Raw genomic sequence first — 144,179 nt, forward strand, 5'->3', positions numbered from 1 at the left:
GTTAACCAGTTAAGAGTGTGTGTGTGTGGGGGGGGGGGGGGGGGACGACTTGCTCTAGCTGGCTCCACCATGTCACAAGTGGGGGGCTTGCTCTGGCCAGGCCTGGCCCTCCAGTTAACTGGTTACCAGGTAAGCATGCTGACTGGGTAACTTTTTACATCCCTAGTTCAAACAGGAATTAATTCAGGGCAACTCTTTGGCCTTCATTGTGGAGGAGGTTACACTAGATCACAATGTCCCTTTCTAAATTTATAATCTGTTAATCTACAGTGTGAATGGCTCTCTGGCTCTGAAACCCAGGATTCAGCATCATATTGATTAGACATGCTGTGAGCAGGCTTAATTGTCTGGCAGAAAATGACTGCTGGAGCAGGTGGACTGTCTAGACTTGACTTGGCAGGGTTGCTAATGCTGGTGTGCAGTGGTTAATGCCCCAATACAGGTGAAGCTGAGCTGGTGTAAACAGCAGTGGGAATTTTTTAGAAAAAGATTCCTACCACAGATTTGGGATGTAAAATCCCATTTCATTGGTTTACTGGTTAAATATTATGTTTAACTGGTTCACTGATTGAAGGGGGAGCGGGTGTGAAGGGGGCTGACCAGAGCAGCTCCTGGCTGCGGTGGGCTCCGTGGGACTGGAGCAGTCCCTTACCCATGGCAGGTGGGAAGCTGCTCCAGGCCCTACCAGTTTACCATTCACAGCCCTACCACAGATATGGCTAAAAAAACCTACTTGAGGGTTCCTCTAACAGTTGTTTTCAAGATTATTTTTTTATTCTTATGTTGCACTGCTCACCAAAGTATGTAAGCAAAGGTTATCAGCTATTATTCCATCATAAGTGGTGGGTGACTTATAAAAACATTTGCTTTCACATGATAGATGTAACTGTTTGTGATGCATTTATGCTGTTGATGTCCTTCTCTTTAGATGTCAGACTTCATATTTATCAGGGCTGATTCTTCCCGGTTGTCTGTAGCTCTAATTGCTCTACTTGCTCTAGGTCACTTTGCAGTTTGGTTCCGTTTCCCCACTCTGTGCTTTTCCTCAAATTTTAGTATCTTCAGTAAATTTAGCTACAGGTGACACGCATGCACACAGACACATGCGCTAGGGATTATCTAAAAGTCTGTGCAGTAACCCAAACAGATGTAGGTAAATTCTGTTGGGGTAGAGGAGGGAGCATGCCTGAATTCTGACACATGCAGAATTGAAACACTGTGGGATAGCAAGACTACTTTGGTTTCACTGAGACAGAAAAGCCTTATAGGGCCTTCTGCAAGTAAAAGACTCAGTGGAACAGAAGTTCTCAACCAGGGGTCTAGGGCCCCCTGGAGGGCCATGAGCAGGATTCAGGGGTTCACCAAAATTAATCAGAGAGCATAGACAGTGTTAGATTTGCTGGGGCCCAGGCTGAAAGCCAAAGCCCAAGAAAATTAGCTTTGTAGGGCCCCTGGGCAATTGCCCTTATTATCCAAATGCTGATTCTGATTTTTAATCGATTAAATATACAGAAAAACAGTAGTGGCACAGGTGGGCCATAGAATTGTATAGGATATAGTGGGGAGGGGCTCAGAAAGAAAAAGGCTGAGAATCCCTGGTATAAGCCTTCGGGTTATTCATTTGTAGAACTGATTCAATAGTGGCTCAGGTTGATACTGACAAAAAGTTGTTGCCATGGGTTTTGGTTTTTTTAAATTTATGGGAAATGAGTTGTTGGCTTCAGTCCAGTTCCTACGCAGGTGTCCATGTTACAAAGGCAGTCTTGGGAATAAGGCAAAGACTGAATTGGCACAGAGCCTAAACTATCATCTGACACTGAAAAGTATTTGGAGGTTAAGACGATAGGGAAAGTTTGGTATTGCTACTGCCTGCTTTGAGGAAAGATTAGGCCTCTCTCAGGCATGCCAGCCAGCCTTTTATACCCATTACAATTAATTTTTAAAAAGGAAACTATATGGCTACATCTACACTACAAGTTTTTTTTGGCAGAAAATATGCTAATGAGGGACTCATTAGCACGGCTTGACAAATCCGTGTATCTACTCGTTTGTGGCGAGTAGATTTCTGCCGGTTGCCCCATTCACCGGCAGCGCACACATGCGCAGTGCTGGTCTGGCGCATGCATGGTGCGGGCTAGCGAGTGGATATTGCCATGGTTTGTCGAGCCCTGCTCATTAGGATGAGTCGCGACATCAGTAGCATATTTTCTGCTGTTTCTTTTTGCACAAGGGGTTTTTGTGGAACCCCGGCCTCCGTTTTGCGCAAGATCCTTATGCCTATCCTGGAGAGGCATACGGATCTTGCACAAAACGGGGTTTTTGTGCAAAAAAACCTAATGTCCACACTGCTTCTTTTTGCGCAAAAACCCCTTGAGCAAAAATAAACGATAGAAAATATGCTACTGATGTCGTGACTCATGCTAATGAGTCCCTCATTAGCATATTTCCTGCCAAAAAAACTCGTAGGCTATGTCTAGACTGGTATGATTTTCCACAAATGCTTTTAATGAAAAAGAGCATCTAGATTGGCACAGACGCTTTTGCGCAAAAGCACTTTTTGCGGAAAAGCGTCCATGACAATCTAGATGCGGTTTTGTGCAAGAAAGCCCCGATTGCCATTTTCGCCATCGGGGCTTTTTTGCGCAAAACAGTTTTTAGCTGTCTGCGCTGGCCCTCTTGCGCAAAAACATTTCCAGAAAAGGGCTTTTGCCCGAAGGGGAACATCAAAGCATTTGCGTAAGAAGCACTGATTTTGGACAGTAGAACGTCAGTACTTTTGCACAAAATCAAGCAGCTAGTGTATACAGCTGGTAAGTTTAGACAGCTAAACAGCCAGTGTAGACAGCTAAAGAAACTTGCCAGTCTAGACGCAGACGTAGTGTAGACATAGCCCTTACGATTGAGAAGACATACAGAGAAGGGACTTCTATGAAAGATCATTATCTTTTTTTTCTTTAAATGTCTGTGCACAAATTTAGTGCAAATGAAAAGAGAACACACAAATGAAGGACAGATAAACTTGAACTAAGATAGGTATAAGTAAATGCATGTAATAGGTAAGATTCCCTATGCCAGTCTGTTCATATATTTCACTTTCAAAGTTCTCCTACAAATCGCCTTTCATTGCCCAGGCTGCCAGTCGGCACACCAAATTGTGTGATAATTTTCATTTATCCACAAGTAAAACTAAAGTGACTTATCCAACTCAGCTCCACCTGTGTCCAGAGAGAGTATTTAACAAAGAGATGAAAAAATTATATGGCCCAATCCAAATCCCATTGAAATCAGTGGAAAGACTCCTATTACCTACAGAGGGAGTTGAACTGGGGTCCATAGTTCATATGTTCTGCTCAGAGATTAAAATAAGGGAGAGCAATAGAGTAGCACATCTCCCCTTTCTCTGCTAAAAGCAGTATGTGCTCCATTCCTCCTTCTCTGATGCTAGCTACTTTGGCAAAAGCCTCTTGTTTCAATGTACTTTAGCAATAGATTCTACTCAGTTCACCCATTTGCCCCACTTTTGTTGCAAATAACTGGGGAGAATGCATCACATGCAACAGCTTTTTCTCAGTGAATAAACCTGGCAAGCAGAATTTTAAAATGAAATAACAATCTTTGTTTTTAAAGAATGCTTTATTTACTACATTCTAGGAACGTACCATAAATGGAGCAAGAACTAAAACTCAAAAGTTTTAAACAATACAAAGAATAAAGATATAGCAAAACACCCAAAATACTAGCACTTCTGAAATAAGGCGCACACATATATATATATATTTCTTTGTATAGTTTGTTCTTAAACCTAAAAATGTTCACATTTCAAGTTATAACTTACCTCAGTAGTGTATGTGAAGTGGTTGAGAAACCAGCATAAGGATAGACCACAAGTGGGAGGCTCAGAGATACCTAACTATACTACCAACTTTTGGCCCCGATCTTGTCATTGGAGCTGCTAGCCCCTGAGCTAATGAAGAGCCACAGGCATCAAGGCTATTCATTTTTAAAGTATTCTGGTGTCTGCCATGTTAAGATATCATCTCCATCTTTATTTTTGTTGCACATACTATACAGAAATATGTAAAATACAGTAAGAACTTTAGTTGCTGTTTAACCTAAAGACCTGGGACTGGATCATGCCTTTTGCTTCTGCAAGCAGAGGAGACTTGAATCTGGGTAGATCCCTGTTGGAGAGCACAGAAATGGGGAAAAGAGAATGATGGTTCCATCATTGTCTCTTCCACCATCTCTCCACTGCTGGAGTTTGCTAAGGTTTTGGTGGAGGGGCTGTGATGGGAGTGAAGTAGGGTATCAACTTGTATTGCATTGCATCATCTGCTGACTCAATGGGTTTTTATGCAGCAATCCAGTCAGGAGTTGAAGCTGCATGAAGTAGCATTTACTCTTGTTTGTTCTTATCTGTGGCTACTGCTCATCGTGAGATGACTTAGCCAAAGGCAGCAGAGGTGGGAACCATTTCCCACTTCCTCTAGGCTGGGGCTTCTATTCTCCACCAATCCCCAAGAGAGCTGGGCTTGAAGGCTGCCCATTCCATGCAGTCAAGCCCTTGGATAACACTCTAATGGAGTTGGACCTTTGTGCTAAGGTCTAGGTTCATTTTTGGAAAGGCTGGAACATGTGATAAAACTCTCCTGGGAAGGAGCACTAGGGACAGAGTCTGATTTAATGGTTAACTTCCTCACAGCTCTTTTAATAGTTAAATAGCATTAAATGTAATAGCGTGTTACTAAGTAAAAAAGAGTGGCCCAATTTAAGATTAGAAAATACATAGCAGGTGGTCACTTAATTTAGGTAAATATGATCTGAAACTGTTGTCAGTGGATAAAACATACCATTATTGAATAGACCTACAGTTGGTTCTTAAAACAAAAAAGAAATAAAAATTGTGTATTCACTAACCTATTGCATAACTCATTAGAGTTATCTGGGCAAAGCTGATGCACTTCATAAAGTGAGTGAGCTATTTGCCATTTTACTGTATTTTACATTCACTGCATTACTAAATAAAAGCCTTTAAACAGGCCACAAAACACTGCAATAATATATTTACTTCTTAATAAAACACACTTTTTAATAACATTGAAATAAAATGTTTTTTTTTGTTTTGTGGCAAACCACATACCATGTAAATTAGCAACATAAAATGACTTTAAAATGTATATTAGAAGATATTTACAAACTATTTCTTAAATTCATAGGGGTCTTAGTCTCTGCCTTCCCTGATGTGCATGGAATTAGGTGTGAAGGGAGAATGAGAAGGAGGCTAGCCCCATTTTATTAAGCATAATATCACTAACACCCCTAGTACCTTAGAAATTTTGCATGAAACATGATGAAGCTATTGGTAAATAATGCAGTACTTCCTGCTGACAAAAACACATTTGGCTCTGTCTAAAACATCATACATTCTCTGTCACTACAACTTAACACTTAAAAAGAATAAAATAAGGAGCATTTAAAAAGAGACTAGGTTTTATACTGGAAGAAGATCTAAGTCAAGATACCTCTCATGAAATATTAGATACTCTGTGCATATGATCAGAGACTGAGCTAGAAGTAACTTGAATAAATATAAAAGCCAGATATTATGGAAAATGCAGCAACCTCTTTTTTTGGCTAAAATGATTAACTTAATCATGCTTTAAAGAGGTTTGTTTTAGGAGGAGGTGTTTTTTTTAATATTGATGTTTGTTGTCTGTGATTTTAGATAGTGATAAACAAACTGTACTAATGCCAGCACAAAATGCAGAGGTCTTGCTCATTTTCAAATTGCACTTTCCAGTATAACTTTTTAAATAAGATACTTGTTGTTTTAAACAAGAACAAACAAATCTATTGTATGTATTCTTTAAATATTGAAAATATTCTTCAAAATATATTGTTTATACTTTTCCTAGCTGCTCAGATGCGCTTTTTAATATATAGTTGATATATTATTAAAGGCACTACAAAATAGAATTCTCTGGAGTGCAGAAGTTACTAAAAATAACCTTCATACCACAAATATATTGAAAATATAATTGCTAAAAAACCCCACCCCAACCAAAAAACCCCTTATGCAACCCATTACTGTATATGAATTTGTATAGGCAATGGGCTTAATGCACATAGGTCTTTAGAAATGTATGAATACGGGTTTGTTAAATTTTAAAAATATCCTAAAAAATTAGTGAAAACTTCACATATATAAAATATTTCAAACATAATATTTGATAACATTCTTCACTTTCAGATTTTGTTTCAGTTTACTGAGTCCAAACATATTCTTTTGCAGTAGGTTCTTTCTTCATAAATAGTAAAGTGTTCCTTCAGTGTTTGTCCCTCCCTTCCCGCCTCTTCCTCCTCCCCCCAATGTTTGACAGGCTCAGTATGTCTGGTAGACGTCATGTATTGGAACCTGGATTGTTGCAGTAGGAAATGCCTGAGGTATATAGCCGGCATATCCTCCATAAGCAGCTGCTGCTGCTGCAGCTGCTGCTGCATTCTTCTGTAGTGTGGCTATAGTTGCTGTTGTTGCAGCAGGAGCTGCAAACGGAACATAACTTGCACCATAAATCCCTGCAGCAGGAATTCTCTGTATATTTGGCGCCATGGTGTACACTGGAGTTAAGGGGCGACCCTAGGAACAAAAAAATTGGTACTGTATTTAATATTCCAACTCATAGACTTCATCCAGCAACTAGCAATTTAATCTACTGGTCTGAACATAATTATTTCACACATTATAGGATTTACTTCAGTTTTTTAATGTTGAAAAAGGCATAGGAGTGGGAGTTACGAAATTATGGATTTGATTCTGTTGGCAGGGCCAAGATTGATGGCCTGTAAGGGTGAAGACAGTATGCCATGGGTGATAGGGGGAAGGCAGGCCTGCTGATGGGGATGGGGGGGAGGGGGCGAACGGGGCAAAGGGGGCAACTGTCCCGGAGCAAGGCAATACTGTGGCAGCAGCCAGAGTTTTCGGTCTTTTAAATTGCCTCAGATGTCCCCCGCAGCGTGGCACAGTCCAGACGGTGCTGAGGTCTGGCTGCCCCTGCCTCTGCTGCCCTAGGTCCTGCCCCTTCCAGGAGTCCAAAGCCACCCTCACCACCTTGCCCATGGGCCCAGCGAGACCGTCGGCTCCCTTGGGGGAAAGTAGGTCAAAGAAGCCATGTGCATCACCTGCTGTTCCAGGGGGTTCTGGAACCAGCACAGGCCAGAAAATAGGCAGGGCCAACTATGAATGGAGGGAGCTAGAGTATGAGGAGGATGTCACTTCTGTCTTTGAATCTCTCTGATTCCTCAGCTACTATTACATTTAAATTTCTTGTCTCCGCTCTCAGAAATACTGCTCCTTCCTATCCCCTTTTGTCAAACTTTTTGTTGTCCCTCACTCCTCTGTGCAATGTGTGTTGCCAGCCTTGTCTGCTCACTTTCAACTGCCTGCACAGTCACTTTTGTGCCCTCTTCCATATGGCTCTTATGCATGGTTCAAGATCTCTATCCATATTTACATCCCTCTTAAAGATAAATCTAACTGACTTTAATACAAATGGCCTTCTTTCTGGTTTCCTTAAATTCTGTCCACATTTCTTCTTTTCCTTACTCCAGGCAGGAATTGTCCCTTCTTGGATGTCTGTAAAGTATCTAGCACCTCGTACGTGAATAGATAATCATCTCCTAGGTAGTTTTTTTGCCAGCAGGGCTTATGTGATACTCCAAAGGTAAGCTGAACCTGTTTTCTTTTGCTATAGGCAGCAGTGGTATCACCACCTGCTTTCACCTAAGAGTACATTCCCCACTATGGTGCCACTGCCCTTGCTGGTGCAGGAAGCATTAGTTCTCCCAGACAAATCAAGCTATTGGGGCACGTCTAGACTACGTTTTTATTTCCGTGTAAATTTGCATATCTTCTTCCGATCGCATTTTTGAAAGAGGATCTTTCAAAAGTGAAAGTAGTCTGAATGCGGTTTTTGGGGGGGGGACCCCCTTTTTTTAAAAAAAAAAAAACCAAAAACACGCTCTTCCTTAAAAAAAAAAAAAAAAAAGAGGCTTACGCGGTTTTTCAAAAAAGGGGTTCCCCCCCCCCCAAAAAGGCCTGCAGACTACTTTCACTTTCAAATGATCCTCTTTGAAAATGTGATTGGAAGAAAATATGCAAATTCCCACAGAATTTGCATATCCTCTTTCGAAATAAAAACATAGTCTAGATGTGCCCTTAGAGGCATATCAAATTCCTAGGTTCTGTTCCTTGTTGTGACCCAGAGCAAATCACTGGGCCTCAAGTCTGTGTGTAACATTGCCTGTTGTGAGACTAAATTCACTCATGCTGTGTAGAAGAATCGTCTACACAGAGATTCTTGTGTAGAAAGTGCTACTGAAGTGCAAAGTATTATTTATATTTCCCCTTGCCACTGTTCATCTTCTGAAATCTCACAACTTGTTTCCAAAGTGCTTGTTATGCTTATAAGAAGCACATGCCCTTTTGAGATTTAGCTAATCTGCAATAGGTAATGTTACTCCTAGTTTGCCGGTTTGGGGCTAAGTGATTTAGTGTAGTGTGAGACAGTTGTCAAGGTAGGGCTGTTTGTTTAGTTATTAAGCTAAAAAATCGCCCCTTAAAACTGTGGCCTGGCAAGAGGCCAGGATTTCAATGTACCAAGCTAATCTTAGCTAGAATTATGTACTGAATTTACCTGAAAAGGTGGAGGGGTTGAAACTGCAGGTATAACAGCTGCTGCTGCTGCTGCTGCCGCTGCCGCCGCACTAGCTGGATCTTGCTGGACAGCAATGGGATTAAGCATATGTTCCACTGCATGGATTTTGCCATCTTCCATCATCTTGGCTGTGGGAGCTGCCTGAAACATGGAGTACTGGGCACCAATAGCAGGGATTGCCACTAGAATAGACCACAGACACAAAAACATATTGGAGTTATATCTCCAATTTACACCATGTTCATCACTGTGATATACAACGTAAAAGGTCTTAGGAGTGCTTCTCAGTTCATTTATAAATTACAATAAATACTTTAAGGTGTGCTCATGGACTCAGCACTACAGTTCTGTATGTATTGCATACTTTTCAAACACTTTTACCTCAATGGGCTTTTAAAGCAGCACTCTATCCTAAAGAGAATTACACTGAAAATTTGCCAGGAAACTTGAAGGTTACTCCAATCTGTTCAGCTTACAATTGTCTTCATCTAGAGGCCTAAAGAGAGGATAAGTTTGAGTATGCAGTGCTCCATTTTGATCTCAGTTACTGCCTCTGAAATCAAGGTGGGAGTATTGCATACTGGGACCCAAAGTTTCCATAGACATAACTGCTGTATTGAAAGAAGAGTGCAATTTGTATTTTGTAACTGTGGGTAGCAGTTGGCCTATAGGCGTCACTTTGGCCTTCTGTGCACTATAATTACTTACTATGGTATATTTTTCTGGCTTGACTTGACTGCATGTATTTCATCACATCTTTCTGCTTGACTTTTATCTCCACTTATTTATTTAATTTAAAATACCTCTTAAGTCTTTCTTATGTCAAAAAGCGGGTAATTCGGAATAAATAGAAGAACAAGGGGAAAGAGCTAGGATGGTGAGGGTTATACATGCAATGGCTGTGAGTTTGTATACCTTTCCGAATGGCATTCGGCTGCGTTGCTTAGAAAACAAACTTGTCCTGCTGAAAATCTCCAGCAATCACATGTGTTTTTTAAAATGTACAGTCAGCTTTTGATTGATTAATCTTTCAAGAATGAGCTTATAGATACCTGTGGAGGTGATGTTTGAGTTGGGATCTGAAATAGCTTTAAGCAATAGATCAGGTTTAGTTTTGGTGGTGTTGAAATCTTGCAAGAATCTAATTGGCAGAAATCTTGAGAGCTCAGCAGTTCTGTTTTCCATCATTTTGACTAAAAGAACTCACAAGAACCCCTCTTTTTTATAAGATTTTGGCCACATGTGAACAGGGATCAGATATAAGCCCTTTCCAATTCAGAATAGGATCTGGAACTGGTACTATTGGCAGGTTTGGATCTAATTTGAAAATACATAAACTCAAGATTCTGCCTCTGGCCTATCTTTGGAGTGCTAATAAATTAGACAGATACTATAAATACATATGTACCAGGTAAGAATATAGTGTGTATGTCAAAATCACCTTTCAAATAGTTTCTAGAAATACCTGAAACTCCTAAGATGTATTCAGAGTGGGAATGCTCTCTCACTGAGAACTGACATCTTGGCCAAGCAGTCTGAGGATATAGGTTAAATTAGCTCATTTTTTTTTCTTTGAAAACACACTTTGTTTTTGAAAATCATCTACCTTTTGTCATGCAGAAACTAAGCTCTTTTCTCAAACTACATCATTAAACTATTAAGATGGCATGTTGAGATCTTCCTTTAGGAGTGTTGATTTTTTAAAATTGTATTTAAGATAAGTGCTTATCTTAAAAGTGATTTCCACTTATTTGTAATTGATTGTTATTAGAGTATTTTATAATGTTACAATTACAATCAAGTGCATCTTTACTGAAACATCAGTGGTGTTTTATTAGTAGTATGTCTGTTACAATTATGATTACACTGTAGAGAGAGGGCATGATCACTTTTTTTCAGTGGCTTACCCTAATCACCTGAAGTAGATTCTACTTCATACTATTTATTCCAAACAGAAGTCTATTCAAATATGGTTTAGAGACCTTAACAACTTTATTCTAGCCACTATCATATTCTCCAGTAAACACAAAGGGCTAGATTCTTAATTGCACACAGGCTTTTGCTAAGGGGGTTGTGGAAAGGAACTAGTTGCTGGTCCTCAGGCTCATTCTCCACTTGTCCCAGAGTAACTTAGAATAGCCTCAAGGCAAAAGATTGCTGGCTAGTAACAGCACATAAGGGGCTATCTGCCAGCCAGAAATTACTTGAACACTGTGATCAAGTCACCTCCTTCCTGCTCTACCATAATCCTAAATTGAAGGTTGCAGGAGGATAACTAGGTTTGGGAATATCTTGTTCCCTTGGCCTGTGGAGCCCACACAAGTGATTATAGCTAGTAACCTTCAGCGAGTGGTGCTGGAGAATGCATTTCAACCCTCACATTTCTAGAGAGGATGGTGAGTGCCAGATTTGAATAGAATGGTTGGCCAAACTCAGCAGGAAGAATCTGGAGTTACTGGTCACAGCTGGTTGAGTGAGGCTGTTAATTTACCCAAACCAATCTGCATCTAAAAAGTTCAAGCCCGGTTCAAAGAACAGCCTCTTTATTTTCCCCAGCCACCTCCCAACAGGTTTGTCCATTATACTAACCTGCACCGGGTTTAATGGCAACTGGATTGACAGCAGACAACTCCAAATTGGATACAAGCTCAAATCCTTTTTCTTGCTGTTTTCCTTTCCCTTCGTGGTATCTGCTATATATTCCACGGCCTGCAGAATATCCCCCCAGATAAGAGCCTCTGGGACCAGGGGCTCTGTTGCCAGCTGCACCTCGCCCTCTGCCTCTTATGCTGCCTGCTTATAATAACAACATAACAAAAATGAGAATGAATAACATACAGTAACAGAATGGGGGAAAGCTTAACACCCCACACATGGGCATTTGTATAGTAATATGGTTGCTGAAGTCAGAGTATCTTAATTTGAATGACTACGTTCTTGAAAGCAAAGGGAATCTTGCTTGGGTCAAGAACTGCATAATCAGACAATGCACATTCTGCTGTTTGTAGTACTATTCCTTGCATGACTAGATTTTACTAATACAGTTCAGACTTTTGGTATTTTCTGGAGTTTGTTAAAAAATTTTATACTAAATTTTCCAAAAGTATTGCCTAAATTTATATAAGCACTTTCACAAATGCCACTATGGTACTTTTGGTCCGGTGATATAGCTGTATCTTTAAGGCAAGTTGGTTCGTTGGTTATTCAGACATCCAATTTGTAATGACAGAACAATATCACTTGTAATTACAAATGTCAGTTATAATTGTTGGAGTTTAATTTTTGCTGGATGATTAATTTTTAGGTTAATTTTTAATATGCCAAATTTGATAACTAAATTCAATTCCATATAAGAGAACTATGTCTAACTTTTATAGCATCTTTCATCCACAGATCTCCAAGCTTTTCAAAAAGGAGTTTACAAGTATGATCAGTTTTTTACAGATTCTGTAACTGAGGCAGAGAGTTTATGGATAAAGTTTTCAAAGTCCTGTGTTCTGATAAATAAAGCTCAGGTACACACACTCACTTACTTTACATCTGTGTATATATTAGAAAGGGATTGTCTATAGAAAAATGTCCTCAATATATTAGTATTAATACATTAAAGTAAGATGAGTATAATTAGGATGAACTGTGTTGCAAAGGTACGTTAAGAAAAAATTTAAAATGTGTCAGGTATAATCTATTTAAGATGACTTCATGGTCCCCTCTCCATCCTTTAAAGCAAAGCTAGCAATAATGCTCGCTAACTAGATCATGTTCAGATGTGCTCACTAACCTTTCACAAAGTAATCTCGGTTGGGACCGATCAGAGCATTGTATGGATACCCATAATATGCTAGTGTGTACGGATCGCAAGAGTAAACATAGCTGGGTTGCTGAGTTACTTCTGTTGTTGTTGTTGCTCCTCCTTTAGCTGCTTTCTGATAACGAGTATACTGCTCCTTGTCTACTGGTTTGGCTAAGGTAACTTCCAGGCATGAGCCTTCAATTTCAGTGCCATTGAGGTTGTTCATGGCCTGCACTGCATCTTCCCTGCTTGTAAAGTGCACAAAGGCATAATCACGTATTTTTTTAACCCGTTCTACGCAGCCAGGGTTAAACTGTCCAAAGATTTTTTTAATTGTATCCTCTGTGGTTTCAATCATTAAATTCCTCACATATAGGATTTTAACAGTCTCCATTACATCTTCATCAACATCTATTTCTGGTTCTGCCCAGTCAACAGCAATTTGGTGGCCCCACAGTTGGATTCTCCCAGGCATCAGCTTTCTCCTTGCCATGGCGGCCGCTCGATGGCTTTCATACTCCACAAAGGCAAAGCCTCTATTTTTCATCTTGTCTGCTGCACTTGCATACACAATGACATCTAGTACACCCTCTGTCACCTTAGAGATCTCTTCTAGTATTTCCTCTCTCTTCTTCATCTTGGGTATACCTCCAATGAACAGCCTACAGTTATCCACGCTGCAACAAACCCCTAGAAGCCTACCAGGACGGATTTCATAGTTGTTCAGTTCTCTCACAGCACGTTTGGCTTCGTGTTTGTGTGTGTACATAACAAAAGCATAGCCACGGTTTTTCCCATCAAAGTCCATCATCAAGCGCATTTCATAGATACGTCCTACAGACTCAAACACAGGCACTAGCTCATCTTCGTACACATCACGTGGAATTTTACCAACAAAGACTTCGCAGCCACGAGGCGGGTGCAACCCCTCCCAGCCAGGTGGAGGTCCGCCGTACTTGCGTTGCCCATTCTCTTGAATCATGGTATATCCAGTACGCTCCATGAGTGCCAACAGGGCAGCCTCGTTGGGTGCACCAGCTACACCCTCAGGAACTTTGGTTGTAGACATGTTGGAAGAGTCGTTACTCATCCTAGCAGTGGAATCTTCAGCTGTCATTATGTCAAAATCATTCAAAGTGTGATGAAACCTAAATAAAGAAAGGGAGGGGAAAAAGAGGACATTAATTAACTGTTGTTAACATGACAGTAATCTGGCTCTTTGCAGCAATTTAGGTTCAAGAATAGGCTAAGACTGTTAAATACAAACCCTAAAAATTAAATAGCAAAATATGCTCTCTTGCATGTGGTGAATACCTGCTGAGGAAACTCCATGAATTTAGTTTCCTTCAAATCTTCCCCTCGTATGAGAGAATCCAAAAGGAGGAAGGCAGTGATTCAATATCACATGAACTATGCAGCTCTTTTCTGCGCAAAAGTCCACTCTGAGATGAGTATACGCATGTAACCTAAGCAAATGCTGCTACTAGTAATGTTACTTGGGCTATGTCTACATGAGACTTACTGTAGCTCGTCTGTACTGATGCAGCTGCACTGCTATAAGAGTGCTCATGTAGCCATTCTATACCAGCAGAAAAGAGGTCTTCTAGTGAAGAGGAGAGGGATAGCTCAGTGGCTTGAGCATAAGCCTGCTAAACCCAGGATTGTGAGCTCAATCCTTGAGGGGACCACTTAGGGATCTGGGGTAAATCTGTCAGGGATGGTACTTGGTCCTGCTGTGAAGGCAGAGACTGGACTCAATGACCTTTCAAGGTCCCTTCCAGTTCTATGAAATAAGTATATCTCCATATATTTTTATTTATTGACATAATTAAATCACTCCAAGCAGCAGTGGTAGCAGTTGTCAATCGAAAAAGCTGGTATAACTTATGTTGCTCACAGTTCATTCCTCTCCCCACCACCATCCCAGCAACATGAGTTTTATTGGTATAAGTGGTAGAGTGGATAGTTTTTGCCACAGAAGGGAAGGATACCTCAGAGACCAGTTGTCACCAGGATCCTCAAGATCTCATGGAGCTGATCTCCTAACTAAAAAGGGGCTACTACTGATCAGAAAATAAGTGATCCCACTGAACAAGATCCCCCATTTTCATGGTCCCTAGTTGGAATCCTTGCTATCAGTGTACCACTCTACTCATGGTCAATTAGGTGTTAAATAATTTTATAGCAAACTATAGATAAGGATTATTAAGCATTTGGAGCAGTGCTTGTAAACTAAGAACTTCCAACTCTCTGTGGACTTGCAGAACTAAATCTGATATGTAGATAAAACAATTTTATCTCTTTCACCAACAGAAGTTTGTCCAATAAAAGATATTACCTCACCCACCGTGTTTCTCTAATAAACATAGGAAAACTACCATGTACAAGAAAAGCTGTTTATGAAGTTTCATTCTGTATATAAGTAGAATGATAACATTGAAGAGACTATCTACTTGAGAGAGTCTTGCTTCAAAAAAGAGAATAGAAATGCTAACTTCTATTATTACTGAAAGCGATGGAGTTTTCCTCTAGATCAATTAAAAGAATAGTTGCTTTTGGATTTTGAGGGTCATTGGTGCATAGATATTAAGGATAGATGGGGTCATGAGATAATTTAATCTAACCTCTTGTGTATCACAGATCATCACATTTCACTGAGTTGTCCCTGTATGGAGCTATATAACTTGAGTTTGGCTGAAGCATATCTTCCAGAAAGGCATCCATCCTTGATCAGAAGACCTCAAGAGAGACAGAATCCATCACCTGCCTTGGTAGTTTGTTCCATTGGTTAATCACCCCTGCTGCTAAAAATTGTTCCTTATTTCTAATATGAATTTGTCTCACTTCAGCTGCCAGCCATTGATTCTAACTGCGTCTTGCACTGTTAGATTATAGAGTTCTTTAGTACAGTACTTGATATTTTCTTTCCATTAAGGTATTGATACACACCACCTTTTATTCCTCCCTCTCCAGCCAGCACTGAGAAGAAGCCAGTAGACAGGGTGGCTGTGTCTAGACTGGCAAGTTTTTCCGCAAAATCATCTGATTTTGCTAAAGAACTTGCCAGCTGTCTACACTGGCCGTTTGAATTTCTGGAAAAGCACTCATGTAAGATCGTCACTGATTTTCCGGAAAAACTATGCTGCGCCCGTTTGGGCAAAAGTCTTCTTCCGAAAGACTTTTGCCCAAAAGGGCCAGTGTAGACAGCATAGTACTGTTTTACGCAAAAAAGCCCCGATCGCGAAAATGGCGATCAGGGCTTTTTTGCGGAAAACCGCATCTAGATTGGCCATGGACGCTTTTCTGCAAAAAGGGCTTTTGCGGAAAAGCATCCTGCCAATCTAGACGTGCTTTTCCGAAAATGCTTTTAACGGAAAAGTCTTCCATTAAAAGCATTTTCGGAAATTCATGCCAGTCTAGACGTAGCCGGTGGGTGGTCCATCCCTGCCTTTGCCAATGCTGGGTAAGTCTTCTAGTAGCACATAAACAATTCTAGTCACTATATTTCAGAGGGGTAGCCATGTTAGTCTGTAACTGGAAAAACTTAAACAACAAATAGTCTTGCAGCACATTAGAAGCTAACAAAAAATGTAGATGGTATCATGAGCTTTTGTGGGCACAACCCACTTCTTCAGATGGAGTGGGTTGTGCCCACAAAAGCTCATGATTAGTCCCTAAGGTGCTACAGGACTATTTGTTGTTTTTCTATTACTAGCGCCAGAGACCATTATGTGCTCTATAACTGATGTCACTTTTAAAAATAAGTTTCAAAACCTGTCTGTATGCCCTTTCATTAGGGATGTAAATGGTTGGCTTACTGGTTAATGAGCTATTTCAGGGGGCTGGTGACACCACCCGAGACAGCCACAGGTGCTGGAGAACGCAGGAGGATTTGCTGCAGAAGCACATCTCTGTGCTCTGGGCCCTGCATGAGATGATGGACCAGAGGCTACGGGAGGACATGCAGTTGCAGAGAGAAACCTGGAGGGAGTTGCTGCAGCAGGGCCACACCATGTATGCAACCGTGCGGTCCCTTCTCAGCCACCCAGAGCCAGCTCCTGCTTCTGCTGCTGCTCCTGCTCCAGCTGCAGCCCCTGGTCCTGCCCCTCTTCCCATGGCTGACCCTGCTCCAGCTCACCCTCCTTCTCCCCCTAGTCTCCCCTCCCCCCGAGGTCCCCACAGTCCCCACACACGAGGCGGTTGAACTATCCAAGCCAGGCACCAATCCCAGCCCCAACCCTGAGCCTCATCCTCTCCCCTTTTCCCACTTCTAGCTCCCACCTCCCTGCTCCACAGTTCTCATACCCAGGGCTTGCTGAGCCACAGCGAGCCCTGCTCGCCAGCCACGTTGTCCAGCGATCTGCGCAGATTGCCCGAACCCGGCTCTTCCAGGTTGTAATCTACTCACCATGGGCGAGTAGATTGTCAAGCCCTGCTCATATCCCCTCCCTCTCCCCCCTAGTCTCCTCCCTTCTCCCACATTCTTTCCCTGGTCCCGCCCCAATTACTTCTGCCCCAAATAAATAACCAAAGAGTTCTTTTTTTTCCAAAAACAATGAATTTGTTTTATTGTCTCTGCAATGGAGGGGATGAAGGGGGGTTGTGCGGGGTGTTGGAAGAAAGGCAGAGGGGCAAGGCACAGGCTCCTAGTGGGGAGGCCCCGGGGAGAGTGTCACTGGGGTCCTTGTGAGAAACTCTCCTTCAGGGCCTTCTGGATGCACACCCCCACTTGATAGGCCTGCTTGATAGCAGCTGTGTACAGCTGTTTAAAGGCCCTGCCTACCTGGCCTCTGCCCCCCACACAGGAGAAACGCCTCCCCCTTCCTCTCAAGCAGGATGTGGAGCACGCATCAGGCGACCACCACCTGGGAGATGTTCCACTCCCCTACATCCAGCGGGGTGAGGAGGGATCGGAAATAGGCCTTGAGATACCTGAAGGCACCCTCCACTATCATGTGGGCACTGCTGAGCCTGGCATTAAAGTGTTCCTTGCTGGGGTCAAGGTGGCTGGTGTGAGCCACGGCGTGAGAGGTTAGGCCACGTTCCCCATGATGCACAGTGGCATGTCCAAGTCCCCAACCCTGATGGTGTGCTCAGGGAAGGAAGTGCCAGCCTCCATCTTCTGGAACAGGCTGGAATTGTGGAACATGCAGATGTCGTACGCCTTCGCCGAACACCCAACGATGTCGCTGAACTGGCTGCGGTGGTTGACAAGGGCCTGCAGGACCATTGAGAAGTAACCCTTGCAGTTTGTGTAGACAGATGTCTGGTGGTCAGGGGCCCAGATGAAGATATGGGTATCATCAATAGTCCCCCCGCAGTTGGGGAAGCCCATGGCAGAAAGCTGGTGACAATGGGGTCCACGTCGCTGAGGTGAATGACCCTCACCACCTGTGGGAGACAAACAGCGAATCGCAATGGTGCCAGAGCCTTCCCCTCCCCATACTTCTCCCAGGAGCAAACCACTATGTAGCCCATCCCCCGCTAGGGCTGTATGAGGATGGGCTGGAGAACTGCCTGGAGAAGGGTGCTTTCCCCCCCCACACTACCCCATCTCCAAGTCCCCCTTGGAGTTCCCCATTCCAGCACTTTACCCCCAACCCTCCAGGGACTTTAGCCTGAGAGCACCATACCTGCATGATGGGGGCACCAATGGTCAACTTCCCCATGCCAAATTGGTTCCCGATAGATTGGTAACTGTCCGGCGTGGCGAGCTTCCAAATAGAGATAGCGACCCATTTCTCCAGGGGGATGGCAGGTCTCAAATGGGTGTCCTGTCAAGTAAGGGCAGGAGCGAGCCAGGCGCACAGCTCCAGAAAGATAGTCTTCTTTATGCAGAAATTCTGGAGCCATTGCTGGTCGTCCCATCACTCCATAACAAGCTGGTCCCACCAGTTGGAACTATTATCCACCTGCCAGAAGTGGCGGTGCAAGGTGGGGTACAGCTGGAAGAGCTGCACTCCCAGCCGGATAGTGAGGGTCTCCTCAATCAGCTGGGGGCAGCCTGCCGAAACTGCTATAGAAACTGCAGCACCACAGACAGAGGCCGTTGTGTGCCCAGAGACAGCTCTGTCTCCATAGCTGGGAGTGCTGTGGTGTCCAACAAGGCAATCAAAGCACATAGTGAATATGCTTAGCTTTCCCTCAGAGGTAGACAAGCAGAAGAAGAACCTGAGAAATGGTTGTATGGTAGGGTAGGGTGGGGTGGGGTGGGGTGTCCCCTTTAAGCATGAGTCTAAGATAGCCTCAGGCAGCAGCTGCAGGAAGTAACCATGTCTTGATGCCCTGCCTGAAGTGTTTCCAGGTGGCCTTAAATACGATTCAGTGTCCAATCAATGTGGACGCGCTATTTTGAAATAGCTAAGTGCTATTTCATTGCAATTTTTGAGTGAGGATGCACTATTTAGAAATAAGCTACAGGTATTTAAAAAAATTTAGAGTACCTTATTTTGAAATAAGCATGCAATGTAGACGTACCCTGTGAGAAGTAACTTCTTAGAACAGTTATTACAAATAAAATAAGGCTCATGGCACCAACTGTAAACTTTAAGACACCTGATGCCTATCTTACTTGATGTAGGAATTGTAATGTAGAGTGAGTCAAACATTTTCTGATGAATATTTTTCTGATGCAAATTGCTGTTTTATCAGAATTGATGCAGTCTATGGGAATGTGTCCATTTTGATGACATTTTATTTAAGAATTTAAAAAAAATTCAATAAAGGTTGGAGCATTCCATTTTGACAATCTAGGAAAGGGAACATTTTGATTTTTGTTGTTGTTACAAAATAACTGTTTCAATTTTTTTTTATTAAATCAATTTAAAAAAAATCAAAGTGAAAAGAAAACTACTCAATTTTATTGAAACACAATATTTCAGTCTGATGTGTTGGCATAGCTATGTTGGTCAAGAGTATAATTTTTTCACACTCCTGATTGACATAGCAATACCATTATATAAGCTTTAGGTGGACACCAAGGCTCAGTTACCTGACTTTTTTGGGGGGTCTCACTTCCCTTTGTTTCTTCATGATTGTTTTCTCTTTCCTGGGTATTTTTTCAGATTCTCCTGTTGTCTGTTCCATTCCACATATTGCACTAATATATCTTCCTCTTTGTCTCCACACTGTTCTCCTCCAAGTTCTTTTCCCTATACTGCTTCTTCCTGTTCCATGTGTTCTCTCTCATGTAGAATTTGACCCCTTGTAGGTTCCCCGTTGTTTGATACTGCAGTGCCACAGAGTGCAAAGGCCTCAGTTTGTCCCATGTACACTTACGTTACTCAGTTGAACACACATTTGAGCTTTGCCTGCTGTATGACACAATAGAAAACTTCAAAGTTCAGATAAAATTTCTTTTGGCTAGAAAAACATCCAGTGTATGTTTTCAGGGCATTTTCATTTGATTATTACGGCTTTTTTCATGCAGCAGATTTGTTTTGTTTTTTTCCAGAGGTGTGTGCGTATAGCAACCATTCTCATGCACAATATTAATTTTAAGATGTCTTTCTGGAGTGTACAGAACCATATGTACATAGTATATAATAAGCTAGTGAATGAAACTTAAATCTACTACCTTGCAAACTGTATTGTTGCAGTGTGAGAGCTAATATAGTACAAATGTAATAGGCTCACACTTAAGTCAAAGATTCCTTATTTGATGATTAAGGATGATGATTTCCTTATTTCCATGATGACTAATATGGGTAAAAATATATATATTTACACTTTGAAGCACATGGTCTTGTGATACATTAGAGCTCAATTCCTCATCTACGGTATCCAAAGAGGAGGCTGTACCGGCTTCACAGTGACACAAGATCATATGAAAAAAGGTCATTATTCTGTAAAACTGTTGTGAAAATGAGAATGTAGGAGTTAACACATTTTACGTGACTTATCTAGAAATGTATTAAAACTGCGGTTGCTATAGTGACTGCTGTAATACATGCCCAATCTCTGAAATACTCAGGAATAAAAAATACAAAGCATGCATATGAACTGATTAAAAATTGGAATATATTTAAAAAATCATATCAATGCATCCATTTAGCTACCTATTTATATTGTTCCCATTACCAAGTACATAAGCATCTCAAACACTAATGAATGACTTTCTCCTCAGAACATTCTTGTGTGGTAGGGAAGCATTTATTTCATAGTGGGGAACTGAAGTACTGAAATATTGTAAGTTGTCCAAAGCCTCACAAGAAGTCTGGAGTGCAAAGATAGTAGCTGAAGCTAGATCTCAGGAGTCTTACTGAAGTGTCTTATCTTCAAGGCCATCTTTAACCATCATGTATTCGATATCTGTGCATATATGATATTTATTATGTATATTGTAGCTCTGTTTGTCTTTTTATACCTGCCCCCTCATCCTCTCTCATTAAAAGTTTAACACATTTATGATCTAAAAGCGAAAACCAGTTTGGTCTACCTTCACAGGATGCTGGTTCAGTTCCTCAGGGGTATGCAAGAATCCCAGTTTTAACCTTCCAAGGCTTCGGGGAGGGGGAGAGAAGAGAAACACTTAGCCCTGGGGATACAGAACAATTTTTCTTTGCTCACTGGCAACCCCTCTGGTTAACTACCTGTCTAATCTGCATAGGTATTTATACCTTAGCCATTACTGTAGATTCTGAATGTCTAAAGATTAAGGCTGTGTATACATTGCACCTTACAGTGGCATGGCTATGTCACTGTAAGTCATTGGTCAACATACTGAGTTTGTTTATTCTAGAAAAAAGACTAAGAGGGGATATGATAACAGCTTGCAAGTACCTAAAAGGTTGTGAGGAGGAGGCGGGAGAGAAATTATTCTCTTTAACATCTGATGATAGGACAAAAAAGCAATGTGGTCAAATTGCAGCAAGGGTGGTTTAGGTTGGACATTAGGAAAAGCTTCGTAACTGTCAGGATGGTTAAACACTAGAATAAATTGCCTAGGGAGGTTGTGGAATCTCCATCACTGGTGATATTTAAGAGCAGGTTAGACAAACACCTGTCAGGGATGGTCTAGGTCAGGGGTGATCAAATACCAGCCCATGAGCTGGATCCAGTCCATCAGGATTAACTCCTGGCAGGCTCCCGCCACTATATTTACCTGCACCTCCGCAGGTAGTGGCAATTGCCACTCCCATTAGTCATGGATCGCCTTTCCAATCTAATGGAAGTGGTGAGAAGCAGCAGGAATCAGGACATCACTTCCTGCAGCCCCATTGGCTGGAAACAGCGATCCATGGGCAACGGGAGCTGCAATCACCAGTGCCTGCAGAGTCACAGGTAAATATAGAGGCAGCAGCCTGCCAGGGGCTAACACCACAGCTGTTTTATTGCCCAGCCCTGGTCAAGATGGTATTTGGTTCTGCCATGCATGCTGGGACTGGACTTGATAACCTGCTGGTTCAAGTACCCACCTGGCAGGTGAGAGACTCTGGGTCCTGTCCCCTTGCTCCAACCACTCTGTATTCTGGGTAGCTAATTAAAAATAGCTTCAGCAGGAGAACATGAGCAATATTCCTACATTAGTTATGGCACTTTCCTAAGATGTGTGTGAGATTCCCATTTGAATCCTTTCTTCCCTTGAGGCAGAGAGGGCCACTGAACCTTCCACATCCCAGGCAAGTGCTCTAACCACTGGACGTAAAGTCATAAAATAGGTATTACCTGCCACCACTCAGGCCTGCTGACAGGGCAGGGCAAAGGGGGCAATTGAATTGCTGCCAAAGTTTTGGAGCACCACTCCGCACGTTCTGTGGAACTTTGAAGGCTGAGAGGGGTCCCCTGGGCTGCAGCCTGGGCAGCACTGAAGGCTGGCTGCCCCCTGCCCTGTTCCTAATGCTCAAGGTGCTCCCTTTCTGGGGATGCAGAGCTGAACCCCATACACACACATACACCTTGCCCCGGGGCCCACAATGGCGGTTAGCCTCACTACCCCTGCCTCCTCTGAATAGATTTTGAACCATGGTTAGAGAGGCTGTTACCAGATCAGGCATCAAGGGCGCATGATGGAGTGGGAACACCTCTTCCCCCCAAGTTGTGGACTACTCTGCCACTTAAATGGGAGATAAGCTGCAGTCTACATGCTCAGAAACACAGCTGACTAAGGAGCTTGCTAAGCGTATTTAGGTACCAGAAACTAAGGAGGAGTTTTGTAGGTTACAGTGGCTTCTAAAACTGGGAATTAGTACTTTTATGGATCTGGGCCCAAGTGCCTTATGGGGCTACACAACCATTTGCATCACTGATGAAATTAACCCTGCAGCTATGGTATAACTGACTTCTAGAAACAGAACGTGGATATTTGAGAGAGATTGTTGAACTGCAAATTTACATTCTTGCTGGCTCTCACATTCTATTCCTATTTTATGTATGCATTTAACCTAGTGCCTGTCTCCTGAAGTTTGATCTACAGTGAGCTAGTGGCATCATGTAAGTGTGTATCAAGGTCAGCAAACAGCACCAGAAGTGAAGTGACTGGCAAATACTTAAAAAAATTAATTGTAAAACATGTTTGGGAAAGTGATAGAATTCAGTGCTACAGGAAACATCCTGGCAGACTTCAATGATCAAATAGCATTATAAACTAAAACAGACAGAGATCCTGGTGAGTTGTGCATGCCCCCATTAACTATAGATAATGATTCCACAGCAAGCTTAGCTAGTCAGCAAATGGGGCAGCCAATCAGTGAATTCACCCACATAACCCTGTTTTGTGGTCAAAAATTCCAAAGCAAGCTGGCTGGAAGAAGCTCATGCGGATTCATTGAAAGAGGAGCAAAGAGGTGAATGGACTCCTATAAAGGCTCAGAGCTGAGACAGATGGGCCTCAGCTAGAGAGCTTGTACCATCAAAGCCAAGGCAGGGGTGCTAATTGACAAGCAGTTGCCCTATGGTGTAGTCAGAGATGGGTATCATCTTGCTCTTGTAGGGGAATAAGAGGACAAACTTATCTGTCTGTATTGGGGAGATGGATTGGAGTTCTTGGGAAATATGTACTGATGAGAAGCTATTTGGAGAAGAGATTCTGTAATAGAGAAGAGAATGTGATGGGTGATCTTGGACAGCTCAGAGGGGACTTTGTATTAGGGAGGAGGAACAGTCACTGTAGGTCTATGCTTGCAGCATTGCATCTTGGATTATAACCCAGCCAGTCTGCACTTTACTTCCCCTTCAGAACTGGGGTAGGTTCCAGAGCCGAGGAGCCCAGGAGTCTGCAGAGCTTTTATTAAACATAAGCAGCCTAGAATAATTTAATTTGGAGTCAAACCTATCTACAGGCACTCTGGCTGATTTTTGGATCCTGCTAAAATAGGACATTTAAGAAAATTATCTGATGAGGTCGTTCTCTAAAATATTACCACAGGTTAGTTAACTCCAGGACAAATCCTATTAGTCAGTCTGGGTTTTCAGAAGGCCATTTACCATTGAGTGATTTTTTTAAATACTTTTCCTATGATAGACTGCATAAAAATTCATAGAAAGATCATGCAGCATTCATTAGTGAAAACATGTCAGTCATATTTTCTGCTAGAAAACTTCTCAGTTTTGCACTATACAACTTTGCTAGCTGATTTCCTCAATATTAGTAAAATCACTCAAATAAAGCAACAGTAGAAGGCATCTTAACAAAAGGTCCTGCGTAACGTTGACACAAAGTATTAATTTCATTTTTAGGTGTGACACTTTTATTTAGTTAAAATTCCTTGTACACAATAGCCCCCACCTCATAAGTTCAATTGCAGCTACAAAAGTACCATTACAGCTGTAGAAGTCAAATAGTCTTTTAAAACATCTGTGTGGCTTTAAAGTGCTAACGTTAAATTTTTCACAATACCTGTTAAATGTTATAAAAATATAAATTGGCATCCAGTTTTAGAAACTGTGAGGATTTTTTAAAAATTCTATGGCAATACTCTTATTGAAAAAAATATACCCGTCTGAAGATCCCTTCTGAGAAAATAAAACATTTTAAATTATTTGATTTGCATATAGTAATTGCATCTATTATAATTTACTCCCTTCCTTGGCAAGACTGTCAAGTAACCTGCTTTGACAGCCACTTAGGCATAATATAGGCATTCACTTTGGATTTGATTTAATGAATATTTTTCTTTGCTTTCTGCAGCCATGTACAGTATAGCAGATGAGAGACTTCTGACTCCAAACCTAATTGTAGCCCTGGCCATATTTCGGTATATCCATAGCAGGGAACCCGGTTACAACATGGTAATAGAAACCATGCTGTAGCCTAATAATGTAAACCAGGCATGTCCAAAGTCCGGCCCGCGGGCCAATTGCGGCCCGTGCTCCAGTTTAATACGGCCCCACAGGTAATTTGGCAATATCTATCTTTAATGGCCCCCAACGAATCCAGATGTATTGAGATGAATACATTGTAAAATCTCAGTTAATGTCAGTTGGTCTAAATCAGTTATAAATATATTTGGACACAACATGTATACTTGGTGTTATGTTCCTGTTCATATTTTTTGAATTTAAAGTTGACAGACAACCTTTATTACCAATAATATGTAATGTACTTTACAATGTTCCTGACATATATTTCAGCTTCCTGGATTTTTTTTTCATCTGGCCTTCAGATATGAAAGGCAGAGTGATTTAACACCTGTTTAGATTTGTCATCCATGTGACGAAATGAAAAGTATGCTGTTTGCAATAAACTTTACATAAAATAGTTAATTTGCATTTAATTTTAATGGTTCAAAGAATGTCAGGCAAAATGGTCGGCCCTCGCGCATGTTCACTTCATCAAATCTGGTCCTCTTTGAAAAAAGTTTGGACACCCCTGATATAAACACTTGCTACATAGTACTGTGCTTTCTACAGCATGGGAATACAGGATCATTCCTTGTGTGTATAACCAGATTAGAGAACAACTTCTTGTCACCAGGCTATCTGATTTAATTGTATTTATAGTGTCGACAGTCTATTCATCACGGGTGGGTTAGTAGGAGCCTGTTGGTAGAGGAATCCACTGAAAGTCAGTAAGACCAGACAGACAAAGTTATTTTTTATAGCTCATGATGCCAAAACTGAAGTTAAAAAAAAAAAGGAGCGTGATTGGATCTTTTTTTGCCAGTTCCCACTTAAAACCAAAAATCCAGAAATAAAATCCAAAATGAATATTTAGAAGTATGGATCCTTGTCAGTTGGAGGGATTCATGGTCTCACTGGCCATTTAATGAAAAAGGAAGCTCTTCAAGCCCTTGGCCCATCACTTACTGTCTTTGTTATCCTTAATTATAGGCCCTGAGTCAGAAGAGCATTTATTATATACACTTAAAAATATAAGCATATGCTTTGCTGAATTAAGACCCTAGAGCTCTGTCCAACTCCTGTTAAAATTAATGAGAGAATCACAAGACTTTGAATGTTGGATCTGAAGAGAGAGATGTATACTGCTCCTTTTTATGACAATGCTTAGGATGCTGGAGGTATGTGTGTAAGATGAGTATGATGATGGCTCTCTGCCCTTAAGTCTAATTTAAAAAGATATACTGCAAAACAGAAAAGTGCGGGAGCACAGTGTATGAGAGAGGGTCAGTGTTGGGAGCTAGCAAAGGGAATTCATTTTAAGAGGATTTGCAGGAGAGGTAGAGCATTTGGCAGATGGGAAAGAGGAGGTTGTTCCAAACTGACATGAAAAAAGTCACCAAGTTGAGAGAGGGAAAGAAGCAGGGGGTGGGGGGGGGGGGGGGGATCAGGGTAGAAGAATATGTTTAGGACAAAACAGGAGCTGAGACACAGGTAGAGGTAGAGCTATGCAGACTTTACAGCTGATGATAAAGGGTTACAGCTTTAGTGAAAAGCTAGAGGAAGCCAAGGAAGGGCTATTAGTGGCTGACATGGCCAGAGTAAAACCAAAGAGAGATGATTTCAGCTGCATTTTATAGAATGGAGGTGTGAGAAGTATGGAAAGGAAGACGTTACAGTAGGCAATGCCAACATCAGTCTCTAAGGAAGTGGAGTTAAGGCCTCCCTAGTGTAGTTCAATATTCTTGGTTAACATCAGGATGGGTCATTTGAACAGGAAACAGTCTGTGTTAAGATATTTAGGTTATACTTAAGAATGTCATAGTGTGTGTGTGTGTCTCACACACACACACACACACACACACACACACACACACACACACACACACACACACACTCTTTGCTTTGTCTATTGAAACTTTTTTTTTTTAAGGAAAGGTAGCAATAAAATGTTTGGTTTGTTTGGTTTTTTCCTCGATTTTTAAAGGGGATCTTCATGTTAGCATTTCAGAGATTTATGCAATAGTGGAAAAAAATCACCAGTTGCAAAGAAACTCATTTAAATGTCATTTGTTTATAAATAATATATTACAACTTCTTTTCAATATTTGCTTGACATAGATGCATCTACTCTTATGATGTGCTAAACTCAGCAGAAAGAATAAATCTCTCTCTCTCTCTCTTTTCAGTGCTATTTTTATTCTCCTTCATCCATAAACATTTTTGGTCAGAGGGATTCTCTAAACTATAAAATTCCAAATGATGGGTTCTGGAATTCCCATTTCTACTATCTGAGTGAGTCTATTTGTCTGTCCAAGAACTCCTCCTAAACTGTAAGAGCTAGGAACACCAAATTTCATATGCAGCTTCTTCTTATCCTAATTTAAACCAAGGTCAGGGGTTGGTTGTGCCTGGAAAACTGGAAGTGCTTGGAATGAGTCTTTTTGATAACGTGGAAAGGGAGCCCACGAGGTCAGATTTTAATCAGACCCTGAAGTTCATGGACAAAAAAAATCTCCACGTGCATATAGCCACATTTATTCGTGAGTTGTGGGAGTTGTATTACAGCCATACAGTACATTTTCTATAAATTACAATATTTATTGCTTACTACATGCATGTGGGCATATGTGTGGTGATTGTTAATAATACATGGATGAGGATTCAATTTCACAGGATTATTGAGAACAAATCACTGGGTCCTTTAACACAGCAGTTCTCAAACTTTTTGGCTCCGGAGCCCTTTACACGTGTAAAAATTTATGCGGAGCTCCAGCAGTTCACTGATTGTATGTGTTGTACCTATTTATGTTTCCAGTTTGTCAACCTCGCAGAGCCCCTGGAGATACCTCGCGGAGCCCTGGGACTCCGCGGAGCACAGTTTGAGAAACACTGCTTTAACACAATAGAAGAATTTCACTCAGTGTTTTCAGTTTTATTTTTTGATACAGATTAGATGATAACAAGATTTTCTGTTTGTTTTAACATATCTGAAAAAGGAGAAGAGCCAAGAAATGTATATTGGGGATTAAAAATTTTCAAAGTGCTCAGCATTAGCTTAGCTCTGCCTCCACTGAAGTCAATGGTAAATTTCCAATAGCTTCAGTAGGAACACAATTAGGCCAATTTTTATTGCTTTTCAAAATCCCAGCCTGAAGGTCTTTCCTTACGTCCTTTTAGTTTTGTCCCCTATTTTGTACCCTGACTTGTTGCTCAAATATTATATCACAGTAAAATCTCTTTAGTGTCACCCAACAATTCACCGAGGGCACGTCTACACAGTAAATTATTTCAAAATAACGAGTGTTATTTCGAAATAACTTAGTCCACATCTATACAGCAGGCAGTTTTTTCGAAATGTTGTCAAAATACTGTCAAACTGGAGGACTTCTTACTTCGACTCCTGTAATCCTCATTGTATGAGGAATAAAGGAAGTCAAAGAAGAGTGCTCTGTTTCAAAATAAGTGCTGTGTAGATGCTCCCAATTTCTAAATAAGCTATGTAGTTGACATAGCTCAATTTATTTCAAGTTAAGACCTGCTGTATAGATGCACTCTGAATAAATGATCAGCAACAAAACTTTTCTAAATGTCTCTTGTACTTCTTGTTCCTTATAGTAATAAGCCACATGGGCCTGCATAGTTCAGATGAGAAATTCAGTACTATATGTAGAATGGATAAAAGGATACTGGCGTTTCTGGCTATGACTTTGGACTTAAAAAAAACCCACAGTTTTGTTCTGTAAAGTGCCTATTCAAACAGAATCATAGGATTCCATATTTAGAGATTTCAATATCAAATGCATTCAGTTTATGAAGTAAAAAACTTTCCTTTGCTTATTGATACTCCTTCAAATTCAGCCCATGATCTCAAGGTTAAGATGGGTTCTTTCCACCTCATTCATCATCACAATCAATAAGACTATAAAGTTTCTACAGGTCAAATAATGCCCTTAGTTATACCTCTCAAAACCACCGGTTACACAGACCTAATATAAATTGATTAAATAAAAATGTTAGAGGAACTAATATTCTGTTTCCCATACAAAAGTCAGGTCACCTTGTACTGTGCAAGCTTCCCTCCTTCCTTGTTGTCTACGTTATGCTAGGTCATATGCTGTTTAGAACCTGATCTTGTAAATACTACCTGATATATGGCTTACCAATGGGTGACCATGAACAACATGTCCAGTAATAACAAATTTGCATAATTGTGGCCCCTGGATTGCCAGCTACTCTGGGTAGGTGTCATTGGAGAAATCCTGGTCCTACTGAAGTGAATGGAAAAACTCCCTAATGATTTCAAGGAGGCCTGGATTTCACCCTGTCTTTATTCTATAATGCACAGTTATAACAATGATAGCAATAATGTTGACCAAAAAGTTACATATATGCCAAAACTTCAAACCATCACCAACTTCTTCCAGGTCTAAAATCTCATTTACCCTCTTTCCCTTATAAATGTATTTTATTGTCAGTCTGAGTTTAAGGAACTCATTTCTTCCAGCTAGGCCCTAAAGTTGTGACACTACAGTACTATAAAAATCCTGAATTCCTGTACTTTGACTTACTTTATTAGCAAGAATAGTCTTACCAATATCATCAGTAGTGAAAATGAACAACATATTCAGAATAAAGTGCGATGTAACAATCTAATAAACTGCAAGTGTTTGTGATGATGGATGTCCGGGTTTTAATGAGAAATATTTTTACAGAGCATGTTTACCGTAAAAGTTACAAAACCAGAGTTCTTGCATAGATAAGAGTGCCCTCTTTTACAAGTACTCTGCTAAAGAAAAACACGTCTTCTAGGAAAAGGAGTGATTTTTTTTGGACTATGTACCTGGAGGATCTCCATAACAAATGACTAGAAATAGCAAGGTTCTTCATTTGCAATTTAAAGGAATATTCTATTTTTGTGTCTTTTAAAAAAAATCAATACATAGACAATAGGAAATAGAAAGCTTAGAATGGAAAGCACCTAAAGTTCTTGTGTATGTGTATGTGTGCCTTTTCTTATGTACAAGCATAATCAAATTGTGCCTTGGAACACTGCTGTATAACTTCTGCTCAGATTAGCAGGAGTGGTGTAGGGATGTAACTGGATAGAATTTAGGCCACTGTTAATATATTTTCTAATTATCATCCCATGAGTGATCAAAGCAAGGTTGAGAGTCACTGACAAATTTATATGCTATGATTTCATTTTTTCAGTATTTGTGATTTGGCTTTTCAGCTAGTTGCTAGGGAAGTCCGTGAATTAAACAACAGCTACTGACTTAATACAAAATCTATTTCCTTAGTTAATTTGGAATAGATAAAAGTATGGATTATTGTTTTAAATTCACTATAATCTTCAGCAGCATCTTTCTTGTCTGATGTAGTTTCTATCTTTCTCAGAGTTTCATCTTATCATATGAACACTAGCAAAGACTGGGCTAATAATGCATCTCTGGTGGCAATGGAGTTGCAGGGGTGTAAATGAAAGGTGAATGTGATACGACATTTTCCCCAGGTAAAATGAATGAACTTTTAGCATAAAATTAAACACTATTATGGAGATGGGAGTGCTTATTGTTCAAAATACATTAAACTCAAGGTATTTGGTTTAGTCAGTGACTAAATACAGCATTTTTTTTCTTTGTGCATTGACATTTGCCCCCTTTTATAATATGCACCTCGCACCAGGGAAACCTAAGGCACCAGCTAGTTACTCATTAAACTCAGGTACCAATGGCTGACTTGTACATATCACACTTTTAACTGCCTGGAATTGCCTGTGTGCAGAAGAGGGGGGGGGGGAAAGCAATCATTATAGCTGTGAAATTCTGTCATATTGGCAGAACTGAATTGCAAAGTGCAGCAATTTTGCCTGACCCCTGATCTGTGAAGTTTGTACAAACCTTTGAACCTGTGATTGAAATTGAGAAACTTGCTTTACAAGTAGCAGGAAGAGATTGTCAATAATTGTTACCTTTGTGCAAGGTTAATATTATAAATTAGAAAAGGGCAGGAACTAGCTAAGGAGGTATTGACAATAATTTTGATCAATTCAAAACAATTGAAATCAATACAATTTGGTCAAAAAATGTACAATTTTGAAATTAATGTTTCCTGGATATTAGAAAAAACGGAATGAGAGGCAGATGTCTGAGCCCCCCCTCCACCACCACCACCACCTTTCATTGATCCTTATTTTTGTTACAAAAAGCTGAAGGGGGAGGGGGGGAAGAGATTAAAACCAATTTGTGTAACAAGATTGCTTCTACATTGTATTTTAGAATTAAAAATGTTAAGATTAGTAAAACTACAACACTTAATCTAATCTGTTGTGCAAAACCATATGAGAAACCCATAGGAAAATAATTAAATCAATTGTATTATAATAGATATTCTAAAAGAACTTGTCTCGAGGAGCAAAAAGAATATGTTTTTCAATTCTCTGCTTAGTTGAGCTAGCTTAACATGACTAAAAAGATCTGTTAAAGCTTTAAACACTAGGTGGGACCTTGGCTACATCACAGCCAGGTAGCATACACTCATTACCCTTTATTTTTTAACAAGTGCAGAGGACTTTTAATGCTTAATTGAGATAAGATTGAAAAATGCAACCCTTTTACTCATCAAGACAAGGCCTAACTGGTATGAATAGTGATAGAAATGTAGCCGTGTTAGTCTGGTGTAGCTGAAACAAAATACAGGACTATGTAGCACTTTAAAGACTAACAAGATGGTTTATTAGATGATGAGCTTTCGTGGGCCAGACCTACTTCCTCAGATCAAATAGTGGAAGAAAATAGTCACAACCATATATACCAAAGGATACAATTTAAAAAAAAATGAACACATATGAAAAGGACAAATCACATTTCAGAACAGAAGGGGGACGGGGGGGCGGGGGAAGGAAGGTGAATGCCTGTGAGTTAATGATATTAGAGGTGGGGAAGGGTAGATGTCTGTGAATTAATGGTATTAGAGGTGATAATTGGGGAAGCTATCTTTGTAATGGGTAAGGTAGTTGGGGTCTTTGTTCAGCCCCCTGCGGAGAGTGTCGAATTTTAGCATGAATGAAGCACTATAAAAGAAGTATCATTTTGCTTGGGTTCCCCCCCCCCCCCCCCACAACTACATTCCTGATGCATCCTGTTGACTTCAGTGGGAGTCTTGAGTGTGCAAAGAATGAAGGACTGGGCCTCAAATGTAAATAACACTATTATATAGAAAGTAACAGACCTGATCCTCTTTTCACTTAAATTAATAGTTTTGCCACTGATGTAAATGGGAGCAGGTTTGGACTTTATGACTGAAGTCAGTTCTCCTTTCTTTAAATATAATTGATCAAACAATCAATTTTTTTTCCATACTTGAGTTCAAACCTCCCAAACCTGCTTCTCTGTTAATATTAGTTCCAAAGTATAAACATATTAATATACCTAAAAATCCTTTCTGTGAGGTGAACGAGTTAACGTCATTCTTTCTGGACCTTGTATAATATGCAAACATTAAATGTCCACGTTTCATAAACAGAATATGAATGACAGTGTTACAATTCTATCCTCTAAATATACCAAACACTTCCAAATGCAGAGGGATGCTCTAATAATATTAATAATAATGTACAATTCTGTTGACTCATATTTCCTAGCCACTAACAACCTAGAAACCTAAAGACATATAGCTACAGCTGCTAGTGCACTTTTAAGGCCAGACTGTGATTTCAATTCCTTAAATAAGATAGGAATGTGGTACTACTGAACATGAATAAGTAGCAGAATCAGGCCCATAAAAATAAACAGGTGGTAAATAAATACCTTTCAATGGATAAATTAAAAATAAAGGCAAGCAACTCCTTAAAACTAATTCTATTTTTTTCTCAAACAATATTTAAGTATAAATAGATTTAAAGTGTTTATATTAATCATTTAGTTTTTACAGTTCCAAAACTTGTTATCTGACACAATCCTTTTTAGCATTCATTTGTTTAGATTGTAACTAAAAATTAGAATTACTTTTTCCTCATATAATTTTTAATACCCTTTTAGTTACACACATTTATCCTTACTGTGCAAATACAAAAAAAAAAAAAAACCACATAAAAATGTTTCCCTTACCTCTCCAATCCTGAAATTTAAGTGCGACAGGTTAATTGTACTAGCACCTTTTGCTTGAGCAACCTTTCTCCTAATCACAAGAGCTGTATAACTCTGTTATACAGTACATGCATCTCTTTATTGGTCGATGAGCTTTGGCCATTTAAATTCCTTGGAAGTCATTTGCTAAGGGCACCTGGAATGAGTCTGAGTGGGTGGAACTGAAAAGAAAAGGGATGTTAAGACTGCCAGATCTAGAAAGCTCCCAACACAGTTTGAAAATTAATAGAAATCCGTCTATAGCTAATGGATTTTTTGGAGGACTGGTTTGAACCTTAAAGGAAGAATAGAAGAGAGTGCCTTGACATTTTCACAGGGAGGAGGAATTTAAACAGAAAGATTTCATTCAAACTTTGAAACTTGCAAAAAGGGAGTGAATCATGTACAAACAACTTCCTAGCACAAGGCGTTGAGCAAATAGCTTGTGTTAATCAAAACAGATAAGATAAGGAAAGCACCAATTTTAGTTGACAATGTGATGTTTTCAGTAAAGTCTTTTTCTTTATGCTTCTTTGGAAACATTATTTTAGGCTACTTCTAGTTAGCTTACCCTTGATAATTCTAAAAAGCAATGGTTGTTGAAACACTGAAAGGTACTTTTACTGATCTTGCAGGCCCCAAGAATGAAAGAATAATTACAGCTGAATATCTGGTGTGTACTATTTCAGCTTGCAAACATAGAACTCAAAATGTGTTTGCTTGGAAGGCAGGAGGAAAAACACTAAAAACTGAAACCTAGTACAGGAGAAAAAGCAAAGGGGTGGTAAAACATGATTCATGACAGTAAAAATGGTCTGTACATAACAACGGAACAGTAGGCCCCAGAAGCACTTAGGCAAAGTAAACAACACACCTTTTTAAGCAGTTAAGAGAAGAAACCAAACTGAAAAACTCTTTGGATGTTGGATTTGTCAGTTCAAGCAGGCAGTATAAGCAACCAGTGGGAAAAGAGGGAGAAGGGTGTGATCCAGAATGTGATTGTCTGGGATCGGAGCCCACCTCTACAATATTAAAAACAAACACTGTAGTGCATGAACTAAACAAATTGCAGATTATAATCCTATCTAAAGCTAAAACCCAAATTTAGGGGTGCAACTTTGGCTTCAAAACTGTTTTCAGAATGCTGATCTGAAACATATTCAGGAATCAGACTGGTAGCTGTTAGTCTGTATCTGCAAAAATAACGAGGAGTCCTGTGGCACCTTAACAACTAGCAGATTTGTTTGGGCATAAAGGTGCCACAGGACTCCTCATTATATTCAGAAATGCTGTTAAAAGTGACAAAGTGAGTTGTTTCTATAGAGATTTCAAGGGAATATTAATTAATAGAATTTTCCAGGGTCTCAACAATAGAATCTGATGGTGTTAGGACTTGACCTGAACACCCCCACCATCCTTTTTAAAAAATCTAGTGCAGTGAAATATACTGACAGTGTGTCTATTCCATTTAAATTTGACATGGCTATAGTGCCTTCACACATTTAATTCTTTTTGGTTATAACAAACTTAAAAAGAAAAATCCTTTTCTCCTGGCAGATTTTAAGTACATGCATCTTTCATTAGTTATAGCAATAGGTTTGCAATCAGGTTGCTTTTTAACTGTCACATCCATTCTTTTTCCTTGGAGATTAAAGTTCAAACCAGCAAGTGTAATGCCCAGTTTGGATTTGGCTTTTTAAGGTCAGAAAGTTGGACTTGAGACATCCCCTACTGGATGTGAATCTATCTTCCTACAGCACCCTATAAACCTTATTTCCATGAGGAACAGAAGAGATCATAGAAAAAAACATGTTCACTTCAGGGAGTAAGTTGATCTGTGCACAGCAATCTTAGAGGGATAATCACATGTATATATGCATATACGTGTACTTATATCTCTGGATAATCTATAGAAAAAAGGGATAGACAAAGTAGATGTGTCTTCTGGCAGGGCAGGTGGCTACTTTAATTATAATTAATGTATGGTGGGCATTCAGATTTCTTGGTGGTAGAGTATTAGTGCCCAGAGGCCCTAGTTATTATCATGGTCCAATTGTGTTAGGCACATTCCAAACACACAGACAGATATAATCCCTGCCTCAAAGAAGTTGCACTCTATCACGGCTTCTCCCCCTTCCCTCCCCCCCCCCCCCCAAGCTCATGTGGGAATGGGTCCTCGCGTTTACTGCATGGAGGCCCCACTCCCTAGCTTTGCTCTAGGCTTGCGCTCTGAGGGGGGTTAGGTCGCGGTCTACGCCAACTTATTTGGGAGAGACCACTCTACCGCCCAGCAAGCCACCCGCTTCCCCACGGTTGGGGAAGAGTCCCCGTAATCTGGGATGGGGAGGACCCGGCGCCCGTCGGGGAGTTACTCACAGCCCCTCCGGGTCTGTCGGAAGTGCCGCTCAAGGGGCCGGTGTTTTGGGCCGTCTCGCCTTTGGGTCCAGTGCACGTCCTGGGGTCTGGACCACTCTTCCCCTGGCGTCCCAATCCTTTGCCTCCTAGTGACCTCCCTTGCCGCCTCTGCCGACTCGGCACCCCGGGTCGCCCTGCCGCGGTGCCTCCCGCTCGCCTCCACGCTCTCGGCGTCGGGGGCCGTTCTGCCCGCTGCCCAGCGTCCGCGGCTACTTGTTGGGATGCCCGGACCTGCTCCGTGCTCCCAGCTGCTTCTGCTGCCACTGCCCAGGTTCTCCGCCGGATTCCTCCTTCGGCCAGCATCCGCGGTCGTCCGCGGGAATGCCCTGGCTGGCCCCCTGCTCCCAGCCGCCTCTGCCGGGGTCCTCCCCCGGCCAGCGTCTGTGGTCGATCCTTGGGACGCCACGGCCGGCCCCACGCTCTCCGCCGCTTCCACCCCCGACCAGCTGGTCCGGCCGCTTTTTAAATGCGGTGGGCGGACCTGGGTGCATGTGCCGCACTGCCGGGGGAGCGAGCCGGTCTCCGCTCTCTTCCCCCGGCTCTCGGGGTTGTCTGCGGGCGCACCCAGGGACAGGGGCACCCCGTCACACACACAAATAGTATTTGTGTAATATTTTTAATCTTTAGCGTTCCTCTCTACCAACATGAACTAATTAATCATTACACCACGATGAGGGGAGTAAGTATTAGCTCTATTCAAACTGAATGTCTTTCCTGAGGCTACAGAGGGAGCTTGTGTCAGAGCTGGGATACAATTTAGGTATTGCAGATCTGTGATCAAACCATACTTCTCTTCCAGGGCTCTCAGTAAGGAAATGGAGAACTGGAATTAAGAGTTGGCAAGTATTTGATATAAGAGCTGAAGGGTCAAAACTTTAGTGGGTGTAATCTGGTATAGTACCATTGAAGTCAAATATTTTTAATAATATTTCACTTTTTTCTTTAATTAAATCAGTGTTGCATTTTTTTCCTGTGGGATAATAAATTACAGATATGGCCTTTAATGGACATTAAACTTCCAGGTATCTAACCAAACACTGATATGCTTCTGACTGCAGAGGGAAGATTAGAATAACGAAATGGAATAGAAAAGCAGTTATATCAGTAATCTGATCTGCTGATATGCAGTGCATTAATTCTTTAGAAATATCCACTACATAATAAGTGGAAATGACATCAACAATGAAATCAAACCAAATCCATATTTCTTTGTTGTTTTTCTTTACTCTTTTCCCTTTTAGCTCCTGCTGATCATTAATCTTCAGGAGATGCCTTGATCCTCAGATATAACTAATAAACATGAGGAGACAAAGTTGCTTAAGAGCATTTTGAGGTGTCATAATTATAGTAGTTTGAGAACCTCTGAATTATGGACATTTTTAACGAAGCTTGAGGGAAATTAGGTAGAATTCTATATCTATACAATTCATATGCTCATTGACTTTCATTGAGAATGCTCATCTTATCTTTATAGGGTCCCTGGAATATCACAGCCCCAGTCTATTTTCTTGCAAGTGCTGGATGGTTCTCTACAATGCAGAGTTCTCCCTCGGTATCTGCTTTTGATAGCACCTAAATATCATGTTGAGAAGTACAATAAAGATGGTGGTGCTCAAGTATAGTGGAGAAACTTTGATACTAGGTGATATAAGTAGCTGGGATAAATAGATTCTCTACATGAATTTTCTAACACCTTTTAAACCCCATACATTGAACTGTTCCCTATTCAGCAAGATGTGGAACACAAACTGGTTCCATATAGTTTGTGGCTACGTCTACATTGCAGGTATTTGTCGGCCGAAAGTATGCTAATGAAGCACTCATTAGCGCATTTGTCACACTTATTTGCATATCTCTGCAGATGCTTTTTGCTCAAGAGGTTTTTGCGCAAAAACAAGCAGTGTAGATGGGTCTGTTTTTCACAAAAAACCCTTTTGTGCAAGATCCCTTATGACTCAAAAAAGGAGGTATACTGGATCTTGCGCAAAAGGTTTTTTTTGAGCAAAACAGATCTACACTGCTTGTTTTTGTGCAAAAACCTCTTACGCAAATAGCATCGGCAGAGATATACAAATGACAGAGTGACAAATGCTAATGAGCGCTTCATTAGCATACTCTCTGCTGACAAATACCTGCAGTGTAGACGTAACCTGTGATCCTTTCCTGCATCTACAGTTTGGAAGTGGTTAAACGCCATTAAACTACCAGTGTAAACATTATCATTTCTCCCCCCCCCCGATGAATTCCAGCTATGTGAGGGTCAACTCTGGAGAGATGCATGTAAGAACACAGCAATTGCCATAATGTATTAGCCCCAAGATCCGTCAAGTCCAGTCTAGACCTGACTCATATTAGCATCTTCCAATTTCCTTCTATTCTTTTCCAAAGAAAAATTACAATGGACCTTTACATGATTGCTATTTACCAGCTCCAGCTGGTGGAGAATTCAAGATTCCCCCCTCCCCCCCCAAATAATTCCTTTCTATCGCTGTTAGACCTGCACTTGTAGTAGAAATGGTTAAAAAATTTAAAGAAAAGTGTGAGCGACTTCAATGGAGTTACAATAGTTCACACTAGATAGCGATCTGTCCCCTTAGCCTTGCCTGTTCTTATAATCTACTCATTGACTTTCATTGACTGCGCCACCACTTTTGTTGTTTAACAAATCCATTTTGAGTTTCTGCAGAACAAGGTATAGTTCTATAGAACTATATTCTTGCCAATTTACATGTTTAAAGAGACAATATTGCTTTATTTGAAAACATAACATGTTCTTTCATTTGTTTTTACGAAATACAATTTATCATAGCACAAGCTTTTCTTTTAAAGCTTTATATAACATGTACTTGCCATATACTGACATACAATATTTCAGAGGTCACGTAGGTATCATGTTTTGCCAGAAATGTTATCATAACTGCTCATTTTTATTAGAGATAAATGTAGTGTTTCTAGAAAAAATAATTTAGAAGCCAAAGATTAAGGTGGCAGCTGCAATTTTTAAAGCTACATTCAAATGTAATGTATACACTCATGCTAAGGATGCACTCTTTGCTTGACTTGATCTTGCCTGAAATGGCAAACACTTAGGTGTGTGGCAAGAGGTCACAAGAATAAAAAAGTTATTACATAAAATTAAAAACTGACAATTGTTTACTAAGTACTGTTTTTAATAGATATGACTCTCTCCTGTACAAGGGGATGACTTTCAAAATATCCTAAGGGACTTCAAAGCCTAAAATTCATGAGAGAGATTTTCAAACATAGTTAGGTGCTCTAACATGCAAATAAGCACCTAACAGGATTTTCAAAAGGAGACCGATCAGGGTCTCTCTCTCTCTCAGTGATACTCATGAGCTCACTGAACCATCCCAAGGGAATAACAATAATCTGAAAAAACTTGGACCTCCTGGTCCAGCAACCTTGGAACCTGACTGGTCCTGGATGAAGGATTTTGCTGGCCTAGGGGAATACATTTCTGGCTCCCTTACCACTCCTTCCTCTAGCCCTGGCCCTGGCCTGGCTGCTGCCCTACTAGCTGCTGCCCCCTGCTGGCCTGCAGGGCTCCCAGACACCAGCTCTCCAGTGGTTCTCTCTGGTCCTGGAACATCCATGGTCCAGCAGAGAGTCCTGGTTGAGAGAAGTTCAACTGTACTCAAAGTCGGACACTAAAGCACTGGTTAGAGTCAAGCACAGCAGTGAAATTCACCCGTTTGCTGAGCCAGCACAACCTATACACACCATTTAAAGCTCTACTCCAGGTCAGACTGAAGTGCTGCACAGGTCTTATGCTGGTGCTCTACCCAGTTGTGAAAGTTTCATTACACAGCTCCATGAATTAAATTTAATCCTGACATATCACATCCATGCTATTCCACTGTTGGACTTTAGTACAGGAAACAAAATGTGATGCAGGGTCTAGAATGAAATTACCAGAATTTGAAACTAGATCTCTAATACTGCACCTTTGACCTGCTGCACTGCCTTCTTCACCATCCTATTCTTTACCCCTTAAAAGTGATGCCACTAGAATATGAATATTTAGACAAAAGGCTTCCCTTCATCTGCTCTAATTATTTCTGGGTTTTAGTTATTAATATTTTATTAAAAATAAACAATTGTTAAAATATACATATTTCTTTATATAAATACAGATTGGACCTCCTTGGTCCATCACCCTCAGGGCCTGACCATTCCCAAATGAAGGAGTTTGCCAGAATGGGGCTATGTTTACACTGCAGTTATTTTTTGGAAAAAGGTACGCAAATTGCAATTCGTACCTTTTTCCGATTCTTTTTTCGGAAGTGGTTTTTCCCGACATTTTGCCCGTCTACATAGGGCCAAATGTGTGAAAAACCTCCTCTTTCAGAAGAGCCCTTTTTACGGAAACTGGTATTAAAAAGCGGACAAGTTCCCTGGATACAGCAGAGTTTTTCTGGGATACCAAAGAAAAACTCTGTAGTGTAGACATAGCCTGGGAAGGTAAATGCCAGCCCCCTGCCACAAGCTTGGGTGGGGTCCCAGCTCCAGCCAGGCTGCCCTGCCACCTACCCAGCCCAGGTGCTGGCTGCTGACCCCCCTGCCACAGGCACGGCAGGGCTTTCGGCCCTGTCCTGGCTGCTGGACCCACTGAAGCCAGTCCATCTTAGCTGCCATCCATTGGCCATGAGAAAAATGATTACCAGTAAATTAGTCTGTGTTGCAAGGGTGTGTTTACTAGATCCATTAATTCCCATAAATCCTTTAGCTTATGCTGTAGTGCAAACTGACACCTGACAAGGCACGAAATGATGACTCATTATCAAGATTACAAAACATGGTGAATTAGCTACTTGTTAATTAAATTATTTTATTAATTGCCAGTATTCATTCCATACATAACAAAATTTTATACTAGATTACCATAAGGATTATTCAGGCTACATTTTATAACATCATTATATTATCAAAACCTGGCATAATATATACCACGTAGGGAAAAAGGTAGTGGATGGGGATAGAGTCTCACAGTAAAAGATGCATCTGTGATCAGAAAAATCCTGCCATAAAGGGTAAAGATGTCTCACATGTGCCTGACTCCGAGTTGCAGGCTGGTGTCCAGAGCTCTGCATGAAAGAAGTGTGTTTTGGCACTGAGGCCAGCTAGTGCACACCGCCGACTAGTTTACATTCATATCAGATTGCACAGTAGTTACACCCCTTTTGCTAGTAACTACATACCCTCCATCTGTGGTATGTAACTTGTTCCTCCAGCTGAATGCAGATTCTGGTCTATGTCATTGTGCCATGATAGGATACCATGTGCCCCAGCCTCACCTCACAACACCCTGCTGAGCTACAGGAATGTCAACCTTTGTACCATGAACCCTTTCCTCACTTGTGGCCTTCCATATCTCTGCATAAGTTTTAGGTTAAAAACCTACACCACAACAGAGCTTTTATAACTTTCCCTTCCCTGTCCCGCCCTCCCCAACCCAGAGACTCCATGAGGGCATTCTCTCTCGCCCATATGATGTAGAAAGTCTCAGGTTCTGTGTGGTGATAGGCAGAAGTACAAAACCATACAGTAAGATACTCTTTTCTCTTTTATGCTTCACTTTTGCCATAAAATATTTCTCAAAGAAAAATTGTAGGCTATTCTTTGCATGACCAAGTTTTATAGAACTTTGAAAAAGTGGGAGGGTAAAGAGTAAATGGCTTCAAGTAACATGGTAGCTGAACTACAGAGAACGTGACTAGAAAGTAATCAAACATCTCTCTACCTTTCCTGTACCTCAAAGCATAGCTACATGACTTGGAATTCTTTTAAATCCCTAACTTTTTTGTATATCACAAACTGTGAGCTAATTCAGGGTGTGTCTTGTTTCCAACTTTTCCATTTTCCATTCCAACTTGCCATGTAGACAGCTCCTTTTTGCACAAAAGCCTCTTGTGCAAAAAGCAGGTGCTCATTAATTATGCAAATGAGGCTCAATGATATTCCACGCTTAACCTCATTTGCATATTTCTTGCACAAAACAGGTGCAGTATAGACAAAGCATCTGAGTATATGAACTGAGTTCAGAGGAGCTGAGCAGAAAAGATTTTCCAGTGGCTGTGGAAAGGTTGCAGAATCACTTCCCAGTAATTTCTACATCTTCAGAGTTGTGCTACTTTGCTTCTTATGCTTTTCCACAGGTAATTTTAGCTGATGGATACATGTAGCCACAGATCCACTATTTCTCTCATGTTCCCCACTATTTCTCTCGTGTTCTGAGGCATTCTCCCACTGTGTAGTGAAGCAGCACTAGTTCTGCTGTAGATACAGCCCTCCAGACCAGCAAGGGTGGGGAACAAGAGAAAGAGGAACCGGCCTCAATTATTGAACATAGTCAGAAATATTAGATTCTTACAGGGACATATTTTCAATTAACCAGGAAACTGATCAGCTGACAAATCACTACAAAACCTTCAAGAGGTATTCCTCATTGATAACTCTGTGTAAAACTTTTTTCTAAGAAGATCCTAACACAGTAAAATACAGGCATGTACATACTTATTTGGCCTCATCACCTGAGTATCTGAGTGCTTCCCAAATTCACTAAAATAGAAATAATTTTTTTCTCTCTCTTCTTTCCCAGCCTGTAGGAGAAATAGCTTGCTTAGTTTATAATTATATATGTGTATGTTCCTTCCTATGGAGGAAATGTGACTATGAGTGAACATATATCCATAAAACTGCACAGTAAGCCAAGTTGGTGTAACACCTCCAAGCCTTAAATCAGTAGTAGTATTCCAGAAATGAATATATCCCATTATGTAAACATTTTAAGGCACTTGATTAGTACATAATGATGCATTCAGGAAACTTGAATAAAATAATAAGGCAGGGATGGTTCCATACTTTTGTTATAGTTTGTACTGTAGTTTTTTGCCACGTCCAGAAAACATTGAGAGGATGTCAGAGATAAAAATAATGTGAAGTACTAAGGTTAAACTGAGGTCTTAGAACACTTTTTTGTACTGTTTGAATGGAAAAGTTATTAATTCTTTTGGGAGCAATTATGGTATAAATTGAAATCTGTGAAATGAAAGGTGTCTTATACATGATTTTCTAATAAGTTCAAAGAAGTTGCTGACATAGAGAAGTTCATGCCTCCTTGTAATCAGTCAAATATGCTAGTTCAGAGAGGAAAAATGTATTATATTTACATTTGAAAGGGTTATTTTATACATGTGATATATTAAAAAGATTACTTTTGCCTCATATTCCTAATGTTGGAAAATGAAATTTGAAAAAGCAATTATTAATCAATGATGAATTACAATGCTATTAATGTTACTGTACCTACTCTACTAGTATGAGAATAATGCTGCCTACAGAAGAGAATTCTAACATACAGCTGATGCTTACTAAATCATTCTGAAAAAACAATATTATAATTTTTTGCTGTGAATCACCCCTCATTGTTTCAGTAATGGTAGACATAGAGTCTACTACTAAAAGACATTCAATGGAATTCACTAATAGCCCATATCTGAGACATTACAGAGGCATTGTTGAGGATCATCCAGCCCTCTGACTACTACCCCATGCCACTCATCCATGTGGGCACTCGTAATACTGCAAGGTGTGATCTTGAGCAGACCAAAACTGACTACAGGGCTCTGGGAGTATGGGTAAGGAAGTTTGGGGCACAGGTGATGTTCTATTCTATCCTTCTGGTGAAAAGAAGGGGCAAATAAGTGCATCCTGGATGTGAATGCCTGGCTGCGATGATGGTGTTGCCAGGAGGGCTTTAGCTTCTTTGACCATTGGACTCTGTTCCAGGAAGAATACCTGCTAAGCATAGATGGGGTTCACCTATCAAAGAAGTGGAAGAGAGCATTTGGATGCAGACCCAGGGGTCTCTTCTCTAACCAGGAAGAAGAGATGGATGAGGTTTTTGTTAGTAGTTAAAAAAAAATAATTGAAAGTACAGGTCTTAATGGTGATAGGGAACTTCAACTACCCAAACATCTGTTGGGAAAATAACACAGTGGAGCACAGATTATCCAACAAGTTCTTGGAACATATTGGAGATCATTTTTTTATTTCAGAAGGTGGAGAAAACTACTAGGGGAAGGCTGTTCTAGATTTGATTTTAAAAATAGGGAGGAACTGATTGAATTTGAAAGTGGAAGGCAGCTTGGGTGAAAGTGATCATGAAATGACAGAGTTCATGATTCTAAGGAATAGTAAAAGGGAGAACAGCAAAATAAAGGCAATGGATTTCAAGAAGATAGAATTCAGTAAACTCATGGAGCTGGTAGATAAGGCATGTTGGGAAGCAGGACTAAGAAGAAAAATAATTGAGCATAGTTGGCAGTTTTTCAAAGGAACTTTATTAATGGTGCAAGAGCACATAATTTCACGTGTAAAAAATATAGGAAGTATCGCAAGAAACCGTTCTAAAAAATCACAAAGGAGTCCTATAAAAAGTGGAAACTAAGTCAAAGCACAAAGAATGCATGTAAATAATTAACCCAAATATGTAGGGGCAAAATTATAAAGGTGAAGGCAGAAAATGAGCTCAAGCTAGCTAGAGACATGAAGGGTAATAAGAAAACATTCTACAAATCTGTTAGAAGCAAGAGGAGGACGAAGGACAGCGTAAGCCCATTGCTCAATGAAGAGGGAAAAACAATAACAGGAAATATGGAAATGGCAGAGGCGCTTACCAACTTTTCTGTGTTGGTTTTCACCAGGAAGATTGGTGGTGACTGGCTGTCTAACATAGTGAATTCCAGTGAAAACTCGGTAGGCTCAAAAGTTAAAATAGGAGAAGAACAAGATTAGAAAACTTAGATGTCTGAAAGTCACCAGGGCATGATCAAATGCATCCTAGAACACTCAAAGAGCTGCTTGAGGAAGTGTATGAGCCTTTAGCCATCATCTTTGAAAAGTCATGGAAAACTGGAGAGATTCCAGAAGATTAGAAAAGGGCAAATATAGTGACCATTTATGAAATGGGAAATAAGGACAAACCAGGAAACTACAGACCAGTCAGCTTAACTTCAGTGCCAGGAAAGATAATAATCCATCTGCAAACATTTGGAAGATAATAAGGTTATAAGTAACAGCCAGCATCGAGTTGTCAAGAACAAATCATGTCAAACCAGCCTGATAATTTTCTTTGATAGGATAATAAGATTTCTGGGTAAGCAGGAAGCAGTAGACATGGTATACCTAGACTTGTGGTATCCAACACTCTAGCCACTAGCCATATGTGGCTATTTGGGCTGGTTGAGTGTGGCTAGTTTGCTATTGCAGTAGCTGCAATGGGGGCTACTGCTTAAGAACTGGTTGAGACACCATGGACCTAGACTTTAGTAAACCATTTGATACACTCCTGCATAACCTTCTTAGCAATAAACTAGGGAAATACAATGTAGTTGGGACTACTATAAGGCAAGTGCCTAACTGGTTGAATAACCAATCTAAGGGTATGTCTACACTACAAAGTTAATTCGAACTAACAGACGTTAGTTCAAATTAACTTTGATAGGCGCTACACACGCAAACCGCTAGTTCAAACTTAATTCGAACTAGCGGAGCGCTTAATTCGAACTAGGTAAACCTCATTCTACAAGGACTAACGCCTAGTTCGAATTAACTAGTTCGAATTAAGGGCTGTGTAGCCACTTAATTCGAACTAGTGGGAGGCTAGCCCTCCCTAGCTTTCCCTGGTGGCCACTCTGGCCAACACCAGGGAAACTCTTCTGCCCCCCTCCCGGCCCCGGAGCCCTTAAAGGGGCACGGGCTGGCTACGGTGCCCGTGCAAGGTGCAAGCCTGCCAGCACCCAGCCAGCAGACCCTGCACCTGGCACGGCTTGAGCCAGCCACCCGCTGCCACCCAGCCCTCCACCTCTTCCCGGGACCAGGCTGGCGGCTCCCGGGAGCCTGCCCAGGTCCGCAAGAGGCGGGCACCCGCCTGGTCTAGTGCGGAGATCATGGACCTCCTCCACGACCTCCGCACTAGGCACAGGAAAGTGGCTGTCTAGGGCAGGATAGCTGCCAGCCTGGCCACCCAGGAGCAGGTTTGCATGAAAATCAAGGTGGTCCACTGAGACCCCCGACCTTGAGCTCTGAGCTTAGAATGGCCATACTGGGTCAGACCAAAGGTCCATCTAGCCCAGTAGCCTGTCTGTCGACAGCGGCCAACACTAGGTACCCTGGAGGGGATGGACCGAAGACAACGACCAAGCCATTTGTCTCGTGCCATCCATCTCCAGCCTTCCACAAACAGAAGCCAGGGACACCATTTCTACCCCCTGGCTAATAGCACTCCATGGACCCAACCTCCATGACTTTATCTAACTTCTCTTTAAACTGTTATAGTTCTAGCTTTCACAGCCTCCTGTGGCAAGGAGTTCCATAGGTTGACCATTTGCTTTGTGAAGAAGAACTTTCTGTTATTCATTTGAAGCCTGCTACCCATTCATTTCATTTGGTGTCCTATAGTCCTTCTATTATGGGAAATAAGAACTTTTCTTTATGCACCCTCTCCACACCACTCATGCTTTTATAGACCTCTATCATATCCCCCCTCAGTCTCCTCTTTTCTAAGCTGAAAAGTCCCAGTCTCTTTAGCCTCTCTTCATATGGGACCTGTTCCAAACCCCTGATCATTTTAGTTGCCCTCCCCTCTTCCACCCTCTCTCTTCCCCTCTCCCACCTCCCTTTCCCAGTCTCCCCGAGTTTTGTTCAATAAAGAGAGTTTCTATTTTTGAACCCGTGTCCTTTATTTTGTACATCAGGAAGGGGGGCTAGGGAGGGGTAAGTGGAAGGAGGTGAGGGAGGAATGGGGTACAAGCCCCTGATGGGGAGGACTGGGCTGGCTCTGCAGGCTCCTCGGGGTGGAAGCTCTCCTGAAGCCCCTTGATTGACCCCCCCCCCCTCCGGATGGCAGCCTGCGGCAAGTGCAGCTGGGCTGATGGCCGAGTGCTGTGATGTGCTGAGTGTGGGCACTGCAAGCCAGGACTGCTTTGCAAGCGGGGAACCCCTGAGAACTGTCTGTCCGGAGCGGGGGTCGGGTCACTTTAAGCACAGCCCTCGGCTAGCATGAGACAGCAGCTCCACGCTCTAAGTCCTAATCTGATGCCCTGCCGGCACTGCTTCCGGCCATCCTTAACTTTGGTTCAGGGTCCACTCATTGCGGACATGCTAGTTCGAATTAGCAAAATGCTAGTTCGAACTAGTTTTTAGGTCTAGATGCACTAGTTCGAATTAGCTTAGTTCTAATTAACTAATTCGAATTAAGTTAGTTCGAATTAGTGCTGTAGTGTAGACATACCCTAAGAGAATAGTTATCAATGGCTCACACTCATGCTGGAAGGGCCTCTGTTTCAGTGGTTTTCAAACTTTTTGGCCTGTAAACCACCTGGCTCAATGTAAACCATTCCGTGGACCCCTATTTATGAATGGAAATTCATCTTTAATTACATAATTATGTGAAAGCTATTTTGCAAGTGCTGCGGCTAGGGAGAACAGTTTAATTTAAATTATTAAACAGATTAAGCATTTTAATTTTCTCAAACTTCATTTTTAAATAAAGTAAAATATTAATTTATGTCCAATGCAAAAGATTTCAATGTTTTCTTTATTTATGGAAGGTTGGGGAATCTTTTCTGGGTTGGGGGCAACTGACCCACAGAAAAATCAGTTGGGGACCACACAAGTGAGAAGCAAAAAAACTTCTCCAAAAACCTCCAACCCTCACTGATGTGGCCCCTCAACTGAGACACCTCACTCCTCTGGCATTCCAGTCCCCACGGGATGAGGAAAGGGGACAGGGAAGACTGAGGTTCAGGTCTTTTCAAAAGCCAGATTTACTTTTCTGGGGTTCCAGATTTGTGGATTTTATGGACCCCTTTAGGCTCTGGGGTGGGGCCAAAAATGAGGAGTTCAGTGTGTGGGACAGGGCTGCCAGTGTGTGGGATAGAGATGAGGTACAGGATCTGGGCACGAGGTGGGGCGCAGAAGGGAGAGAGGTTGCGAGGTGGGGGTGAGTGGTATGGTGCAGGAGCAGGCTAGGATTAGGGTTTCCAGCCAAGAGAGAGGGTGTTTTCTCAGGAGGGAGGGTGTCTGGCCATGAGGAAGGGTGAGGAAGGGAGTTTGGGGCAGGGTATCTGGCCAGGAGGAAGGGAGGGTGTTGGAGTAGGCGCTGGGGGTGCAGGATCTTGGCAAGGAGAGTGAGCGGGATTGCGGTGCGGGGGTCTGGGCCTGAGGGGGGTTACTTACCTGACTTTGCGCCCCCTTGAGGCAGGAAAATCCTCCAGACAGTGCACTGCCATTCCCCCAGCACACAGAGAGGGAAGAGGGAGGGAGCTCAGCTGCCCCCCACACACACAGTGGGGATCCTGGTGTAGCCACAAGGCTGCAGTACCAGTTCCCCACTCGGCGGGCACGGTGGGTTGTGTGAAGAAACCCTGGTCTTACCCACCAGACCAGGCTCACTGGCAGTGGGGCGGGGAGAGCAGGGGGAGAGAGTGAGGCAGCACACGGTGTGTACCTGCTGAGGCTGAGTACGCCCCACCCCGCAGCCAGGCTCCACATGGCATGGAGATCCATGACCAGCTCCGGCAGGTTTTGCTTTGGACCTGCCCAGCCTCCTTGGCAGCAGCCTGGAGGAGGAGGAAGAGGCGGTGGCATGGCTGGACCGAGGGCCCCACGTGCCAGAGGCAGTCCCCATGTGGGGAGGGATGGAGCTGTGTGGTGCTGGAGCAGTGAGTGGTAGAATGGCCGGTGTACCCATCAAGTAATGAAATTTTCAGTGGGGCTTTCTCGGATATTTCACTACTTGATGGGGACACCAGGGCAGAGTATTTAATATTGGAACAATCCTGGAAAGTCCAGGACATATGGTCGATATACCCATGAGGGAAGACTGAAAAAATTGGGCTTGTTTCGTTTGGAAAAAAGAAGACTGAGAGGGGGCATGATAGCAGCTTTCAAGTACCTAAAACAATGTTATGAGGAGGAGGGAGAAAAACTATTCTTCTTAACCACTCCTGATAGGAAGAGAAGCAATGAGCTTAAATTGCAGCAAGGAAGATTTAGGTTGGACATTAGGAAAAGCTTCCTAATTGTCAGGATGGTTAAGCATTGGGATAAATTGCCTAGGGAGGTTGTGGATTCTTCATCATTGGAGACATTTAAGAACAGATTAGACAAACACCTGTTAGGGATGGTCTTAGATGGTTCTTGGGTCTACCATGAGTGCAGAGGCTTGGACTTGATGCTCTTTCAAGGTTTCTTCCAGTTCTAGTATTCTATGATTCTATCATTTAAAACTAGTACTCGAAAATAGTCTTTCACCCATATAGCTCATTGCTAAAATATGTCTATAATATCAAGACCCTGGCAGAATTTAAAAACCGACCAGACATTTATGTGGATGGCAAAAATATTTATAATTATGCAGTAAATATTTTTAAAAGAAGATAAACAGAAGGTATATAAACCCTGTACTCCAAGGCATAAATCAATCTTTAACAATAGAGAATAGGAGGAAACATTTTCGTAGGGCCAGTTGTTCCACACTGCCTACTGCATAGTTTCTTGCATCTTCCTCTTAAGCCCCTGGACTACATAGACTACTGGGATTTGATTCCATATGGAATTTTCTGTATGCCTATCTGAGTAACCTTCTGGAAGCAAATGAGCCTATTCACTATAATAAATAAGCAGTAAGCTCCACAATAAAAGGATAGGACTCCTAACATACAATTCACTCTTGTGCAAAAATCTAACACAAGGTTTCTGTCCCACTTATGCTCTCTGCATAGCCATTGAGTTTAACCCCTGTGAGGCAGAGAACAATGGAGAAGTTAGTCCCTTGTGCATGTGCAAATGCCTTTTAATTTGTGCTGAGCTGCCCAGCCTCTCAGTAAATTTGGAACATTTTTAATGGGAGTAGAAATTTCTTACAGCAACAAAAACCATCTACAGTTTGGGCTTTTAAGTTTTATTGTGGCTGAATTATAAAGGAATCTGTTTTTGAATTACTCTAATTTCAAGGGAGAAAGGGAGAGATATAATAATTCAAGACTAGTTTTCCTTATATATATAGTAACAAAAGGACAGATTAGAAGAGGTTCCTCCCTGAGTACACAATAATCATGTAGCCAAACTCCCTCTCCTACCTCTGATGGTCAAAGATCACCATGTCAAAGTGAACAAGGTCCAACAGTAACTACAACTGTCACTATTAAAAGGACTTGGGAGTAAATTTCATTCCTGAACATCAAGATGGCAAAGTCTTATGCACCACTAGTTCCAGTAAATGAGAACTTAAATGGCACATATGCCTTATGCTGGCCCTTTATATGGGGGTAAACTTCACTCTTGGACACTACACCTCACACCCACGCACCCTTCTTATTTCTTATTTATTTACCTTTGTTTCTGAAGGGTAAAAATTGATCAATATTTATTGTAGTTTTGAGGTCAAATCCTGCAGTTCTCACTCAGTTTGAAATCAATATGATTTATATGGGAACTATGGATACACAGCACCTCTGAAAATCAGTTTTATTGCTTACCTGCCCTAAATATAGACTTAAGTGCCTGAGTTTGGATATCCACACTAGAAAATTCTGCCTTAGATAAACTGCCAAAGGCCACACAATAAGTGAATAACAGAACAAAAAATAAAATCCCTAAGTCTTGTCTCCCAGGCACTCACTTTAACCACTAAATTGCAATTTCTCTAGAAATAGTGCCAAGAAAATTGTCAAAATCTGAAAAGACATGTAATTATATTCTGGGCACAAAAAAAAAAAAATGAATTTCCTATACCATAGTAATCTTTAATTTAACTTAACAGTTTACCTTAAATTTAACTGATGTGTGCTAAAAAGATCTCATCAAAAATACTTAATTCAGACCTTATTAAAGTTTCTGTAGATACGAATAAGAAGGTACTGTAATTTATAATAGAATAGGATAATTAAGCAATCTAGGAAAACAGTGGTGCCAGGACAGAGTTGAAAGATAAGGAAAACAATAAACTGAGCACATTTTTAATCTGCTGGAATCTTAAGCTTGAGCACATATGCAGAACAATCATGATTTTTAGTTTCTGGAACGTGGAAATATTGGTTATACTTCTTACACCTATTTTAAGTGTTTTAATTACAAAACAGCACAGTCATTGACTCCAGAAGGAGCAGTTGGCTTGCTTGCTTCTTTTTGATGGTATGGGATAGATACAAAGAAGCCATTATCATTGATGATAGAAGGAATATGATCTCAGAGATATTTTATTTAAAAAACTAGCTGTTGGAAAATGTTTATAGCAATAAGTATTTGATAAGAATACTGCCAAAGCATTTTTCAGAGCTTCTAAAATCTTTTTTGTTTCACTCACTGTGATTTGTAATCTCATCGGAAGTGTGGAATTAGATATTGGTTTAGCAAAATGGTTTTTGTGTTGTTTAGTAGTGTTTTCGGTTTGAAAACATCTTAGGATGAAGAGATTCTCATACTTTTTCAGAGTGTGGACTAGATTTCAGCAGAGAGGGCCCCTCCTGTTCATATCAGCCAACTGTTCTCAACCAAAACTATTCAATGCAAATTTGCCAAATGTTTGGTTGAACCAAATCTGCGTTTGTCAATTGAAAAAGTTTTGACTAAAAAAATTTAAACCAGCATTATTTTCTACTATAAAAGTGCCACCTTTCTGGCCTTCTCAATTTTCAATCTGTCCAAAGCTCTGCTGTATAAGTCAACTACCTCCCAGGATTATGTATGTGACCCATGTTCAGCGTCTCTCAGGCCATGTCCTCTCTTACTGCTGCAGTGCTGCTTACTTACTGCTTGGTGCTTGCTGCAATTGATGCTGCAGGGATTGATTTAGTGGGTCTGGTGAAGAGCAAGGAAATTGATGTCCGAGTGCTCTCTTGTCAGCTCTGCTATTCCACCAGAGTAAGCTGAGTTGATTTACCGCGGTAGCATAGACAAGGCCTTAGAATCCCTTCACTGTCTCCCTATTGCCTCAAATTAGTGCTTGTTTGCTTTCACGGGCTTACAGAATTTAGCTTCTCTCTCCATCTCTGTTCTTATGTTTTGTTTCCCAGTGCCTTTTGCATTTAGTCCTGACTAGCATATCTGTCATACTTTCCTGAGGGTCTTCTTTCATATGGTCTTCTCTGCCAGAAACCCACTTTTAAATTTTGGCTGTCATGCCTCATCTTCCTTCTTTAAGTCCCTTCTCAAAAACCTACTTCTTCAAGCAAGTTTATGAACTACAGTGTTTTACAGGTTGAACCTCCTTGGTCCAGAACCCTTGTGATCCTGAGCAAGGGAATTTGCTGGATTAGGGGAGGTCAGGCATCTAGGCTCTCCCGAAATGCCCTTACTGGCTGCTGCCCTGGGAGAACCCGGAGGTCTGACCTCCTCTGGCCCACCTGAATTGCAAAAGAATTGCAGTAATTTCAGCTGGTATACTTATGTCAGTTCTGAGATTGCCCTGCTAATGTATTTGGTGCTACAGTAATGTTTCCTTATTTTAAAAAGTATTTTTCTCCTTTTGCTATATGGGAAAACCACGCAAACAGGGAAAACTGATTGAATAACTACATAGTGGGAAACAGTGAACCTTTGTACAGATAGAGCCAGATATTTACGTACTCAGCAACCAGCTGCATTGGTTGTGACATTAGAATCCCAATGTGCTGAGCTCTTTTGAAACTCTGGTCCATATTGCTGTCAAATCCACATACAGGTAGTCCCCGAGTTACGAACGCATTGATTTAAGAACCGTTCGTCCTTCTGACCAACCTCCCATTAAGCACGTCCCCGAGTTACGAACACGCGATCTGCGCTTACGAACAGCGCGGTCACATGTAAATGAATGGGGTCTGACTTACGAACAGATAGAGTTACAACCAAGTGCTCGGTATGTAACTTGTTCGTAAATTGGGGACTATCCGTAGTAAACATAATGGAGAAAAAACAAAAATATTTTCCTCTCTAATCCCTTCAATTTTTAATAGTCTCCAAGTGTTCCTTGATACAAGATAAAGCAGTTAATTTTAACATAATACAGGCTGAACCTCTCTAGTCTAGCACCCTTGGGACCTGACTGGTGCCAAACCAGAGAATTTGCCAAACCACAGGAGGTCAATTTTGTATAGCAGTATTAACAGCAGTTCTACTGCTTACTGGGCTCATAGAAGAGATTTAGGGGTATATTACAGCTAAATAACAGCACAGAACATGGAGAGCCAGGACTGGTGGCTATAAATAAACTTTAATGGACCATAGGAAACTTGGCCACATTCATGATAACTGGACATCTAGCTAGCTAAAATCATGCTAGAACACAGATGTTGCCAGACCAAAGTGTGCTGGACTACAGAGATTCAACCTGTAGTAACAAGGGAAACATTTTCAGACAGAAGTTGACCATATCTCTATAATAAAACCAGAAGCAACCACAAAAATCAGCAGCAATATGGCATTCTAAAGAATCAACTATATGTACAAATGGGCAAAGGCAACGTTTATCCCCGATGTCTGCTTAAAGGTTTGGGTATCAATGAAGGCTAGTGTAGTGGTTTGTGCATCATTCTCCTTTAACCTTTCTACAGAGAGCAAAAATCAGTTTGCTTACTATTTTTTTAAATGCTTCATTTCCTGTGTTTTCATGGTGAAAGAAAGCTGAAGCACCAAAAACACGCTAGCGTTTAATATTAAACAATGTTCCTGTTTCTCATCTGAATAAGTAAGCCATAGTTTATGGATCTGTACAGGTGGAGTAGATTTCAGAATGGTTTTCAGGTTCATAATATATTACGACTGTGTTAGGTTTAGACCAGAATTATCAAAGAAATCAAGGAACTGAATGAAGGCAGGGATTATTTACAACAGTGCAAACAGTACCTGCCAGAGATTCTAAAAATGGCCTACCAAGTTAAGCGTGCACTATTTTACAATCTGCAGTATGTTCTCAGATTAAAATAAAAGAGAAGAATTATGATCTGATGTTCCTTGTTGTGGTAATACAAATATGTTGCATTTATGATTATACATGTTCCTATATGATAAAATTGTTTTTCTTTTTGGCAGCTCAAATGCTGTCCCTTTCCCTAGGGCCACAATGCACAAAATGCTGCTGAGCCAACTATGCAGCGGCAGTGGTACGGGAGCACTCCAGTTCCCCTGCACACTCTAGAATACTGCTTCATTGTCTCTGTTTCCATAGATCTGTAGAGGGAAATGTTAGGAGTTATGGATGGCACTATGGCCTACAGCGTGGGGATGAATGTCTCGTGCTCTGTCACTAGTTAGAGAGAAGATTCTCCTCATTCAGTCCTATAGTACAGAGGCGGCGAACCTTTTTCGGGTTGGGGACTAGGGATGTTAAATATCAGTTAATTGAATAGTTGAGTAACATCATGAATTCTTATCAGTTAGTTGACTATTTTATAATACCCGGGGGTGGGACCAGCAGTATCAGAGGCAGCAGTGTGGGGTGCCACATAGGAGCTGGTCTGCAAGAGGAGCCAGTTTAAAAACCAGCTCCTCTCACAGAATGGCTGCCTGTCGCCCCATGCTCCTGCTTCAGATATAGAGGCAGTAGCATGGGGTGGCAGCAGCCCTTGTCTGGGACTAGTGTGGAGGTCTGTGCTCCCTGACCTGGCACAAGCCAGAACTGAGCCAGGCTGCCTGCCAGCCTAGCTCCTAATACACTTTAAATGCAGAGCTTCAGCAGAGGTAGGTCCCAGACCCATTGCAAGCTAGGACTGAGCCAGGTTGCTGGCCAGCCTGCTAAAAAAATTTACTTGGTGGGGAGGCGAGAGAAATGCATGTAGTCTATAGCATTAACCTACAAGCTTTTGCTTATCGGTTAATCAATCGACAACACTATTACAGAGAAATCAGTCAGCTCTCTCTCTCTCTCCCCCCCCCCCCTTAGTAAGTTGCCTGAAAATGTCCTTTCATTCAGTGTGTTATCTTTACTTATAAGCCAAGTTTTCCTCAAATGATGATGAGAAGTCCTTGTTAAATTTTTACCCTGTGGGCATAGAGTGAAGTAAAGTGTCACAAACATGAAAAATATAGTACCTTCGTGATTTCAGCTTCCAATGAACGCTAGATATAAAAGCAGACACTTTGGCTCCTTATGCTCCCTGTTTTAACAATGGCTATCTCTATAAGTAAACAGACTACCTAGACCATTCTTGCCTACAGTATGGCACTTTATTCCCGTGTAAATAACAGTAGCTTACTCTCCCTAAACAAACTCAATTAATTGCTAACGATAATATGATCTATTGTGGTGATTTTAACAATCCTGTTTTTCCAGATCTGAGGACATGCTGCCTTATTTGCCTTTCTGTTAGGACTTTTCTTTAGACTTGTTGGCTTTTCCTCCTTTAACTCACAAACTTTATTTGTGTAGCCAGCACAGCATTAGGAATTGAAACTACTTCAGATAGGGCAATAGCTTCCGATTGATAGAATCCTTCACAGTGGATCAGGAAATACAAGTTTTCATCTCCCATAGTGCTTGTAAGTGAGAGTGTGAACTCCTCATTATATATGCCAATTTCCTCATGTTGCAATTAATTTGAGCAAAATGTCAATTTTATTTCACAATGGATAGCCACCTTACTTAAAACTGCGAACGTCTTATAATTTCTAACATGAGTGAAATTAAGGTTAAAGCGACGGGGACTTTTCAGTTTAGAAAAGAGGAGACTGAGGGGGGATATGATAGAGGTATATAAAATCATGAGTGGTGTGGAGAGGGCTGAGAAAGAAAAGTTATTTATTAGTTCCCTAAATAGAAGAACTAGAGGACACCAAATGAAATTAATTGGGAGCAGGTTTAAAACTAATAAAAGAAAGTTCTTCTTCACACAGCATGTAGTCAATCTGTGGAACTCCTTGCCAGAGGAGGCTGTGAAGGCTAGGACTATAATAGAGTTTAAAGAGAAGCTAGATAATTTCATGGAGGTTAGGTCCATAAAAGGCTATTAGCCAGGGGATAAAATGGTGTCCTTGGCCTCTGTTTGTCAGAGGCTGGAGAGGAATGGCAGGAGACAAATCGCTTGATCATTGTCTTCGGTCCACTCTCTCTGGGACACCTGGTGCTGGCCACTGTTGGTAGACAGGATACTGGGCTAGATGGACCTTTGGTCTGACCCAGTACGGCCGTTCTTATGAGTGCTATAAAGAAAGGAGATATCTTTCATGGTCTATGATCATTTTCCAAAATTCCTTATGTGTACTATTTCAGATCATTTAAAACATCATTGCAACTGGCCACTCATTCCATGGGTGAGAATTCTCTTGAAGGGCAAAGATATCTCTACTGTTCTTATCTTGGGAAAGGATGATGGATGATTTTATGCCTTGGTTTGGATTGGTAGTTCCAAAATGATTTTAGGAAGTGGATTTGAAAACCAAAACTTCTTGAGCAAATACAGTTAAGAGTTGCTGATTAATCCTGAAGGTGCCTTTAAATATTATTATTGCACTTGTCATATACTAAGGAATGGTCTGGTAGTCAGCAAGCTAGACTAGTAGCATATTCTTTACCTTCTAATCTTGATTAGGCGTGCATCAGCTGATTGTGTGTCCCCAAAAGAAGATTCTCTCATATATAACATGGGCTGGCAGACAGATTTTGCTGTGCCATGGACCATGATTTACACTTCTGTTTTCGCGTCTTTGTGCAGCCAGCACAGTTGGGCACATTAGAACTCTTAAGAAATGGCAGCAAGAGTGTGTACAACTTAAGGTAACCTTCGAATACCCTGAGCCCTAAAAAAGGAGTCATACTTAGGGGAGCTAACAGCCTCCATGGGCACCTTGGCAAGGTGCGAGGGACAACTCTGTGCTCCTGGAAGGGGCAGAAAGGGTGGGGTTGGGGACAGCCAACCCTCTGCACTGCCTTGAGCATGGCTTGCCCTTCTCTCCCAGTCCTCAGAATCACACGGAGCATGAGGTGTGGTGCTCCAGTGGCAATATAAAGGGCTCAAGGCTCAGAAGTGGCTGGGAGCTCTAGGCCCCTATGAACTGCTAGACCCCAGAACAGTTTTTGTGACGCTCTCCCCCTCATTGGCAGACCTGGCCATACTTTTTGGCAAATTGTATGTAAATTCTGCACCAAGACCCCACTGCCTGCCATTTTCCCAAGCCCCCCAATCATAGCTATTTACACCTGGGCTATGTGGAAGATGCAAAGTCTGTGTTAGGTTATAAGGATTGTCAGTAGACGATGCAAAATTCGTTCAAGCCATGTGGACTGTATACAGTTCATACTAAACCACAAAACTTTAATTGAGCCATCCAGACTTGATAAAAACCTGTATAAGAACATGAGAATTAGCCATACTGAATTAAACCAACAGTCCATCTAACCAATATCGTGTCTTCTGACAGAAGCTGGTACCAGATGGCTCAGACGGAATCAACAGAATGGGGCAATTTATCAAGTAACATGTTCTCTGTTGTCCAGTGTCAGCTTGTGGCAGTCAGAGGTTTAGGGACACACACAGCATGGGCTTGTGTCGCTGACCATTTGGCTAATACTCATTGGTGGACCTAGTAGGGATGTAAGCGACTTGTTGACTATCCAATGTGCAAATGCTTATCAAATAGTTGACTAGTGACTCAACAAATTGCTCCCCTCCACCACCCTGCTGCCTATATCATGGAAAGGCAGCAAGGGCGGGGAGCAGAAGCCAGTGCTGTGGGGAGCCGGCTTAAAAGCAGAGGGCATGGGGCCAGCAGGTGACTGCTCGAGCTGCCCCCACCCCCGCTTGTCCTGTTCTCCCTGTGGCACTACTGTCTTTGAAATGTAGCAAGAGTGAGCAGGGCTCTTTATCAAAGGAAGAGACAACCTTTATCATCAACTAATTAAGTAGTTGATGGAAATTCCATCAGCTATTCAATTAGTTGATTAATCTAAATTTAACATCCTTAGGATGAAGCTGCCATGAATGTATCTAATTCTTTTTTGAAACCAGCTATATTTTTGGCCTTCACAGCATCCCCAGCAATGAGTTCCACAGATTAACTGTGCATCGTGTGAAGAAACACTTCCTAATGTTTGTTTCAAACCCACTGCCTATTAACTTCACTCCATTCCAATTAGACTTCTATCGTATTTCCTTTGGTGGGTTCTTTTTCATGCTGAATAGCCCCAGTCTTAATCTCTCCTCATATGGAAGATGTTTCGTGCTCCTAATAAGTTTTGCTGCCTTTCTCTGAACTTTTTCCAATTCTAAGATATCTCTTGAATGAGACAACCACAATTGCTCACAAGTATTCAAGATGCGAGCAAACTTGGGGCTTATATATTGGCAATATGACATTTTCTGTCTTATTAGCTATCACTTTCCTAATTGATCTGAACATTCTGCTAAGTTTTTTGACCACCTCTGCACACTGAGCCAGTGTTTTCAGAGAAGTATCCATAATGTTTTTTTTTGAATGGTAAAAGCTAATTTAGACCCTGTTATTTCATATGTACAGCTTGGATTGTGTTTTTCAATGTGCATTATTTTGCATTTATCAACACTGTATTTCATCTGCCATTTTCTTGCCCAGTCACCCAGTTCTGTTTGATCCAAAAGTGAAAATAAGTCAGTGTACCTCAGTGTGATGTACTGATAAGAGTGGCTGGCTTGGGGTGAGGCTCTGGATGGGTAAGATTCCTATGCCAGTGCTGGCATGGGCAGCCCACCCCTCCTTTTCTGGGTCCCCTGAGATGACCACCAACCCCATGAGCTTTGGCTCCAGCATCAGACAAGGCTGCCCTCAAGATCATTCTTGGTAACTCAAAGGTTTATTTATTAAAATTTCTTTCCATTAAATTCAAATATTAGACAACTTGAGCCTACAGTGGCTCTTCATCACAGCTTAACTTGTGAAGATGATTCCATATTTTCTTGCTTAACCTAATTTCACCACCACAGGTTTGTGTACCTTTGCAGTGTGACTAGATCCTTGTTAGTTTAAAAAGAGATTCACTAGGCCTATGAAAACTTCCATTTTTGTGTATGTAAGAAAGCTTCTGACATTGGAAGTTATTCCATTTACCTTAAATTATTTTTGAAAAATCCTCTAAAAAGAAATAATTATGACTTCAGAAAAACTGACATCTGGACAATATACAGTTGCTTTGAATAGTGTCCAAAATTGTATAGATTACTTCATTTAGTCGCAGTAGTATTATTTGCATTTAATAGAGTACTGTAAGTATCCACTACCAGCTGTTTGAGTCAAAACATTTCACAGCAAAAAATATACTATTATTTAAGGCTAATGATCTGATGAAAGAGGGATAAGAATGGTACTGTATAGAAATGACTATGGTTATAGCATGGATAATATGTAAATACAATGTTCGTACAAGGATGCATCTCTTGCTGTTTTGTAGCCCTGTCTGAGTAGAAATGAGGAGTCCCTCTATTCAACCTTATCAGACTATACATGTATTCTTTACACTGGAAAAGAGGAGAGTACTTTTCAATCAGGAATAGGTTCTATTTTATTATTCTATAATTAAATTCTGTCAAACTCCTAGCAGAGAGTCCACTGTGCACTGATTATTTTTTCTTTGTGATTCAGGAGTAAAATACAGATTCCCCTTACTTTATAACTAATGCTTTTTCTCATTGATATGCAACCAATTTATTTTTCCTTTAAATTAGGACCCAAATCTATCATCATTTTGATCAAGCAAAATATTGTGCTTCTTTAAAATAATGTCTAGTTCAGTTTTGAAGTTTCACAGTCATAATCATATGTTTGATTGCTGTGTCAAATATTCAGAACAGAAAAGTGTGAGGTCTGTGACTTCTGTGGTTGACCTCCCAGTTCCTGTTATATATTTTCCCTCTCTTGGGCCTTTATTCAAAGGGGATAAGGCACTGATATGATAAGCTTTTGCGGACAAAAGGAAGAAAACCCAGAACAGACTGGGCCAGATACATCGCTAGCGTAACTCCACTGACTTCAGGCACTCGTGATAAAATTTCATTGATATCAAGGATGAGTTTAGCACACTGACTCTGTCAGATGAATATTCTTCTAGGTTTTACTGCTCACGCTTGTCCCTGAGATTTTAAAGAGAGTGACGTTTACTCTGCTCCTGTCCTTGTCTCTCTCAATCTCAGCTTGTACCACATTTTAACCTACAGGAACTTAAGACTTGGCTCAGACCCTAAGAGCCAATAAAAAGTGCCTCAATGAGACTCAATTCTTTGCTCCCTACTTACTCCTCCTCGGTGTCACTGTCTTGGATTTTATATCTCAGTAGCATTGTTCATATAATCTTTGACGTAGGCAAATCTCTTTCAACTGCCAATATGTTAAAGTCAGATGTATTTCAGCTGCTCCTTTCCAGTGCTTCTTATCCCCTTTATCTCCTTTCTTCATTTATCTGTATGATTTTTCTTTCTTTATTGTGCTTTCATATAACATTTACACTCGTAGGTATACATTTTACACTCTGAGCAGTCCCAATGAAGTCAATGAAAAGACGAGTATGTGTGTAAGTCATTTCAAGACTATATCCTTGTATTGAAATTTCTGAGGCAGCATCCACCATTTTTGGGATACAGATATAGCTTAGCATAGCGGGCAGTATGAGCACTCTCTGAGGCCCGTAGAAAAGTGAGCTCTATACTGTACAAGAACTGCCAGTGAGTGATGCTAGGGGAAAGTTTTTACAAATGTCAATAATCAGGTGAAAAAGAATACAGTCTGGACGTGTGAAATTGTATTTGACAATTTGAAGCTGAGAATTTGGATACAGTTTAAACTGATCAGTCCTGAAAACTTAATATTATCCCACTCCCTGTAATGCTTCAGGAGTTGCCTATCGCTTTCTTATGAGCACAGAGATTATCATGAGGGAAAGGGTCCAAGCATGATACATGTATTCACTACATGAAGGAGTCAGTAATAAAAAAGACCTAATTGCTATGATGCCTCTGTTTTTATCTTGTTGCTTTGCACGCTTTTTTGGGTATGGAAGGAAGGGCTGGGATAATGTTCACTAAAGCCCTATGAAAAGGATGAAAAACCGCTTAATGCTTTGCAGAATGTGACTTCCTCCATTTAACAACAGAAAAAGTTTCGGTTTGAGCTGTGCAGTTTTTTTCCTAAGACACACCCTCCTCAGATGACCTCTCTCCCCTATCTGTTCTTACAAACTGTCAGACTTTATTCAGTCCAATCGTGGAACATAAATGGAAGCTTTTAAACAGTGTCTTTTTTTCTTCCTCACAAATTTAACGACTGGGCAACTCATTGCAACTTACTGAATTTTACAAATTAATGAGAAAACATATAAAAGCCAAGATTGTGCATCCTAAAATGTTTTAAATGTACTTGGTCAGTTGTAGTTTATTTTTCATTCTGACTGATATACAGTATGTGATCAAATTTCTGATGTATGTTTTGTAATACTTATTAATATCAGATCTCACTATATTATCTGTTGGCTGAAATGTGGGAAGAAACCACATATTTTATGTGTGGGTGTATAAATTAGAACATGTAGTGGTTTAGTAATGTGAAGATTTGCCAGGCTCTGCATTATTTAAACTAGAGAAGGTCCTGAGCCATCAAATTCTGATAAGAACTCTCCCAGAGTTCAGAAGTATTCAGACTTTGGCTTCAGGTGGGTCCATTTGTAATTTAAATGTAGCATTTAAATCGTATTTTTATTTCTTGAGTAGGTGGCAACTATATCCATCCACCCTATATAGTGTCCTCTCTTCAGTGCAGCATCTGACTTTCAGTTCTGTATAATAGCCAAGCACACAGAAAATATTTCTATTCAAAGAACAAAAAGGAAATAAAATGAGAGGAATATCATACCTCCAGCTACAAGCAATTCTCATTGACATCATTGGGAAACACATATAATATTGTAGAAAATTAAAGTTGCTTCCTTTAATAGGAACGGTTTCATTTTCATCAGGGATTTAAGTGTTCATTTAGGTTCGGATTATGTCTTTGCAAAAATGAAATTGGAGGTCAGAATGTAAGTATTTGTTCACATCTGGAAATGCACAGGTACCCCTGAATTAAATTCTGTAGTGTATTTAAAATTATCACTTTCTTAGATTTGATCTTTATTAGCTCCATTAGCCTCAATATAGAGAGGGTGCACCACACCTTGTAGTACAGCTTGTTGTGACACAAATATACTTATAATCCCAGAGGGAAAAATCCTTCAATAACATATTGTTGCCATAAGAGGAAAAACAACTCCTACCCCGAGTAAAACTCTATTTGTGTTTTTAAGTCTAAAAGAAATGAACCAATTAAAATGTTCTCAGCAACTAAGCTATAGGTAGGCTAGTTAGTGGTCGGAGCAAGAATCAGGCTTACCAATTTGCAGTGACTACTGATGGGCGGGTCTAAGGAATGGAGCCAAGGGTCATAACCAGAAGTGAGAGGCCAAATTAGCTGGAGTCATAGGCAGAAGGTGGAGCTGAGGGCCTGGGCCAGAACTCAGAGATCAGGAAGGAGCTAAGGGCTGGGGCAGGAGCAGATGTAGCCTGGGGCCAAAACAAGGCTGAAGACAGTGGAGATTAGGACAGGACCAAGCCTGGCAACAAGCTAGAATGTACTGAGCAGCCACTGGAAGGGTACTGAGCTTGTATATCAGCCTACATACTCCTGTGATCAATAAGACAACTTCTATCAGGGCTCATTGGGTTGTCCAGAGATTGATTCTACTGCTGGTTGGCCCCTGAGAAATAGACACTTTTTAGATTATTCTTTATGAATTAATAGAGTCACCCCACAACCTTATTCATGTAACCCTGTCCGAGAGCACAACCCAGCTCCATGCTTGTGACGTTTGTGCACTGTTTTACTTCCAGACTGTCAGCAGAGACCGTTTTTACTGACTGTTTGGTGTGGTGTCCAATCTTTCAATGTGGAATAAATCAACATTTAAATCGAAAATGCGGGAGTACTTTCAAAAGCTTCAGTGAAACTCTTTTTAGTCTTAAGATCAAAATATTTGCAAATTTCCACGTCAAGTCACATGAAAAAATAACAACAATTAAAACAGCAGTGTTACGTTTTACCATCCCTGGGTATGTTTTTAATTAAAAAGAAGATTGTATGGAGACACATACAAAAACACATGGAGCAGTTCTGTCATCATAACTAAGATATTTAGTAGTACATCTATTTTTATGTAGAAATCATGAAGAATATGTACGATATGTCATCTATACTATCTTCTTGATGTATAGCAATTGCAATGCACCAATAATAGAATGAATAAAAGTCGCTGGAATGAATAGCAGAATGGCAATAAAGTATTGGAAGACTCAAAAACTTTGCCCAGCAGAGTTCAGATTGATAACTTGCCACACACAATTTACAAAGATTGTGCCTGGTAGAAATGCAAGGGACAGAAACAACTGCTGTTCCTGAACCAAGTGGCAGGTCTGTATTTTGGGAGGACACGAGGACATGTATTTAGTCTGATTCATTAAAATGCCCCTTCCAGATACCTCTGGGAGAGCAAGCCCCACTGCAGATGGTGGAGGAAGGCACCGCACTGTGCAGTAGACACATATACCCCTTCTGAGAGAAGAATTTCTCCCAGGTCTTCAGCTAACAATACTATTCTAACAGTAGCTATGGAGGATTTGTTTTTTCCATGTGAGGTGTCCTATCAAATTGCCAGTCACTGTAAAAATTCAGCTGTTTTAATTTCTTTTTAGTTTTTGTATTCACCATTATAATACTTTAAAAATGGCTCAAATATTCAAAAGCATGCTTACATTCACGTGCCACTTTAGGAGTGTAAATCCCTGACACATGTAAGCAAGGTGGGGGTTATATGCATGCTTGTGTTCCAGTTTCAGTGCACACATCAAACATTGAGCAAAAAGTGAACATGTACATCTTTAATGGGACCTCTTTTGTCTTGCTCATAGCATCAAATTAAACATTAACACACTTCTTCCAAATAAATACTGCTCTTATCTTGTAACCTTGAAAACATCCCCTTTCCTTCTAAAAAAGCTGTAACATAATATGCCATTCTCACACACACAGACAGAGAGTAAATTAGCAAAGCCAAATAATCAAAGAGAGTAAATGTTAATTGAAAGAGTACATTTCTACTCTAGTTGGAATCAATGGCAGTTCTGGTAATCATTTCAGTAGGTGCAGGCTCATGCTCAGTATATTTTTTAGAAGGGAAAAAGGGCAGGGACTTGTAATTCTGCTGGTTTTTTTAGATTTATCAACTATGATTAGAATTTGGACTTTTTCCTTTATCATCCAGTCCTTATGAAATGCATTCGAAGGGAATATCACCATTTTCAAAAATAACTCAGGAGACTGGGTCCAGTTTGAATTAGGGTTGTTAAATATTGGTTAATTGAATAGTTGAGTAACCTCATGAATTCTTATTGGTTAGTCATCTACGCTATAGAACCTCGGGGTGGGGCCAGCAGTATCAGAGGCAGCAGTGTGGGGTGCCAGGCAGGAGCTGGTCTGTCAGGGGAGCCAGTTTAAAAACCAGCTCCTCTCACGGACCGGCTGCCTGTCACCCTGCGCTGCTGCCTCAGATATAGAGGCAGTAGTGTGGGGTGGCAGCAGCCCCTGTTTGGGTCTAGCGCGGAGGTCTATGCTCCCAGACCCGGTATGAGCCAGAACCGAGCCAGCCTAGCGTCAGCAGAGGTAGGTGCCAAACCCATTGTAAGCTAGGACTGAGCAGGATGCTGCCCAGCCTACTAAAAAATGTACTCAGGCTGGGGGCGGGGGGAGAGAAATGCATCAAGTCTATAGCATTAACCTATAAGCTTCTGCTTATTGGTTAATCGACTATACTATTACATCTGTAGTTTGAATGTGACTATGGATTGCAAGTACTTCCTATTTAATTAAAAGTAGACATCTTCCTCGTTCAATGTCTATTTCCATGGAAATTTAAAGTTCAGTGCTTGCTGCTCAAAAAAGTGACCCTAAAAATGGCATTGTGGGAGTCATTTCATTTTAAGTTTTTTGGTTCATCAGTGATTTCTGTATCACATGAGCTCAGTTTAAAATTAAAAAGATTTATTTTTCTGATTAGATTGCCAATCCTGCAAACAAACTCTGAGAATCAAGATGGATTCTTTCCATCTTGTATACAATCACCCACACCACCAAAGCAGGTCTTTTGAAGCATAAAGGTTTTTCAGGCCACATTATCATCTCAGTGATATTGTGCAATTCCACTGAACTAATACAGCAACTGCAATAATTTTCCTCAAATGCCTTAGTTAAAAAGTGTCACACTATATTTGCGGTAATCTCTACAACAGAATAAGAAAATACAAGTAGAAGCTAAAATAATTTTGGATATTGTTATATAGGGAATACTGCATATCAGGAAGCAACATTCTCTGCTTATACAAGGAAAAATTAGAAGAGGCTTAAGAGCACCCATTCTATGAATCTTAATTCAACAGCAAACAATGGACAATAGCTTTTGCTCATGGATATTTTAATTATTATGGCCTTTTTCCATGAAATTTGAAAATGTTTGATGGTGCTTCCTTGAATTCCTGCTCAAAAATTTTGGAACAAGATTCATAGATGTACAGTGTTTGGAATCCCATCAAAGTAGGTCTTTTGAAACGTAAACAAGACTGAAAGACTGACCAGTCTTATCCTTTCTATTTAATTCTTCCTTATGCTGACTTGTTAGAATTCTATGATCACATGACAATAGGTGAGATGTTGTGTTGCTTTCTTTTGTTTCAGAATTTTATTGCTTTTAATCCAGTCCTTGAGTCTGAGAGAAAATCTGTAATCTTTAAAGACTGTAACCGAAGTTTCTTAAAGTACATCAGCCAAATTTATAATCTGGTATTCATAAGAAAATTATTTGAATGGAAATATAAAACTCATATTGGCCATGAGATCTAGAAAGGAAAGTCAGTGGTGGCCCTCATGGATTGTTGTTAATGCAAGTGTTGCTTTTCTATGAAATATAGCTGAAGGACAAGAGTGCTGGTTTTACCAAGACTTAACATTTCTGAAGGCCTAGGTCATTTATTTACAGCTCAGGGTTGTGGGATTTCAGATACTTTGTTTTCCAGTAACTGTCTCACTATTTTGCAGTAGCTTTGACAACTGCACTCTGTACTAAGATTTTTAGTGGCTCCATGCAGCATGATACATCAATATCTCATTTGGTTTAAGCAACTTTTAAATTTTAGTAGCCTCCAGCAGCATTGGCTATCTAGTAAATCTAGCTACTCTCTAGCATGTGAGTACAGCAAGCAAGTCCAAAATTTGTAGTATTCCCTCACATTAGAGAAGTATTAAAGCAAGGCTGCATAGGCTGTTGTATAGAGCTTAGGAAGAAGATATCTGAAGCAACAGATTTGGTAGTATTTTCCTCTCTATATAAATATCAGATTTCCCCCTTGTAGTGATATATTTTCATTATTTGACCCCTTCTCTTTGGATTCAAAACATATTGTAGATAATCATATATTTTTTACATCACATATTTAATATTTATTATGCATCAAGCTATTATTGAAAAAGTCACCTTTGTGATTACCTGAGAAGAAACTGGAAAATTATGGGCCGCCGGGGGAAAGCGGGGGGAGAGGTGGTTTGGTCATTATTAAAGCTATCTCAAAGCATGCTAGGATGATCAAATTATACAGAAGGAAGACATATCATTTGGTTGACTTAGCTTATGTATGTTATTTTTCTCAGAGAGGTAGCAGCGTTAGTGTCTGCAAACCGCCCCCCCTTCCAAAAAACAGAATCCCGTGGCAATTTATTAGGGCATCTGTTAGTCTCTAAAGTGTCACAGGACTCCTCATTATTCATAGAGCAGTTCTATGAAACTACTCAACTCCATTTCTATATTGGGACTATATCAGAAAAAAAAATATAAATCTGATTTGCTTATGTCTCGGAACTTGGACAGCACGGGAAAAAATCCTGAAAAAGTTTGTCATGTTGCCTCTTTTAGCAAAACTAGATTCAACGTTTAGCATGTCTTTTTACAGAATGAGTCACTAACCACATCCCTGTTTCAATCACTGGATTACACATTTTATTTTAAAAGCCTTGACTCTTGTTCTAACCCTTTTGGTTACAGGATAAACTGAAGACAGTTGGTTTTAAATAGTTAGAAAACCTCAACAGTGTGAAGAGCAATACTTACTTAATTCTTATGGATTTTACGTCTGTAGTTAAAATAAACCCCAAAAGCAAATAAACATTGATCAATCAATGCCTTAAATCACAATTTTTAATTGAATTATACTTGACATAAACAAACTATAAAGAGAAATGCTAGTTACTGTTTTGATTTTTTTAGTTTTTCCATATAAACTTTTAGCAACCTTTACAGTCAAACACCATTGCTCTTCTTGAATTTCAAACTCAAGAAAAATTAAAGTATGAAACAGTACCTGGCAAGTACCTGGTGTGCTCTTGTGCTCTCTCACTCTCTCTCCCCTCCCACAGGCAGCTTGGCAATGGAATGCCCTTCAAATCCATGGCTGACTGCTTTTGGTAAATGTTTTACGAGACACTAAGCAACCTTCTGTCCCACCCTCCATGCAAACACCATTGCGAGAACACGGTATCATGGTCACAAAAGGCACATATATGCAGTACAGAGTAATGTAAATGCAGTAAAGAAGCTCGGTTTCGTCTCCCTCCTCCCCGGAAATAAAAAATCCCTAATATGAAAGGGGGATGTAAGAGAAGGGTGCCAGGGAAAAAAACCCTACATCAGCAGGACTATTAATAAATATTTTTACAGAGTAAATCATGATAACCTTTCCCTTTATCGTTCTAGTCTGCAAGCAAGCCTAGGCGTGTCTAAAAGAAAAACTGACGAACAGTTAATAAAGTGGAGCATATAGTTTCTAAATAAAACTTCAGCACAGAGGAACAGTCATCCCAATGACAGATACAACTTAAAAAAAAAACAACCCTACTGTACTATGAAATCACATAGCAAAATTATGTGAACAGAACCAGATCACAGTGACAAGCAAAATCAATGTAAAAGGAACTTCTCGACTAGGTGCTTTCCTAATGAGAAAATCTGCCCCACTTTTCAACTTCCCTAGCTGTTACCCAAAGTTAAAATTCTACTAGTCCCAAACCAGACTTTTTGCATTCCATTCAAGTTAACAATTACAAATGGAGGACAGCAGAAACCAGTTGGCATTAAAATAGTGAAACTATCTGACTAGACAGCATAGCACCAACGGTCCCAAAAGAGGAGTCATCAGTTAACTAACTTGAAAATGAGTGAGAGGATTTAAATGACTATATCAGACACTAGAGTGGAATAACATAAGTACCCACATGAATACCTCCTGATATACAGACACATGCACCCAACAACAACAACAACAAAATCTTTCTTTCCCCAACAGTAAAGGTTTGCTCAATATTATATTTTTGAGTCAGTATTTGGTCTGCTGTGTTTAATCTTGTTTTGGTAAATTCGAATTGATTTTGTCTAATTTGATTAATTTGTGTATATATATATACACACACACACACACACACACACACACACACACACACACACACACTTTAAAAAAAAATCTAATCAGTCACTTGGTATATCCAAGCTACCTGTAACAATCTGGTTGGTGTCTTGTTTTTCCAACAAATATTTCAGCATTCTGGATTTTATGCACTATGTAAGTAAGATCCTCAGCTGGTGAGAATCAGAGAAGCTCCATTACCTTCAATGGAGCTATGCTAATTTAAACTAGCCACGGATCTGGTTAGGTGGGTAGGTTAATTCCAATAAAAATGTAATCACAACTCTACTTTTGATATTTTGTGTGTGTCTGGCATTTGGAAAGTTCTGCCAATGGATTAGTAAGAGCACAACTAATGTACAAAATAGCATCTAACACACATGACAGCATATGAATTTGTTAGCATTCCACTTGGCAACCAGACTTTGAGTATGTGCAACCTGATGTGTCACTGAAAGGGAGAATAGTTTCCTGGTCCACCTCCTGTACTCAGAAGGGCAAATATACAACCTAAGAAGCTTTTTGTATTTGTATATGAAGAATGAGCCATGCTGGCTGCTCTAAGTGAGTTGTGCTGGCAGAAACAGTATCACCAGCAGCAATAAAGAGGCTCACTGAATGTGTTGCAGATGGTAAAGAACAGGCAACACCTTAGTTCTGAGTACATCAAAAGGGGTTTCCTGATACACAGAGTACAGATAATTTTTATTATGATGCTATTCTTTTGCTAATATAATTTTTTTTTTCTTTTTTTTGATAATCCCATCTGAGTTAAGGGTGGAGTGAAACAGTTCACATAGCTGAGCTGATGCTGAAGTTTGCGCACACAACTACACCCAAACCCAGAAAACTCATGAAAAGACTGGAGGTTAGTTACATTTAGTATGCAGCCCCTAAAGACAAGGTGAAGGAAGATTGATCAGTTCCTCATTAGCTCTGGGTAAAAGTTTGTCAACCAAATTTTTTTTGGTGAAAATGCAGATTTGGCATCAGTGAAACATTTAGCAAATGTGTGTCAATTTTGTCAAAATGTTTCCATCATAAATCAATCAATAATACATTTTGAAAAAATAGAAACGTTTAATTATTTTTATTCAAAATAACTTTTAGAAATGTTCTTTAATTTTATTTTAAAAATTTAAAACATGCTCAAAATCAGATTTTTTTTACTTCTTGATTTGCCAGAAATGGTAACCACATTCATTTATTGGTTGACTTAAAATGAAGGATTTTTTTTCAAATTGCCAGTCAACTGAAAAGTCACTTGTCCAACTATACTGGTGGCATTTGTATGTGCCACAAAGATGGGAGCATGGGGTGACCTGGGAATGGATGAGGGATCAGGCTCCCATTTGCCTTTTGTGGTCATAAAACTGAAGTCTGCTTGTGATCTCACAGAAGCTGGTTCACTGCCAATCCCTGCAAGCAAACTGAGCTTGGTTTGTAACCGAACCCTGCACTATTTGCACAGCCCTGCCTATATGTAAATGAGCCTAGATAGTTCTCAGAAACAGTTGTACTAGCAGTTGCATCTGATCCTGAGGGACAATGTAATAATTCTATTTTATTAATTTCACTCACTCCTGATGTTCCCAAAAATCTTCCCATTACATAACCTGTCCTTTGCCTGAAAGTTAAAGAGGAAGAATTCTCATTAGCTTCTCTCAGCATTTTGTATCTAAGAATGTCATTCTAGCAGCCCATGTCCATATAGGATGAGAGTCTAGTACTAATGTGGTCCTTGATCTTTGGAGACAATTCATATTTAATTCAGTCCAGATCAGCTGGTTGTTACCATGAGACATTATACAGAAATATGCAGTGCTTAGTGTGTGGGCCCTGTTAAATCCCAGTCATCATATTGGATTCTATCTTGACAGCAAGGAACCTGACAATTGCTTTCCTTTCTGTTAAGAAGAATGGTCTTTTGACTTAATTATAAGGCGATCGGGGAGCCAGGAGACCTGGGTTCTATTGCCAGCTCTGTAATGGACTTCCTGTGTAATGACAACAAATCACATTAACATCTTTGCATCTTAGTTTTGCCATCTGTAAAATTAGGACAGAAATTCCCTAATTCATTATCTATAAAGAGAATCGGAACCCTCATTGGAAGGAGCTATGTACATACAAATTCTTCTTTTTCTATAGAAAAGCTGAATTGATCACAGGTAATGACCAAAGTAGTCTTAGCTACATGTGATCTATAGAGCACTTGAGGCAAGTTCAGATAGGATGCACAAATGTGCCAGAGTTTTAAAGTCACAATTCTACAGTTTTCCTTTTATACCATGCTACTGACTCTGAAATCTGTGACCTATTAATAGAGCTGGCCAGGAAACAATTTCCCTATCCTGTAAAAATGTTTAAGATGTCTTCCCTCCCTCACCCCCAAGTCCACATGGGGATGAATCATAGAATTATAGGACTGGAAAGGACCACAAGAGGTCATCAAATCCAATCCCCTGCACTCATGTCAAGATGAAGTATTACCTAGAGACCATCCCTGACAGGTGTTTGTCTAACCTAGTCTTAAAAAATCTTCAGTGATGGGCATACCACAACCTCCCTAGGCAATTTATTCCAGTGCTTAATTACCCTGACAGGAAGTTTTTTCTAATTTCCATGCTCCTTGTCCTAGCCTCAGAAGTTAGAGAATAATTTTTCTCCCTTCTTCTTGTAACAATCTTGCATTTATTTGAAAACGATTATGTCTTCCCTCAATCTTCTCTTTTCCAGACTCAACAGTTTTTTCAGTCTTTCCTTCCAATTTGGAATCATCCATAAAAACTGTATCCCATTATCTAAATTATGATGAAGATATTGAACAGAACAAAACCCAGAACTGATCCCAACAGCACCCCACTTGATACGCCCTTCCAGCTTGACTGTGAAGCATGGATAACTACTGTCTAGGAATGTTTTCTGACCAGTTATGCACTCACCTTATAGCAGCTCCATCTGGGTTGTATTTCCCTAATTTATTTATAAGGGTCATGTGAGACAGTATCAACAGTCTTACCAAAGTCAAGATATACTTCATCTACAGTTTCCCCCCCACCCCATCTACAAAGCTTGTTATTCTGTCAAATAAAAGCTAGTAGGTTGGTTAGACATGATTTATTCTTGACAAATCTATACTTGTTATTTATCACTTTATTATTTTCTAGCTGTCTGCAAACTGACTGCTTAATTATTTGCTCCATTATCTTTCTAGGTACTGAAGTTAAGCTGACTGGTCAGGAATTCTCTGGGTTGTTCTTTTTATAAATTGACACTATATTTGACCTTCTCCAGTCCTCTGGATTGTCATCCATCTTCCATGACTTTTCAAAGATAATCATTAATGGCTCAAATCTCTCCTCAGTTAAGTACCTTAAATATTCTAGGATGTACTTCATCAGGCCTTGGTGACATGAAGACGTCTCTCTTGTCTAAGTAATTTTTTACTTGTTCTTTGAAATTATGAGGAAGAGTCATTCCAGACTAGCCTACAGAGTGCATTTTTCTCAGTCTCTACAGTATGAACTGTTTCATTTTGTATAAATATTCATTGGGCCAGAGAGAAAGAAACTGATTTCATAGCCCAGTGGTTGTAGGGTTGCCAGATGGTTGAAACAAAAATACCGAACTCCTCCCCCCCCCCCCAAAAAAAAACCACCGGGAAAAATTCTGTTGAAGGGGGGAAAAAGGGAGGTGGGGGGGAGACCATCTCTGGTGTCCGGTATTCTCTGATTTTTTTTACCGGACAGGAGGTGAAAATACTGGACACCTGGCAACCCTAAGTGGTTACAGTACCCATTTAGGATGTATACATGTACTTTGTCTTCTGTTTTTGACCAGAAATTCCAGCATGCTGCTGAGAACTGGTCTTTAAAAATAATAATAATAATAAAAAAAAAAGTTATGTCAAAACTGATAAACTGTGAAAAGTATCAGTTTTGATGAATCGGCATTTCCCCCGTCAAAAAAATGTTTTGGAAAAATTTCTGACCAGTTCTACTTATTAACCATAATTAATTCTAAATTTCTCCTTTAGATCTCCAAATTTCTTCTCCTTTATCTCATGAAATGACACATTTGGCTGGGTCAGAATCAGAAATTGCTTGCTTGAGCTAAAGGACCAGTTAATCTTAGTTTGTTTGTTACTGTAGACGCGGCTAGTATTCAGCTGCTGTTATAGATAGAATGGCCAAACCCTTGTGTTCCCCAATGGGTCAACCACTTACTTTTGTGCCTGTCAAGTGGCTAAATTTATGTTCATTTATGATTAGTGTGACCAGATAGCAAGTGTGAAAGATCAGAACAGGGGGTAGAGTGTAATGGGCATCTATACAAAGAAAAATATTGGAACTGTCCCTGTAAAATTGGGACATCTGGTCACCCCAGTCATGATTGGTAGAGGCCTGGGTGATGCACTGCATTTTATAGTCATATCACTATAATGCCGCACACCACCACCACAAACCACTTTTTCACATTTGCTTTGGGGAGATATAGTATGAACTAAATGACTTATTGTTAATTAACAAGTTAGGTTGATACATAGGTGACTTAGCACTTAAACATTTCAAAGCATTGTATTAACATCAACTTATGGGGTTAGTAACTTTGCTAAGCACAGTCAGAAGATAAATGTTAGTATCTTCATTTTGCAGATGAGGAAAACATTAAGAGAAAATTATTTGACAAGGCAAGAGAGTGCCAGAGATGGATTTTGTTCCTCTCAGTTTTGGCATAAATTTATAAACAGGGTCACATTCTCTCCAAACTATTTATAAGGATTGATAAACCTGGACTGAGTTTCATTTCTCCTCTGTTTCTGTTTATAAAGAGAAGTTTTTCACAGATCTACAATATTCAGAGTGATTCAAACCCTTCAGTTCAGCCCATCTCTGTATCATCTATTCCAAAGTTCTCCATATCATGCTTACACAGAAAACCAAGGGCAAATTTTTTATTAACATATCAGTGACAGAAGAAACTGTGACCCACAGAAACTTGGCATTGCATTCTGTCTTCTCAACCTTTGTCCCTCACCATAGATTTCAAGGGCAATTATAACACTTGAATAGTTGCTTACTGGAAATGAAAGAGATGTTGGGCCATACAGCATTCTGGCTGTAAAGTCAAATGTTAATTTTGGACAGAAAATTTACCTCTTCAGATGGGTTGGGAGACAAGAGAAAGAAAAGGTGTACATTTCAGAAATGGAAAAAGCACCTCAAATCTATAGGCTTTTGGAAATAGCAAACAAAACAAAACAAAAAACAGTGTTGCAGTTAAAATACTTGATTTGGTGCATTTATTTGCCATGAGTTTTTGTGCCAGTCAGCAAATAATAAATAGTTCTCACTTAATTCAAGGTATGTTTGTGTTTCATCCTTCATGGCACTATTCAGGTCAATAAACAATGCAGCAAGGAGCAAGTTTCTATGGCTGCTGTAGAAAGTAGAAGCTTTAACAGTTTTATGCTCATAATAAAGAGCTGATTGTATCAGAACAATGAGCTCTGCAGTGATAATGTGCTGAGACCGATCCTCCCTGCCCTGATGTAAGGAGTGTATTACAGGTAAGTCTACATTGCAACTGAGAGCAAGCCTAGCGAGACTTGTGCTAGTGAGACTTAGGCTGCGACATCTACATAGCTATTTTTAATATCCTAGCACATCTGACCTATTAAGCATGAGAGCCAAGGCTGCAATGTCTAAGCAATGTCTATATATCCATTTGAAGTGTGAGCCCTGCTGGCAAAGTCTGTCTATCCAGGCTGGGAGGCTCACTCCCAGCTACAGTATACACATTTTCTAAGTGGCCATCATAGCAATTCAGCCACTGCAACGTCTGTGCTGATTCTTTACTTCGCTTATTGCTCCGCTGCCCTTTTCTGGAGGCTGACAGGTTCCGTGGACCCCCAAGCAAGCTGTGTGTGAGGGTCCAGCTCTGCTTCCCTGGAAGGGGTGGGGCCTCCGGTGAAAGGGGCAGGGCTCAGGCAGTGAGCCCTCAGGACTTCCCGAGGCAGCTGCCCCCTTTACCCTTCCACCCCCCCCTCGTTGTCAGGCCTATCTCTTTTCTATCAGATTACCTTAGAACAGAGAACTGTAGATCCTGACCTAATGTAGATTAGTCCTCCCCAGAGCACAGAATGAGTGTTCCTATATGCAGTGTGAGTGCCTTTGGAGGAGATAATAGCAAGGCCGTTCCACAGGCTGGCATCACTAGGTAGGGTTTTCTGTCATCTGTACCTGGAGGAGCAATCAATTTGGAAAAAACTGTCAGTGATCCATAGAAAAACTGAATGCTGATAGGAGAAAATACTTGCTGTCTGCAAATCTGTTTCCAGGAAGATTTTCTATCTTTAAAGAGCTGACTAGCAAAAGAAATACAAAATCCTATAATCGCTTAGAAAACTTCCCACACAAGATGGAATTTTAAAAAACAGATAAAATGTCTGCTCACGTATTTACTTGTTACTTTTTGCAAAAAAGTTGAGAGAGCAGATACATACACTTCAGTTAGAAGATCCAAAGATTTCTTTTAATGTCTAGATACTATCTGTATTTTGTGGGAAAGTGGTACAGTGGTGATTCAGCAATGTCTGACTACAGACAAATATTTCAAAATACTTCCTTGTAGATGTTCAGCCTGCTTCTACATGTGTGGCTGCATTGCACCATATCACATGGGGTCATATTTATAACAGTAAGGTATTGAAAAAGTTCAACCAGGAAGCAAGTTACTTAAAAAAAAAAAAAAAACAACCAAGCCAAAACCATGAACATAGCCACACCTCACGATAATTTAAACTAGGCACCTACAACCAAAATCTAGATCCTCAAAACCCTCACTCAGCCCCTGCCAACTCTGCATCAAAATTCCATACACGTCTAAGCTTCTGCAACATATGCAAAGCCATCTGATGCCTGAATACCTACCTCAAATTCTTGCCTCTGTGTGATCTTCAAACTAGGTGTTCCCTACAGGGCTTGATCCAATAGGTATGACCAGAGCACACCTACTGGATCAGAGTTGCCTGTGGTCTCTTACAGACTTTAACCTACCATTCACTCAGGATGTGGGACACCCAGGTTCTCTGCTTGATATGAAGCAGTACATCTCAACTGAGTGCCCTAACCATCGCCATACACGGGGTATTCTGAGGTAGGAGTCTCTCAGTCTCTCCTGTTGAATCTGGTTCCACTTGTATCCCTGCTCCACATCAGGCAGCGGAGGGTTTCAGCCTGCTCTCCCACATCCTGTGTAAGTACTTTAAACATTGGCATAAAGGTTATGAGATAACCATAAAACTCTGTTTTATGTTGAGATGGGGACCATACTTTAAAATTCAGTATTTGTGCTTCATCTTGTTTTGACTTGTTAGTATTAGGATCAAGTACTTTTTCAAGGTGGGAAGGAAAAAAAGCTAAGAGCCCAAATCTTATAAGATTTTATTTTTGTTGGTTATATATAATTTACCTATTTGCAGGAGGAAAAGAATTATATATAGGTGGCTACAATTTACTAACTAATTACTACTGAGGAGCAAATTCTGTATTTGAAGAATGACACAATTTGCCTGCTTGCTTGAATTGGAGAAAAATAATTTCCTCTGTCATATGGGCAGCTGTTCAGAACATGCATTGTATTTATACAATGCCAGATCCTCAGCTGGCATAAACCAGGATTGCTCCATTAACTTTCATGAAGGTATGTTTATTAACAACAGTTCAGCTTCTGACACATAGAATTTATATGAAATTGATTTTATTCTAGTGATGAAAGTAACTTAAAATTTCTCACAGGTACTGTCCTGTTGCAGCCTTTGTCCCTGCTAGCTCATTAAATAGCTCCCTGCTGGCCTTTACTGCAGCTTAGCCAACTCTTGCAGGAGCTGAGCACCAGGGCACACCTGTTTACTTTCACCTCTGTTTTAGTCTAAGTTTCCCATAGATGCTTTTATTTTATACTATTATATAATAACTATGGAATAGGGAGGAACTCAGAATATTAAGGGCCAAATTCTGCCACCCCTTTTTCTTCACAAATAGTGCCATGGATTTTAGAAGAACTAACTACAAAGTATGGTGCCATCTCATTGCAAGAAATGGCAATAGATTCTTGCAGAATGTAGCTCTGATAATAGAGTTCAGAGTCTATGCATCCATAATCATTCATTTCCTTTGCAGTCTGCACCAAAGTGGGCAATCTCTATCTATAGCAAAGTTTAGGGCTCTTGTTTCAGAATAGGAGAAATCTGAGCATATTTCCGTTGCTAGATAAAGGAGTCAGAGGAGAGAACTCAGAAGTTGGTGAGAGTGAGAGGAAGGAGATCAGAATGCAGCAGGAAATTTGGGGACAAATAGAAGTGTTTTGCAGGAGAACAAGTGAGAATCCTTGATGTTTGTGACAAGAGGAGGAGGGAAAACCAAAGGTCAGGAAGGAAATGAGAATGAAAAAGCAAGAAAGGGAAATCAGGGGTGATCTTACTGATATTCGGTTTGAAGAAGTCAGCAAGATCCAGGAAGGAGGATGCAGGGGAAGGAGTTCGGAGACAATAAAAAGTTGAAAATAAGTGATAGAGTGGGGGTTGGTAATGGGAGCCAGTGTGGTTGGGAAAAGAGTGCTTTCTGATAAGAAGGAAAGAACTAATTTGCAGTAGGGGAAATCTGCATGGTCATGGGATTTCACCAGACACAGTCAGCAGCAGTGAATTGGCTGCTAGAAAGTGACCCAGGCTCAAGGGTTGGCAGAATGAACTTCCCACTAGGAAAGACTGGGAAGGGGTTGAGGACATAGTGGAGTGGAGGGATCTGACTGTTGTTACCAGAGGAAAAAGAGGAGAGAGAAGGGAGAAGTGTGAGAGGTAGGGAAGTAATAGACACAGATGTATTGGAGGCCCCAGGAGGGCTAGGAGGAGAGGCCATGTCAGGCAGCTGGGCAGTGCTGAAGGAGATGAGTTGATGGCAAGAATGGAAACTCCGATAATCAAAGATAAGATGAGGGGCAGCGTTTAGTGAAGACTAAGTCAATCTTTAATGAGTGGAATAAATTATCCAAATTGAAAATTAAATACAGAAATAAGGATAAGGAAAGCTAGTGGGTAAGGTGGGACATCAAATGAAGTTGATTTCACTGAGAATGATTGTTGGGTATTATGAGGAGAGGAAGAGGGTGAGCTGGATATGCCTGTGAGAGTTGAAGTGCTGCGGAGAAGTCTTGTGGAGAATGGTTGATGGTAGCTTTGTGGAGTGGGAAAAAGAGAGCTAAATTAGAAGAGGGGTTTTTGATGGAGAAGAATATGGAGAGTAGAAGTGTTTGCAAGTGACGGGAGCAGGAAAGGGAATGCCTGACATATCACTGTGGGGACAATCTGAAGTGAGGGGTTAGGGAGACAGCAGCTTCAGAGGCAGTCAGGGTGGGATCCAGGATTCTGCTAGTGCCAGGGATGGAAAGTGCAGAAGATGAAAGGGCCATGGATAGTAGTGATTTTTCAGAGAACAATGTATCTTTTTCACTGTTCTTGATTCAAGTAGCGCTAGATGGATTTTCTTACTTTATTAAAAATCTTCATACAAAAAAACCCAAGGAGAATCAATAATACCCTCTTACAGCAGCTGTATCACGTGTGCATATCAAATATGTTGCAAAACTTGTTCTTCTTCTATGCAAAACCTAAAACTAGATATCACTTATTCTTTTGCACACATAGCCAGTAATACTTTATGCTTGTTGTGTTCCATTCTATTGTATGAGAGCTCAAGGAGAAACACAACAATGTTCTGTACCAGAAAACTGCTGCATTTATCCAGTATATACATTTCCTAAGTAATTTTTTAGTATTGCTGCCTTCTAAGTCCTCCATTACATCTCCAGTTTGTCACTAGTTATTTTTCAATGAAAAGGGAGGGGAGCGGGGAAAATCAGGGGGCTACATACTATGGCAGGGCATTTTGGCAAAGAATTTTAAAACCGCCAACTGTGAACTGCAACAACCACACTGACTTATCTATGCATTATGATGTCCTGTGGATCATACTGTTGTTAGTGGAAATGTATTGATTAAAACTCCTATTTATATGGTACATCTTTCTATCAGACACATTTATAGAATCTAGAATCTTTTCCTTCTCTGATTATTTAAAGGAAGAAATTTTAATATTTTGGGTTATGCAAAATAAAAACATCTTTATATATTTGACATGCAGAGCCAGGTCTGCCCTCCTATAAACTATCTTCCTTTGAAATTAATAGGTACTGGGTATGCATACCTGAGGGCAGAATTGGACTTGTATTTGTAAGCAGAGTTGGGCCAGGTTGTGGTGTTTGGATCTCAGTTGATTAGGTTTAGGCTAGTGTTCAGTTGTGAGGCTTGACTTTATTTTACCTGAGCAACACTGAAATCTCATGAGCTGTTCTCACTAACTTTTGGCACAAAAGGGCAGAAATGTCATGAGAATAGCATGGTCCTGCAAGACTTCTACCACTTTAAGGCAAAATCTCATGAGAAACAACTGTTTGTGTTAAACTTGGGCAGCATCTGAGCATTAGCAGCCCCTTTGAATCTTCAGAGTAGAATAATCTAAGGCCCATGTATGAATGGATCAGGTAATTTAGGGATCTAAACAACCCCATTTGTCCCATGCGGAGAAGAGAAATCTTTAAGGGGCACTACATTTTTGTCTCTTTTATACATATATACTTGGTTTATTACTGGAGGATTAACAGAAGTAACAAGCTACTAGGAATATTTTTGGGGGGACAGGGAAAGAAAACTGAAGCAAATTTTGAAGTAAAGCACATTTTAAATTGTATGGGCATTGCAAATAGCTATTGGAAGAAATAGATCAAATTTGGGAGTTTACCAACCCACGTGGGTCATTTAAATATTGGATTGCCATGAAGATGTTAAAGCAGGACGTTCAGATTGCAAGGGCAACTGTATGAGTCAATGAATCCTGAATAAAAGATCAAGTTCAGAACCCAAACAAAATGTTATCATACAAGTAATGTCAACATATGTGATAATGAGTTTCCAAAGTGGAAAACAGGATGCTTTGTAATTACTTCTGCTTGCCTTTATCTTTTGCAACATACTGTATGAATCTAAATATAAATCTTATTGGTGTTTTGAAATAAACTTAAAGTATTGTGAAGTGATGGTGGTTAGTATTTGACATCTTATCTTTACACTGTTGTATTTTTTTATACTGAAGATTTACATTTACACAGTATCGTTCATTGAGAACAGATGTTCTCAAACTGCATGTTGGGACCCCCAAGTGGGTTGCCTGTGCCCGCCAGTCCATTTTAATGAGGGTGCCATGGCTGGCATTAGACCTGATGGGGCCTCATACTGCAGCCTGAGCCCTCTGCCCAGGGACAAAGCCAAAGCCCCACTGCCAAAGCTGAAACCCTGGGTGGCAGGGCTCAGGTTATAGGCCTGCTACCTGAGGCTGAAGTTCTTGGCATTTGACTTTACCCCCATGCCTGGGATAGTCAGCTACAGGCTTTGCCCCAGGGTGGAGTAGCTCATGGAATGAGGTGTAACAGTTAATTTGAACTAAGGACTTAGTTCGAATTGCCATTTCACAGCCGCGTGTAGCCGCGGGCAGTTACTTCGGACTAGTGAAATTTAAAAATGGCGACCAAATGGGAACATGCAAATAAAGCCCAGGATATTTAAATCCCGGGTTTCATTTGCAACTTCGAATGCCTACATTAGCCTCCCAGTTCGAACTAGGGGGCTAGTGTAGACATACCTTAGGAGATTTATTCTCCCCTCCTTTTACCAGGCCTCTCTCCAAAGTCCTTCATACAGCCCATTTCTCTGGCCAGAAAAGGGCTGAATTTTTCTGTCATTAGAGTCAGTTAATACCACGCCATGCAGTGACCTAAAGGAGCTAAAGAGTAATGCAAGACCACCCTTCCTTCCCTCAGGCACAGTGCCTTGCCTGTTTTTAATAGCACCATTTCCTGCTGTCCTGGGAGTGCGGCATTCAAACTCAGATCTCCACATGACAACTCACTGCAGAATGGCTAGACTGCCAGACTGGAAACTGCAGTTGTGTGTGATGCTGTCTCACACACTAATTTAAGCAGATCATTAACACGCAAAGCCCTAGGAATACTTAATAATTTGTATTTGTCATACTCAAATACACCACAAGCAATTTGCTCAACAGCCCAGGGAGCTGGAGTGGTGTCATGGGGAAACAATTAGCAAAGAGAGTAAGTGATTTATCCCAGACCATAAATGGGTATCCACTAGTTAGAACTGGGATTAGAACTCAGGAATTTCTGTTTATCTGCCCTGCTTGCTGTATTTACCACTGTGCATAAGTGGGGAAAAAGTTGAGTTGTTAAGAATTCACGATTCATAAGTCCAGTACATCATAAGAAGCAGACATGAATACATTGCTCGTCTGTATGTGGTTTTTTTTTTAATAGTGCAGCTATAGTGCTGGTTTCTCATATGATTCCATTTTTAAATTCCTATTTTCCCTGGATTTTGCTTCAACTTTCAACAGTTAGCCTTCTGGCATATTCAGGGCCTATTTTAGCCCAGGAGAGAAGTGGAATTGCAATCTTTCTTCTAGAGCTGTTGCACATAGATACCATACAGTGTCCTGCCTGCAAGGCAACACAGTGCTCAGTGCACCATAACGCATCACACAAGCACTCTGTATTTTATATGGTTCTGTTGTGTATCAGTTATGATACTGCACTCATCAGCACAATAACTAAGTGGCTTGCAGTAGTGCATTAACCAATGTGATAGCATTTGTCTATCACATATTTGTTGTAGTAGGGTGTTTTAATATTCAGTCTGATGTGTGTTAGAAAAGGGAGTGTCAGACACGTGACTTGCATTTGGAACATAAGGTGGTGAGGTTTGATTGTTCATATTTCTTGAGGAGTCCATGCCACAGCCTTGGACAGGCCCCTGAGAAAGTTCTGTCTCCTGCATGTACTTGACTTAACCTTACAGTTGCATGTGTGCCAGAGGAGCACAGCTGTTGACTACAGTTCCATTAGACTTTTAGATTCATTGGGGAATTTAATACATAATTCTGTGGGAAGCCAATATAGAGTGAAGGACAGGTATGATGTGCTCATGGTAGCCTGTGTTGCTACACAGTTCTGTGCTAGTTAGTGTTTCCTAAATGGTGAAGGCCTCATACCCTAGAGATAGTGCATGACTATAGACCAACTGAGAGGAGAGGAGGAGACCAAGATAGGAATAAGTGAGGCCAGGTCATTGTCCATCAAAAATGGGATGGAGTCTTCTAACGAACCAGAGGTGACAGAAAACATAACTTTTAGATAGTTCCCTGCTCGATTCCAAATTCACCAATTAGTAATGATTTTACTAATCATTAAAGCTCTCAAAGACTTGGGCTTAACTATCTCAGAGGTCACTATTCTCTCTGTAACCTGCTGCAATCCTGTAGATATGTCTGACAGGGTGAAATTCTCAAAAATGTTGTTGACTACATGATTAATTGATAAGGGATAACACTCAGTCGAGGCTCATGCCAGGTCTGACAACTTCCCCCACTGTGAGTCTACACTGAAAGTAATTTAGTAGTCAGGCGGGCAGATAGCCTGGCTTGTGCCAGGTCCTGAGAACCTACCCCTGGTGCAGCTTTGCAATAACCAATAAATAATTGGCCCAGCTCCTAAATAACTTTCCTTGCAGAGTCACAGCGGGGGTAGCTCCAGGACCCAGTGCCAGCCAGGACTGAGCCATGCTTCTGGCTAGCCCTCTAAAACATTTCCCTGGTAGAGGGGAAGGAGAATGCATGTAGTCAGTAGCATTAACTGATAAGCTTTTGCTTATTGGTTAATCGGTTAATTATCTACAGTCACTATTACATTCCTAGTTCCCGCTAGCAGGCACTCATCTGTGGAACTCTACTACCAGAAATAAGCATGAGCTGTATACTGCCCACAGTTAGGGCACAATACAAGACTCCATTCATACAAACCTTCCCTCTATAAAGCCAATGGAATGCATTGTGCAACATCACTCAGGTGAGCTGAACAAATGAGAATACCTCATTCAAAAAAGCATGGAGAATTCAGTCCATTAGACTGGTTTCAATTTTTTGCTTATGCAGTTGATGCTTAAATACTGAATGGACAGACGTATTAAAAATTCACAGGCATAGATTAAGTAGATTACCGTACTTATTTGCAGTTGTCAATCTTTGATGCCAAGTATAATTTTCATCTGGTTTTGTATTCTGTATGTGTATTTTAGATAAAATCTGTGCACACTAGTCATTTATTTATGAACACAAACCTTGTGGAATCACATGGTGTATTTGTGTGAAATTCCAGGATATGAGTCAACCTAGGGACCATTTTGCATAGTCTGCAGTGATCATTTGCAAAAAAAGCACGTTGATTAATGCTTGTTGCAACTTTATTAGTCAAAGCTGTGGGTGTCTTCAGACTGCTGATTGTATTTGTGTCATGTAGTAGGAAAGTTAAAAAGGATAAAGGTTCCTTGCTCGCAATTCCTTTAGTGTACCAATCTCTCACCTGGGATATAGCATGTCTCTGAGCTATCAATGAGGAAGTTCTTTATGCATCCCTGTGACGGGGCGAACAGGCCCCGCACTGCAGGGCTGGGAGTAGCCCAGGCCCAGCTGGCTGAGAGGGCCCCGCCCTTCCGGCCTTGCTGGGCATGCTCCCAGCAGAGGCCAGGTATAAAGGCAGGGGGAGCCCAGCAGGCAGGAGAACAGCTGGGGGAAGGAGGAGACCAAGCCAGGCCAGTGTGGGGGCAGCCGCTGGGACTAGAGCCGCTGCCAGTGCTGGACCCAGACACCGAAGAAGCAGACCCCGACTCCAGGAGACCGGAACCTGCCCACAACCCCAGCAGGTACTGCCTCGGAGGCCAGGGGGCCCCCGGGGAACCAGGGCGTGGTAGGAAGCAGCCCAGGGCAGGGGATACCAAGTTTGGCTCGGCGTGTATCGGCTGGATTCCCCGCCGAGCCGGCAGGAGCCACAGACCCTGCCTAAAAGGGCCCTGGGCTGGGACCCGGTGGAGAGGGAGGGCCCGGGTCCCCCTACCACGCAGGCCCCCCCTGGATAACCAGGCCTGGGGCCGGAAGAGGCTCCTCAGAGGGACTAGGCCTTGATACCATATATCCCCTGACAGAGGGGCCTGGACTTTGTGTTGGGGCAGTGATACTGTATATCCCCTGATAGAGGGGCCTGGACTTTGTGTTGGGACATTGATACCGTATATCCCCTGACAGAGGGGCCTGGACTTTGTGTTGGGGCAGTGATACTGTATATCCCCTGATAGAGGGGCCTGGACTTTGTGTTGGGACATTGATGCCGTATATCCCCGGATAGAGGGGCCTGAACTTTTGGGGACTTTGGGGTGCGGTATGGGCCCGGAATGAGACGCGGGTCAGTATAAGGGGTTCAGCAGCCCCGTCAGGGGCGTACCCCCTGACAACCTGGTGGAGAATGTGGGCATTGATCACCCCTGAACTGAGGGGATAACTGATTGCCTAGTAAACCAAGACAGGGTCTTAACGATAGCGGGATGGAGCCCGCGAAATTGCTGGAAGTATTGACAGAGAGACACCGGGAGCAGCTGCGACAGCTGAGCGAGATGCTGCAGAAATGGGCTGCCGAAGAAATGGAGCACCAGCAGCAGCTGCTACAACGGCTGAGCGAGGAGCGCCTAGCCCCCCGAGATGGGACAGCGCGGTCGGAGGCAATAGCGGACTGTGGATATACCCAGGTACTGACCGAGGGACGCCGGGCTCGGGGAAGTGGGCCGGCTAAGGTCGTGGCAGAGGTACTGGTGGAAGGGACCCGGGTCAAGGCCCTAATAGACTCGGGGTGTAGCCAGACGTTGGTTCAGGCGAGCCTGGTGGCGGATCCCGAGCCTGCTGGGGGTCCCATCCTGCTGCAGTGTGTACATGGGGACATAAGATCATACCCGACTGCCTGGGTACGAATAACCGATGACTGTGGGGAACAGATTTGCAGAGTGGGGTTGGCCCCCCGGTTAGCATACCCAGTGATATTGGGGCGAGATTGGCCTGGTCTCCGCAGGATAATCCGAGCCTGGGCCCAGGAGGACCCACCAGCAAGGGGAAGGAGGCCCCGGGCGGGGCCGATAGCAGCTCAGGGGGATAACCCGGAGCCCAACAGAGCACCAGTAGAGGAAGCAGGGACGCCAGGTCCGGCGAGAACCCCACGGCGGCCTGCAGAGGAGGAGGAGACGGCGTGGCTGGGAGGTAGCAATGATTTTTTACGGGACCAGCGGGAGGACCCAACACTCAGCCGCGCCTGGGAACAGGCCCAGGAGACGCGGGACGAGGAACCGGGGACCACGCCGAGGCAGCAGGGCCCCAGGTTTGAGGTACACAACGACCGGCTCTACCGGGTGGTCCGGGAGCCGCAGACCGAGGAGGAACTGGCGCAGCTCCTGGTCCCCACCAAGTATAGAAAGGGGGTGTTGCAGCTGGGTCATGCGAATCCTTGGGCCGGACATCTGGGTCGGGAGAAGACACTGCAGCGAGTGGCCCGGAGGTTTTTCTGGCCGGGGATCCATCGGGAGGTGCGCGAGTTCTGTGAGTCCTGCCCCGAGTGTCAGCACACCAACCCGAAGGGGGTCCCTAAAGCCCCCCTGGTGTCCCTGCCGGTGGTAGGCACCCCCTTTGAACGCATTGGGTTGGACCTGGTGGGGCCCCTCGAGAAAGCTAGCTCAGGGTGCCAGTACATCTTGGTAATAGTGGATTATGCGACCCGGTACCCCGAGGCGGTGCCACTGAGAAATACAACGGCCGCTACTATAGCGGCAGAACTTATTAAGGTGTTTTCCAGAGTAGGGATACCTAAAGAGGTATTGACGGACCAGGGCACAAATGTAACATCGAAATTAATGGCAGAGCTATGCCGCCTGTTAAATATCCGAGCCCTGCGAACAACGGTGTATCACCCACAAACTGATGGCTTGGTGGAGCGATTCAATCAGACATTGAAGTCAATGCTTCGTAAGTTTGTGGAGGAAGACCCCCGAAGCTGGGACAAAGTTCTCCCGGCCTTACTCTTTGCCATACGGGAAGTGCCGCAAGCCTCTACGGGCTTCTCGCCCTTTGAGCTCCTTTATGGGCGGCAACCCCGGGGAATACTCGACCTCCTGAGGGAAGATTGGGAGGCGCAAGAATCCCGAGTGTTGGGCACCGTCCCCTACGTGTTACAGCTCAGGGAACGACTCCAGAGATTAGGAGAGTTTGCACGAACCAATCTTTTGCAGGCGCAGGAGACCCAAGCTCGGTACTACAACCGAGGGACAAAACTGCGGACGTTTGAGCCCGGGGAGAGGGTGCTCCTGCTGTTACCATCCCACGAGTCAAAGTTACTCGCCAAATGGCAAGGCCCCTTCGAAGTGGTGCGCAAAGTGGGGCCCGTAGATTATGAGGTGAGACTGGCGGGGAGGAAGAAAGGCCTGCAGGTTTACCACGTGAACTTGCTAAAAAAATGGAGACCGCAGGAAGGACTCTTGATTGATCCCTGCCCCCCGAAGGATGACCTGGGACCGGTGGCTGCGGAGCTAGGCACGGCACAGCCTGTCACCATGGGAGAGGAACTGACCCCAGCACAAAAAGAGGAACTGTTCGGGTTAGTCCAGAAGTACACCCATGTCCTATCCAGCCAGCCAGGTCGCACGAACATGATGAGCCATCACATAAGCACCATACCCGGCCAGAAGGTTCGGAACCCGCTACGACCACTACCTAGGAAAATGTGGGATCCGGTGCAGAAGGAACTCCAGGCGATGCTGGAGATGGGGGTCATCGAGGAGTCACGTAGCGAGTGGCGCAGCCCCATAGTGCTGGTCCCAAAACCAGACGGATCTCTGCGTTTTTGTATTGACTTTAGGAAGGTCAACGCTGTGTCGCGGTTTGACGCTTACCCCATGCCACGTGTGGACGAGTTACTGGAGAGGCTGGGGAAAGCTCGGTACCTCTCCACGCTGGACTTAACTAAAGGGTACTGGCAGATCCCATTGACCCCGGCTTCCAAAGAGAAGACCGCGTTTCCAACCCCCTTTGGGCTATACCAATTTGTTACTATGCCCTTCGGCCTGCACGGAGCAGCCGCCACCTTCCAGCGCCTAGTGGACCACCTGTTGCGTCCCCACCAGCTGTACGCCACAGCCTACATAGACGATATAGTGGTCTACAGCCACACGTGGCAGGAGCACCTACAACACCTGGAAGCGGTACTAAACACCCTGGCGGAGGCAAACCTCACAGCAAATCCAGGAAAGTGCCACTTGGGGCGGAGAGAGGTGACCTACCTGGGGTACACCGTGGGGAGAGGGACGTTAAGACCCTTGATTGACAAGGTACAAGCCCTCCAGGAGTGGAAAAGACCAACAACAAAGCGACAGATTCGTCAATTCCTGGGGCTAGCGGGCTATTATCGCCGGTTCGTGCCAGACTTTTCGGCTCTGGCGGCACCACTATCAGATCTAACAAGGAATTCCATGCCAACAAAGGTACAGTGGTCACAGGAGTGCGAGCAAGCTTTCCAAACTCTGAAAGAGAGGTTGACAGGAGCACCCGTGTTGTTCCCCCCAGACTTTGCGAAAAGCTTTATCCTTCAAACTGACGCCTCCGAGAGAGGACTAGGGGCCGTACTAGCCCAAGAAATAGAGGGGGAAGAACACCCGGTACTATATATGAGCCGGAAACTTTTCCCAAGGGAGCAGAAGTACTCCACGATCGAAAAGGAAGCGCTGGCCGTGAAATGGGCCGTAGACGCCCTCCGGTACTACCTATTGGGCGGCCACTTCCAACTGATAACGGACCACGCCCCGTTACGATGGCTGCACAGCATGAAAGACACCAACCCCCGGATAATGCGGTGGTACTTGTCGCTGCAGCCTTACGACTTCGAAGTGGCTCACCGTCCAGGTAGGACACACCTGAACGCAGATTTTTTTTCCCGGGTAGAGGAAGAGGAAACCAAATCAAATCAGACCATAACCAACCCCTTAAGGGGGAAGGCGTGTGACGGGGCGAACAGGCCCCGCACTGCAGGGCTGGGAGTAGCCCAGGCCCAGCTGGCTGAGAGGGCCCCGCCCTTCCGGCCTTGCTGGGCATGCTCCCAGCAGAGGCCAGGTATAAAGGCAGGGGGAGCCCAGCAGGCAGGAGAACAGCTGGGGGAAGGAGGAGACCAAGCCAGGCCAGTGTGGGGGCAGCCGCTGGGACTAGAGCCGCTGCCAGTGCTGGACCCAGACACCGAAGAAGCAGACCCCGACTCCAGGAGACCGGAACCTGCCCACAACCCCAGCAGGTACTGCCTCGGAGGCCAGGGGGCCCCCGGGGAACCAGGGCGTGGTAGGAAGCAGCCCAGGGCAGGGGATACCAAGTTTGGCTCGGCGTGTATCGGCTGGATTCCCCGCCGAGCCGGCAGGAGCCACAGACCCTGCCTAAAAGGGCCCTGGGCTGGGACCCGGTGGAGAGGGAGGGCCCGGGTCCCCCTACCACGCAGGCCCCCCCTGGATAACCAGGCCTGGGGCCGGAAGAGGCTCCTCAGAGGGACTAGGCCTTGATACCATATATCCCCTGACAGAGGGGCCTGGACTTTGTGTTGGGGCAGTGATACTGTATATCCCCTGATAGAGGGGCCTGGACTTTGTGTTGGGACATTGATACCGTATATCCCCTGACAGAGGGGCCTGGACTTTGTGTTGGGGCAGTGATACTGTATATCCCCTGATAGAGGGGCCTGGACTTTGTGTTGGGACATTGATGCCGTATATCCCCGGATAGAGGGGCCTGAACTTTTGGGGACTTTGGGGTGCGGTATGGGCCCGGAATGAGACGCGGGTCAGTATAAGGGGTTCAGCAGCCCCGTCAGGGGCGTACCCCCTGACAACCTGGTGGAGAATGTGGGCATTGATCACCCCTGAACTGAGGGGATAACTGATTGCCTAGTAAACCAAGACAGGGTCTTAACGATAGCGGGATGGAGCCCGCGAAATTGCTGGAAGTATTGACAGAGAGACACCGGGAGCAGCTGCGACAGCTGAGCGAGATGCTGCAGAAATGGGCTGCCGAAGAAATGGAGCACCAGCAGCAGCTGCTACAACGGCTGAGCGAGGAGCGCCTAGCCCCCCGAGATGGGACAGCGCGGTCGGAGGCAATAGCGGACTGTGGATATACCCAGGTACTGACCGAGGGACGCCGGGCTCGGGGAAGTGGGCCGGCTAAGGTCGTGGCAGAGGTACTGGTGGAAGGGACCCGGGTCAAGGCCCTAATAGACTCGGGGTGTAGCCAGACGTTGGTTCAGGCGAGCCTGGTGGCGGATCCCGAGCCTGCTGGGGGTCCCATCCTGCTGCAGTGTGTACATGGGGACATAAGATCATACCCGACTGCCTGGGTACGAATAACCGATGACTGTGGGGAACAGATTTGCAGAGTGGGGTTGGCCCCCCGGTTAGCATACCCAGTGATATTGGGGCGAGATTGGCCTGGTCTCCGCAGGATAATCCGAGCCTGGGCCCAGGAGGACCCACCAGCAAGGGGAAGGAGGCCCCGGGCGGGGCCGATAGCAGCTCAGGGGGATAACCCGGAGCCCAACAGAGCACCAGTAGAGGAAGCAGGGACGCCAGGTCCGGCGAGAACCCCACGGCGGCCTGCAGAGGAGGAGGAGACGGCGTGGCTGGGAGGTAGCAATGATTTTTTACGGGACCAGCGGGAGGACCCAACACTCAGCCGCGCCTGGGAACAGGCCCAGGAGACGCGGGACGAGGAACCGGGGACCACGCCGAGGCAGCAGGGCCCCAGGTTTGAGGTACACAACGACCGGCTCTACCGGGTGGTCCGGGAGCCGCAGACCGAGGAGGAACTGGCGCAGCTCCTGGTCCCCACCAAGTATAGAAAGGGGGTGTTGCAGCTGGGTCATGCGAATCCTTGGGCCGGACATCTGGGTCGGGAGAAGACACTGCAGCGAGTGGCCCGGAGGTTTTTCTGGCCGGGGATCCATCGGGAGGTGCGCGAGTTCTGTGAGTCCTGCCCCGAGTGTCAGCACACCAACCCGAAGGGGGTCCCTAAAGCCCCCCTGGTGTCCCTGCCGGTGGTAGGCACCCCCTTTGAACGCATTGGGTTGGACCTGGTGGGGCCCCTCGAGAAAGCTAGCTCAGGGTGCCAGTACATCTTGGTAATAGTGGATTATGCGACCCGGTACCCCGAGGCGGTGCCACTGAGAAATACAACGGCCGCTACTATAGCGGCAGAACTTATTAAGGTGTTTTCCAGAGTAGGGATACCTAAAGAGGTATTGACGGACCAGGGCACAAATGTAACATCGAAATTAATGGCAGAGCTATGCCGCCTGTTAAATATCCGAGCCCTGCGAACAACGGTGTATCACCCACAAACTGATGGCTTGGTGGAGCGATTCAATCAGACATTGAAGTCAATGCTTCGTAAGTTTGTGGAGGAAGACCCCCGAAGCTGGGACAAAGTTCTCCCGGCCTTACTCTTTGCCATACGGGAAGTGCCGCAAGCCTCTACGGGCTTCTCGCCCTTTGAGCTCCTTTATGGGCGGCAACCCCGGGGAATACTCGACCTCCTGAGGGAAGATTGGGAGGCGCAAGAATCCCGAGTGTTGGGCACCGTCCCCTACGTGTTACAGCTCAGGGAACGACTCCAGAGATTAGGAGAGTTTGCACGAACCAATCTTTTGCAGGCGCAGGAGACCCAAGCTCGGTACTACAACCGAGGGACAAAACTGCGGACGTTTGAGCCCGGGGAGAGGGTGCTCCTGCTGTTACCATCCCACGAGTCAAAGTTACTCGCCAAATGGCAAGGCCCCTTCGAAGTGGTGCGCAAAGTGGGGCCCGTAGATTATGAGGTGAGACTGGCGGGGAGGAAGAAAGGCCTGCAGGTTTACCACGTGAACTTGCTAAAAAAATGGAGACCGCAGGAAGGACTCTTGATTGATCCCTGCCCCCCGAAGGATGACCTGGGACCGGTGGCTGCGGAGCTAGGCACGGCACAGCCTGTCACCATGGGAGAGGAACTGACCCCAGCACAAAAAGAGGAACTGTTCGGGTTAGTCCAGAAGTACACCCATGTCCTATCCAGCCAGCCAGGTCGCACGAACATGATGAGCCATCACATAAGCACCATACCCGGCCAGAAGGTTCGGAACCCGCTACGACCACTACCTAGGAAAATGTGGGATCCGGTGCAGAAGGAACTCCAGGCGATGCTGGAGATGGGGGTCATCGAGGAGTCACGTAGCGAGTGGCGCAGCCCCATAGTGCTGGTCCCAAAACCAGACGGATCTCTGCGTTTTTGTATTGACTTTAGGAAGGTCAACGCTGTGTCGCGGTTTGACGCTTACCCCATGCCACGTGTGGACGAGTTACTGGAGAGGCTGGGGAAAGCTCGGTACCTCTCCACGCTGGACTTAACTAAAGGGTACTGGCAGATCCCATTGACCCCGGCTTCCAAAGAGAAGACCGCGTTTCCAACCCCCTTTGGGCTATACCAATTTGTTACTATGCCCTTCGGCCTGCACGGAGCAGCCGCCACCTTCCAGCGCCTAGTGGACCACCTGTTGCGTCCCCACCAGCTGTACGCCACAGCCTACATAGACGATATAGTGGTCTACAGCCACACGTGGCAGGAGCACCTACAACACCTGGAAGCGGTACTAAACACCCTGGCGGAGGCAAACCTCACAGCAAATCCAGGAAAGTGCCACTTGGGGCGGAGAGAGGTGACCTACCTGGGGTACACCGTGGGGAGAGGGACGTTAAGACCCTTGATTGACAAGGTACAAGCCCTCCAGGAGTGGAAAAGACCAACAACAAAGCGACAGATTCGTCAATTCCTGGGGCTAGCGGGCTATTATCGCCGGTTCGTGCCAGACTTTTCGGCTCTGGCGGCACCACTATCAGATCTAACAAGGAATTCCATGCCAACAAAGGTACAGTGGTCACAGGAGTGCGAGCAAGCTTTCCAAACTCTGAAAGAGAGGTTGACAGGAGCACCCGTGTTGTTCCCCCCAGACTTTGCGAAAAGCTTTATCCTTCAAACTGACGCCTCCGAGAGAGGACTAGGGGCCGTACTAGCCCAAGAAATAGAGGGGGAAGAACACCCGGTACTATATATGAGCCGGAAACTTTTCCCAAGGGAGCAGAAGTACTCCACGATCGAAAAGGAAGCGCTGGCCGTGAAATGGGCCGTAGACGCCCTCCGGTACTACCTATTGGGCGGCCACTTCCAACTGATAACGGACCACGCCCCGTTACGATGGCTGCACAGCATGAAAGACACCAACCCCCGGATAATGCGGTGGTACTTGTCGCTGCAGCCTTACGACTTCGAAGTGGCTCACCGTCCAGGTAGGACACACCTGAACGCAGATTTTTTTTCCCGGGTAGAGGAAGAGGAAACCAAATCAAATCAGACCATAACCAACCCCTTAAGGGGGAAGGCGTGTGACGGGGCGAACAGGCCCCGCACTGCAGGGCTGGGAGTAGCCCAGGCCCAGCTGGCTGAGAGGGCCCCGCCCTTCCGGCCTTGCTGGGCATGCTCCCAGCAGAGGCCAGGTATAAAGGCAGGGGGAGCCCAGCAGGCAGGAGAACAGCTGGGGGAAGGAGGAGACCAAGCCAGGCCAGTGTGGGGGCAGCCGCTGGGACTAGAGCCGCTGCCAGTGCTGGACCCAGACACCGAAGAAGCAGACCCCGACTCCAGGAGACCGGAACCTGCCCACAACCCCAGCAGGTACTGCCTCGGAGGCCAGGGGGCCCCCGGGGAACCAGGGCGTGGTAGGAAGCAGCCCAGGGCAGGGGATACCAAGTTTGGCTCGGCGTGTATCGGCTGGATTCCCCGCCGAGCCGGCAGGAGCCACAGACCCTGCCTAAAAGGGCCCTGGGCTGGGACCCGGTGGAGAGGGAGGGCCCGGGTCCCCCTACCACGCAGGCCCCCCCTGGATAACCAGGCCTGGGGCCGGAAGAGGCTCCTCAGAGGGACTAGGCCTTGATACCATATATCCCCTGACAGAGGGGCCTGGACTTTGTGTTGGGGCAGTGATACTGTATATCCCCTGATAGAGGGGCCTGGACTTTGTGTTGGGACATTGATACCGTATATCCCCTGACAGAGGGGCCTGGACTTTGTGTTGGGGCAGTGATACTGTATATCCCCTGATAGAGGGGCCTGGACTTTGTGTTGGGACATTGATGCCGTATATCCCCGGATAGAGGGGCCTGAACTTTTGGGGACTTTGGGGTGCGGTATGGGCCCGGAATGAGACGCGGGTCAGTATAAGGGGTTCAGCAGCCCCGTCAGGGGCGTACCCCCTGACAATCCCTCACAGTGAGGGAGGAGGGAGAGTCAGTTTTAAGATTACAGGACTGTACTAAAAATGGGCACTGGTTAAGTTGGAATTTTGATGCTGTTGGCCCTCAAACTCAGCATGTTTCCAAGATTTTGCACTATGAGGCTACAACCAATTCTGGTGGTATTTATGTCTAACCAACAGCTGCAGACTACTACCCTACATGACTCATTCCCTGAGGTACAATAATTTTCCATCCCACTTTATTGCTATTCCTGTATTATTATTCACACCTGATAAGCAGACACAGGAGACTTATAATAAGCTCAATGAGTCCTCAGTCTGCTGAAGTTTTATCTAACAGACTGTAATTAATCCATAGAAAAAAATGTAAAGTACTGTCACCTCTTCTTCCAGGATTTCTGAAATGGATCTGACAGCTATGTAGATGGTAGGGAATCATGCATGCAGCCTTTGCTTTCCCAGCACAACTGTTGATCAGATACTGTAGGAGACCTTTGACTGAGGAGAACCCCTCAAACTATAAACAGCAGTAGATGTAGCTCACCTGCTAGAGCACAACACCTCTCATCACGTCAGGGGCTGAACAGATGTAGAACATCCCTGTTCAGCCAGATTTGTTCCATATGTAGGCTATGTGGGGGTATCATAACAGCCCAAAAACTGCAGAAACTCCTATTAGCTGTGTGGCCTCAACATGGTGGAAGGGAACTAGGTGTAGCATAAGGAGCTGTGACACACAGGACTCGTAGAACTGATTATATAAACTTCTCCTGGACCTCCTGTGCATGGAACTCCTTTTTATTATTTTGTGTTTCACTTTAGTCAGTGGGGCCTCCAAGCAAGTGACTTTGATAAACAAAACCCTGCACTATAAGATTTGCTTCCAGTTAACTGAAGATTATATCCGGTTATTTATTTCTTACTGAAGTATCATGAGGATATCTGAATGAATGAGGGGCGACCACAGTGTCAACAAATCCAAGAAGCTTCAATGCAGATAGAGCCCTCACACAAGAGTGACTGCCTCCCCTGGAGCTGGCAACAAGTGATGCAACCCTGACTTTCTTAGTTTTCATTCCCTCAAACCATATATTACTAGCTAGGCTACATAGGGAGAGGCAGTCCACAGTAAAGTACTCTAAATTATTGTAAACATCAGTATTAGCAGATTGTATATGTTTAACCTTTTAAGGAAAATAGACCCTAAGCAGATGAAAGGACAGAAAGGCATTACTTATACTCTAGTAGAAATCTCCATAGAAGGTGTCACCAAAGTCAGGGCTGCTGAACTAGTTGTGATTTAAAACTAAACTGGAGATGAGGGTTGGAATTTTCTGTGTTGACCTAACTTCTCCCGATAAAGCCGGTAAAAATACCATTGACTTAATCTGAAGTAGAGCTAATCCATTACCGATTGCTTTTGAGAATCTCACCATCAGGCCATGTCTACACTAGGAAATTATTTAGCAATTACTAAATTTGACTTACCTCCCAATTTAACAAATTCGAACTTGTGTATCCACACTACAGGGAAGCCTAAAAATTAGTCCAAGGCAGGCTCTGTTAATAGTGGCACCAGAGTGTCTACACTATCATTATTTTGAAATAACTATTTCAGAATTAGCATTACTTCTGATGAAAAGCAGAAGTACAGATTTCTAATTCCATGCCCTCTTATTTTGAAATAACGGGCTTGCTAGTGCAGACATTCCACTTATTAATTTGACCTGGGGAGGGGGGTTATTTTGCAATAAAGTACTAGTGTAGACCAAGGTTAAGTGACAGAATTTAGCCTAGGAAGGACAGCAAGAATAATATGAATCCTAGAGAAGGCAAATCAAAAGCTGCATTTCCATACATCAATCCTCTTTTATAGAGAAAGAAGAACCTAAAACTCATATCCTTTTGAAATTTTCATCTCTATAAAACTTTTGAAGATTTTATGCCAATAAGGAAGGGGGGGAGGAGGTTATTTTCATCTCCTTGAAAGAGTGGTAAAGAATTGTTTTTGAAAACAATTCTAAAATATTTCACAGAACAGGTAGGTATTCCTCTTTCGTAAAGTTATAGATTTTATGCAGAACCCTAAATGTCTCTTGACCTGATTCCTTGCTGACCAGTATTAGAGACAGTATAAAAGTTCAATATCCTGCAGTCTAAAGAAAAAACTACAAATGCTTAAAGGCATACAAAATAATTTATTAAGCAAAGTTCATAGAAGACACTGCAAATCAGTGTTAAATCGTTAATAATTTTCTTGATGCTAGATAGGCCAGATTCTAAGCTGAAGACTTGGAGTAACTAATTTCTACTCAGTGCACTTACACGGGGCCTTGTGACCAGTGTCCATGCACACAGACACATCATCATCATTGTCCTTCACACCCACTGGCATATAGGGCAGAACATCACAGACACATAAAACCCCCAAAACCTAGGCCCAGGGAGGTGACAAGATGAGGGTCTCACAACAGTTTGATTGTTTTTCTTAAAGTCCCATCTCCTGGAGTCATGGGGTGACAGGAGATCTTCGCTTTTATTTTTTTTAAAGTATATTTCTAGCACATACAGTTGTAGAGGAAAAGTTATATTGTGAATCCCAAATGGCTCAACAACTAGAAGCTAAATAAAAAGAACTCCAAATTACCCTTTAAAATAATCGCCCAATCTTTAACTAATGCCATAATTTGGGGAGGCCTGACTCTTGTCTTTTGAATTTTGACAACGTTGGTAACCTGGCAATTCTGATATCTATGTCTGGTGTTGGGTTTGCATCCCCAAGTGAATAGCTCTGTTTAGTTGGTAGAATAACAAAAGACTTCTGCTATTTCATTTTGTCTTAGCTTTCCTGAAACACTGAATGTTTAAAAAAAAATAGGTTATCCAAGCTGTGCCAATTAACTATTTCATTTTATGTTCGGGTTCATTTCTCATGATAGTAAAGTGAGCAACACACACATACAATATTAATTTGACTAATTCTACACCAGTAATTCTACTTCAGTGGAGTTATTTCTAATTTATACCAGTTTGAGGTCATCATTAGGTTTTCTATATAGCTTCACCAGCATAATGTATAGAAGCCGTATTAATGGCACAATATAAGCATCCCAACACAAGGCTTATGGGTATTATGCACACTTTTTGGGAGTCTCTGTAGCATCAACACCACATATAATTCAGACTAAGATGCATATCTTTGAAGAAGCAGTATCTTCTGTCTTTTTGTAGGGGTCTAATACGTGGGCCACCATGGAGACACAAAAAGCCAGCAGGCACATGTGTATGTGAAACTACAATGACATAAGTGAAGTACAAACTGTACTTTCAATAACTGGGACTCTGTGGTCCAGCAACATCCACAGCCTGGCAAGACCATGGTTGCTCCTGGATCACAGAGTCCAGGTATAAGGATACTGTGCCACGGGGCAGAAGCAGCAGAGAAGGGGCGTGACTCAGTCAGGAGCCGCATGTTGAGGGAGGGGGGCGCAGCTGGGAGTTCTGGCCCCTGCTGCCGGGTGGTAGTGGGGGGCTGGCAGCGGCCACAGAGTCCCAGCAGGGCTCAGCTGGAGTCCTAGCACTCCAGGGGGAATGGGAGCAGCACCGACCACGTTGGGAGGGACCTCCCCTTGTTCGGGACCAGTCAGGTCCTGAGGGTACCAGATGAGGGAGGTACAATCTGTATATAGTGGTTTCATCATGTTATGAATATGAACAAAGATGTCCGGCATCAGACCAACCAGCCTTCAATGTTTTCCCCAGGTAACTCAACACTGGCTCAAGTGCCTTGGCTTTCTGCTCTGCATGCAGGAATCAATACAAGCCCAGCAGCTTTATGCAGGAGATCCAACAGAAACTGGATGCAAGGACTTTGCTGATGGCCTCACACATGCTTGAGGGAGCAGGAGTGGCCCGAGACCGGCTGTGGCAGCTGGTGCCCCAGGTGGAAGGCATGATCAGCGCCCCCGCATGCTCGGCCATCAATGGCCATGATGTCATCATTGGGCACCCGGGCCGGCGGCGCCCTAGGCAACTGCCTAGTCTGCCTAGGCTCACTGGCCGCCCCTGTGAGGTGGGTTGTGCTCTCGGACCTTGCCTGCCTCACTCTTTATTTAGAGCAATACACTCACATGTGACCAGGCTCTCTGGAAACAGGTGATCCAAAATGTGCACTCTGTTCTCCATAAGCAGGAGAATGAATGAATGAATGAATGGCTCAGTTCTATGTAGGAGTAAGGATGTTAAGGACTAGTTGACTATCTGATAAGCAAATGCTTCAAAGTGGCAGCACCGTGTGGAGCCTGGGATCAGCTGTGACTTCCTTGGTGACCCTGGGCTCTGTGCGGCATTTCCACGGAACCTCGAGTCAGCTGGGGAGTCCCAAGCTGATCCTGGGCTCCGTACAGCACTGCCGCTTTGAAATGCCGCATGGAGCCCCAGATCCCAGGCTCCATGCAGCATTTCCACGGAACTCAGGGTCATCTGGGGACTTCACAGCTGATCCTGGGCTCTGTGGAAATGCTGCACGGAGCCCAGGGTGAACTGGGGAGTCCCCAGCTGACCCTGGCTCCATGCAGCATTTCAAAGCAACAGCGCCTGCATGGAGCCCGGGGTCAGCGGGGGGACTTAGGGCTCCATGCGGGCACTGCTGCTTTGAAATGCACAAGAGCCGTGTCTACTCGACTAATAAATTAATCAATATTAACATCCTTATGCAGGAGGGCATGGACCAGCGTTCATGTTGCACTCCCTGTCAGTAACTATCCTGGGCCAGGGACTCTAATAATCCAACCAGCAGACAAAATTTGGTGATGAATCATGACTAGCTGAGGCAGATTGTACATATCTAAGAAGGGTTACATATATTTTCTAAAAAGTAAAAATGGCTGAACTTCTGCAAACAACTGGAGAGTATTTCTAATTCCTTTTTATTGCTTCAACACTGAAATGTTTATTTTCCGGGCAGAGCATTTGCCGCCTTTTTTGATTCTGGAAAACAGTGTTAATTGGTAGATTTTGTGAGGCAAACACAGACTATCAATCTATGAAGGCCATCTAGCCATCATTTGATTGTAACAACTAATGTGGCTACCTTTGAACTGGCACCCTGAAGGCGGAAAGGTTCCCTATTCCTAAATATCTCCAGATTCAGCTTCTAACTCAGCTTCCAGCAAATCTAGGGAAATGATTATTCCCTTTTATTTGGCACTGGTGAGGCCACATCTGGAGTTATTACATCTGAAACAGAACCCCCTACCATGCTTTAGGAAATGGACTTATGGACACAAAGGCTACGTCTACACTGGCCACAATTTCCGGAAAAGGGATGCAAATCAGGTAAGTCAGGATAGGGAAATCCGCGGGGGATTTAAATATGCCCCGCAGATTTAAATAAACATGTCCGCCGCTTTTTTTCCGGCTTGGGGAAAAGCCGGGAAAAAAGCGTCTAGACTGGCGCGATCCTCCGGAATAAAGCCCTTTTCCGGAGGATCTCTTATTCCTACTTTTCCCCAAGCCGGAAAAAAGCGGCGGACATGTTTATTTAAATCCGCGGGGGATATTTAAATCCCCCGTGGATTTCCCTATCCTGACTTACCTGATTTGCATCCCTTTTTCGGAAATTGTGGCCAGTGTAGACGTAGCCAAATATGCATAACTCAAAGATGATTCGGACAAAATCCCTCATGTAACCTATTAATCTTAATGACATAATCCATTGGATCTGTATAGTTTATTTCATTGTATGTATGTTTCTTGTGTATAAAGTTAGATATATGGAGTATGGAATGCTTTATGGTTTTAAATGTGCAAATAAAAGCCATCAAGGGTGTTACCTTCAATGTCTAGATGATCAATTGTAAACAGCTTATTTTGTTCTTTAAGTCTTAGCAGTGATTGATCTTAGAAAGTGGCATGTCCACTCCAACTGGTAGGGGCTGAACAGGTAATTGTCCATGTACAGGTCGAATGTAGAAACAGAATTACGGTCCAAAGTGGAATCTATAAAACAGTGGGAAGCTAGCTGTCCCTTTGTCTTTGGCTGGCATGGCACACTCAAGGAGATAATTAACGATCCCGGGAGAAAAGGGACTTCCCTGGTTTGGAGGCTTAGCTGGAATAAGAATAGTTTTAGGGTGAGTTTGTGATAAGTATGAGAGTTAGCTATGCATTTCTTGTTATTTTAAATTTGTAATATACTTTGCTCTGCCTGTTTTTACTCGCAACCACTTAAATCCCACTGCTTATATTTAATGAAATCATTTTTATTTACTATCAAGCCCAGTGTAAATAATTGTTACCTGGGCGAGTGATCAGTGTGTACATCCTCCTTTCATTCTTAAAGGGGGCTTCCCTAAACAATTTAGCTGGGGTTCTGATCCCATTTGGGGAGTGGTTTTCCTGGAAGCTGGGCCCAAAACTGTATTTTTCTCAGACCTGAAGTGTTGCAGTGTCTGTGTTGCTCCTCGGGGTGGGGAAAGGGGTAAGCAGGTGATCTCAGCTCTGTGCCTTGGCTGGGGGAGACCAGGAGACCTGGCCCAGCAGGACAGGGTGCTGAGAAGCCCCAGAGATCAATAAGGCAACTGTCAGTGGCCTTGTCAGCACTCGGGAAGCACCCCAAAGGGCTCTTCTCTGACTACACCCTGTCACAGTGTCCAATTCTGGGGCCCCCATTACAGAAATGATGTGGATGCACTGAGAGAATCTAGCAGAGGGCAACAAAAATGATTAGGGAGATGCAGCACATGACTTATGAGGCAAGACTGAGAGATTTGGGATAATTTAGTCTTCCAAAGAGAAGAGCGAGGGGGGATTTGATATAAAGTTTCAACTACCTGAAGGGGGGTTCCAAAGAGGATGGAGAGAGCTATTCTCAGTGTCAACAGATGACAGAAGAGCAATGGTCTCAACTGACAGTGGGGGAGGTGTAGGTTGGACATTAGGAAAAACTATGTCACTAGGAAGGTGGTGAAGCACTGGAATGGATTACCTAGGGAGGTGGTAGAATCTCCATCCCTAGAGGTTTTTAAGTCTCAGCTTGACAAAGCCCTGGCTGGGATGATTTGATTGGGATTGGTCCTCTTTAGCAGGGTGTTGGACTTGACCACCTCCTGCAGTCTCTTCCTACCCTCTGATTCTAATTTGCCTAACCACCAGAGGTTGATATTGTCTAACAACGTTACCAACACTTCCACTGCTTACTGGGCTCTTAAAAGGCATTTGGGAATAAGTTAGAGCTAAATAACAGCACGAAACACTGAGACCTAGGACTAGTGACTGTAAACATGCTTTATGGGACCATGGGAAATTTAACCACACCCCATATAAGTGGATATCCAGCTAACTAAAATCATGTCAGACCACAGATGCTGCTGGCTCGGAGAGTTTGTTAAGCCTACTCTTCCTGTGATACCTGTTAAACTGACTTTGTATTCACTGATTATAAACTTATAATGAAATACCCCAAATTGTTCTCTTCTTGATTCTTTATATAGTAGCAAGTTTATAGACAGTGCCATTGAAGGAATTATTTAAATTCATTATTTAGTTTTTCAGTTTTGCTCCCTATCATAATTTCTCTTTCTTCTATCAAGTTATTCTGCCTGATTTCATTTTACTCCTGTTCACTTTCAACTCAACTAGGAAAGCAAGCCAAAAAAGTGGAGTTCCTCTCATTTATTTTTTGCAGAACATCTTTATTGTTCGTGATAAGGTGCTTAGTGTTACCTGATAGTGAGGGAGGTTTTACGGTAGTGGTTTGTAATCAAATGTAACTTTACCTCAAGGCTGTGTCTACACTGGGCCACTTATTCCAGAAAAATCAGCCGCTTTTCCAGAATAAGCTGCGAGCTGTCTACACTGGCCCTTGAATTTCTGGAAAAGCAACGACGCTCTACTGTACAAAATCAGCTGCTATTCCGGAAAAACTATTCTGCTCCCGCTCGGGCATAAGTCCTTATTCCGGAACACTGTTCCGGAAAAGGGCCAGTGTAGACAGCCCAGTAGTCTTTTCCGGAAAAAAGCCCCGATCGCGAAAATGGCGATCGGGGCTCTTTTCCGGACAAGCACGTCTACATTGGCACGGATACTTTTCCCGAAAAAGGGCTTTTCCGGAAAAGCAGCCTGTCAATGTAGACACTCCTTTTCCGGAAAAACTGAAAATGGAATAGTATTCCGTTTTAAGCAGTTCCGGAAATTCATGCCAGTGTAGACACAGCCCAAGAGTTTCCCAATGCCTATTATGTTGATATCAAACAACAATTTTTACCAGCATTTGCTTATCTTGTAGGTGAGCAGTAATGGAAATCTAGGTTCAAAGTTTGCCTGATCTTTCAAGCTATGTCCAGTCTACATCTTTTTTACTGAGTCTGTAATCCATTAGTAGAGTGGTTGATTCTAAATGGGATTTTGTATCACATAAAAAATGGCCAAAAAATGACCATTATCTGCTATCAGTATTTCATCCCTGCCTGAAGCCCTGTTTTGCAGTGTAGATAGGACACTGTACCATGTTTGTGAAACCAGTTTGGCCAGTCGTTCTTCCCAGCAATCTGTGTTATAGGTAGTCACAGAATGCAGTGCACCACCTGCTAATGTTGCCACTCTATCTACATGTCCTCCATTAATTCTATGCTCTGTAGAGGCAATATGGTGTAGCTTTTCAGATTTGTCCTGCTTTTCCCAGAACATACAGAGAGAATGCATCCTAAGAACAAACATTTGTACCTAGGGACAAATGTGTGGGCAATGTCCCCACTAGATTTTTACAAACATATCAATGACTTAAGTCTAGTGTAAAACCAACTCTAGCAAATTACAAAATCAAGATTAACAGTTGTTGATGGACTCAGTTGTAGTGAAATTAACACTGATCAAGTCTGTAAAATGTTAAAAATTCAGAAAGGAAGTTGCTATTGTTCATTATTACTTGTAACCATTTATATAGTATTTTCACTATTTTTTCCAACATTTCAAAGCACATTAAACACACAGATACTTACACAAACATGGAACGATTCACTCCTGTAGGCACAGGGGTTTCCAATTGCTCACTGTCTACTAGAGGATTTACGGCAGAGGATTCACTCTGGGAAAGGACACAAATTGATTTCATTGCCACCCTCCATTTTGGGTTCTGCCTGAGAAAAAGGCAGTTGAAAATTCTGGCCAGGGTCCCTAAGATCCCTACTAATAGAGACAGTCTGAGAAATGCATCACTTGACTCTGCCAATTTGTGGGATACACTGGCTTGGTCCAGATATCATGGCAGAGTGGCGTTGCAGGCAGATTGCTCGGTGGCACCTCTACCTCTGATTACTTTCCACTGCCAGGGCACAACATACTTAGTTACACTGACCCCAGTGTGTACCGGGCCAAATTACTCTGCTGGTGTAAATGGGCACAGCTCCATTGGCATCACTGGCATTTTGCCTATTGACATTAGGCAAGAGTCTGGCCCATGGTTTCTTTTTCCTTTTGCTGGTTCATAAGTGCATGAAATACTTAGGAAACATGGGTCTCTGTAATAACTCCTTTCCCATGGCTGTCTCCCTCATTTTTATTTTAAAATGGTTAAGAAAAATCCACCTGGGAAAACTTGTGGTCATTTGCATACTCCATGTCCTATTCTATCTGTCCTTGCTTGGCTAGCAGCAGAGAGGAATATTCCAGGAGCCTGGCTGCCACTTCTCAAAGAAATCCATAGGAATATCGGTGCTGTTTATCACCCCTGCAGCACTGGCTGCATGGGTTTATTTGCTTTTGTACTGCCATTGGCTGGCCCTCACCTCATGACATATATGCAAATCCTCTGTATGCTAGCCCAGAACTCTGTTATGTCTTGGCAGTTGAGCAGTTTGTTTTTAAATAAGGCCCTTTTTCCACTATGGAAGGGATGGATCCCTAGAGTGAAGGCTGCAGTGTGTATGCTGAAGCGCTAATGATGTTCTTTGCGCTGTACTAGACACAAACCTGTTTTAATGGTGTATATGATTTCTGCAGTCTCTCTAAGTTACTTGTATTTGAATTATACCCCATTTCACATCTTTGATTTCCAGAGCAAGTGAAAATCCTATCAAAGTAACAATACAAAAGTGAATTAGTCTGTTGATTTGACTAGCACATCTAGAATTTAATGGGGACACAAAAGAAATGTACTCATTCAGCCCATTATGCAAACATTTACCAGTGCCTTTTTACTGTACCTATTTTTTTCCTTTTATATCAACCATTCCTTTCTTATCTGGTTTCACTCACTACAAAATTGATGGGCATTTGGTGATTAGCATTCCTTTTCCAGCCTCGCCTTCTTTTCTGTAGGGGCGAACCCACACTTTGTGTTAAAACCTGTATATTCCCTGTGGAGTCTTGATTCTGGGTTTGCCATACAGTGCTCAGAAATTCAGCACTCCAGTATTTTAAGGTCATATCAACTGAGCTCTTCTACAATTCTATTAAACCTGTGAGAAGATTATTACCTACTTTGTATATTAAAACACAACTTAAGAGAGATACTACCTTATTTAGAGGGCACATAAGAGAGGCTAGCAAAAGATGCCAATATTATCTGGGAGCAGACACAGGGGCTACCACTAAAGAATGTGACCCACTTATCCAGAAAAACTGGGTTAGCATTCACCTTCCCTGCTATGCAAGTTCTGCAGCCTATGGTTAAAGAGTCCTAGAATTATGCTGTAGAAACTGGATGTGAGGGGGCACCTCTGATGTCTGCCTTGCAGTTGTTGAATACATACTCCATGTGATTGGACTAATTAAAAGTTTTTAGCCAAACAAATCCTTGTTTGTGAAAGTATAAAAACTAAGAGGATTAGATGTTTCCATATTAGTTAAACTAGATATAACAGGGAAACAAACTTGTTGCTATTAATTTTAAAATTTGTTACCCTTAGCAGGTTTGTATGAAGTTGGTGGATGATGAAATTAATCTGGCAAATAATAAAAATCCTGTTACTGAACATGAAGTTCTTTTTATTAGAGAATTAACAGGAAGATAGTAAATCAACCAGTATATTTCTTAGGAAATAATGCCTTCATCAGACAAACATTTAACAAGCTTTATAAAGGTGAACACTTCTGTACGAAAAGGGAATAATTGCATATGAGATCTTTGTTTTGAATATTCCAGCAATCTTAGTTAAAGTTGTTTGATCTTTAATATCTGTTTTATAAAAGAAATAGACACACTGTATATTAGTCAGTAGATTTATAAGCAAGTAACCTCAAAACTTTATTATGTATTACCACAGCATTGAGCCAAAATTGATGGGCAGTATAATTCAAACCCTTTCTTAGTAGCCTCACTATCCAGTAACATGTGAAGCAAAAAATAGTTAATTTCATAAAGATCAGCAGGCATTTCAGTATCACATGTAATACCTGAAATACCAGGACATCATTTGGTTTATATAATATTTGTTCATTTTTCACAGACAGAACATATTAAAAGCCCCATTAATTTACTAGCTACGGAATCTGTGATATTTTTAACCACATTGTGTTTTTATTTCCAGTTACATCCCTCATGTTTTTAAAAAAAGTATTTTAGGTTTGTGAGAGATTCAGATCCAAATTAATATTTTGGTTCCATTGGGAGTGGATGGCTTCAAGATTACAGCTAAAGGGAATGTAGCTCCTCCAACATATTATACCACTTAGTATTCTCACTTTGCCAAAAAACTATACCAAAAAAATAGAACGTGAGGGTTTCCAATACATTGGTGTCATATTTTCACTCAGATTCATGATCCATTCCCAAGCATGGCAGTCTAACACTGCTGTAGGCTGCCTGCTGAGCTTCTCAACATTTTTTTTAATAAAATACCCCTTTTTTTAAAAAAAATGATAAGTTCCCCCAGTACCTACAGTTTTCAGACACACAAATTTTTTTTCTAACACTGCAACACATTTGTTTAAACAACTTAGTCGTAGCTGGGCAGGCGATTAAATTTTTGGGTGTAAAAAGTACAAAAATAATAAAATGCTGACTTTCTCCAAATTTCAGTTGTGTTGATGTACCCCCTCAGACTTCTCTCAAGTACCTCTAAGGGTACTCATACCACTGGTTGAGAAACACTTACAGCATTCAGCAGTGTCCTCTCCTAGGCACTTATTACTCTGCCTAGTCCAGGGGTGGCCAACCCATTTAACAAAGAGAGATGAAACAGCAGCGGAAAAAATGCAAAGAGCTGTACCAGAATTGTCAAGCAAAAAAAAAAACAAAAAAAAAACCCCAAAAAACCACAAAGAAGGCTTCCCCAAACAAGCTTAGTCGACGGCTGCCATCTTGTTGGGTACCATTTTGAAATGCCTCCTCGGTGAGCACAGGGAAGTCAGGGCTGGAAAGAAGGAGCAGGGGGCGCAGGAGTGGCTTCACAAGCCGCACTTTCAGGGGAGAAGAGCTGCATGCAGCTTACAAGCCACAGGTTGGCCACCCCTGGCCTAGACTCTTTGCTCCTTTTGGGTCACAAATGACTTGGGGAGCAGAGATCCCAAAACTCCAAGGTTTCGGTCTTGTTTTGCCCAAGCCCCAGCTTGGGAAGATTACTTCTGCTGTAGGTAATAATTCCTGAAATAATGAGTAATACTTTTATTTGAATCAGGATGCATTATGCATGCTCATCTAACACTAGCACTCTCATAGGAGAAATAGTGAACTGGAGTACATTTTTAGTGACAGGAAGAAATAGAGAACATAAATAGCTAGCTAAACCCTTCCCCCACCAACGTTAGTGGAAATGGCTCACTGATCCCCTCGATTATCTGTGGAAATTTAGAGGTCAATGATCAGATATGTAGGAATATTATAATAAACTTCTATTGCTTCTTGAATTTTCTTCATTCAGTAATATTGCTCCTCATGTAAACAGGATTATAGTTAAGTCTTAAGAATCATGGTGTGAGTTCTGTAGCTAGCTTTTTTAGGTGGTCTCGGCATATTATATATGTGCTAGTGCCCTACTGCTTTAGGGAGCAAGTGAACATTTGGAAATGCTAAGAATTTTTTTAATCTGGCCACTTATTTTGGCCCCTAAAATGGGAAATATCAGGTAGGGACTTCATCTAAAAATCTGGTCATAAACATTTTTTGCTGCTCCTAAGACTTTGCAATGTTAGGAGGCTGCCAATTCTGCCTATATATGATACAATACAGCTGGCTCTGAAATAAATTATGGTCCCAATGGAAACTCAAATTGCCTGTAAAAAGCATGTATTTATGAAAACTGATTCTTTTGAAGAATTTGTGCAAGTACAATTTTACTATGGCATTTCGTTTGCCAGAGTTACCTAGGGAAACTTTGTGGAATGAGTGTGTTGGACTATATTCAGTGACATTGCTCTGTATTTAAATAGATTCATCAGGGAGGTTGAGAAGAAGGAGGGAACCTAAGAGATACTGATTTTATGTAGTGAGGGAAAACACGTGTATCTCTGTTGGTACATTTAATTGCACTAGTGTGGGCCAGTGCTAGCTCTAGATATGAAATATAAATTTGGTATGTAAGGGTCTTTCTAATATCATGTAAGAACTAACTCTCTCAGTTCATGGTCCATTGAGAAATGAAGGATTCAAGTAATCTGTAGATTTCTAGCGTGTTACATAATGGAAGAGGGAAATTAATAATGATAAAAATGCATTGAATAGTAACAGCCACATTTTCACCGCCACCCACATTTTAGATTTTTGTGTGTTTATTTTTAATAAGAATGCCTCCAGTAAGATTTATATCTACTGTGTGCCCCCCTCCCAAAAATCAGATATTCAAGGCAAATTGCATACTCAAATTTAAATAATTGCTCAGCCCTTATTTTAAAAAAAAGCAGGCAGGTTGCAAAAACCTTTTGTTTCTATGAGATTTCAGTAGTGGCGAGTGGGCAGGGGAAGGGAGGAAGTAACAAGGGAAGGACTGGAATCAAAATGGAAGGAGGATGACAGGCTAGCAAATTGCTGTCCAGCTTTTAGCAGGCTATTGTAGAAGCCAATGTAGAAAAAGGCCAAGGCCTTACTGAAGTCCATGAGAATACTGCCCTTGATTTGAATGGGAGCAGGATCATGTCCAATAATGAAAGGGCAAGTCAGATACTACGTGTCCTTATGAGTACGCTGACATTATGCAATATGGTAAAAAGTGAAAACCTGTCAAACATATAACTCTGGTGCACTCAAGGACATGCTGCTATTTGTTCTGCAGGATTACCTCGCTACTAGGGATTAGCAATGTGCCATTGATCTCTTCCATTATAAAGGCCACTAAAATGCCTTATTTTCCGCATTTCAAAACCTGAACTAACTATGAGAGGGAAACTGTTTGTTTGGATTCATATTTTTATCAAAATGAAAGGGTTTAATTTTTCTGCTCCAGTCTCTCACTTGCCTTGAGCTTCTTCACATTTAATTCTTCTTTACCCACAAGCATAGCATACTTTCAGCATCAAACAGAAAAGAACTAACATGAATTTACACAATTAATTTTTTTAGCCAGGGAGGGAGCTACTTTAAGTCGCCAACCTTTGCTTTCTGGAAATTCTTTGGTGTATTACTGCATAGCAGAGTGGTATGACAAGGATAAAGGGATTAGAAGTAGTTTCATTTAACTCCTTCTGTTAAAAACCTGCAAAGGGTACTAACTTACAGCTATAGGAGTATTGCCACAATTATTTTAAAAAAAATCAGTGTAAGTGCAGAAAATTTATAGGCACTAAGAAATAAACTAACAACAACAATGTTGTTAGAATATTAAAATAAACAATTTAAAAAAGAAAGAAATTATATAAATATACTTGAGATTATCTAACTATAAAAAATTAAATGACTTGGTGGTAGACCGGGGGTTAGCCCAGATTTCAACTATAGGAAGCCAATAATCAGCATAGTGTTTAAGTTTCAAACCAGTGCAGATGGTGGTTTTCTTTGTATACATCAAAGAGTTGTGCTACTGCAACTGGGAATTTGGGTATGCCTGGAATGCAGGATCAGGGCTCAAAACTTGGAAAAATTTTGATAATTTGTTATAAAGGCCCTGTGATACTATAGTTCACAAAAATCACTCTGTGTCTTTCTATCAAGGTCACCAACTCAGTGCTTTACCATGAGACAAATTTAATAATTGTTTGCCCTATTAGAGTTGGGTAAACTGTTCCTAGTGAGTAATTACATAGCCACCTTACCCATTTTTCTGTTCGTGAATTCTCCACACAGCAGTATTTTTAGGAAGATGTTCACTATTCAGAATGGTTAAATGAAAACTTTAGGGGGATTCAAGCTTATTTGTGAAATGATTGCTTGGACTCGGCTTTCAACTATTTGGTATGAATTGTTACTATTTGGTTACTTAAGTGACTTGTTTCTGATTCTTGACTTCAAGAATGTTGGTGCAGGGACACATTCATTGTGCTCACAGAACCCACAATAGTGGGGATCCTTGACTAGTGTGCTACTACATCAAAATACAAACAGCAATGGAGCTATGGCCATTTACATAGTATGCTAAACATACTGGACAATATCCTCAGCTAAGGGTTAGGGATGTAAATACCCATTTAAAAAGTTAACCAATTAAACAATGTGTTTAAGTGGTTAACCATGGAGGGCTGGGGTCCCATGGGTGGGGGAGCCTGCTCTGACCGGCCAGCCTCATCCCACTGTGCCACAGGCAGGGGCTTGCTGCGGCCAGCCAACCATACAGTTAATTGGGGGATTGCTCCTGCTCTGGCTGACCAGCTACAGTTAACTGGAAGATTGCTCCAGCCAGCCAGCCCCTCCCCACTGCAGCATCGGCAGGGGGCTTGCTCCAGCTGGGCCTGGCCCTCGGGTTAACCAGTAAGCATGCCGGTAAGACTAATGCCTACTGGGTAACCAGTTAACCTTTTACATCTCTACTAAAGGCTTGAACCTGCACCATTTAAATCACTGTGAATTTTGTCACTGACTTCAACAGGAGTAGACTTTCAGGTGACTCATATACATCCTGAAACGTACCTTGTCAGGGGGTCTGATTATAAACAACATGCAAGTTGCGATACACGTTGGGCAAAGCAAAGCGAAAGTATTAAACAAACAACACACATATCTGAGCCTGCAATCATATAATCTCTAACTGCTAATGATTGTGGCCCAACTCCTATTCAATACTGTCAACTTGTGTGTAAAAATAAATAAATAAATAATAAAAAAAAATTAAAAGCCCTTTCCTTCACTACTCAGAATTCAACAAGTTTAGACTCACATTTCTCCCCTTCTGTTAAGTTGGTTGTTCATGCCAAGCAACTATGCAAATCCTATACTGGAGGGTCAATTTGAACACTGTTGATTCTGATTTAATCACTTCTCCACCAAAGCATTCAATACAGTAAGGTTGGTTATGTTTTTTTTTTTAAAAAATAAGATTCAAATCAGTCTATACCATATTTACAGAATCTTAGAAAATAAACAGAGATAATATTTCCAATATCCCATTCATTTTCTTCTAATATGAAAAACACGAGTTCATTTAAAGTAAACTGTATGTTACATCAGCTTAATTTAAGAATAATTGTCTAGTGGTAGAAGAAAATACCCTCTGTAGAACAATGTAGATTTCTGCACTACTATTCCCTATATTTAAAAAAAAGCAGTAAGTGTGTAGGTAATATACAATATAAGGAGAATTGTGAGGGTCTGATCTTGAAGGATGCTGTGTACTTGCTGAGCCTCTACAATTCATATTGACCTTATTGGGATTTACAAGGTCTCTACACGTACTTAGCAACAGCACCTCTCAAAATTATGGTCTAAAGTTCCATTCCTACAACTGGGTCCATGTCCTTGAACCCCTGTGCCCATACAAGAACCCCTGATCCATTAAGGAGTTAGGCATTCAACTCTTACTGACTCTCTCTCTCTCGTGCTTTTGAACATGTATGGTCCTAATCCGGATCAGTGCAACTATTCCTGGAGTCTCAGTCTGGGTGTAACTTATGGTGAAGACCACGTGCATCTCGGCAGCATCCTAAACTTGAAATAAGATAGGCAATTTGCACTATGCAAATTGCCTCTTATTTCAAATCTATTTTGAAATAAGCTATTTTGAAATTTGGCGCATCTACACAGTGCCAAATTTCAAAATAATGCGCTATTTTGAGCCATTCCTTATCCCTTGTGCAATGAGGTTTACCAGGATGGCGAAATAGCATGCCCGTTATTTCGAAAAATATTTTGAAATAAGAGACAGCTTGCGTAGATGCAGGGTAGCTATTTTAAGATACCTCCAGTATCCCAAAATAGCAGTGCAGTGTAGACGTACCATGTGTGACCTGGGAGTTCCAAAAAGAGTGTTTTAGTGTAATTTGTCAGTCCAATTGATGTCACAAATTAGCAAAAATCCTAGCTAAAACAATGTATTTATTTTCCTCCAAGACAGGATAAAGCATCAGTTTCATGTTACATCTCCCAGCCCAGACTCTGTTAATGTAAACATACCCCTAAAATAATAACTGGACACTAAACCCAACCCTCCCTAACCATACTGACAATAGATTGTAAAGTCTTGGAAGGGAAGATGTCTCCAGAGTGCTTACCACAGTGGGGACCCAAACCTCATCTGAATGCCTCTACTGGTTCCCCTATTATTCTGCATCAAGATCAAGATGTTTATCCTCACCTTTAAGTTTTCTAACAACCCTGCCCTAATCTCTTCCTTCATTGTCCCTTATATCCTCTGCTGTGTTCATGACACTAGCCTTATTTGCCCCTTCCCCAGATTCTCACACAAACATCCTTACTAATGGAAAACTTTTTCTCAACTGATTAGCAACATGGTGTCTGTTCTCTCCTCACTCAAAACTTAACGCAAGATCCCCCTCGCAAAATTGGCCCTGATTCTTTGATGCAAATATCAAATAATAGTAATGGCAGTCCAGGGCATTACTATCAAACCACAGAGCTGAATCCTCCAGTGATTTCTGACCATTTATTGTATGTTATTAGATTAGCACTAAACAATTAGCTGCATAGTTAGAAGTATTTTGTAACAATTGTTTCACATTATCTGATTTATAGTAAAATATAAATATATGCTAATTGTTTGTACTATCAGGAATTCAGAATATAATTCTGCTGATTTAATCAATCTGATTGGAAAATTTAGAGAGACAAATACATCTTTGATATAACTCTCTTGTACTCAGTGAAGCTGAACCCAGGATGAATTTGGCCCATAATATTTGTAAAACTACTATATTCTTTGTTCATATACTTTATATGAAAAAGACACTGGAGTCTTTAAACTGGAGCTGAAGTCATTCAGATGTTTGGAAGGATAGCTTCAATTAAACATTATAAAAATTACGCTCATGACACCATTCATTATGGGATCACAGACCAGGCAATGAAGTATTAGCCCCATTTTTTTGGGGTGGGGAAATTTAGGCATAAACTTTGAGAGATTTGACCAAGGAAACATACTGCCAACGACAGAACCGAGAACAAAAAAAAAAGGGGGGGGGGGGAGAAGGCTGGATAATTGCTGTTGAGTGTCCCTTCCTCAACACCCCACAGACAGAACTCCCTAGACTCAAAAAGAAACATGTTATACAACACATCTCTCTCACTCACCACATCATTAGGATTGCAAAGTCAAGCACTTAAAAATTAGGAAACATCACAATTAAGGTAACCTATGCAACCTTATGTCAGCCCTGTCCCCTGCGCCTTCCCCTCCCCATGAGTCTGTAACAGACAGACAGTACAGCATGATCACACACTATTTTTACCACAGGATCCCTTGCCTCATTTAGTGCACATGATGGACAGTTCTCACTTAATAACTAACTATGCAATATTTTATTTTCTCACTGTTCAAGGGTATGACCCTTGGCCTTATTTACTGTTCAAACCATGCTCTGAAGATAGAATTAACTTCCTCGTGTTTTTCCCCCTATGGTGCTCATCAGTACAGTATCTGAGTGCTTCACAAATATTCCTGAATTTATTTTCACACCCCTTCTCTGAGATGAGAGAAATGTGATTAACCTTTTTTACAGCTGAGGAAACGAAGCATAGAGATTAAGGTCAAATATGTCCACTCAATTTGGGTACCCGATTTGAGATGCTGAGGACCTGATTTTTTAGAGTATTCAGCATTACACAGCACTTTGTATGTTCAAAGCACAGTTCCCAGAGACTTCAACTGCATCTGTGAGTACTCAAGTCTTCAGCAAATTAGACTCAGTGTATCAAGTTAGTCATCCTAAAAATGACTGTCTGTGAAAAGTTTGGTTTAAGTGATTTAATTAGCCACATATAGGAACTGTGTGTGGCAGAAGCAGGGATAAAACCAGTTCTCATTGGCAGAATTCAACCAACTTAAAAGAGACGAACCATCTCTTCCCATCCCCTGCCTCAGTCACTACAAGCTTTACAACTTCTGCAACACTTGAAGCAGGAGTCCTGCCCAACACAACCCATTTAATCCCTAACCAGGTCCAGTCTGTGCTCTGAACCAGACAGGGCTTCAATGAGAAAAGTATGTAATCATGTAATTGACATGGGAGATCTTATTTCAACTCCTAGGGAACCTTAATTCTAACATTTCCTAACTTTTGAGTGCTTGGCTTTATACACACAAAACTATATTAAATATCATTAAAGCTGCAATTTCCTAGGTTTTTTTAAAAGCAAAATGGGGGAAAAAGACAGAAATTCCCTCATGTGACATCATATTGACCATACATAAGGGTCATCAGCATGGTTCTGAACCTTGAGATCCATCACACAGACCTCTATTATTTGAGCTCAGTAACTGATGGCAATAGTAGTAGGTGGTCATTGGCTATATGGACAAGCTCTAGAAGAGGACGGCACGCTTCCCTATGAAGTTTCACAGATATTTGTTGACAGCAGCAGAATGGTGAGACTCAGGAACCTGGGGTTCCATTCCAGGCTCTGAAGTACCCCTTCAGAGTAGAGATTTCCCCCCCCCCCCCCCCCCCGGCTCTTCTACCCATTTCTGACCAGGATGACTGCATGTCCCTGTCCTGTCATTCCACCCTCTCCCCCCCCCCCCCCATCAGCTCTTTTTCCTAATCTCATTCTCGCTGCCTATCCAATCTCAGTCTCCATTCACCACATCATTCTCACTGGTTCCCAGTCCTAACCACGCTCCCCAAGTTCTTTAACATATATCTGTATCCTCCTTCTTGCTTCTGGTCACATTTCTTTTGCCCAACTAGTCTTTTTCCTCAGCTCCTCATCAGAACCATCTCTTCACCCCCTTTTTTCTCAATACTAGTCTCTATGCCCAGCATATCCTAATTCCCCAGGTCCTCATCTGGTCTCAGTCTTTCTCCTTCCCCTCTCCCCAGCTTTCTGGTTCTCACTCCCAGTTGCAGTCTTCTCCCCAGCAGCTAGCCCAAACTCTTTCTCCAGCTTGTCAGTCTTCTCCTAAGCAAGTCCCTATTATCCTTTCCTTCCCCTGGTTCCAGTTTTTCCTTTTCTCTCCCCCCAGTTCCCTTGTCCCAAAGTAGCCTCCTTGTGTTCACTGTTGTCTCCTCTGCATTTTAACCAGGCAGCTTCTCTTTCTTGTTCCCAGTTCAGGAATCATAACCCTAGAGATGCAGCACAGATTGGAAAGGTCTTGATCAGACATGGGTTGGAACATGCTCCTTGCGGCTAGAACTCTTTAGGGGCTTTAGCTTTTACAGTTAAAGGAATCTCTACTGAACATATGTGAATAGTGATTTTCAAAAGCTTATAATTGGGCCAAATGTGAGCAGATTTTGGTGGAGCAGACAGTCACAAAAGCAGTCCTCCTTCCCACCAAATTTAAAGTGCCTGCTTCAAAGTTTAGGAGCACTACAACTTTTCAAAGGAAAAAAAAACAAACAAACAAAGAAACAAACACCAACCAATTTTAACATAAGCAAAACAATGTCTTTTTCTTTAGCATTGTTTTTAGAAATGGCTGAACCATTTTGTCTGAAGTTAAAAGTTCATACCGAGGCAGACTCTCGGTACAGAAAACTTCAGCCCAAGCAGTTAACATTTGGCAATATTATAAACAACTGACAAGAGGGTTTTGTAATCACAAGTGTCAGGCAATCTTAATCCTAGGTGGAGCTATCAGCCCCACCTAGGATATCTAGATTTCCTCCCTCCATTTTAAATATACACCTGATTTTGCACGTGGGGTGACTGTATTGCTTATTATAACTTTAAGAATTTTACAGTTATTTTAGAAGTGGATACCAGTTTTTCATGCATTTATTGATATCACTTTTTATGTCCAGCTGTCTTTAAAGAAAAATGTCTTAGATTAGGTCTACCCTTAAAATGCTACAGAGGCAGCTCTGCGGGAGCCAGTATGCATGAGAAGCCGGCTTGAAAGGCAGCTCCTCATGTGTACCAGCTCCTGCCCCCTCCTCTGCTGCTGCCTCTGATACAGAGACCAGCGGAGAGGCAGAGCTGCATGTAATGGTGACGGTTAACAGATGAGTTCAGGCTCATTGATTAAACATATACACTGGTACACGTTCACATCTTTACTTACTACAGCACTGCTAGGGATTCTATCATTGTATTAAATCCATCCCAAAAAGCAGTAGTTAGGTCTATGAAAGATTTCTTCCCTCAACCTATAGTTGTCTACACTGGGAGTTAGGTGGGCTTCACTATGTCTGAAAGCTGCTCAGATTTGAAATGTTAGAAATAGTCTTGGCAGAGAGAGGTGAGGGGAAATGTAGTCCTGGTGAGCTACACTAAGAAGAGAAAAAGTTTATCCCCTGGGTACCACCACTACCCATGTGATATAAATGTTTGTATGGAGCCTTTTATCTATCTTATATGACTCTGATTACCATAATTTCTGAGTGCCTCACAATCTTTAGTATATATATCCTCACAGCACCCTTGTGAGGTTCTGTGATCCCCATTTTACAGAGACAGTTATTCAGGTATGTCTACACTGCAAGTAGACACCCATGGCTGGCCTGTGCCAATTGACTCAGGCTCATGGGTGTTGGGCTGTTTAACTGCAGTGTAAAAATTCTGGCTCAGGTTGCAGCCCAAGTTCTGAGACTTCCATCTGGCAAGGTCTTGCAGCTTGGTTTCAGCCCAAACTCCAATGTCTATACCACAATTAAATAGCCACTTGGCCTGAGCCAGATGCAGGTCTTTAAATTCCAGTATAGACATACCCCAAGTGATTTGCCTAAAAGATCACAGTGGAAAAATGTGGTGGAGCAGGTACTTGAATCCAGATTTCCTAGGTCTAAAGCTTGTGCTTTAACTGAACCATCCATAACTCTTTTCTCTTTAAATCAGTAACTGAACAAAAATCTACCGTCTGTATGTTTTTTTATATATATATATATATATATATACACACACACACACACACACACACACACACGCACAAGTTAGAGTGTTATTTCAAAGGGAATCCTTTCAGCTGTAGTTTGGGAAATACTTCAAAAATACAACAATTTTGCTGGCAGTTACCTTCTAGACAATTGTTAATTCTAAATAAATGTTAATAAATTGATGTTCTTTGTGTATCTTTAGTGCATAACAAGGACAGGTTTAAAAACTAAGTGCTAATAGAATTAGTTTCCAAATTTTTGCAAAAGATCATACTTTAATCTGGAAAAAGAAACTCAACAATGGCTGTAACAATATCATAAGTAGTTTTTCTCATTACACATGTAAGTACACATGGCAAACTGATAAGACCTGGGAGGAAAATATGTACTAAAAGTGGAGGGATGATTTAGAGTATCTGAAAGGAACAAACAATAGTTCCTGTTTTCATATTATTTATGCATATATATTACATATGGAGGGCCAAAGCCTAGGCCCACAATTCTGGAAAAAGGCCAAAAATCAGAACCTTTTATCAGACTTCCCCCTTCCATTCAAATCTCTGCATTTTGAATAAAACAGAACCCACATTTGAACCATCCCTAGTAAAAATAAAACCTCGTCTCTTTAGCCCATTTCATTTATTAAACCCCAGCACATTATTACTTGTATTGCTATAATTCCTGGGACTTCCAGTCATAGACCCCAATGTACTAGGAACTCCAAATACAGATTAAAAAGAGGGACCCTGACCCAAAGACCTTACAAACTAAGCATAAGAGGCAATGGGTGAATACAGAGAGACAGACAAGGAGAGCAAAAATGGGGCAATAACGGTCAGCAATTCTGTACCGTATACTATGCACAGTACAGATTAACCTTAAATAAAGATCTTAAATTCCATGGTTTTGACCAAATTTTGCTTTGAATCTGGAACTAACAGGATACTCACAGGACATGAACAATAAAATACATCTAATCCTCTCTCAATCGAAAATTCAGTGTTTCACACAGTGCTAATAAGTCATCTACTCGCAGTGTTTAAACAAACTCAGCCATGCATGTGTAAAGGTTTACTGCAAATCTAAATGGAAATGGATTTGTCAAAGTTTCAGAAAATTCTAGTTGAAGGAATATCTTATGATCATTAAAGATACTGTGGCACTTTTCATGAGAGTGGCTCTATTAACTCTGCATTGGAGCCTAGTAGGAGTATGTGTAACTGCAGTCTGCCTACAGTTTCATTCACCCTCTTGAAAAAAAATTACTGATGGTTAAAATGGGTGATAATTTCTAATCCAGAGAAAGCTGCATTTCTACTATTCTTATGCATACTTAGTACATTTCTATAAAGTGTTTTGTGATCATCCCTGATAATTTATGTAACTTACATGTATATTTATACAGTGACTTATCCAGCTGGCTGTTACTGTTCACATACAGACCAACCTAAACCAAAACCTCTCTTGGATTAAGCAAAAGTCTCAGAGGGGTAGCCATGTTAGTCTAGTCTGTAACTTTAAAAACAAGTAGTGCATAGGGTTGCCAGATGGTTTCAACAAGAATACCGGACACACCTGACATTACATCACAATCTATATTACATCTTATTTAGAAAATACTGGACATTTTCTCAATTTGTTTCCTGAACAGAAAACTCAGATACTGGATTGTGCAGTTCAAAACCAGACCCAAGGGCTGCGTCTAGACTGGCATGATTTTCCGCAAATTTTAAAAAAAGTTTTTCCGTTAAAAGGTATTAGCGCAAGAGAGCGTCTATACTGGAATGTGCCTTTGCGCAAAATATTTGCTTTTGCGCAAAAGCATCCATGCCAGTGTAGACGCTCTCTTGCACAAGAAAGCTCCGATGGCCATTTTAGCCATCGGGCTTTCTTGCGCAAGAAATTAATGTGGCTGTCTACACTGGCCCTCTTGCACAAGAATACTTGCGCAAGAGGGCTTATCCCTGAGCGGGAGTGTCGGAGTATTTGTGCAAGAACCACTGATTTTGTACATTACAAAGTCAGTGTTCTTGCGCAAATACTTACGACCACTGAAGACAGGCAACAAGATTTTGCGCAAAATCATGCCAATCTAGACACACCCGAGCAGTGCAGCACCTTAAAGACTAACACACTATATATAAAGCGAGAGAGAGTGTATCATGAGCTTTTGTGGGCAAAACCCACTTTGTCTGATGAGATGAGCTAGAGTGGAGAAAAAAGGGGAACTTCAGAATAAGAAGGGAGAGCGAGAAAAATAATTCTACTGTCTACTTAGTGCTTAAAGCTCCTCCTCAGTGTAAACCATATGGCGATCCATCCCATATTGTTTGTATAAGGTGGGAAAGAGCTAAACTTGATCCTTAACTTTTTAAGCTCTATGGTCTGCACATGGAGTTCTCATTCATTCTGTAAAATGCATTACAATTGGGATGTTGCTTCAACAAAGTAAATGCTGTAGAGGAACTAGATGGCTCCAGAGTTTGGTAAGCAGAATACAAAGCTTTTTCTCTCTAGATTGTTGGATACATCCTAGTTTAGGTAGTGACTGAAAACTCTTATTACCTGAATGGCTCTTTAGTATTCTGTTTGAAAAAAATTGTAGTTTGTCTTCCTACTTTATTCTCCAAATTATCCCACCTTTGCTTGTGCCGCCTCCAAAATCTTCTGCAACCTAACTAGGTAAAAAAAATATAGTCTGAATGATACTTCCTGATAAGTATATTCTTAAAAAAAAATACCTTTCAACAGTTTTAAGCAGATAAGATGTAAAAAGAAAACAAAAAGCCCCCAAACATCAGCCTGTCTATCTACTTTGCCGTTAATAAGAAGTTGTTCTGCTCTATTAAGTTTACTGTGTCACCAAAACCTTTGCAAGTCTTAACTATACAAAGCCTACATTGTCTTGACAAGGATACTGAGAAGATGTGCCTGATCTTGGCAGGAGCTAGGTGTACCCAGAACCATGTTATTTTAAAAACAACCACCACACACACAACAAAAAAGAAATATTAATTTAAGTCTTTCACTGGGAAAGATAATGAGCAGTGTCCTTACTACAAGTCTATAGCATGCACTGGTCAATTTTAGAAACATGAAAACTGAAAATGATAGGCCAGATGCAGAACACAATTCCAAGTGACCCACGTATAGTTAGAGCACGGAGTGTTCACATTATGGCTTTTGCTGTAGGTTCACCTCTAATACTGAGATGTAAATGTCCTGCAAGAGAACTTATCTTCATACATAACTATGTGGACTGGCAGATGTATTTCTTCACCAAGGGCCAAATCCTTCTCCTTGATCCCATAGAAATCAATAGTAAAACTTCCACTGTCTTCAGTAGAAACAGAATTTGGCCCTTAAATCTCTGCCAGTGTTTGTCAGTTGTAATGCAGATACTTTCTTAGTATACTTCTTAGCAATTTGGATCATTCTTAATTTGAGAACTCAGTCATGGGAACTCAGGGGAAAATAGAATTTCATAAAATGGAGATGACATTATACATCCAGATGAGTGTAATATGACAACTACCTGAGTCCAGGAAGATACCTACTTCTTATTCCAAACCAATATTAGTATGAATGGTTGTTGAGAATAGCATTAATAGTGTTCAAACTAAGTAGTAAAGCATATACATTTTGTTAATATTTACATTGACAGCCAGCTCAAACTAGACCCCAACATCTGCTTCCCGTTTTTTTCTAGGCTGATTTTCATGTTAACAGAGAGAGCACATCAGACATTTAAAAGTCCTAATGAGCACAATCATACGAATTTCCCTGATATCAGACACTCATACTGCTTTCATAGACAGCATTCTATCATATGACACTGACTGAATCAGTATAATACAACTTCTGTACAATGTGTAGAATAGCAAATTACAACACCAAACAATGGAGATGTGGATGGCCATTGATCCTGCCATTATCTCCATGCAGCAGGACTCCTGCCCCTATGAAAAGTCTTATAGTAATCAGCAGAGCTCCATGAATGGGATCCTACCAGGATCAGGTCCTTAGACCAAATTTCTCTTGGAACAATATTCCCATAAACATTTGCCATCTTGGCTCCTTAAAATAAGTATTTTTATCCAAAAGTGTTAATTGTTTAGTTTGCTAATTATAGCACATACCACTAATGTTTGTTAATTATTAATTTTTCATACTGGACTGGAAAATTAAGGTACAGATTCTATTAGGAGCTATATTTACATGACAATTATGTTTTAAAAATATCATAGTTCCAAAGCTACTCTGCCCTGTTGTGTGTGTTTGATAGCCCATGACACATGTTAGAAAAGAGGGCCCAATTCTCATCTAGCAGATAGATTGTAACTCAAGAATGGCTATATTGAAGGCAATGAAGTTATTTCACTGGGTAAAACATGAGTGAAAGAAGAATCTGGCCCAGTGACAGGATATAAAAGAGTGAGAGAAACTGAGAATACAAGCAAAATGTTTTCCCTTAATTTATTTATTTTTCAGACTCTAATGTTATTTTGACTGTATAATTTGATTTTTAGCCTTGATAGTAATTTAAACATGAATCTGTTAGATAAACTCCAAATAGCAGTATATTTCTGGTGTTATCTTATTTTTCCTTTCTCAAGAGTGCATATTGCTTTCCATTTTCCAATTTTATACCAGGCTCTGCTTAATACCACAAGTAACCTTTCACCTTTATGATCTGACACCTGCAGTACTTGGAGATGTTTAGTATATAATGTTGCAGATCCCTCTGGCAATAGTCCTAAAGTACAACTGCTTGCTCCGCAGTTGTTGTAACAGCCTGATGTATGTTTTCTTTTCTCCCCCTTACAATCATATGAACTCAGCATTAGACTTGTAAAGAATATATTGCAAGATTGTCCAAGTTACTATTACACAAAACTGTGGCTCATAAAGACGCCATTATTAGTTTCAAACTAGCCTCTGGGGCCATATTCTGCTCTGTGACCTCAGCTGGGTGGCAGACTTCAAAAACTAATCTTTTGGTTTGCTACATCCAACTTTTAATATCTGTGACTTTTGCCCCAATCTTTATTTTAAAGCCAAAATGGGAAATGAACTGTATAATTTTAACTTGTAAAACAAACTGTTTCTTTTTATGTGCATAATGAGACATGCCCCAACAATTTTCATCTAACAGCATATAAATATAACTAAAAGGCAAAGAAAGGTGGAATCTACCCGTATTTTATTTTGAAATAATCATTACTAGAAAAGTTCTGTTCTCTTCATTTTAATTGTTTCTAATCAGAGATCCCAAACAGGTATCCTGTTAATTTGTCATCCATCAAAATTATGTCACTGCTACCTGTTGTGAACAGACTCTGATTTTAAACCAACCCTTCCTTCCCCCCCCCCATATTTACTTCAACACTATTTAACATGTCAGCTGAAAAGATATTGGCTAAACTTCTGAAATAGCATATATACCGGAGATCACTTTTCAGTCCTCTCTTATTTGATATCTCTCTTTTCCTCTCTAATCTTATAAGTTTTTAAAGAATCTAGTCCATTGTTCAATCACTTTAAAGGAATTGTCAAAGCTTACCTCAAATTGTGGTTTTGTTTCTGTTTTTCACTGACATTATTTTAAACACTTTAAAAAAACCACAACCTTATGTCCCACCATGCTCTTAAAACAATCACAAGAGACTAGACCCTGCAGCAAGGTCACAGGGATAGCATAGTGATCACAAAAAATTACGTACCTGTATGGTGTTTCTGAAGACAGTTTCTACACTTAAGCACCATTCACAGAGAAGAAAGCGTTTCTGGGCAGCAATCTAATGCATCTTCTTACTTTTTCTAATGTTCTGCTAATTGAGCAGTGTTGAGCAACTCCCTACAAAGCTGTTTAACCCCTTTGTTTCACACTCTGCCGTTCAGAATTGCTGAACACTGAAATACTTTCAGAGAGACTTGCTAGAAGTAATACCAGCTAAGCTAAAACCCTTGATTCTCACTGACCTAAGCTGCACATTCCAATCTATTAACAGGAGTGCTAATCAGAAATCACTCTTTTAGACTAAATTCCGGACTAGACATAAAGCATGAAAGTTAAGCTGAGATACTGCTTTACCAGGACTCAGTTTTTGCCGACTGCTTTGGTAAAGTCTGCGATGTCTCAGGACTCAGGAGCACTCAGTAAAATTGTGACTGAGAGGAAAATGTTAAGTGTCTCATCTCTGTGTTCTTTTTTCCTCCCCCCTCTCTTGTTCTCGCTGCTCACAGTAGCAAGGTTGTTTCTTGTATACTCCCTGCCCTTAAACTCACCAAACCAGATTTTTACTCCCAACACCAGCAACTTCCCGTAAATCTGAACTGAAATTTTATCCTCTTCACTGAGCCTTTGCTGGCTCAAGGCCAGTGCAGCATTCCTGTTGTTTTAGGAGAGCAGATACCTTTGTTTTTTTAAGGGGGGGAAGAGAATGGATAACCTGAAGAGATGTAAAGGCTGACGTCAGAGAGACACTTGGAAACAATTTAAGAATTGCTTGACACGCCATTTTTAATATAAATAAATAAATATGGAGTTCCAATGTGAACACCCAGAGAGGGAATGTATCGTCACTAAAACAGAGCCACTATTTGCTGAACCACCTGCTTGATCTCTACATACAGTGGTTTAGAAACAAGATGCTAAATCTTGAATATCTTCTAACCCCGCCCCCCTTTAAGCAACGTAGGTTTTCAATAGATAGATGAAGATTTAAAGGGAAAACAAATTAATAGCACTCACCTGAGGCATAGCATGGCTTGAATTAGTACAGGAAGGTATTGCACTAGGAGAAACCCACAAGCCTTTCTGATCCAAGTTTCATCAATAAGTGGTTGTGCTTGTTAAATAAGTGCCTCATGTCACCCCCTTCTGACCTGCAGTTACATCTGGTTTCTAGAAAAGGAACAAAAGAGAAACTAGTTTTAGAAATAACAGCCAAGCCCTCTTTTAACCTCCCTGTGATCTCTCTGAGAATTGTATTTTAACCCTAAAAAGAAACAGCAATGCCAGAGAGTAAACTTTTCCTCTCCACCTCTTTTACTCTACCTGCCTGTGCAAGGGTTAAGTAGCCTGATGTATTTAAACAAAGCACAAAACCTGTTTATAGTAAATGCAATCAGCCAACAGAAAGATAATTCAGTACTTGTGACTAAACAAACTGGAACAGGAAGCACACATCATCAGAAATTTTTTAAAAAGTACGAATTCCTGCTTGCATTGTCATGCAACTGAAAAATGTTTCTACTTCTCTTTAGACTGAGTCTTTTTATTCAATGGCAGTTCAGTTTTTTGTGTGAAAAGTTTAATACTCCTGTTGTTTAATCATTTACATGCAAACATTTGACAGAACAATGTTTGCTTTTTGTACAGATTACTATGGAACCTTTGCATTATTTTTCTTGTTTTGGGGAAGGAATGTTTCTGTAGCTAAGTTTTATTTTCGAATTATTTTTGTAATTTATGAGAGTTTGCCTATACTTTGCCCTATAATTCTTTCACACAACATGAATTCAAACAGGAGAATAATGAAGGGTCATAAAAATTTAAAAAATTAAGGTATATAGTATCGAGAGTTAAAGCTACTGTTGACAATATTCTGCAACCATATTTGTAAGTGATCATAAAATGCTGCTAGCTGTATCACCTGGGAAGATACTAAACCTGCATTGTTTTGCACGTTCTGTCCTGTACAACTAAATTTCTCTGTTAATTTTTATGTAAGCAAAAGCTACAGTGACTCCTACTGAGTTTTGCTTGAATAAGAACTTCAGGATCAGGCCCATATTATTGAATCTCTCTAGTCCAGAACTCTCTGGTCTTGAAACATCCATGGTCCGGAATGATTTTAGTGAGGTGTATGTCCACTTTTCATGGGTGTGGCCACGTTTCCTGCTGTCCCATAAAGTTTGTTTACAGCCACTTGTCCTAGCTCTCAATGTTCTGTGTTGTTATTTAGCAACAATTTATCCCTATATGTCCTCTAACAGCCCAGTAAGCTGTGGAAATGATGATAATGCTGCTAGACAATATTGACCTCCCATAACCCAGAAAATTCTCTGGTTTGGAACCGGACAAGTCCTAAGGGTGCCTGATTAGAGAGGTTCAACCTGCATAATAATACCAAAGAATCACATACTGAAGCCATGTCTACATTAGTATTTATGTTGACAAAACTTTTGTAACTCAGGGGTGTGAAAAAATCAACTCTAAGCTACATAAGCACTTGCCAGCATAAGCACTTGTGTGCACAAGCTATGTGGTGGAGACTCTCTCCTGCAGACACAGCTACCATTACTCCTTCCACTAGTTTTTATTCTGTCTACAGTTGAGCTCTCTCCCATTGGCACAACATGGCTACATATGCACCTTTAAAACGGCATTGGGTAGATGTAGACATGGCCTAAAATTTGAAGTCTTGAAATGAGCGGCTAATGAATGAATGTTATGCACTTACTCAGTGCATAGTTTCAATGTTCCTAATTTTTGTATAATCAAAACCACCTCCTCCCAATCAGGGTATGTCTAGACTACATGACTGCGTCGACGGAGCCATGTAGATGAGTTTACTAGACATAGGAAAAGGAAGTGGCAATTTAAATAATCACTGCTTCATTTACATCAAAATGGCCACCACGCTGTGCTGATCAGCTGTTTGGCGGCACAGCGGGGCAATCTGGATGCACCGCGGTCGACAAAGGAAGCCTTTGTCGACCACTCTGGTATGACTCATGAAATAAGGTTTACCAGAGCAGTCAACAAAGGCTTCCCTTGTCAACCACAGCGCTTCCAGACTGCCCCGCTGTGCCACCAAACAGCTGATCGGCACAGCGTGGCAGCCATTTTGATGTAAATGAAACGGCGATTATTTAAATCACCGCTTCATTTTCTTATGTCTAGTAAACTCATCTACATGGCTCCGTCGACGGAGCCATGTAGTCTAGATATATCCTCTATGAAAGACACCATCCCACTAAGAAGTCTACAGTCATGTCAAATGCTAGGTTTAAACTTCAGCTGCTTTTTTGCTGTAGCACTGCTCAAATAGACTAGTGATAGAATGTTTGTACAGGAGAAGTGTATTTTTCCCACTGCATCAAAACTCAGAAAGGAATAAATGGAATACAAATTTGGAAGATTTTTGACCCCAGAGATGCTGAACATTTTTGAAAGTCATAAGTAGTATTGAGAAAATAATGGGAGAAAAAAATTGTTCAGAAGCATTTATTTCAATTAAAGTGTGCTTGTTAGTCAACTGTACTTACAACCATTCCTCAAAAATATTTGAGCAGCTAATTGCTGCTAGAATAACCTTGCAAATTTTGAAGAATTTGCAAGTGTATATTCACAAATGTGACACTAGGTGGGTGAAGGCTACATCCAGAAATTCTAGCTCTTTATTTGGCATCTGTAGAAGAGTCAGATGATGATAAAGCCCCTATTTATGATCAAATATTGAATTTGTAAAGATATAACAGAAAACAATTTATCTGAGACCTTAATGCCCAACCTGAATCAGTCTCTTTTTTTCTCCCTATATGTTCTATTTGTCCAACTTACACGGATGTTTAGTAAATCTGATGGTGAGAAGCTCTTTAAGGGCAAAGCAAAAAGTGATCCAGTGCTGGAATGTAAACGAGATGTGCTGTAATTTGCTGCAACACCCATCACTCTGTCGGGTTAAATGAGTCAAGTGCATTCAGAACTCTCTAGTAGTGAGCACAGGTTTCCTGTTCTCTTGCCAAGCCATGGTAGGGTTTCTAACTAAAAGAAAAGAATTTAATGAGTTCACAGCAAAGTGAATTAAGTTAAGTGCAGCATGATTAGACTATGATCGCTAATCTTAAAAGAAAAAGCACTTGATTGAGGACGATGCCCTTCAAAGCTGATTGTGCCAATTGTAACTGAAAATTCTGGCTAGATACATGCTATCTCTCAACAGTTATCGGACATCCTTCTGAAATATCATAGAATCGCAGGAATGTAGAGCTTGGAAGAAACCTCAAAGTTATCATGTCCAGCCCCCTCTGCTGAGGCAGGACCAAGGAAACCTAGAGACCATTTTTGATAGTGGTTGTCCAACCTGTTCTTAAAAACATCCAATGATGGGGATTCCATGACCTCCCTTGAAAGCCTATTTCTGTGCTTAATGAGCCTTAAAGTTAGAAAAATGTTCCTAATAGCTAACTTAAATCTCCTGTGTTGCAGATTAAGCCTATTACCTCTTATCCTATCTTCAGTGGGCATGGAGAACAATTGATCACAGTCCCCTTTCTAACAGCCCTGAACATGTTTGAAGACTATTATCAGATTCCCCCCCCCCCAGCCTTTTCTCAAGATTAAAAATGCCCCTTTTTTAACCTTCCCTCATACATCAGGTTTTCCTAAATTTAACATGTTTGTTGCTCTCCTCTGAACTTTCCCCAGTTTGTCCTCCTCTTCCCTAAAGTGTGGCACCCACAACTGCATGCAAGACTCCAGCTGGAGCCTCAGTAGTACCAAGTATAATGGGACTGTTACTCCCTTATTTAATTAACTTCTGTTAATACACCCCAGAATTATACCAGCCTCTTTCATTATTACCTCAAAGTGATTCTCATTCAATCTGTGATCCACGATAACCCATAGATCTGTTTAGCAATATTACCACCTACCCAGTTATTCCCCATTTTGTGATTGTGTGTTTGATTTTTCCTTCCTAAGAAAAGTACTCTGCACTCGTCTTTATTGAATTTCATCTTGTTAATTTCAGATCAATTTTCCTATTTCTTAAGGTCACTTGAAATTCTAATTCCATCTTTCAAAGCGCTTGCATCCCCTCCCAGCTTAGTGCCATCTTCAGATTTTATAAGCATACTCCCCATTTTATCAGCCAAGTAATTAATGAAAATATTAAGTAATACTAGACCCAGTGTACTGGCTGCTTTCAACCAATTTTATACTCATCAGATAGTAATTGCATTTACATCACATCTCCCTGGTTTTCTTACAAGGGTGTCATTGGGGATTGTGCCAAAACCCTTTACTTACACATCTACTGCTTCCACTTCTCCACTAGGCCAGCAACTCTGTCAAACAAGGAAATTAGGTTGGATTGGCCTGAGTTATTCTTAATTAATCCAGGCTGGCTATTCCTTATAATCCAATTATCCTCTAGGTGGCTATAGAATGATTTTTAAATAATTTGTTCTAGTATCTTTCCCTGGGTATGTAATTCACTGGGTCTTTTTTGTTACCCCTTTTAAAGATAGATACTAGGCCCACCCTTTTCCAGTACCTCCCTGTTTTACATGCATCCTTAAAGACAATTGCTAACTGTTTCCAGATTGCTTGAGTTAGCTCCTTAAGTACCCTAGGATGAATTTCATCAGGCTCTGCCAGCTTGAATACATCCAGTTTCTCAGAATATTTTTAACTTCCTCTTTCTTTATTTTGGCTTGCATTCTTTCCCTTTGCTGTTAATATTAATTGTGTTTGAGTATCTGGTCATCCATTAACATTTTTAGTGAAGAAGAAAGCAAAGCAGGCAATACATATCTCATCTCAGCCATCTTGATGAAATAAATGATTAGCTCTCCTTCCCTGTTATGCAGGGGACCTATGCTACCTTTCTCTTGTACCTAATGCATTTAAAGAACCTCTTTCTAACCTATATCTATACTACCACAGAAAAGTTAACCTAAGGTAGGCAACTCCAGCTACCTGAATAACATAGCTGGAGTTAACATACCTTAAGTTGAGTTACTACAGGATCTCCTCTGCAAGGAATTGGAGGGGGCATGAGGGTTGATGGGCGAAACTCTTCCATCACCTGCCTTACTCTTCTCGTCTGGGGTAAGAACATAAGACCAGCCATACTGAGTGGCTACGTCTACACTGGCCCCTTTTCCGGAAGGGGAATGTAAATTTCACGAGTCGTCGTAGGGAAATCCGCGGGGGATTTAAATATCCCCCGCGGCATTTAAATAAAAATGTCCGCCGCTTTTTTCCGGCTTTTAAAAAAGCCGGAAAAGAGCGTCTAGACTGGCCCCGATCCTCCGGAAAAAGTGCCCTTTTCCGGAGGCTCTTATTCCTACTTCAAAGTAGGAATAAGACCCTCCGGAAAAGGGCACTTTTTCCGGAGGATCGGGGCCAGTCTAGACGCTCTTTTCCGGCTTTTTTAAAAGCCGGAAAAAAGCGGAGGACATTTTTATTTAAATGCCGCGGGGGATATTTAAATCCCCCGCGGATTTCCCTACGACGACTCGTGAAATTTACATGCCCCTTCCGGAAAAGGGGCCAGTGTAGACGTAGCCAGTCAGACTAAAGGTCCATCTAGCCCAATGTCCTATCTTCCAACAGTGGCTAATGTCAGATGCCCCAGAGGGAGTGAACACAACAGGTGATCATCAAGTGATCCCTTTCCTGTCATCCATTTCCAGCCTCTAACAAACAGAGGCTAGGGACACCATTCCTATCCATCCTGGCTAATAGCTATTGATGAATCTCCATGAATTTATCTAGTTCTTTTTTTAACTCCATTAAAGTCCTGGTCTTCACAACATCCTCTGGAAAGAGTTCCACAGGTTGACTGTGATCTACATGAAGAAAAGCTTCCTTTTGTTTGTTTTAACTGCTATAGACAACCACCTAACCTCAAGATGATTCTTACCAACAACCACAGGACATACCACACTAATACCAACCCTGGTACCTTCCCTTGCAACAAACCCCGTTGCCAACTTTGTCCACATATTCATTCTGCTGATACCATTATTGGACCTAACCAAGTGAGTTATAAGATCAAGAACACATATTCCTGCGCATCCAGAAATATAATCTATGCTATCATGTGCCGAAAGTGTCCGTCTGCTATGTACATTGGACAAACATCTCAGACACTTCGCCAAAGGATTAATGCCCACAAAACAGATATCAGACAAGATCACAAAGAAAAAACAGTTTCTTGCCATTTTAACCAGAAAGGACACTCTCTTAATGACTTAACCACCTGCATTCTGCTACAAAGACCATTTTACATCTGCACTTGAAAGGGAATCCTCTGAACTGTCATTCATGTTAAAATTCGACATTCTCCGAGAAGGAATGAACAAACACTCAAACTATCTTACCCATTACCAAGATAGCTTCCCCAATTATCACCTCTAATACCATTAGCTCACAAACATCCCACTCTCCCCACCTCTAATATCATCAATTCACAGACACTTACCTTCCTTCCTTCCCCCCCCCCCCCTGCATCCCCCTCCTGTTCTGAAATGTGATTTGTCCTTTTCATATGTGTTCATTTTTTTAAATTGTATCCTTTGGTATATATGGTTGTGACTATTTTCTTCCACTATTTGATCTGAGGAAGTGGGTCTGGCCCACGAAAGCTCATCATCTAATAAACCATCTTGTTAGTCTTTAAAGTGCTACATTGTCCTGCATTTTGCTTCAGCTACCCCAGACTAACACGGCTACATTTCTATCACTATCATATCACCTCTTAGTCTCCTCTTTTCTAAGATGAAAAGTCCCAGTCTTTTTAATCTCTCTTCATATGGGACCCATTCCAAACCCCTACCATTTTTGTTGCCCTTTTCTGAACCTTTTCCTATGCCAAGATATCTGTTTTGAGATGAGGTGACCACATGTGTACTTAGTATTCAAGATGTGGGTGTGCCGTGGATTTATATAAAGGCAAAACGATATTCTCTGTCTTATTCTCTATCTCTTTTTAAATTATTCCTAACATTCTCTGCTTTTTTGACTGATGCTGCACACTGAGTGGATGTTTTCAGAGAACTTATCCACGATGACTCCAAGATCTCTCTGTCCTGAGTAGTTATAGGTGAATTAGTCCCCATCATTTTGTATGCATAGTTGGGATTATTTTATTTAATGTGCATCACTTTACATTTATCAACATTAAATTTCATTTGCCTTTACATTTGCCTTTACTTTGTTGTCCAATCACTTAATTTTGTGAGTAACGGGTAGAGCAACGGTGTCGACTAGAGAGTGATCTGTGGTCAATTAGACAGGTCTTCGCTAAACCTGCTAAATCAACCACTAGTGGATCAATCTCAAAGCATTGATCTCCATTATAGGGTAGATGTAATCTTAGTGTCTTTTATATCCCTTGCAGGTGTAACTGATTTTGTGCTTTGACATTCTGATTTTCTCCCTACATGCTTGTACTATTCTTTTGTCCTCCTCCTTAGCAGTTAATCTGTTTTTGCACTTTTTGAAGGATTCTTTTTCATTTTTCAGGACATTGTTCCTTTTAGCATATATATGAAACATGCCTCTGGTGGCAAATGACCAGGATTCACATCTGATTGGTTCATTATCTTCCCCAGCATGGGCTGGGTATTGACTGACAGTACAACATGAACTCTTATGAAGTCATTAAAGAGCTGCTGGTGGAGACATGTTATCTTCTTAGGCTACGTCTAGACTGGCCACATAAGACGGAATAGGCATGCAAAGCAGGCAAGTCAGAATAGGGAAATCCGCGGGGGATTTAAATATCCCCCGCGAGATTTAAATAAACATGGCCGCCGCTTTTTTTCCGGCTTGCAAGTAGGAATAAGAGATCCTCCGGAAAAGGGCTTTATTCCGGAGGATCGCGCCAGTCTAGACGCTCTTTTCCGGCTTTTCCCCAAGCCAGAAAAAAAGCGGCAGCCATGTTTATTTAAATCCCATGGGGGATATTTAAATCCCCTGCGGATTTCCCTATTCTGACTTGCCTGCTTTGCATGCCTATTCCTTCTTATGTGGCCAGTCTAGACGTAGCCTTTACTGTTCTTGCTCCCTTTCTTTGAAATTGGGATAGTTTGCATTTTTACCATTAGTATTGCCTCCTTGAAAAATTGCCAGCTCTCCTGAACTTTTTCCTTAGATTTTTTTCCCATGGGACCTTACTTTCCAGTTCTCTAAGTTTGTAAAGTATGTTGTTTTAAAGTCCATTGTCCTTATTCTGCCTTTCTTCCTGAAAGAATCAGGAAATCTATAATTTCATAATTACTTTCAACCTAATTGCCTTTCATATTCAGATTTCCTAATAATCTCTCCCCATTGGACCTATGGGCTTCAGATGCCTTAATAATTCCTGTGGTGTTAAAATAGAGACAAGTGGTGTACATTACTGGCAAAACTAGTAAAACTGACATGTTCAGCAATGCTTAATTTTTCACAAACCTCCAATAATGAGTCATAAAAACCTGGAGATTTTCTAAATGGAGCCCATAGATAAAATAATAATGTGCTTCTAGGGGTTGTGCCATATAGAGTAAAAACATCTTTGCCTACAATATTAGGCCAAAGCATCTCTCTTGTCCACGTAGTTCACTTTACTCAGAGGTGAAAATTGATCAAAACCTAAGTGAAATCTATACTAGAAAATTAGGAATTCCACCCCCCTCAGTGACAGAGTTAAACCAAACTAACCCCTGGAATAGACAGTGCTAGGTCAATGGGAGAATTCGCCTGTAAACATAATCACTGCTTCTCTGGGAGATGGATTGCCTGTGCCAGAGGACAAACCCCTCCTATTGAAGTAGGTAGCATTTTCACTGAAGCACTGCTGCAGCATTTAAAGCATAGACAAGCCCTTAGCTTAGTGCCTCCTGTCAGAAAAACTGTCCATAGGCATAGGAGAAGCTTCATGTAATAGCTACATTTGTAGGGGACAAGATGAGAAGATCATAAAATCTGATGCGTCTCTCTTCCATCTCCTGTATCACTGAATTGACACTGAGGTTCCTGACCCATTTTCTGTGTTCACACCACTAAAACTTGCCTCCAAGCCCTTTTCATCTTCCATCTCGAGTATTTGCAATACACAGTCCTCTATGGCCTTCCTCATACCCCCCTCACCTCCCGTAGGCCCATTCAAAATGCTGCTGCATCTTCCTGGCCTGTTTTAATGTTCTAATGATGTCATTTCCCTCTGTGAGACCCTCTGCAAGCAGCCTTTCTCTGCTGGATTAAGTTCAGGCTTCCCAAGGCCTTTCACCTCTCAGCCTCTGCGAACTTATCCATTCTTGCATCTTATTACATATACAATGCCAATCCCAATCACTCCTTTGTCCACTTCTTTCAAAAGTGCCTTCATGGTTTCTTCCATGTTACTCTTTATATATACAGCACCCTCCCTAACCTGGTATGTAAATAAAATCGCCACTGTGTCTTCCTTAAATCAGTCCTTAAGATCATTTTCTCCCATGGTATACATGGGAAACTACCAACATAATCTTAGCCACTAATAGCCACCTACCTGATATCTACTTAGGTTTTTTTTAATCTTATCACTTACTTAAAAATATTAAATAACTTCATCCCTTCTAACTATGCACATAACTAACCTATAGAGCCACCTGTGTCCTATTGTCAGAAACCTAATCCTTCCTCCCTCAGTCCTACCAATTGTTTGTTCTCCCAGATGGTTCCTTAATTGTAATGCTTTACAAGTAGCTGGCATACTAAGTAGTACTGAATGTTATATCTTATTAATGTTTAAACATCCTATTGCCTTCTCTTCTTCTTGCAGTGACTTTCCCTTCAGTCTCTACAGCCGGACTTGCACCTTACGTGTGATCAGTTACTTCTGTGCAAAATGGGCATAAAATACTACTCTGCTGATTTGGTAGGGTTTTACATCCACTTTGTACAGGAGTAACTACCTACACAAAATGCATAAATATGTGTTTGTGGTAAAGACTGTGGGCTGAAAGAGACTTACCTAGGAGATAGCCCTGATAGAGATTTTCCGGTCTAGGGGGTTACTCTGGTTTGTGTAAATTTGATGGGGCCGATCTCAACTAGCGTAGTCCCATCAAAGCTACTGCAGCCAGAGGGGGAAAATATTCCTGTGGCTGCTCTACAGTAAGCTCCCAGCTCTAAGTTATGCAACAAGTTGCAATGTGGCACTTCCACTTCTGCTGGTCTCAGGAGACTACTGAGCCTCGTTTTCATATTGGCGTGGATGTCACCGCACACAGTCAGGGTCAAAATATAATTATAAATAATAATATTGCTAAACTCCTAAGCATGCAGCTGGATACTCTTACACAGAAGATATGGCTCTCTTGTTCCTGGAACTGATAGTCCTGTAATAAAATGAGGATCTGAAAATGATAGAATAAGAGTCTCTGAATCTAGCACTGGATATATCTCTATTACATTTCCCAAAAGAAAACAGAACCGTTACTTTAGATTTAGGACATTGTAGATTCAACAACTCCTTTCTCAAAACCAGGTTGCACATATTACTAAAGTCTGATCACTTTTCTAAGCCATTAGCTCTGTCACAGAGTAAAAACTGCAGCGGGTAAAACCAGGAGGTAGGTGAAATCACAATACAGTGTGGCTAGACTTAACTATGGCTGGGTGACTGAGTATTTGATAATTACTACAAAGTCATTCTACTTGAAGGGAAGTGAAACAGAAGAAAAGTGCAGCAAAAGCATTTTCAGCAGGAAATTGTCAGCTGAAACAGTCTCAAGACCATGGGAAACAAGCTCTAGTGGAGTTTAAGTGCTAATTATCAATACATTCATAATTAATTCATTTAAAAAGTAAAAGGATCAGGGGAGAGACTATCCTAAAATCCATACAAAAATTCCAAGTTCTTAAACACATATAAAGGTAGAATCTCCGGGCCTTTGAGGCTTTATATACACAGTCTTTGAGATGACACATGTATGTGTATATGTGTGTGTGTGTTTGCACATGTGCACGTGAGGAAGATTGAATGCGTGAGAAGGAAAGAGATGTGGATTCTGAGATCTTGAGAGAGTGTGTTTATACATGGCATGCTATAGATACTTTTGGCTGTTTGGTGGAAAATATGTAAAGTTGTGGCCTGACAAATACAATCTACCACAGTACCAGAATTCCCCTGGCAGTGTAAATCATGGGGCATGAGAAACCACACACCAAAAGGACAAATGCCTGAAGACTGTGAGGGATATAATGGGGGCCATATAAGTACATCAAATACTGGGATGCTGACACTGAACCAAGAGAAGGAAGTAAATTTGACCACCTCAGATGGATCTGGCTCATCATTACTGAAGTCACAACTGAAGTAGGACAGCTTGTAGACTTGCACCTGTTTTCCTATTTTCTTTTAAAAGAAAATGAATATTCTTAATGGGCAAGGCAGGTATTATTTTCATCCCCTACTTTTCAGACTGTGAATTAGAAGCCATCAGGAGAGCTGAACTTGAAACGTCTCAAATTAGGCACAGTGTAGTTAAAATTATTATGACTATGTGTCTGGCCATCCTGAGACCTAGACAGTATGGTCAGCTCAGTCAGGCTATGTCTACACCACAGGTTTCTTATGCAAGAAACTTTTTGTGGAAGAGATCTTCCACAAAAACTTCTTGCACAAGAGCACGTCCACACTGCAAAACCACATCGAAAAAGAGATGCGCTTTTGCACAAGAGAGCGTCCAGACTGAATGTACACTCTCTTGAAAGGAAACTCTGATTTCTATTTACAGAATGGCCACCAGGGCACCTGTGCTTTTTTTCATTGCCTCTTTTTGTGTAAAAAACCCTGTTCCCCGTCCACACACACCTTTTTGCGCAAGAGCTCTTGCGCAAAAAGAAGTTATTCTTCGTAGAAGGAGGAATACCTACACTGGAAAAACTCCTCTGTTCTTCCGTTTTACTTGCGCAAAAACGCACTTGAGATGTGGATGCTCTGCAAGTTTTTGTGGAAAAACTGCCGTTTTTGCGCAAAAACTCTGTAGTGTAGACCTAGCCTCAGGACACATTGCAAAAATGTTTAAGTCCAGTTTTGATTTGTCTCCACCTGCTGGTAGAAAGAAATAATCAGGTTGTCTAAGAATGGAATAGAAAGCTAAACTATTTTGTTTTCACAACTACAAAATATGACTAATATAGCTCATCTTTTAGAATTACATATATAGCCTGGTATCGTAAGATGAAAATAAAATAATCTTTTGTAGATGTACACACTAACTCGAAAGTTACTTCAAGAGGCTGTGACTATTCACAATACAATACAAATAATAATAACAATAAAACTTTAAACCTTTTTACAACTAAGACGAAGAAAATCCGGTCACAAGATTTTTAGTTGAAAGAAGTTGAGATATCATAAGCTCAGACAGTCAGCTCTAAATTGACAGGGTACAACAGACAATGAAACAAACAAATGGAGAGTGGGTAGACAAGGCAACAGGAAAGTAATGAAGTTATCGTATGTTAAGCAGCATTCTCAGCTCTATACCGGTCCAGCCAAGTCTACAGTTTCCACAGAATATGTGTCCATTGAAGGAGGAAATGGGGGACGCTGAGGCCTTGTGGACTCACCAAAGAGAGGATTTCAGTTGTAGAGAGACCACAATGAGAAGGACAAAAAGACGACAGTTAGTTGTGCAATTTGGATGGAATAAAGGAGTATGGAAGAAAGCAAAAGTAAAGAGTATGGGTCAGAGGTCTGAGGGCTTTGAAAGTGAGATTATTTTTGACATGCGAGTCTAAGGGCACTAACTCACCTACATATGTATTCAATGAGCTCTGCTGGTTTTATCTTACTAATGTAGTCCTCTAGAAGGAAAGAAGTATAGACTGGAAGCAACCACAACAGTTTAGATATTTCAAATATTGATCTTGTTAAAATAACAACTAGATATGCACTCCATTTATTTAGCATTTCAGATACAAATTGAAGAGTAGGAATTATTACTCTGTTATAACCACCTATTTTTTTGAGACATACTGTCATAAAACTGGAAAACATTTGCTGCATCGCTAATTATATTATGTTACTGCATGGCAGCACCTAGGAAATTAAGGCAAATGATGCAGTCTTGAGAATCCACAATCCTGTGCCATCCTGTTTCCATGAAGACAAAGTTTATGGGAATTTTATAAAACCTTAATATTTTTTAATACTGTTAACATAGTAATTAGTGGGTATTAATATCTTTAAATCCAAGACTTCCACTTGTATTTTAATTATTTTAAACAATAAAGATTCTGAAAGGAATATATTAAGTTGTGACCCAAAAGTACTTTTCTTCTTGCCAATACCTGAGCTGGCTTTCTTGTAATTAATGCTTCCTGTATGAATGGCCAGGGTTGTGGTTTCTGCAGGAATGAGTTTTCTTTTTCTCCAAACTCCACTTCCATTTTCCAATTTCCCCTTTTTTTAAATCTGTTTCTTCTCTTTCATCCTTCTTTTCCTAATTCATATTGTCTGTCTTCTCTCCTTGACCAGTCTCTCTCCTTTGCTCTTCATTTTATGGGAGGTTTAGAAAAGAGAATGTCTACAATTTAAAGATAGCAGGATGGAAACTGCCTTATGTTCTTTGATGTCAGGCTCCCATTTTGCATAAATCACAAATAATGTCATTTTTAGCAGAGAGACTGCCATTAGCAGAAAGCCCTTGTAATCATGATTTCAATTTAAACTGTGTGTGTCTAACTGGAAAGTGATTTAGGGTAATACTTTCAAGAATTCTTAAACCACTTCTGAAATTTTATCCTGAATAAAAATGGCATGGTGGGTCTCTGTCTATTATCTTATGTTAAGCCTTAGCTGAACTCCGACTTACATATGGTCACGGTCTGTGTTAGACCCAAAGGGTATGTCTAGACTACATGCCTCTGTCGCAAGAGGCATGTAAATTAGACTACCCGACATAGTCAATGAAGCCGGGATTTAAATATTCCCGGCTTCATTAAAATAAAATTGTCCGCTGCGCTGTGCCGGCTCAGCTGATCATCAGCACAATGTGGCAGTCAAGACGCGGATCGGTCGACAGGGAACGCCTTCGTCGACTGCTCCTGTACACTTCATTTCACGACACATAAAGGAGTGGTCGACAAAGGCGTTCCCTGTCGACTGATCCACGTCCTGACTCATGCGCTGTGCCAATGATCAGCTGAGCCGGCACAGCGCAGCGGCCATTTTTATTTTAATGAAGCCGGGGATATTTAAATCTCGGTTTCATTGACTATGTTGAGTAGTCTAATTTACATGCCTCTTGTGACAGAAGTCCTGCGCAAGAACACATCTACACTGCCATGTGTGAGATGTGCTTTTGAGCAAGAGCGCCCATGGCAGTGTGGATGCGCGGCAGGGATTCTTGCGCAATAAAACGCTATAGCTAAAATAGCTTTCTTGCGCAAGAAAGCGTCCACACTTGTGCTTCTTGCGCAAGAGCTACGCTCTTTTCTTACAAGTGGAAGCTGTCTTGGCAAGAGCTCTTGAGCAAGAAAGCTTACACTTGTAATAAAAGAGCGTAGCTCTTGCGCAAGAAGCCGTCTCTTACCACGCCGTACTGTACATCTTCTTGCGCAGGAGCGGGTGGGCAGTGTGGATGCTCTGCAGATTATTGCGCAAGAAGCCACAAGTGTAGACATAGTCAAAGGGTGGATCCCAGGTGCTTTTAAGCTTAAAGAGTATGTGTCATCATGGTTATAGATTGACTCTATGCCTAGGATTTGGACAAAAAAAGCTCAGTTGTGCCCCACTTGGGAAAAATGACAATTGGTCATGACACCTGCATTGTTTACATTTCAGTGACTGGGAAATCATTGTCTACCTTCTTGCATATGTGCAAGTCCCTGAGTTAACTCTCTAAAATCATGTTGCAGACTTCATGACAGTAATCAGAGATATATATGATATGCATAAATATAGTATCAATATTGCCCATGTTCTTCACATGCTCAGTTTACAGATTACAAGCGTTATTGTTTCTAACCACCAGTCCTGAAAACTCAAACTGGTACCTGGAAGTCAAGCTGCACTTTTTTCTGCTCATGTAATAAAGGTTCTGCAGATCAAATGATCTTCTCAGTGCTTTCAATGGGGTAACTAGTAAGTTCTTAAACAACAGGAAGAAATAGAATCCAGTCACTGTCTGTTACCAACAGCTGTGGTTTTCAAACTATGGGTCGCAACCCAGTACTGGGTTGTGGAATGTCAGGCACTGGGTCTCATTGCTGCAGGGTGATCAGGTGGCCTATGGGGGTTACCTACCTGCCCTGGCCCCTGCAGACCGCACTGTGCCCCAGACATGGCTGGCAGCAGGCCCGGCTCCTAAGTGGGGTGCGGGGAGAACGCACAGGGATCTGCGCACTGCCCCTGCCCTAAGAACTAGCTCCACACTCCCACTGTCTGGGAACCTGATGCTGACTGGCTGCGTCTGGGGTGCAGCATGTCAGGTAAGACAAGAAGCCTGCCTTAGCACCCCCACTGCACTGCTGACCAGAAGCTGCTGCTCAAGGTAAGCCCCTCCTGCTTCAGCCCTGACACCCTCCCCAAGCTGGAGCTCCCTCCTACACCCTAAAGCTCTCATCCTCCCCCCACCTGGAGCCTACACTCTAGTCAAATTATGTTGGGTTGCAGGCATCAACAATTTTCTTCAACTGAATCATGAGAAAAAAAGTTTGAAAACCACTGCTCTACAGAGCTCACAGGAGTAAAAACAATTAACACTTATTTTAATTCCCGAATTCAGGAGATATGACTCTGACTACAAAGGCAGCCATTTTTAACCGTGTCATGTTTTATATTAGGACTATACTTTATAATGTTGGTAGTCTGAAAGCAACATAAAATATCATTCTGCACGCCAAAATAACCAGAATTACTCCAGCACATATACTGTGTACAGTTCTTCCAAACACAAGTTCTGCTTCAGAGCCACAAATTGATTACTCACAAATAGTCAAAAAATCAGACAACATGAGAGAGTATCAGACATTGTAGAACTACTTCCTGATAAAAGGATTAACTGGCTACCAGGTTAACTACACAATCTGTCTTGGCACAGAGTATGAAACACTTTCACAAAACTTATAGGAACTGTGTTTGTGCAAAGCCAAGTAAAGTATTGAAATGTGAGCCCCATATTAAGTGCTGCTAAGGAATGTCACTTCTATGGGCCCAGAAAATTCTGAGTCACCTGCAAGTGGGGTTTAAATTTCCACACTCATAAGAGTCACAGTGGAGACTAAGAACAGAAGCAGCTACATTATGAGTTGTCCACTGCAGGCAGTGAAAGCACCTTTGAGTGATCCCTGGGGCTGAATGTGCAAGAGAGTTAAGCATGATTTGGGAAATGCTAGGGAGGATGCCAAATGACTGATGGGGTGTCCATATAAATGCAAAAGGCTTAGTGAGTGAGAAGGGGAAAGGAAGGAAAGTGAAGTGGCTTATTCAGCTTGTTCTCTTGTTTTGGATAAGAAAATATGTTTTTTTCATAATGTCAGCAAAAGGACTTCCTGATTATCCTGCTCCCTTCACAACTTTTTTTCAACTACGGCTGCTTTTAAAAAAGGAATAAAAGCTTTCAGGAGAAATATTTAAGCATCCATCTCTCCAAGTTTGTACACTGACCCTGTCGCCACAGTTCCAGAGCACTGTCAAAAACAGCTACTCTGTGCAAGGACGGAATTCCACCTACGGAAAGCCTGCATATTGTATGTAGATACTGAGTATTGACTGGGGCAGTGAATTGAAATCTACCCTCCGACCAGAGGCTAGGGGCGCATCTACACAGCACAATTATTGCGAAATAACAATGTGAGTGTCTACCCAGAAATTCCATTATTTCAAAATAATAGACGTCTTATTTTGAAATCTGTAAACCTTATTCCATGAGGAATAACGTTTATTCTGAAATAGCTATTTCAAAATAGCTCCTCTCCAGGGCCATTCAAAGTAATTACTCTCCAGTGCCTCCTGGGACTCTAAATTGAGGTATCATGTCTACATTAGGGAAGCCTGCTTCCAACTAATTTTGAGGCTTCCCTGTAGTGTAGACGTGCTATTTAGAAATAAGCTATTTCAGAAAAAAAAATCCGTATTAGCTTATTTTGAAATAAGCATGCTATGTAGCTGAACCCTACAGCATGGGGCTGCCACATAGCTACTTAATGTCAGTTTTGTAGTACTAGGGATGCTAGAGCTACATAATAGTAAGTTCCTGGCTCCTTTTCCAGCCTACTCCCATTGTGCCTTCTATGCTGGTCTGTAGGGTTGGTACAAAGACCTCTTGTGCAGAACATAGAAGATGGACTCTCACAGCTACTCTGCCTGCTGGCTCCTCCCATGGCCATGCTCCTCGCCTCTACAGCTGAAGTAGTGCACAGATGGATTTCAACAAGCCACTCTTTCCAATGGGTATTTTGTTATTTATTAATCATACTTTGTGTGTATCTGCCTGACTTTCTTCCCCTGCTTGCTCTCATTTCAGGTGTTGGTAGAAGGCCTGGAACCTTTTACTTTCCCACTTATGTTTGCTGACAAATGACCTTGTGAAATTTGTAGCTTTTATAGCCAATTCAAATTGATAAATACTGCTTTGCAGCATTTCTCAACCATTTCAATGCTAGCCATTTTCAGACATTAACCAGTAGCTTGCAAAGTTTCAGAAATAGTAAAATCTCCATGGTACCTTTCTTGTTAGGGCTGCTGATACACTGAAATTCATAGACTTTTTCTGTCTGTACTGAACAGGCCAGATCAGTCCTGTTCCTAGTGTTGATGTGACTCCGTCATGTTTAGCTAGCTCCTTTATCAATAGCCAGACTCAGCATTGCATTCACACAGAGCTGGAGCTAAACAGTCACACTTGTCTGTGTCTACACAGCCAATTTTCAGAATTTGGAGCAACTGCAAACAGCACACAGAACAAGCCATCTGGATGACAATAGGAAAAATGTTGGTTGTGGAACTACACTGGTTGGTATTTCCACCTTTGTGTATGGAATTGCACTAGTGCCATAATGACCATGGGAGAAAACTGTCAGGGCAGAAAAACCTTTAGAGGTAGTTCCTCAGGTTAAGCTAAAGGCTGAATTGTAAGGATGGTGATAATTCTGGTCTCCAGCACTGCACTGAACTTCTCACAAGCACTGAATTTTAATAACTAGAAAGAGGGCAAAGAAAAGTGCCCCAGAAGAGGGCAGAGTTTAAGGACCATGGGAGAGAAGAGATAAGGATGATGGCAGGTGGATAGTGACACCAGAGAGTTTGGTTAGGGACCTTATTATGTGAAGGTATCACCAACTGACACTACTGAGTTACACAGTAAGTAGAGGATACTATGCAGTTTTAACTTGTTTTGACTTTCTTGGTAGATTAATATCATCTGCAAGCTGTCAGGAATTTGTCCTGTAAAATCACCCCCAGCTATTTCTCTTTTGAAAACCATGAGCAGTATAATAACAACTTTTGAGTTTATCCCATAACAGAAACATGCCTGAAAAAAATATTACTTCCTTCCATTCTGTTTCTTTTCTTTAGTCCAGTCTGTATTTTTGGTACAGTTGAGCATTATGTTTTCATATCATATATCTGGTGTGAACCAACTAAGTTTTAAACTAATTATTTCTGCATGAAACAGAGAAAATATTTCTCTGAGTAAACCAATTAGTATGGGAGAACTGCAGAAGGATCTGACAAATTAGTTTTTCAGGATCTGTGTATATTGTTTCTGATACATAAAGCAAAACATAATACACCTAAAACATGTCACATGTAGGAGATACACATATATCCCAGACCCCAGCCCAAAGTGCTCTCATTCTCTGAATCCCTCATTTCTGGGCCCATCCTGGAGCCTGCACCCCCAGCTGCAGCTCTCACCACTCCTGCCCCCAATCTTCTGTTCCAGTCCAGTGAAAGTGAGTGAAGGGCAGGGTCTCAGAGAAGGAGTGAGTTAGGGACAGGACCTGGGAGAAGGGGTGGGGCAGAGGGTGGGACAAGGGTGTTCACTTTTTGCAATTAGAAAGCTGTCAACCCTAATCAACTCATCTAAGTATGTGCCTTGTTTTAAAACAGGCTATATAAAAAGCACTAGCAAAATCAGTACAAACTAAAATGGTATACTGCTCTATATGCTATACACTGAAATGTAAGAACAGAATGTATATTCCAATTGATTTATCATTATATGATAAAAATGAGATAGTAACAATTTTTCAGTAATAGCATGCTACAATACATTTATATTTTTATGTCTGATTTTGTAAGCAAGTAGATTTTAAGTGACGTGAGACTTGGGGGTACACAAAACAAATCAGACTCCTGAAAGGGGCACAGTAGACTGGAAAGGTTAAGAGCCACTGCTTTCGGCAGTTATAAGCCATAATACAACTGAGGAGAGATAAATTAGTGCAGGCACAGACTGTTTTGGATGACCTGACTGGGGTTATGGCAGGGTTTTGTTTTGTTTTCACCTACCTGTGTAACAGACCTTGTAACATAGGATAAACACTCCTGCTGCTGTTTACCTTCCTAACATTGAAGTACCATAGTTCTGTTTTCTCATATAGTGCAACATGAACTTTACTGGGCTGCATCTGAACTTGAATTGAACCTGAATATTGATTCATTTTAGCCTATATAAATATAAATGTAGACCTATATAAATATTTTAAAGATTTGTGTGTCTGTCTGTGAGTCTTTCTGTCTGTCTCTCTGCGAGTCCATTTGTTCAAGAACTCCTCTTAAACGGTAACAGCTAGAGCCACCATATTTGGTATGCATCTTCCTCTTACCCAAACCTAAAGCAAGGCCAGGGTTTGGTTGTGCCAGGAAAATGGGAAATGCTGGAATGGGACTATTTTCCAGAACATGGACAAAGAGGGGGCAGAGAGGAGGGACAAGAATTCTATACTGCAGAGTGACTACTGGGGGCAGCTGCACCAGTCAGACACCGGCCAGTTGGGGATGGGGCTCTGCATGTTGCTGGCCAACAGGGTGGGTAAGTGGCCCCATACCCCAAACAGTGCCTGCAGAGCCTCAATGCTACCCCTCCTGGCTCTCCTCTGAGGAGAGGCCAGGAACCAGGCTCAGCCCCCCTGCACAGGCTGCAGGCATGGATGCTGGGGCTAGATCACAGAGCCTTACCCCTCATCCTATGGAGGCTGGGAGGGGGAGAGGCACTGGAGGGTGGGGCCAACCCCTGGAGCTTCGCTCCCCACTCCCTGTGAACAAGCTGCAGGCCAGGGGGATGTTGCTGGAGGCTGGGGCCAACCCATGGAGCCCTCCCTCCTTCTGGACAAGGCTGCAGGTCCTTATTCCTTTTCCCTCCATGGACAGTCAGCAGGCCATGGGAGGGCTGCTTGATGCTGGGGCCAGCCCCCGGAGCCTCATATGTGTGGACCAGCTACACGCTGGGGTTGATCCTCGGAGATCTGCCTCGCCACTCCCCCAGACAAGCTGGAGGGCAGGGATGGGGGAATTGGAGGGCAGAGCTGGCTTGTGGAGCCCTGGGCCCTCCCGGACAAGTAGCCACACTGCAGGCTAACAGTGAGATGGGAAACCTATGGCCCCTGGCTTGCCTGGATCCAGCCCCCGAGGCTTGGGGCTCTCCCCCCAGCATTGAGGAGTCTGCGCTGGCACTCCAGCCCTCTTCCCCCCATTCTCCGCTATCCCACCCTGGGGCTGGAGCACACAAAATCTACTGGCCGGGGGGTCAGCGGCGCCTGAGCCTAAAAAGGTTCTCTACCCCTTACCTACAGTTTTAAGGGGCTGGAATGAAACTCTGATTCAGTAAAGAAAGCAGCTGCCCCTAAAGTCTCTCTTTTATGTGCCAATTTTTTTTATATGTTTTCATTCTCAAATAGGTTTTGGTTTGGGTTTTTTTTTTTTTGGCTTGCTAATGAGCACTTGAGGATTTAACTTCTTGGAATGGCTGCCACTTGCTGTTAGAATGTTAATCTGTCTAAACCCCCATTCAGCTCCACTTGTTTGGAAGTCAATCACCAGGAGTGCATTTCAAAGAGATGCTAGTTAATGCAAGTCACAACAGAAAAGATGTTTTAGGACAATTCCTACAGCTCAGAGTAATCAGAAATGCAGGCCATTAGTCAATAAACAGGTTTGCATTGGTTTCTAAGAATAAATAAAAACTGGAGTAATCAAGACTGAGAGCAAATGCCAGGAAGGCAGGGGACTGCTTAACTGCAAACATTATAAATCACGAAAGGGGTTCTACTTTTGCACACTTCACCCACTTAACATAGCCTCCTCCAGGGACGAGTCCTTAGATTAGAATAATGGCACAGTGGTAAGGCAGGCAAACAAGGTCAGTGTAGATGTGCTAGGGGACAGAAGGGACTTTATGGTGTCAGAAGTGACAGATGAGCATTATTTGTCTTTCCAGAATTTCTTTTGTAGTCTGCTGGCAGTTTCCTAGCTTAGAGGGATAGATAACCCAATGTTGTATTGTACAAAAACCCTTGCTAATGATATTCTCAGAAGTCCTGTTGATACTCAAGGCAGTTTACATGGATAGTGAACTGCACCTCTATACATTTTGGTCATCTCATAATGCTGTCCGTAATGTTTATTTTTTAGCTTCCTTGTTAGCATGTTCAAAAAACTCAGGGCCAGCCTGGCCACAAAGGAGCAAATTGAAGGCCACTATGCTTGGATAGGGTGGGAACAGCAGGAATAGTTACAGAGGGACCCTTTAACTATCAGAGTTACTTGTAGGCATGGTTACACAGTCATTCCGTGAGCTTTACTGTATTTAGCCAAGGACATGTCCTTGTTTATACTTATGTCACATTTCTGCCAGCAACCCTGCCACACCTCCAGCAATTAGGTGGTTATCAAACACACCTACTCCAATGATTAATATCAAACAGCAAATTACTCCCTCTAGGATTCTTGAGGGTGAGTTAAAAGGGATACAAACATACAACTTTTCTATCTGAATATACATTTGCTTTTAGAAAAAAAAGTATCTTCTCAGTTCTATGGTAAATCAGCCAGTGATGACTGCTGGGGAGGGACATAAGAGGGGCACCAGTCATGTAACCACCCCCACATGACCCTAACTTACACCACCTGTAGCCTGGGGGAGGGCCCCACCTCTTCTTTTCCCCACTGCGCCCCTACTCCACCCCAGACCCCTCCTCTTTATGACCCCGCCCTGACCTGCCCTCACCCTGCCCTGCCATGCCCCTGCTTTACCCCACCCACATTCCACACCTTTCTCCTCTCAAATCTCCTAAGAAACCCAAACCAAAGGTACAACTCAAACCGACTTTTGCCTTCCTCAAGCTTGACCTTTCATGCCTCTTAAATTTCTCTTACTTTTCTACCACTGAACATCTCCCAGGGCGCTCTCCAGAAGTCTGGATCATACTCCTTTATAAGAGCCTGCTCTGTTCCAAGTGACTGCTCTGTTTTTCTCCTGGCCTCCTACCAAATTTCTCTATATAAAATTGGATCTGTAAGGTTGCCACGTCCCTTATTATAAGGGACAGCCCTTATTTTACCATCTCTGTATAACAAAGTTGCTGAGTGCTGCAAATAGCAACAAGAAATATCCCTGGCAAATATAGGTGAGTGATTATTAATTATTATAATTTATTATTATTAATGTTGGGAATAGGGGTCAGACAGGCTCTTACTTTTTAAATACAATACTGACAACCCTAACCAGGTCTTATTTCTCCCTTCTCCGCCCCCTGTCCCGAAGCTTCCTCATTGACTTTGGTAAATCTACTCTCTCCGGTCCCAGAGAGTACAGATTTCTCAATCTGCAGCTCCCTTCTTCCTGTTCCTCCTTTCTTTTCTTT

At 41.8% G+C, this 144,179-nt stretch overlaps 1 protein-coding gene and 1 long non-coding RNA gene across 10 annotated transcripts; both read right to left on the bottom strand.

Moving 5' to 3' along the window:
* Positions 1 to 3,614: 3,614 nt before the first annotated feature.
* RBM47 (RNA binding motif protein 47) lies at positions 3,615 to 121,511 on the bottom strand. 9 transcript variants are annotated; one of them, XM_075930538.2, is made up of 6 exons: positions 120,313 to 121,235; positions 117,155 to 117,263; positions 12,496 to 13,655; positions 11,304 to 11,507; positions 8,694 to 8,896; positions 3,615 to 6,637 (listed from the first exon to the last, which is right to left on the bottom strand). In XM_075930538.2, the coding sequence occupies exons 1-6, from the start codon at positions 120,353 to 120,355 to the stop codon at positions 6,383 to 6,385; spliced, it is 1,974 nt and encodes a 657-aa protein (XP_075786653.1). In that variant the 5' UTR covers positions 120,356 to 121,235; the 3' UTR covers positions 3,615 to 6,382. The 9 variants fall into 9 exon arrangements, with proteins under 9 accessions (XP_075786653.1, XP_006129555.2, XP_075786656.1 ...); XM_006129493.5 differs by having other exon boundaries at positions 11,304 to 11,510; positions 120,313 to 121,232; XM_075930541.2 differs by lacking the exons at positions 117,155 to 117,263; positions 120,313 to 121,235 and adding an exon at positions 121,344 to 121,511 and having other exon boundaries at positions 11,304 to 11,510.
* Positions 17,043 to 19,492, bottom strand: LOC142829656 (uncharacterized). Its single transcript, XR_012904315.2, has 2 exons — positions 18,141 to 19,492; positions 17,043 to 17,898 (listed from the first exon to the last, which is right to left on the bottom strand). It is a non-coding gene; the product is annotated as an uncharacterized LOC142829656 (long non-coding RNA).
* Positions 121,512 to 144,179: the final 22,668 nt, after the last annotated feature.

The sequence above is a fragment of the Pelodiscus sinensis genome, chromosome 4 (genome assembly GCF_052426305.1).
Source record: "Pelodiscus sinensis isolate ZL-2025 chromosome 4, ASM5242630v1, whole genome shotgun sequence".
Lineage (NCBI taxonomy): Eukaryota > Metazoa > Chordata > Testudines > Trionychidae > Pelodiscus > Pelodiscus sinensis.

Coding starts and splice junctions, on each gene's coding strand:
- RBM47 (XM_006129493.5), bottom strand. CDS start 120,355: ATGGTGCTTAAGTGTAGAAACTGTCTTCAGAAACACCATACAG. Junction 13,656..117,154: donor AATACTAAAGAGCCATTCAG/GTAATAAGAGTT, acceptor TTCTTTATTTAG/GTTTCATCACACTTTGAATG. Junction 8,897..11,303: donor TGCCATTAAACCCGGTGCAG/GTTAGTATAATG, acceptor GGTCTATTCTAG/TGGCAATCCCTGCTATTGGT.